Source organism: Electrona antarctica (genome assembly GCF_951216825.1).
Source record: "Electrona antarctica genome assembly, chromosome: 20".
Classification (NCBI taxonomy): domain Eukaryota; kingdom Metazoa; phylum Chordata; class Actinopteri; order Myctophiformes; family Myctophidae; genus Electrona; species Electrona antarctica.
In genome coordinates, this window is record NC_136801.1 from 22996067 (window position 1) to 23123255 (window position 127189).

The 127189-nt window shown below is 43.3% G+C and overlaps 3 protein-coding genes across 7 annotated transcripts; 1 reads left to right on the plus strand and 2 right to left on the minus strand.

Moving 5' to 3' along the window:
- Positions 1-26724: 26724 nt before the first annotated feature.
- On the minus strand, positions 26725-55462 carry LOC306913017 (uncharacterized protein). 3 transcript variants are annotated; one of them, XM_079489512.1, is made up of 5 exons: positions 55017-55462; positions 52842-53303; positions 39236-39373; positions 28306-28482; positions 26725-27845 (listed from the first exon to the last, which is right to left on the minus strand). In XM_079489512.1, the coding sequence occupies exons 2-5, from the start codon at positions 53269-53271 to the stop codon at positions 27010-27012; spliced, it is 1581 nt and encodes a 526-aa protein (XP_079345638.1). In that variant the 5' UTR covers positions 53272-53303; positions 55017-55462; the 3' UTR covers positions 26725-27009. The 3 variants fall into 3 exon arrangements, with proteins under 3 accessions (XP_079345638.1, XP_079345640.1, XP_079345639.1); XM_079489514.1 differs by lacking the exon at positions 39236-39373; XM_079489513.1 differs by lacking the exons at positions 26725-27845; positions 28306-28482; positions 39236-39373 and adding an exon at positions 41599-44725.
- A 3026-nt stretch (positions 55463-58488) lies between these two features.
- LOC306913016 (uncharacterized protein) lies at positions 58489-75755 on the plus strand. Its single transcript, XM_079489511.1, has 9 exons — positions 58489-58548; positions 59664-59808; positions 60218-60357; positions 61696-61840; positions 67700-67839; positions 67984-68127; positions 71381-71448; positions 72295-72485; positions 73162-75755. The coding sequence occupies exons 2-9, from the start codon at positions 59700-59702 to the stop codon at positions 74163-74165; spliced, it is 1941 nt and encodes a 646-aa protein (XP_079345637.1). The 5' UTR covers positions 58489-58548; positions 59664-59699; the 3' UTR covers positions 74166-75755.
- A 2683-nt stretch (positions 75756-78438) lies between these two features.
- On the minus strand, positions 78439-119815 carry LOC306913014 (uncharacterized protein). Of its 3 annotated transcripts, none has more exons than XM_079489508.1 (33): positions 119708-119815; positions 117670-117811; positions 116474-116605; positions 115368-115430; positions 114503-114573; positions 112944-113109; positions 112443-112549; positions 111416-111736; positions 110645-110894; positions 108897-108946; positions 108470-108563; positions 107182-107309; positions 106527-106676; positions 105435-105513; positions 104574-104651; positions 102905-103051; positions 102459-102568; positions 101371-101512; positions 100691-100801; positions 100357-100418; positions 98962-99089; positions 93316-98449; positions 91549-91818; positions 88821-89082; positions 87887-88096; positions 87520-87651; positions 86577-86741; positions 85455-85673; positions 84151-84306; positions 83355-83501; positions 82405-82470; positions 81990-82049; positions 78439-80688 (listed from the first exon to the last, which is right to left on the minus strand). In XM_079489508.1, the coding sequence occupies exons 2-33, from the start codon at positions 117808-117810 to the stop codon at positions 80461-80463; spliced, it is 9579 nt and encodes a 3192-aa protein (XP_079345634.1). In that variant the 5' UTR covers position 117811; positions 119708-119815; the 3' UTR covers positions 78439-80460. The 3 variants fall into 3 exon arrangements, with proteins under 3 accessions (XP_079345634.1, XP_079345633.1, XP_079345635.1); XM_079489507.1 differs by having other exon boundaries at positions 85455-85662; positions 86563-86741; XM_079489509.1 differs by lacking the exon at positions 100691-100801 and having other exon boundaries at positions 85455-85662; positions 86563-86741.
- Positions 119816-127189: the final 7374 nt, after the last annotated feature.

The following is a 127189-nucleotide window of genomic DNA, read 5'->3' on the forward strand; positions in this document are numbered from 1 at the left end:
AAAAAACCCCACAGTACCCCTGAAATGCATAGAAAACTGCTTTTTTTTTGCACAGCCAATAAAAAAATTGGGGGTTCAAAAAACCCCACAGTACCCCTGAAATGCATAGAAAACTGCTTTTTTTTGGCACAGCCAATACAAAAATTGGGGATTCAAAAAACCCCACAGTACCCCTGAAATGCATAGAAAACTGCTTTTTTTTGGCACAGCCAATAAAAAAATTGGGGGTTCAAAAAACCCCAAAGTACCCCTGAAATGCATATAAAACTGCTTTATTTTGGCACAGCCAATAAAAAAATTGGGGGTTCAAAAAACCCCACAGTACCCCTGAAATGCATAGAAAACTGCTTTTTTTTGGCACAGCCAATAAAAAAATTGGGGGTTCAAAAAACCCCACAGTACCCCTGAAATGCATAGAAAACTGCTTTTTTTTGGCACAGCCAATACAAAAATTGGGGGTTCAAAAAACCCCACAGTACCCCTGAAATGCATAGAAAACTGCTTTTTTTTGGCACAGCCAATAAAAAAATTGGGGGTTCAAAAAACCCCACAGTACCCCTGAAATGCATAGAAAACTGCTTTTTTTTGGCACAGCCAATAAAAAAATTGGGGGTTCAAAAAACCCCACAGTACCCCTGAAATGCATAGAAAACTGCTTTTTTTTGGCACAGCCAATAAAACAATTACTGCTTTTTTTTGACACAGCCAATAAAAAAATTGGGGGTTCAAAAAACCCCACAGTACCCCTGAAATGCATAGAAAACTGCTTTTTTTTGGCACAGCCAATAAAACAATTACTGCTTTTTTTTGACACAGCCAATAAAAAAATTGGGGGTTCAAAAAACCCCACAGTACCCCTGAAATGCATAGAAAACTGCTTTTTTTTGACACAGCCAATAAAAAAATTGGGGGTTCAAAAAACCCCACAGTACCCCTGAAATGCATAGAAAACTGCTTTTTTTGGCACAGCCAATAAAAAAATTGGGGGTTCAAAAAACTCCACAGTACCCCTGAAATGCATAGAAAACTGCTTTTTTTTGACACAGCCAATACAAAAATTGGGGGTTCAAAAAACCCCACAGTACCCCTGAAATGCATAGAAAACTGCTTTTTTTTTGGCACAGCCAATAAAATAATTGGGGGTTCAAAAAACCCCACAGTACCCCTGAAATGCATAGAAAACTGCTTTTTTTTGGCACAGCCAATAAAAAAATTGGGGGTTCAAAAAACCCCACAGTACCCCTGAAATGCATAGAAAACTGCTTTTTTTTGGCACAGCCAATACAAAAATTGGGGGTTCAAAAAACCCCACAGTACCCCTGAAATGCATAGAAAACTGCTTTTTTTGGGCACAGCCAATAAGAAAATTGGGGGTTCAAAAAACCCCACAGTACCCCTGAAATGCATAGAAAACTGCTTTTTTTGGGCACAGCCAATAAGAAAATTGGGGGTTCAAAAAACCCCACAGTACCCCTGAAATGCATAGAAAACTGCTTTTTTTTGACACAGCCAATACAAAAATTGGGGGTTCAAAAAACCCCACAGTACCCCTGAAATGCATAGAAAACTGCTTTTTTTTTGCACAGCCAATAAAAAAATTGGGGGTTCAAAAAAACCCACAGTACCCCTGAAATGCATAGAAAACTGCTTTTTTTTGACACAGCCAATAAAACAATTGGGGGTTCAAAAAACCCCACAGTACCCCTGAAATGCATAGAAAACTGCTTTTTTTTGGCATAGCCAATAAAAAAATTGGGGGTTCAAAAAACCCCACAGTACCCCTGAAATGCATAGAAAACTGCTTTCTAGCGTTTTGACCTTTCTAGCGATGAAAAAAGCGCATTGTGGCGTTTTGACCTTTCTAGCGATTTGACCTTTCTAGCGTTTTGACCTTTGACCTTTTGAACTTTTGACTTTTTGACCTTTCTAGCGATTTTTGACCTTTCTAGCGTTTTGACCTTTCTAGCGATGAACAAAGCGCATTGTGGCGTTTTGACCTTTCTAGCGATTTTTGACCTTTCTAGCGTTTTGACGTTTCTAGCGATGATAAAAGCGCATTGTGGCGTTTTGACCTTTCTAGCAATTTTTGACCTTTCTAGCGTTTTGACCTTTGACCTTTTGACCTTGACCTTTTGACCTTTTGACCTTTCTAGCGTTTTGACTTTTCTAGGATTTTGACCTTTGACCTTTTTACCTTGACCTTTTGACCTTTCTAGCGATTTTTGACCTTTCTAGCGTTTTGACCTTTGACCTTTTGACCTTTTGACTTTTTTGACCTTTCTAGCGATTTTTGACCTTTCTAGCGTTTTGACCTTTGACCTTTTGACCTTGACCTTTTGACCTTTCTAGCGATTTTTGACCTTTCTAGCGTTTTGACCTTTGACCTTTTGACCTTGACCTTTTGACCTTTTGACCTTTCTAGCGATTTTTGACCTTTCTAGCGTTTTGACCTTTGACCTTTTGACCTTTTGACTTTTTGACCTTTCAAGCGATTTTTGACCTTTCTAGCGTTTTGACCTTTCTAGCGATGAAAAAAGCGCATTGTGGCGTTTTGACCTTTCTAGCGATTTTTGACCTTTCTAGCGTTTTGACGTTTCTAGCGATGAAAAAAGCGCATTGTGGTGTTTTGACCTTTCTAGCAATTTTTGACCTTTCTAGCGTTTTGACCTTTGACCTTTTGACCTTGACCTTTTGACCTTTTGACCTTTCTAGCGTTTTGACCTTTCTAGCGATGAAAAAAGCGCATTGTGGCGTTTTGACCTTTCTAGCAATTTTTGACCTTTCTAGCGTTTTGACCTTTGACCTTTTGACCTTGACCTTTTGACCTTTTGACCTTTCTAGCGTTTTGACCTTTCTAGCGATGAAAAAAGCGCATCGTGGCGTTTTGACCTTTCTAGCGATTTTTGACCTTTCTAGCGTTTTGACCTTTCTAGCGATGAAAAAAGCGCATTGTGGCGGTTTGACCTTTCTAGTGATTTTTGACCTTTCTAGCGTTTTGACCTTTTGACCTTTTGACCTTTCTAGCGATTTTTGACCTTTCTAGTGTTTTGACCTTTCTAGCGATGAAAAAAGCGCATCGTGGCGTTTTGACCTTTCTAGCGATTTTTGACCTTTCTAGCGTTTTGACCTTTGACCTTTTGACCTTTTGACTTTTTGACCTTTCTAGCGATTTGACCTTTCTAGCGTTTTGACCTTTCTAGCGATGAAAAAAGCGCATTGTGGCGTTTTGACCTTTCTAGCGATTTGACCTTTCTAACGTTTTGACCTTTGACCTTTTGACCTTTTGACCTTTTGACCTTTCTAGCGATTTTTGACCTTTCTAGCGTTTTGACCTTTCTAGCGATGAAAAAAGCGCATTGTGGCGTTTTGACCTTTCTAGCGATTTTTGACCTTTCTAGCGTTTTGACCTTTCTAGCGATGAAAAAAGCGCATCGTGGCGTTTTGGCCTTTCCAGGCATGAACAGTGGTTCAATTAAAATGGTTACAGAGAGACAGAATTCAAGGTTACATAACTTCTTCAGGCGATTCTCATTACACACACTATACATATAACTACATTTCGGGTCAGAATAGTAGAATCTCTGTGTTTTATTAAAGTCTAGTCTAAAATGTTGACTGATCCTTACCCCCACTGGCCGTATACCAGTGACCGGGTGAAACTTAAGATGAAACTCTTACTTTAAAGAGTTACTAAGCTAACTTACACAGTGACTAAGCTAATCAATCACATTAAATACTAGACACCACTATAAAGCGAAATAACATCCTATATTACACTGCAATATATTTTTCTCGGCTGTCCAATTTGCCTAGTATGCAATTAAAAATCACTTTCACAACCATACATAACCTCAATGTCCATCAGTCATCACGCACGGGCAAGCGAGGCTGCAGTTCCTCGACGCGCCGCACAGAGTGTGTCCTCTTGGCCCTCGTGTCCCCCTGGCCGCCTACTCACCATCAACAAGAGATCAATAGCTATTTACCATAGCATGCAAGCTGTGAACTGGTGCCTATACGTCTGTCTAAACACGTCCTGTTGGTCAGGCCTCCAAGTATTTTAGAAAACTGCTTTTTTTTGGCACAGCCAATACAAAAATTGGGGGTTCAAAAAACCCCACAGTACCCCTGAAATGCATAGAAAACTGCTTTTTTTTGGCACAGCCAATAAAAAAATGGGGGGTTCAAAAAACCCCACAGTACCCCTGAAATGCATAGAAAACTGCTTTTTTTGGGCACAGCCAATACAAAAATTGGGGGTTCAAAAAACCCCACAGTACCCCTGAAATGCATAGAAAACTGCTTTTTTTTGGCACAGCCAATACAAAAATTGGGGGTTCAAAAAAACCCACAGTACCCCTGAAATGCATAGAAAACTGCTTTTTATTGGCACAGCCAATACAAAAACTTGGGGGTTCAAAAAACCCCACAGTACCCCTGAAATGCATAGAAAACTGCTTTTTTTTGGCACAGCCAATAAAAAAATTGGGGGTTCAAAAAACCCCACAGTACCCCTGAAATGCATAGAAAACTGCTTTTTATTGGCACAGCCAATACAAAAATTGGGGGTTCAAAAAACCCCACAGTACCCCTGAAATGCATAGAAAACTGCTTTTTTTTGGCACAGCCAATAAAAAAATTGGGGGTTCAAAAAACCCCACAGTACCCCTGAAATGCATAGAAAACTGCTTTTTTTTTGGCACAGCCAATAAATCAATTACTGCTTTTTTTTGACACAGCCAATAAAAAAATTGGGGGTTCAAAAAACCCCACAGTACCCCTGAAATGCATAGAAAACTGCTTTTTTTTGGCACAGCCAATAAAAAAATTGGGGGTTCAAAAAACCCCACAGTACCCCTGAAATGCATAGAAAACTGCTTTTTTTTGGCACAGCCAATAAAAAAATTGGGGGTTCAAAAAACCCCACATTACCCCTGAAATGCATAGAAAACTGCTTTTTTTGGCACAGCCAATAAAAAAATTGGGGGTTCAAAAAACCCCACAGTACCCCTGAAATGCATAGAAAACTGCTTTTTTTTTTGCACAGCCAATACAAAAATTGGGGGTTCAAAAAACCCCACAGTACCCCTGAAATGCATAGAAAACTGCTTTTTTTTGGCACAGCCAATACAAAAATTGGGGGTTCAAAAAACCCCACAGTACCCCTGAAATGCATAGAAAACTGCTTTTTTTTGGCACAGCCAATAAAAAAATTGGGGGTTCAAAAAACCCCACAGTACCCCTGAAATGCATAGAAAACTGCTTTTTTTTGGCACAGCCAATAAAAAAATTGGGGGTTCAAAAAACCCCACAGTACCCCTGAAATGCATAGAAAACTGCTTTTTTTTGGCACAGCCAATAAAAAAATTGGGGGTTCAAAAACCCCACAGTACCCCTGAAATGCATAGAAAACTGCTTTTTTTTGGCACAGCCAATAAAAAAATTGGGGGTTCAAAAAACCCCACAGTACCCCTGAAATGCATAGAAAACTGCTTTTTTTTTGGCACAGCCAATAAATCAATTACTGCTTTTTTTTGACACAGCCAATAAAAAAATTGGGGGTTCAAAAAACCCCACAGTACCCCTGAAATGCATAGAAAACTGCTTTTTTTTTGCACAGCCAATAAAAAAATTGGGGGTTCAAAAAACCCCACAGTACCCCTGAAATGCATAGAAAACTGCTTTTTTTTTGCACAGCCAATACAAAAATTGGGGGTTCAAAAAACCCCACAGTACCCCTGAAATGCATAGAAAACTGCTTTTTTTTGGCACAGCCAATAAAAAAATTGGGGGTTCAAAAAACCCCACAGTACCCCTGAAATGCATAGAAAACTGCTTTTTTTTGGCACAGCCAATAAAAAAATTGGGGGTTCAAAAAACCCCACAGTACCCCTGAAATGCATAGAAAACTGCTTTTTTTTTGCACAGCCAATACAAAAATTGGGGTTTCAAAAAACCCCACAGTACCCCTGAAATGCATAGAAAACTGCTTTTTTTTGGCACAGCCAATAAAAAAATTGGGGGTTCAAAAAACCCCACAGTACCCCTGAAATGCATAGAAAACTGCATTTTTTTGGCACAGCCAATAAAAAAATTGGGGGTTCAAAAAACCCCACAGTACCCCTGAAATGCATAGAAAACTGCTTTTTTTTGGCACAGCCAATACAAAAATTGGGGGTTCAAAAAACCCCACAGTACCCCTGAAATGCATAGAAAACTGCTTTTTTTTGGCACAGCCAATAAAAAAATTGGGGGTTCAAAAAACCCCACATTACCCCTGAAATGCATAGAAAACTGCTTTTTTTGGCACAGCCAATAAAAAAATTGGGGGTTCAAAAAACCCCACAGTACCCCTGAAATGCATAGAAAACTGCTTTTTTTTTTGCACAGCCAATACAAAAATTGGGGGTTCAAAAAACCCCACAGTACCCCTGAAATGCATAGAAAACTGCATTTTTTTGGCACAGCCAATACAAAAATTGGGGGTTCAAAAAACCCCACAGTACCCCTGAAATGCATAGAAAACTGCTTTTTTTTGGCACAGCCAATAAAAAAATTGGGGGTTCAAAAAACCCCACAGTACCCCTGAAATGCATAGAAAACTGCTTTTTTTTGGCACAGCCAATAAAAAAATTGGGGGTTCAAAAACCCCACAGTACCCCTGAAATGCATAGAAAACTGTTTTTTTTTTGGCACAGCCAATAAAAAAATTGGGGGTTCAAAAAAACCCACAGTACCCCTGAAATGCATAGAAAACTGCTTTTTTTTTGGCACAGCCAATAAAACAATTACTGCTTTTTTTTGACACAGCCAATAAAAAAATTGGGGGTTCAAAAAACCCCACAGTACCCCTGAAATGCATAGAAAACTGCTTTTTTTTTGGCACAGCCAATAAAAAAATTGGGGGTTCAAAAAACCCCACAGTACCCCTGAAATGCATAGAAAACTGCTTTTTTTGGCACAGCCAATAAAAACATTGGGGGTTCAAAAAACCCCACAGTACCCCTGAAATGCATAGAAAACTGCTTTTTTTTGGCACAGCCAATAAAAAAATTGGGGGTTCAAAAAAACCCACAGTACCCCTGAAATGCATAGAAAACTGCTTTTTTTTGACACAGCCAATAAAACAATTGGGGGTTCAAAAAACCCCACAGTACCCCTGAAATGCATAGAAAACTGCTTTTTTTTGGCATAGCCAATAAAAAAATTGGGGGTTCAAAAAACCCCACAGTACCCCTGAAATGCATATAAAACTGCTTTCTAGCGTTTTGACCTTTCTAGCGATGAAAAAAGCGCATTGTGGCGTTTTGACCTTTCTAGCGATTTGACCTTTCTAGCGTTTTGACCTTTGACCTTTTGACCTTTTGACTTTTTGACCTTTCTAGCGATTTGACCTTTCTAGCGTTTTGACCTTTCTAGCGATGAAAAAAGCGCATTGTGGCGTTTTGACCTTTCTAGCGATTTTTGACCTTTCTAGCGTTTTGACGTTTCTAGCGATGATAAAAGCGCATTGTGGCGTTTTGACCTTTCTAGAAATTTTTGACCTTTCTAGCGTTTTGACCTTTGACCTTTTGACCTTGACCTTTTGACCTTTCTAGCGTTTTGACTTTTCTAGGATTTTGACCTTTGACCTTTTTACCTTGACCTTTTGACCTTTTGACCTTTCTAGCGATTGTTGACCTTTCTAGCGTTTTGACCTTTGACCTTTTGACCTTTTGACTTTTTTGACCTTTCTAGCGATTTTTGACCTTTCTAGCGTTTTGACCTTTGACCTTTTGACCTTGACATTTTGACCTTTCTAGCGATTTTTGACCTTATCGTTTTGACCTTTGACCTTTTGACCTTGACCTTTTGACCTTTTGACCTTTCTAGCGATTTTTGACCTTTCTAGCGTTTTGACCTTTGACCTTTTGACCTTTTGACTTTTTGACATTTCAAGCGATTTTTGACCTTTCTAGCGTTTTGACCTTTCTAGCGATGAAAAAAGCGCATTGTGGCGTTTTGACCTTTCTAGCGATTTTTGACCTTTCTAGCGTTTTGACGTTTCTAGCGATGAAAAAAGCGCATTGTGGCGTTTTGACCTTTCTAGCAATTTTTGACCTTTCTAGCGTTTTGACCTTTGACCTTTTGACCTTGACCTTTTGACCTTTCTAGCGTTTTGACCTTTCTAGCGATGAAAAAAGCGCATCGTGGCGTTTTGACCTTTCTAGCGATTTTTGACCTTTCTAGCGTTTTGACCTTTGACCTTTTGACCTTGACCTTTTGACCTTTCTAGCGATGAAAAAAGCGCATTGTGGCGTTTTGACCTTTCTAGCAATTTTTGACCTTTCTAGCGTTTTGACCTTTGACCTTTTGACCTTGACCTTTTGACCTTTTGACCTTTCTAGCGTTTTGACCTTTCTAGCGATGAAAAAAGCGCATCGTGGCGTTTTGACCTTTCTAGCGATTTTTGACCTTTCTAGCGTTTTGACCTTTCTAGCGATGAAAAAAGCGCATTGTGGCGGTTTGACCTTTCTAGCGATTTTTGACCTTTCTAGCGTTTTGACCTTTCTAGCGATGAAAAAAGCGCATTGTGGCGGTTTGACCTTTCTAGTGATTTTTGACCTTTCTAGCGTTTTGACCTTTTGACCTTTTGACCTTTCTAGCGATTTTTGACCTTTCTAGTGTTTTGACCTTTCTAGCGATGAAAAAAGCGCATCGTGGCGTTTTGACCTTTCTAGCGATTTTTGACCTTTCTAGCGTTTTGACCTTTGACCTTTTGACCTTTTGACTTTTTGACCTTTCTAGCGATTTGACCTTTCTAGCGTTTTGACCTTTCTAGCGATGAAAAAAGCGCATTGTGGCGTTTTGACCTTTCTAGCGATTTGACCTTTCTAACGTTTTGACCTTTGACCTTTTGACCTTTTGACTTTTTGACCTTTCTAGCGATTTTTGACCTTTCTAGCGTTTTGACCTTTTTAGCGATGAAAAAAGCGCATTGTGGCGTTTTGACCTTTCTAGCGATTTTTGACCTTTCTAGCGTTTTGACCTTTCTAGCGATGAAAAAAGCGCATTGTGGCGGTTTGACCTTTCTAGTGATTTTTGACCTTTCTAGCGTTTTGACCTTTTGACCTTTTGACCTTTCTAGCGATTTTTGACCTTTCTAGTGTTTTGACCTTTCTAGCGATGAAAAAAGCGCATCGTGGCGTTTTGACCTTTCTAGCGATTTTTGACCTTTCTAGCGTTTTGACCTTTGACCTTTTGACCTTTTGACTTTTTGACCTTTCTAGCGATTTGACCTTTCTAGCGTTTTGACCTTTCTAGCGATGAAAAAAGCGCATTGTGGCGTTTTGACCTTTCTAGCGATTTGACCTTTCTAACGTTTTGACCTTTGACCTTTTGACCTTTTGACTTTTTGACCTTTCTAGCGATTTTTGACCTTTCTAGCGTTTTGACCTTTTTAGCGATGAAAAAAGCGCATTGTGGCGTTTTGACCTTTCTAGCGATTTTTGACCTTTCTAGCGTTTTGACCTTTCTAGCGATGAAAAAAGCGCATCGTGGCGTTTTGGCCTTTCCAGGCATGAACAGTGGTTCAATTAAAATGGTTACAGAGAGACAGAATTCAAGGTTACATAACTTCTTCAGGCGATTCTCATTACACACACTATACATATAACTACATTTCGGGTCAGAATAGTAGAATCTCTGTGTTTTATTAAAGTCTAGTCTAAAATGTTGACTGATCCTTACCCCCACTGGCCGTATACCAGTGACCGGGTGAAACTTAAGATGAAACTCTTACTTTAAAGAGTTACTAAGCTAACTTACACAGTGACTAAGCTAATCAATCACATTAAATACTAGACACCACTATAAAGCGAAATAACATCCTATACTACACTGCAATATATTTTTCTCGGCTGTCCAATTTGCCTAGTATGCAATTAAAAATCACTTTCACAACCATACATAACCTCAATGTCCATCAGTCATCACGCACGGGCAAGCGAGGCTGCAGTTCCTCGACGCGCCGCACAGAGTGTGTCCTCTTGGCCCTCGTGTCCCCCTGGCCGCCTACTCACCATCAACAAGAGATCAATAGCTATTTACCATAGCATGCAAGCTGTGAACTGGTGCCTATACGTCTGTCTAAACACGTCCTGTTGGTCAGGCCTCCAAGTTTTTTAGAAAACTGCTTTTTTTTGGCACAGCCAATAAAAAAATGGGGGGTTCAAAAAACCCCACAGTACCCCTGAAATGCATAGAAAACTGCTTTTTTTTGGCACAGCCAATACAAAAATTGGGGGTTCAAAAAACCCCACAGTACCCCTGAAATGCATAGAAAACTGCTTTTTTTTGGCACAGCCAATACAAAAATTGGGGGTTAAAAAAAACCCACAGTACCCCTGAAATGCATAGAAAACTGCTTTTTATTGGCACAGCCAATAAAAAAATTGGGGGTTCAAAAAACCCCACAGTACCCCTGAAATGCATAGAAAACTGCTTTTTTTTGGCACAGCCAATACAAAAATTGGGGGTTCAAAAAACCCCACAGTACCCCTGAAATGCATAGAAAACTGCTTTTTATTGGCACAGCCAATACAAAAATTGGGGGTTCAAAAAACCCCACAGTACCCCTGAAATGCATAGAAAACTGCTTTTTTTTGGCACAGCCAATAAAAAAATTGGGGGTTCAAAAAACCCCACAGTACCCCTGAAATGCATAGAAAACTGCTTTTTTTTTGGCACAGCCAATAAATCAATTACTGCTTTTTTTTGACACAGCCAATAAAAAAATTGGGGGTTCAAAAAACCCCACAGTACCCCTGAAATGCATAGAAAACTGCTTTTTTTTTTGCACAGCCAATAAAAAAATTGGGGGTTCAAAAAACCCCACAGTACCCCTGAAATGCATAGAAAACTGCTTTTTTTTGGCACAGCCAATAAAAAAATTGGGGGTTCAAAAAACCCCACAGTACCCCTGAAATGCATAGAAAACTGCATTTTTTTGGCACAGCCAATAACAAAATTGGGGGTTCAAAAAACCCCACAGTACCCCTGAAATGCATAGAAAACTGCTTTTTTTTGGCACAGCCAATAAAAAAATTGGGGGTTCAAAAAAACCCACAGTACCCCTGAAATGCATAGAAAACTGCTTTTTTTTTGGCACAGCAAATAAAACAATTACTGCTTTTTTTTGACACAGCCAATAAAAAAATTGGGGGTTCAAAAAACCCCACAGTACCCCTGAAATGCATAGAAAACTGCTTTTTTTTGGCACAGCCAATAAAAAAATTGGGGGTTCAAAAAACCCCACACTACCCCTGAAATGCATAGAAAACTGCTTTTTTTTGACACAGCCAATACAAAAATTGGGGGTTCAAAAAACCCCACAGTACCCCTGAAATGCATAGAAAACGGCTTTTTTTTGGCATAGCCAATAAAAAAATTGGGTGTTCAAAAAACCCCACAGTACCCCTGAAATGCATAGAAAACTGCTTTTTTTGGCACAGCCAATAAAAAAATTGGGGGTTCAAAAAACCCCACAGTACCCCTGAAATGCATAGAAAACTGCTTTTTTTTGGCACAGCCAATACAAAAATTGGGGGTTCAAAAAACCCCACAGTACCCCTGAAATGCATAGAAAACTGCTTTTTTTTGGCACAGCCAATAAAAAAATTGGGGGTTCAAAAAAACCCACAGTACCCCTGAAATGCATAGAAAACTGCTTTTTTTTGGCACAGCCAATAAAAAAATTGGGGGTTCAAAAAACCCCACAGTACCCCTGAAATGCATAGAAAACTGCTTTTTATTGGCACAGCCAATAAAAAAATTGGGGGTTCAAAAAACCCCACAGTACCCCTGAAATGCATAGAAAACTGCTTTTTTTTGGCACAGCCAATAAAAAAATTGGGGGTTCAAAAAACCCCACAGTACCCCTGAAATGCATAGAAAACTGCTTTTTATTGGCACAGCCAATACAAAAATTGGGGGTTCAAAAAACCCCACAGTACCCCTGAAATGCATAGAAAACTGCTTTTTTTTGGCACAGCCAATAAAAAAATTGGGGGTTCAAAAAACCCCACAGTACCCCTGAAATGCATAGAAAACTGCTTTTTTTTTGGCACAGCCAATAAATCAATTACTGCTTTTTTTTGACACAGCCAATAAAAAAATTGGGGGTTCAAAAAACCCCACAGTACCCCTGAAATGCATAGAAAACTGCTTTTTTTTTGCACAGCCAATAAAAAAATTGGGGGTTCAAAAAACCCCACAGTACCCCTGAAATGCATAGAAAACTGCTTTTTTTTGGCACAGCCAATAAAAAAATTGGGGGTTCAAAAAACCCCACAGTACCCCTGAAATGCATAGAAAACTGCTTTTTTTTGGCACAGCCAATACAAAAATTGGGGTTTCAAAAAACCCCACAGTACCCCTGAAATGCATAGAAAACTGCTTTTTTTTGGCATAGCCAATAAAAAAATTGGGGGTTCAAAAAACCCCACAGTACCCCTGAAATGCATATAAAACTGCTTTCTAGCGTTTTGACCTTTCTAGCGATGAAAAAAGCGCATTGTGGCGTTTTGACCTTTCTAGCGATTTGACCTTTCTAGCGTTTTGACCTTTGACCTTTTGACCTTTTGACTTTTTGACCTTTCTATCGATTTGACCTTTCTAGCGTTTTGACCTTTCTAGCGATGAAAAAAGCGCATTGTGGCGTTTTGACCTTTCTAGCGATTTTTGACCTTTCTAGCGTTTTGACGTTTCTAGCGATGATAAAAGCGCATTGTGGCGTTTTGACCTTTCTAGAAATTTTTGACCTTTCTAGCGTTTTGACCTTTGACCTTTTGACCTTGACCTTTTGACCTTTTGACCTTTCTAGCGTTTTGACTTTTCTAGGATTTTGACCTTTGACCTTTTTACCTTGACCTTTTGACCTTTCTAGCGATTGTTGACCTTTCTAGCGTTTTGACCTTTGACCTTTTGACCTTTTGACTTTTTTGACCTTTCTAGCGATTTTTGACCTTTCTAGCGTTTTGACCTTTTGACCTTGACCTTTTGACCTTTCTAGCGATTTTTGACCTTTCTATCGTTTTGACCTTTGACCTTTTGACCTTGACCTTTTGACCTTTTGACCTTTCTAGCGATTTTTGACCTTTCTAGCGTTTTGACCTTTGACCTTTTGACCTTTTGACTTTTTGACATTTCAAGCGATTTTTGACCTTTCTAGCGTTTTGACCTTTCTAGCGATGAAAAAAGCGCATTGTGGCGTTTTGACCTTTCTAGCGATTTTTGACCTTTCTAGCGTTTTGACGTTTCCAGCGATGAAAAAAGCGCATTGTGGCGTTTTGACCTTTCTAGCAATTTTTGACCTTTCTAGCGTTTTGACCTTTGACCTTTTGACCTTGACCTTTTGACCTTTCTAGCGTTTTGACCTTTCTAGCGATGAAAAAAGCGCATCGTGGCGTTTTGACCTTTCTAGCGATTTTTGACCTTTCTAGCGTTTTGACCTTTGACCTTTTGACCTTGACCTTTTGACCTTTCTAGCGATGAAAAAAGCGCATTGTGGCGTTTTGACCTTTCTAGCAATTTTTGACCTTTCTAGCGTTTTGACCTTTGACCTTTTGACCTTGACCTTTTGACCTTTTGACCTTTCTAGCGTTTTGACCTTTCTAGCGATGAAAAAAGCGCATCGTGGCGTTTTGACCTTTCTAGCGATTTTTGACCTTTCTAGCGTTTTGACCTTTCTAGCGATGAAAAAAGCGCATTGTGGCGGTTTGACCTTTCTAGCGATTTTTGACCTTTCTAGCGTTTTGACCTTTCTAGCGATGAAAAAAGCGCATTGTGGCGGTTTGACCTTTCTAGTGATTTTTGACCTTTCTAGCGTTTTGACCTTTTGACCTTTTGACCTTTCTAGCGATTTTTGACCTTTCTAGTGTTTTGACCTTTCTAGCGATGAAAAAAGCGCATCGTGGCGTTTTGACCTTTCTAGCGATTTTTGACCTTTCTAGCGTTTTGACCTTTGACCTTTTGACCTTTTGACTTTTTGACCTTTCTAGCGATTTGACCTTTCTAGCGTTTTGACCTTTCTAGCGATGAAAAAAGCGCATTGTGGCGTTTTGACCTTTCTAGCGATTTGACCTTTCTAACGTTTTGACCTTTGACCTTTTGACCTTGACCTTTTGACATTTTGACCTCTCTAGCGATTTTTGACCTTTCTAGGATTTTGACCTTTGACCTTTTGACCTTGACCTTTTGACCTTTCTATCGATTTTTGACCTTTCTAGCGTTTTGACCTTTGACCTTTTGACCTTGACCTTTTGACCTTTCTAGTGATTTTTGACCTTTCTAGCGTTTTGACCTTTTGACCTTTTGACCTTTCTAGCGATTTTTGACCTTTCTAGTGTTTTGACCTTTCTAGCGATGAAAAAAGCGCATCGTGGCGTTTTGACCTTTCTAGCGATTTTTGACCTTTCTAGCGTTTTGACCTTTGACCTTTTGACCTTTTGACTTTTTGACCTTTCTAGCGATTTGACCTTTCTAGCGTTTTGACCTTTCTAGCGATGAAAAAAGCGCATTGTGGCGTTTTGACCTTTCTAGCGATTTGACCTTTCTAGCGTTTTGACCTTTTTAGCGATGAAAAAAGCGCATTGTGGCGTTTTGACCTTTCTAGCGATTTTTGACCTTTCTAGCGTTTTGACCTTTCTAGCGATGAAAAAAGCGCATCGTGGCGTTTTGGCCTTTCCAGGCATGAACAGTGGTTCAATTAAAATGGTTACAGAGAGACAGAATTCAAGGTTACATAACTTCTTCAGGCGATTCTCATTACACACACTATACATATAACTACATTTCGGGTCAGAATAGTAGAATCTCTGTGTTTTATTAAAGTCTAGTCTAAAATGTTGACTGATCCTTACCCCCACTGGCCGTATACCAGTGACCGGGTGAAACTTAAGATGAAACTCTTACTTTAAAGAGTTACTAAGCTAACTTACACAGTGACTAAGCTAATCAATCACATTAAATACTAGACACCACTATAAAGCGAAATAACATCCTATACTACACTGCAATATATTTTTCTCGGCTGTCCAATTTGCCTAGTATGCAATTAAAAATCACTTTCACAACCATACATAACCTCAATGTCCATCAGTCATCACGCACGGGCAAGCGAGGCTGCAGTTCCTCGACGCGCCGCACAGAGTGTGTCCTCTTGGCCCTCGTGTCCCCCTGGCCGCCTACTCACCATCAACAAGAGATCAATAGCTATTTACCATAGCATGCAAGCTGTGAACTGGTGCCTATACGTCTGTCTAAACACGTCCTGTTGGTCAGGCCTCCAAGTTTAGATGTAAAACAATTTAGTCTATGTCTAGTTTAACATTATTATGCCATATTAATGAAATGTGGTTCCACTAGATACCATCCAGGCATGAAAAACGCGCATCATCGCGCTTTGGCCTTTCCAGGCATGAAAAACGCGCATCATCGCGTTTTGGCCTTTCCAGGCATGAAAAACGCGCATCATCGCGTTTTGGCCTTTCCAGACATGAAAAAAGCGCATCGTGGCGTTTTCACCTTTCTAGCGATGAAAAACGCGCATCGTGGCGTTTTGACCTTTCTAGCGATGAAAAAAGGGTATCGTGGCGTTTTGACCTTTCTAACGATTTTTGACCTTTCTAGCGTTTTGACCTTTGACCTTTTGACCTTGACCTTTTGACCTTTTGACCTTTCTAGCGATTTTTGACCTTTCTAGCGTTTTGACCTTTGACCTTTTGACCTTTTGACTTTTTGACCTTTCTAGCGATTTTTGACCTTTCTAGCGTTTTGACCTTTCTAGCGATGAAAAAAGCGCATTGTGGCGTTTTGACCTTTCTAGCGATTTTTGACCTTTCTAGCGTTTTGACCTTTGACCTTTTGACCTTTTGACTTTTTGACCTTTCTAGCGATTTTTGACCTTTCTAGCGTTTTGACGTTTCTAGCGATGAAAAAAGCGCATTGTGGCGTTTTGACCTTTCTAGCGATTTTTGACCTTTCTAGCGTTTTGACCTTTGACCTTTTGACCTTGACCTTTTGACCTTTCTAGCGTTTTGACCTTTCTAGCGATGAAAAAAGCGCATCGTGGCGTTTTGACCTTTCTAGCGATGTTTGACCTTTCTAGCGTTTTGACCTTTGACCTTTTGACCTTGACCTTTTGACCTTTTGACCTTTCTAGCGATTTTTGACCTTTCTAGCGTTTTGACCTTTCTAGCGAAAAATGATGAAAAAAGCGCATCGTGGCGTTTTGACCTTTCTAGCGAAAAATGATGAAAAAGCGCATCGTGGCGTTTTGACCTTTCTAGCGAAAAATGATGAAAAAAGAGCATCGTGGCGTTTTGACCTTTCTAGCGAAAAATGATGAAAAAAGCGCATCGTGGCGTTTTGACCTTTCTAGCGAAAAATGATGAAAAAAGCGCATCGTGGCGTTTTGACCTTTCTAGCGAAAAATGATGAAAAAAGCGCATCGTGGCGTTTTGACCTTTCTAGCGAAAAATGATGAAAAAAGCGCATCGTGGCGTTTTGACCTTTCTAGCGAAAAATGATGAAAAAAGCGCATCGTGGCGTTTTGACCTTTCTAGCGAAAAATGATGAAAAAAGCGCATCGTGGCGTTTTGACCTTTCTAGCGAAAAATGATGAAAAAAGCGCATCGTGGCGTTTTGACCTTTGACCTTTTGACCTTTTGACTTTTTGACCTTTCTAGCGATTTTTGACCTTTCTAGCGTTTGACCTTTCTAGCGATTTTTGACCTTTCTAGCGTTTTGACCTTTGACCTTTTGACCTTGACCTTTTGACCTTTCTAGCGATTTTTGACCTTTCTAGCGTTTTGACCTTTCTAGCGATGAAAAAAGCGCATTGTGGCGTTTTGACCTTTCTAGCGATTTTTGACCTTTCTAGCGTTTTGACCTTTGACCTTTTGACCTTGACATTTTGACCTTTCTAGCGATTTTTGACCTTTCTAGCGTTTTGACCTTTCTAGCGATGAAAAAAGCGCAATGTGGCGTTTTGACCTTTCCAGGCATGAAAAGTGCGCATCATCGTGTTTTGTCCTTTCCATGCATGAAAAACGCGCATCATCGCGCTTTGGCCTTTCCAGACATGAAAAATGCGCATCATCGCGTTTTGGCCTTTCCAGGCATGAAAAACGCGCATCATCGCGTTTTGGCCTTTCCAGACATGAAAAAAGCGCATCGTGGCGTTTTGACCTTTCTAGCGATGAAAAAAGCGCATCGTGGCGTTTTGACCTTTCTAGCGATTTTTGACCTTTCTAGCGTTTTGACCTTTTGACTTTCTGACCTTTCTAGCGATTTTTGACCTTTCTAGCGTTTTGACCTTTCTAGCGATGAAAAAAGCGCATTGTGGCGTTTTGACCTTTCTAGCGATTTTTGACCTTTCTAGCGTTTTGACCTTTCTAGTGATGAAAAAAGCGCATCGTGGCGTTTTGACCTTTCTAGCGATGAAAAAAGCGCATTGTGGCGTTTTGACCTTTCTAGCGATTTTTGATCTTTCTAGCGTTTTGACCTTTGACCTTTTGACCTTGACCTTTCGACCTTTCTAGCGTTTTGACCTTTCTAGCGATGAAAAAAGCGCATCGTGGCGTTTTGACCTTTCTAGCGTTTTGACCTTTGACCTTTTGACCTTGACCTTTTGACCTTTCTAGCGATTTTTGACCTTTCTAGCGATGAAAAAAGCGCATTGTGGCGTTTTGACCTTTCTAGCGATTTTTGACCTTTCTAGCGATTTTTGACCTTTCTAGCGTTTTGACCTTTCTAGCGATGAAAAAAGCGCATCGTGGCGTTTTGGCCTTTCCAGGCATGAACAGTGGTTCAATTAAAATGGTTACAGAGAGACAGAATTCAAGGTTACATACCTTCTTCAGGCGATTCTCATTACACACACTATACATATAACTACATTTCGGGTCAGAATAGTAGAATCTCTGTGTTTTATTAAAGTCTAGTCTAAAATGTTGACTGATCCTTACCCCCACTGGCCGTATACCAGTGACCGGGTGAAACTTAAGATGAAACTCTTACTTTAAAGAGTTACTAAGCTAACTTACACAGTGACTAAGCTAATCAATCACATTAAATACTAGACACCACTATAAAGCGAAATAACATCCTATACTACACTGCAATATATTTTTCTCGGCTGTCCAATTTGCCTAGTATGCAATTAAAAATCACTTTCACAACCATACATAACCTCAATGTCCATCAGTCATCACGCACGGGCAAGCGAGGCTGCAGTTCCTCGACGCGCCGCACAGAGTGTGTCCTCTTGGCCCTCGTGTCCCCCTGGCCACCTACTCACCATCAACAAGAGATCAATAGCTATTTACCATAGCATGCAAGCTGTGAACTGGTGCCTATACGTCTGTCTAAACATGTCCTGTTGGTCAGGCTGTAAGTTTAGATGTAAAACAATTTAGTCTATGTCTAGTTTAACATTATTATGCCATATTAATGAAATGTGGTTCCACTAGATACCACACAGGCATGAAAAACGCGCATCATCGCGTTTTGGCCTTTCCAGGCAGGAAAAACGCGCATCATCGCGTTTTGGCCTTTCCAGGCATGAAAAGTGCGCATCATCGTGTTTTGTCCTTTCCATGCATGAAAAACGCGCATCATCGCGCTTTGGCCTTTCCAGACATGAAAAATGCGCATCATCGCGTTTTGGCCTTTCCAGACATGAAAAAAGCGCATTGTGGCGTTTTGACCTTTCTAGCGATGAAAAAAGCGCATCGTGGCGTTTTGACCTTTCTAGCGATGAAAAAAGCGCATCGTGGCGTTTTGGCCTTTCCAGGCATGAAAAGTGGTTCAATTAAAATGGTTACAGAGACAGACAGAATTCTAGGTTACATAACTTCTTCAGGCGATTCTCATTACACACATACACATTAACATTATTATGCCATATTAATGAAATGTGGTTCCACTAGATACCACACAGGCATGAAAAACGTGCATCATCGCGTTTTGGCCTTTCCAGGCATGAAAAACGCGCATCATCGCGCTTTGGCCTTTCCAGACATGAAAAATGCGCATCATCACGCTTTGGCCTTTCCAGACATGAAAAACGCGCATCATCGCGTTTTGGCCTTTCCAGGCATGAAAAGTGCGCATCATCGTGTTTTGTCCTTTCCATGCATGAAAAACGTGCATCATCGCGCTTTGGCCTTTCCAGACATGAAAAATGCGCATCATCGCGTTTTGGCCTTTCCAGGCATGAAAAACGCGCATCATCGTGTTTTGGCCTTTCCAGGCATGAAAAACGCGCATCATCGCGCTTTGGCCTTTCCAGGCATGAAAAACGCGCAGTGTGTCCTCTTGGCCCTCGTGTCCCCCTGGCCGCCTACTCACCATCAACAAGAGATCAATAGCTATTTACCATAGCATGCAAGCTGTGAACTGGTGCCTATACGTCTGTCTAAACACGTCCTGTTGGTCAGGCCTCCAAGTTTAGATGTAAAACAATTTAGTCTATGTCTAGTTTAACATTATTATGCCATATTAATGAAATGTGGTTCCACTAGATACCACACAGGCATGAAAAACGTGCATCATCGCGTTTTGGCCTTTCCAGGCATGAAAAACGCGCATCATCGCGTTTTGGCCTTTCCAGGCATGAAAAGTGCGCATCATCGTGTTTTGTCCTTTCCATGCATGAAAAACGCGCATCATCGCGCTTTGGCCTTTCCAGACATGAAAAATGCGCATCATCGCGTTTTGGCCTTTCCAGACATGAAAAAAGAGCATTGTGGCGTTTTGACCTTTCTAGCGATGAAAAAAGCGCATCGTGGCGTTTTGGCCTTTCCAGGCATGAAAAGTGGTTCAATTAAAATGGTTACAGAGACAGACAGAATTCAAGGTTACATAACTTCTTCAGGCGATTCTCATTACACACATACACATTAACATTATTATGCCATATTAATGAAATGTGGTTCCACTAGATACCACACAGGCATGAAAAACGTGCATCATCGCATTTTGGCCTTTCCAGGCATGAAAAACGCGCATCATCGTGTTTTGTCCTTTCCATGCATGAAAAACGCGCATCATCGCGCTTTGGCCTTTCCAGACATGAAAAATGCGCATCATCGCGTTTTGGCCTTTCCAGGCATGAAAAACGCGCATCATCGCGCTTTGGCCTTTCCAGACATGAAAAATGCGCATCATCACGCTTTGGCCTTTCCAGACATGAAAAACGCGCATCATCACGCTTTGGCCTTTCCAGACATGAAAAATGCGCATCATCGCGTTTTGGCCTTTCCAGGCATGAAAAACGCGCATCATCGTGGTTTGTCCTTTCCATGCATGAAAAACGCACATCATCACGCTTTGGCCTTTCCAGACATGAAAAATGCGCATCATCGTGTTTTGGCCTTTCCAGGCATGAATAACGCGCAGTGTGTCCTCTTGGCCCTCGTGTCCCCCTGGCCGCCTACTCACCATCAACAAGAGATCAATAGCTATTTACCATAGCATGCAAGCTGTGAACTGGTGCCTATACGTCTGTCTAAACACGTCCTGTTGGTCAGGCCTCCAAGTTTAGATGTAAAACAATTTAGTCTATGTCTAGTTTAACATTATTATGCCATATTAATGAAATGTGGTTCCACTAGATACCACACAGGCATGAAAAACGCGCATCATCGCGTTTTGGCCTTTACAGGCATGAAAAACGTGCATCATCGCGTTTTGGCCTTTCCAGGCATGAAAAGTGCGCATCATCGTGTTTTGTCCTTTCCATGCATGAAAAACGCACATCATCACGCTTTGGCCTTTCCAGACATGAAAAACGCGCATCATCACGCTTTGGCCTTTCCAGACATGAAAAATGCGCATCATCGCGTTTTGGCCTTTCCAGGCATGAAAAGTGCGCATCATCGTGTTTTGTCCTTTCCATGCATGAAAAACGCACATCATCACGCTTTGGCCTTTCCAGACATGAAAAACGCGCATCATCGTGTTTTGTCCTTTCCATGCATGAAAAACGCACATCATCACGCTTTGGCCTTTCCAGACATGAAAAATGCGCATCATCGTGTTTTGGCCTTTCCAGGCATGAAAAACGCGCAGTGTGTCCTCTTGGCCCTCGTGTCCCCCTGGCCGCCTACTCACCATCAACAAGAAATCAATAGCTATTTACCATAGCATGCAAGCTGTGAACTGTTTTGTCTGTTTTGTCTGTGAAGCTGTTTTGTCCTTTCCATGCATGAAAAACGCGCATCATCGCGCTTTGGCCTTTCCAGACATGAAAAATGCGCATCATCGCGTTTTGACCTTTCTAGCGATGAAAAAAGCGCATCGTGGCGTTTTGACCTTTCTAGCGATGAAAAAAGCGCATCGTGGCGTTTTGGCCTTTCCAGGCATGAAAAGTGGTTCAATTAAAATGGTTACAGAGACAGACAGAATTCAAGGTTACATAACTTCTTCAGGCGATTCTCATTACACACATACACATTAACATTATTATGCCATATTAATGAAATGTGGTTCCACTAGATACCACACAGGCATGAAAAACGTGCATCATCGCGTTTTGGCCTTTCCAGGCATGAAAAACGTGCATCATCGCATTTTGGCCTTTCCAGGCATGAAAAGTGCGCATCATCGTGTTTTGTCCTTTCCATGCATGAAAAACGCGCATCATCGCGCTTTGGCCTTTCCAGACATGAAAAATGTGCATCGTCACGCTTTGGCCTTTCCAGACATGAAAAACGCGCATCATCACGCAAAAAGTGCATCGTGGCGTTTTGACCTTTCTAGCGATGAAAAAAGCGCATCGTGGCGTTTTGGCCTTTCCAGGCATGAAAAGTGGTTCAATTAAAATGGTTACAGAGACAGACAGAATTCAAGGTTACATAACTTCTTCAGGCGATTCTCATTACACACATACGCATGAAAAACACGCATCATCGCGTTTTGGCCTTTCCAGGCATGAAAAGTGCGCATCATCGTGTTTTGTCCTTTCCATGCATGAAAAACGTGCATCATCGCGCTTTGGCCTTTCCAGACATGAAAAATGCGCATCATCGCGTTTTGGCCTTTCCAGGCATGAAAAACGCGCATCATCGCGTTTTGGCCTTTCCAGGCATGAAAAACGCGCATCATCGCGCTTTGGCCTTTCCAGACATGAAAAATGCGCATCATCACGCTTTGGCCTTTCCAGACATGAAAAACGCGCATCATCGCATTTTGGCCTTTCCAGGCATGAAAAATGCGCATCATCGTGTTTTGTCCTTTCCATGCATGAAAAACGCACATCATCACGCTTTGGCCTTTCCAGACATGAAAAATGCGCATCATCGTGTTTTGGCCTTTCCAGGCATGAAAAACGCGCAGTGTGTCCTCTTGGCCCTCGTGTCCCCCTGGCCGCCTACTCACCATCAACAAGAGATCAATAGCCATTTACCATAGCATGCAAGCTGTGAACTGTTTTGTCTGTTTTGTCTGTGAAGCTGTTTTGTCCTTTCCATGAATGAAAAACGCGCATCATCGCGCTTTGGCCTTTCCAGACATGAAAAATGCGCATCATCGCGTTTTGGCCTTTCCAGGCATGAAAAACGCGCATCATCGCGTTTTGGCCTTTCCAGACATGAAAAAAGCGCATCGTGGCGTTTTGACCTTTCTAGCGATGAAAAAAGCGCATCGTGGCGTTTTGACCTTTCTAGCGATGAAAAAAGCGCATCTTGGCGTTTTGGCCTTTCCAGGCATGAAAAGTGGTTCAATTAAAATGGTTACAGAGACAGACAGAATTCAAGGTTACATAACTTCTTCAGGCGATTCTCATTACACACATACACATTAACATTATTATGCCATATTAATGAAATGTGGTTCCACTAGATACCACACAGGCATGAAAAACGTGCATCATCGCATTTTGGCCTTTCCAGGCATGAAAAACGCGCATCATCGCGTTTTGGCCTTTCCAGGCATGAAAAGTGCGCATCATCGTGTTTTGTCCTTTCCATGCATGAAAAACGCGCATCATCGCGCTTTGGCCTTTCCAGACATGAAAAATGCGCATCATCGCGTTTTGGCCTTTCCAGGCATGAAAAACGTGCATCATCGCGCTTTGGCCTTTCCAGACATGAAAAATGCGCATCATCACGCTTTGGCCTTTCCAGACATGAAAAACGCGCATCATCACGCTTTGGCCTTTCCAGACATGAAAAATGCGCATCAGCGCGTTTTGGCCTTTCCAGGCATGAAAAACGCGCATCAACATGTTTTGTCCTTTCCATGCATGAAAAACGCACATCATCACGCTTTGGCCTTTCCAGACATGAAAAATGCGCATCATCGTGTTTTGGCCTTTCCAGGCATGAAAAACGCGCAGTGTGTCCTCTTGGCCCTCGTGTCCCCCTGGCCGCCTACTCACCATCAACAAGAGATCAATAGCTATTTACCATAGCATGCAAGCTGTGAACTGGTGCCTATACGTCTGTCTAAACACGTCCTGTTGGTCAGGCCTCCAAGTTTAGATGTAAAACAATTTAGTCTATGTCTAGTTTAACATTATTATGCCATATTAATGAAATGTGGTTCCACTAGATACCACACAGGCATGAAAAACGCGCATCATCGCGTTTTGGCCTTTCCAGGCATGAAAAACGCGCATCATCGCGTTTTGGCCTTTCCAGGCATGAAAAGTGCGCATCATCATGTTTTGTCCTTTCCATGCATGAAAAACGCGCATCATCACGTTTTGGCCTTTCCAGGCATGAAAAACACGCATCATCGCGTTTTGGCTTTTCCAGGCATGAAAACCGCGCATCATCGCGTTTTGGCATTTAAATAATACAATACAATACAATTTAAATATATACACATTATATATATATATATATAGAGAGAGAGAGAGATAGAGAGTTGTGGAAATGTAGATCTGCTGTTTACAAAAGATTGAAAACGTTAAATCATACATTATGCATAAAGTGTATTTTCTACTTTTGGTATGTTAAGTATAAGTGCCAGGGGCGTTAAGACGAGCTGAATCTAACTATGCACGGATTGCCAGGGACGTTAAGACGAGCAAAAATATTTTATATTCTTTTTTGAATCCATGTTTTTGAAAATTCCTCTAATATGGTGTGCAGGTGATGACATGCACATGACATGCACAATATAATTACATTTTCTTTATTTGTTTTATAATGGGAAAAGTGGCACCCAGGACCAAAACTGGTGTCCACCCCCTGGCACCTTTAAGTACATTTTGATACCAATTATGTTTTACTTTTACTCAAGTAAATGTTGAATTACAATCAAAGTAGTTCTACATTGCAGTATTGATACTTTTACTCAAGTAAAAACATGTGTACTTTTTCCACAACTGAAGAATAATTACATTGCATTTGTGTAAAGTTCTACAATAAAGCATTAGTGAAAGTCTTTTTACTGTGTTTACTTTTTTGCTTGAAAAGGAACCTTAATTGTTTATATCTCTCTCTCTCTTTCTGGACAAGGAATACACACTGAAATAGCCTAGGTAGGCTGGCGGGGGTGGGTAGCTGTAAAAGAGAGCTGGCTCTCATCACCCTCTCCGCCTGAACACTGGTCTACTCCTGTTTGCTAAGCAGTATAGTAGCCCAGTATGCCAGGACTTTCCCTGACGTATCTTCGTCTCAATATAGCTGTGCTACAAATCACTAGTAGCTAAGGTGTTCAAAACACCTCTTCAAAAGATAAACCCATTACAAGTGGCTTCCGTCCATACCTGTACATCGTAGTACTGTATAGCTCCCCTACAGAGCTGTTGTGTGACGTGCACACAATATTATGTTTCATTAAATATGCCATTAATAACTTATAATATTATGCTATAACACGTTTGACTCATTCTGTAGCCCGGAGACACACCATTTGTGCGACACAATACTACCACACTGTATACAGTACACACACTCCGTTACCCGCCACTGATAGCCTGCTTGTATGAGGCTATCAGGAGCGACCCTGATTATAACCTTAAAACTATCCTATCTGTATTGCGTTCACAATCACAAGTTTATGCAGTGTGCGTAAAGTCCCGGCGCGGGCATCAAAGCCGGCACGGGAGACTCCTTATGCCTCCCACGTGTCCGCTCGTCCCGAGCTCACTTGTATGAGGCGTCGGGGATTGAGGTATACAGGGGAAGATATATAAACACTCGCAACTTTTAATCTATGGCTTTTATGAGGCAGAGATTTATAGCTGCTTTCCCACTTGTATGTGCACTGCGCAAACTCTCGTGAAGAGACTGGTCAGGTCATAGCATACAATTATCACATTGTTTCGCCTGCATGAGCCCGTATGGAATACCGGGACGCAAGGGGTTAAATGTTAGAATGCAGTATACATGCGTGGTCAATGTACTTCAACCGGCTCCACTGAGACGTTGAAATATAGCCACTTTGACCTCTTTGGACTGGCACCGTATGCCTGTCCAGCCTGTCCTCCCTTTCTCCGTCCGTGGAAGGATTGAGAGAGGTGGCGGGCCGCTATCATCATCAAAAATAACCATTCCTGTACGTGCGGATCGGGGCGCGCCCGTATCCCCATACCTTGCCGGATTAAGAGCGTCTGCTAAATGCCTAAATTGTAAATTGGAATTGTAAATTTAAAACAGTAGTACAGTAACACACGTTTTATGTCACACAAGCATTATGTCCTCGTTACTGAGACGCTCGGGGGTGGAGATCTTTGGGGCCACATTGGGGCGTCACTGGTTCGCCACTCACAACAGTAGCCAGCCACTAGCCATGTGAAACACAAATAAGTGAACCATTGCACACCTCTCAGACCGGGACTATAGGGGGGGAGGGGTGGGAGAGAGAGAGCGAGAGATTTTTATTTTATTTTAAAGAGTCCTTTATTAAGCACTGCTGGGTGATACAAGCCATTTACATACCCTCGACTACATGTCTAACTTAGGTTTGAGCAAAAGGGGAACAAGTTACAGTAAGACAGCCATCTTCCCAAAAAAAACAATCAGAAAGAGAATAGCAGCTCATCATGATCTCCCACTGTACACAAAACTCCCTCAATTTCCCACTTTACATCGCATTGAGATTGTCCATCATATAATAAGAGTGTTCTACTCCGAGCCGTGCTTTTATAAGTCCAGTCATTATGAGCACCGGGTCCACACAGCCCACCTCCTGCGCCCGGTTCCTTCAGCTCAGCCAAATGGATAGTTTTGCGGTTGCAGATAAGACATTGATCAGTGAATTAAAGTGTTTTTTTGCCAGTGTATTTTGGCCCGAAAATGAAAAGCTGAGACGAGAACATCTCCCCCAACCCCATAAACCAGTCTCTCAATAGGTCAAACACTACTAGCAACCTGGGACACTGGACTGAATGTTCCCCACTTACCTCAGGGTTTATAGGGTTAGCGTTATAGGTTTCTGGTTTAAGGACTTCAGTGTTTTGTACTATACAATTGTATGTATAAGTACAGAACAAAGCATGTTTGTTTTTGCCATCTTTGTTGAAGAGTCTGAGCAATTATGTTTTAGTTTATTTTATGACAGTGTTCATTTTTAGTTGGCTAAGACTAGATAGTTTAAGTAGCCTAGGCAGGCCTAAAGTTCAATGGATTGTTCAAAGACTGAGCTTAAATCAGAATTTGCTACTAAAAGTAACACTAAGACTAAGTTGCTAAAATACATTTAGTTGAAAATAAATTTTCAGGGCAAGACCTTGACCTTGCGCGTGCGGACTCGGCCCCCAGCCTGGTACCCTAGTCAAAATATGGCCCTTGAGGAAAATGAATTGGGGAACCCTGCAATAGAGGGTATGCACGTGACATCATCATCATACCCGGAACTTATGCGGGAATGCCTACTGAGTGGCAAAAAAAGACTTTCTGGCCTTCATAACCCATACATACATCCAAACAGAAAAGTCCTATTTGATTGCATTAAATTACTTTAAACATGTATTCACTTTGTCACTCGACTTTGCCACTCGATCTGCCATTCACTTTATGCATGCGCATACCCTCTATATTCACAGTGGAAAGGTTTTTCTCTGGTGTGGACATGCTGGTGTGTCTGCAGCTGACTTGAATTAGTGAAACTCTTGTCACAATGTTTACATTGGAAAGGTTTTTCTCTAGTGTGGATACGCTGGTGTGTATGCAGGTGACCTAATTGACTGAAACTATTGTCACAATATTCACAGTGGAAAGGTTTTTCTCTGGTGTGGACATGCTGGTGTGTCTGCAGCTGACTTGAATTAGTGAAACTCTTGTCACAATGTTTACATTGGAAAGCTGGTTTTTCTCTAGTGTGGACACGCTGGTGTCTCTTAAGGTGACTTGACCGACCGAAACTCTTGTCACAATGTTTACAGTAGAAATGTTTTTCTCCAGTGTGGATACGCTGCTGTGCCTTTACAAAACCTGACTGATTGAAACTCTCGTCCCAATGTTTACAGTGGAAAGGTTTCCCTCCAGTGTGGATACGCTGGTGTGCCTTGAGACGATCTGAATGGTTGAAACACTTGTTACACAGTTTACACTGGAATGTTTTTTCTCCAGTGTGGACACCTGCACTTGCCTCCCCCCAAACATCACTGTCTTCAGTGACTTCTGTGTCAGATTCAAGTCTAACTTCAACTTCCGAGCAGTGTGGAGAGATGTCTTTATCAACTTCCTTTTTCACTGCTAGTAATGTCAACATTGACCCACCAGGCTCCTCTGATGTTTGAAGTTGCTCCTCGTCTTCCTGTGGAGGCTCTGGTTCCACCTGGAGCAGACTGGGACTTCTCTCCTGTTCAGGAGAAACCTCCTCTTTACACACAACCATGTGCAGGATGTCTAGGAGAAAAAAATAAAATATTTTGTTTTAATATAAATTATATATATATATATATATATATATATATATATATAGTCCATCGTTCATGTACATAGTTATCACCTACTAAGACCAAGTAAACAAGTATTGTCACAGGTGGTTCTGGAAACTCAAAACCAGGCTTCAGAGTTTGAAACTTTCCTCCAAGGAGAAAAGTCTGGTGACGCGAGGTTATCTATTGTCAGTGAACTAACCATCTGTGAACTAACACTCTATTCTCAGATGAGAGGATGTTTACTTTTTTTAGAGAGATGTTGTAATGACGGCTAAACATTCCGGGATATTATCATTGTCATGAGGTTTTGTGCCAAGATTAGTATGATTATATGATAGTATGATTATAGTGAAAATAAGACATTCTGACAGCCGTATAACAGAACAGAAAAAATAGAGGAAGAAAAGAAAGCACATTAAACTTACTGAGCTGTGGTTCCTGTTTAAGATAAATGTCTTCAGGTTCCTCCTCTTTAATAGAGATGTCTTCAGGTTCCTCCTCTTTAATAGAGATGTCTTCAGGTTCCTCTTGTTTAATAGAAACGTCCATGGCCGAACCTGGAGAGTTCATCTTCACCTGCAGTCTGGACTCCACACACTGGTCTGAAACAAAGCAATTGAATAAGAACTTTAACCCATTTAGGCCTGAAGCCTGACAGTTTTCTGAAAACCTTGTGTTTCTGTCGGTCATTCTCAAACATTTTCATGTCAAAGACCTTCAAAAATGTAATTGGCCACCTACCCCCATCTGAAAATATGTTGTTCCAGGGACTTCCCCAGAAGTAAAGATTTGAGTTAAAAACGTTCGCTCTGAAAGAAAATATATTCAAAGATTTGCACCACATTTCACGATTTTTCAAAAAAATAGCAGACCTACAAGCTCGTAGCGCGGCACTCGGTGCAGCGCTATGAGCTTGTAGATCTATTTCTCCCGGTCGAGTAGTTCCGGAGCAACGGAAAGTGTGGCCTTGGTCATTCCCTAATGGGACTGATCGAGGGTAGCTACTGGGACGCAAGTCAGGACTTGCGTTCACCTGAGTTAGGGGTATGATCATAGGCGGCGGGTATGTAAGGCTAGGGAAGGCTTAGCCTTCCCAAAAATGTTGCTGGGTATTTTTTAAATATATATAATATATGTGCGCAGCATTATAGAGAAGGCTATTGTGTGTGTGTGTGTGTGTGTGTGTGTGTGTGTGTGTTGTCGCTGCCCCCTGGTGATCGCTGATCGGGTCATATGATTGGCTACTTGTAGTTGGTAGCCTTTCTGTAAACCTCTTCCTTCCAGTCGCTTTGTAGCAAACAGTAGCGCGCACTAGTTTGTTTTGGAAAACAGCAAAACGCAAATGATATAGCCTACGCCCTACGGTCTTTTTCAAGGCAAAGATAAAGTAATTCAGAACTAAAAAGAAGCTGTGAGTCGGCTCGGCTGTCAGCACTCAGCAGCACCACCAGTGCCCGCACGGTTCACAGTTCCCACCACTGCAGCAACACTGACACGTTCAGCGGAGTGGCTGCTGTCTCTGTGCCGTCTGTGAAGAGCCATGAGCCGGGAGGAGGGGCAGCAACACCGCCGGGTAATCTCCACACTGACTCGAGACTTGAGAAAAAGACCCAAAACAATGCCCGGGGAACTTTAATTAAAAGCTAGATGCAGTGTCTATAATTGGGTCAAGGGTGTTGCTTTCATGAGCAATGGTGTACGAGATTGGTAATAAATTGGTCAAAGTAACTCATTGTTAGACCATCTGGGGGAAATAAATAAATAAATACATTTGCGAGAGTTCCCCCCCCCCCCCCCCACGCAATTCTAGCCTACCCAAAGGTAAAATCCACCAGCCGCCTATGGGTATGATGTTCGAGAGACCCGAAACCCCCAATTGACCTTGGGATACATCACTGAGGATACGTCCCAGGTGCATCCATGCAAAGTTTTCTTTAGTACATATATGTGGATTTGTTCTTGAGAGATTAGTCAAGACTGTTGGTCTTGGGTACTATAGTTTATCAGCAACAGTACTATGTAACCTTCCCAACCTGTAAAGAAGAGAACAACCATCTAGGACAGGGGTTCCCAAACTTTTTTGGACCAGGTACCCCTTTTGGGGTAGACATTTTTCCAGGTACCCCCTCATCTGAAGCGGCCGCAGAAACCTTTCAAGTGTCCTGAGTCTTTTTGTTGTTTCTGCAGCATGCGTCCTGCTGTTACTGTTTGGGGTCACGACAGGTTGACTGATGTTGTAGTTTTAGTAATCATGTCAGCTATTGGCCCAAAGCAAACATGGGAGAAACACAATGAACACCACAAAAAATACGTTTATTGCGCAACTTGGCAGAAATGACCGCGTAGATAAACATGATTTTAATGTTAAAAAAAGTTAAAGCTTTTTTTTGGGGAATTATTTCGGGTACCCCCTGGCTATGCGTCGCGTACCCCTAGGGGTCCGCGGACCCCACTTTGGGAACCGCTGATCTAGGAGTGCTACAGTTAATAAAACTATCTATTATTCAATTATGAAAGGTTAAATCAGTAAGTTGATAAATTAACCGATTGATAAATCAACAAATCAGTGTGTTGCATTTTTGAGCTTGTAGATCTGCTATTTTCACAAGGCACAACACTGTTGTAATAGGGCTGATGTTGTTAATCAACTTGAGAAATAAAAAACATGACATTTGTTTTTTATTTAATTAATCATACAAGTACACCGATGCTGCACACGTCTGATCACGTCTCATAGATATACAACATACATTATACCAACTTATTACATGGCTTGGTTGAATGCTTGATTCTGATTGGTCAATCACTGAATTCAGCGGTGAGTTATTTCTTGATAATGACCGCTCCGCTCTATAACAGACCGCTGCCTAATCAAACCCTCTGAGCACCAGCTGCGCCCCGCTTGATTTACTGCCGTTTCCAACATGACAGCCATGTAAACACACACAAACACACTAGTGACACACAATGTTTTTGAAAACATTTCAGAGAGAAATAGACAACGCAGTACCCGACTACCCGGAAATGGATTTTTATTTGATCAACTCACTTCCTTGTTTTCCAACAGTGCTCCAGCCCTGCAGCTGGGCAGATGCAGCAAGCGCAAACTTACTTATGGAATACATTTTTGAGTGGTGCAACCACTCCCTTACGGAGATGTGTGTGTGGGTGGCTGGGTGGGTGGCTGGGTTGGTGCCTGCCTGGCTGGGTATGAGCACGAAAACAGCATGGTTGTTTTTTTGTTGTGTTTTGGTTTTGGGTCGGGATATAATTCACCGACTTCGCCTCGGTAGCTAAACTCCCTGTCGCTGAATTATCTCCCGGCAATGACCACCTACCCAGATATTATCCCTTACTTATTACATGGCTTGGTTGAATGCTTGATTCTGATGGTACTAAATAGCTGAAAACAGTGGTCTGTTAATCAAACCCTCGGAGCACCTGCTGCGCCCCGCTTGATACTGCCGTTTCCAACATGAAAACATTGTTTTCTTCCTTGTTTTCCGACAGTGCTGCAGCTGGGCAGACATGGCCAGTGAGACACTTATGGATCGTTTTTGTCGTGTTTTGGGAAAAATGTATTAATATATTCAGTAGCCATGAAATAAGCAGGATAATGTCTGCCTAGGTGGTCATTGTCGGGATATAATTAAATTATGTCGGTGAATTATCACCCAACAATGACCAGACCTTATCCATTACAATCATATCCCATGATTGTAAACGATGGTGTAACAACTACAAGGATTACAGGACGGCCTACAATATCTGGGTACACTACATCTGTGAGAACTAATTTTGAACAGGAATGTCCCTATGTCCTAACCTATGTCCCGATGTTTAGAGTACCAATAGGGGGTGCTGTTGCACCACTCGCTTCAGACTGGTCTGATTTTTCTAGACACTACTGAGAGAGAGAGAGAGACACAGACACCCAAATGGGCATCAGTGCTGTAGGCTGTGTGGTTTCTACAGTCATTTATAGTGAACACAGAAGTATTTGCAATGCATGTTGTATGACTGCAGGGTCTGATATTAAGACATAATTATCTATTATAAGAACTTCTCTAGTCTACTTTCCCCAAATTCATCAAAATTGCTCTGTCTAGACTGGGTACCGTTGCCAGCGGTGCAGCATAGCCTATGCATTTCTCTCACAATACTTCTCACATCCATATTAGTGTAACTAAAGAAAGAAAGAAAAGAAACAAAAAAAAAGTTAGTTGTAACAATGAGTCTGTTCAAGGTTACTTTATTTTGTCTCCCAGGAGAGACATTTGTCTTGGACACAAAGACACCACACATAAATACAATACAAGACAGTAAATGTACACAGTGATTCGTACAGTATATCAATAAAACACCAGCATACCTAGTGCAAAAAAAGAGCAGCACCTTCTACCCCTACCCTGTCTGCCCTCTGCAAGGACTCTGTTAAGGAGTGTGATTGACAGAGATTAGGGACAAAGGAATGCTTGCATGGACCCCGTACCTCCTACCTGATGGCATTAAACTATACTCAGTTTAAAGAGTAGTTTTTTTTTAGCCTGCCCAATGGTGGCCTGCTCATAGATGACCTGGGGGGTGATGGGAGGTGTAGACATACCCATGATCTTCCCTGCCATTTTGGCCAAACTAAGGATTTCAGATTTGTACTTTACCATTGGGTTTCCAAACCGACTGGTGATACCATACCTTACAATCGACTCTATACTAGCTCTATAAAAGATCACAATTATGTTTCTACTTACACCAGAGTCTGAGCCTACGTTTTTAACAGTAGACACTCTGAGCCCCCCACCACACGTATAAAATGCACTTTTTGGCCAGAAAAGGTTTTCTTCACCAGAAGGAATCTCATCAAATTCTACTTAATTAAATAATTTCAAATATAAGTTTAGGACCCACTTAATTGACCAGATCACTTAATTATATTTCTTTGTATCATATTTTCTTTTCTCTAATCATGTACTGTAGATAACCAAGTATTCTAATCATGTTGTTTTTTTGTTGTCGTTTTGTTCTTGTTTTATATACTGCAATCATGTATTCTGGATATTCTATATTTCTTCTCGTATAAGCCCCTTGGGCTTTTTTGCCTCAGTCTAGCACTTTACCCTTCTTATATTTATATGTTCACTGTATTGTTTTTTATACTGTGCTGAAAAAAAAATACAAATAAAGGAAACATCTTTGTGTAGGTGTGGTGGGGGCCTCAGAGTGGGTCCACCGCAGAAAGTAGTCTAAGTGTTACCGTAGTCTTTCTAATTACCGAAAACATCTTTGTATTGGTGGCGAGTGGCGAAAACGTTCTTTTTATTTTCGCTACAGTCGAGAGGCTGGTCTGCATTTCATGCGAGGGCAGGAAGCAGACAGTAGCATAGCTCTAATGCAACGGCATTAGAGCTATGGACCAGAGCTAGAGCCTACGGAGAAAATTAAGACGCTGGTGTATTTTTGCACACATACTTGCCAGCTCATTTCACAATCAATGTGCACTAGATAACTCCTAAATGACGTGATTTGTTTATTCAGTTGCATTACGCCAGTCACTTATAAGAAAAAAAAAACGTTATTTAAGAGTATTTCAACATATGAAACTCCAGTAAACTCACACTAAAAGTTGTGGTGAACCACAAACCCGAACGAAACCCCCAAAATTCACCCCAAATGAACGGGAAGCAAAATTGCCTATAACTAATATGGCAATCGTAACTTTAAAAGTCATCAGAAGAGTTAATATTGTAACAGCGAGGTAGCACCGCTTTTTGAGCGGTGCCCAACTGCTCCAATACGCAGCTATGTCTGTCTGTCCCCGTGTATGTATGTTGGTTTCAGTACGGACAGCTGCAGTAGCGCTATGTGCCCTGGGGTGGCACTGTTGGGCGGCGCACACACCTATTGCCCACTGCAGAAGCAATGGTAGTACAACGCAGTACAGTAGAGTAGAGTACATAGTACTACAGTATGTACAGTACGAATAGTACAGCACAGCACAACTAGTACAGTACAGCACGAATAGTACAGTACAAATAGTACAGTATGAATAGTACAGCACAGTACAGTACAAATAGTACAGTACAGCACGGATAGTACAGTACAAATAGTACAGCACAGTACAGTACAAATAGTACAGTACGAATAGTACAGTACAAATAGTACAGTATGAATAGTACAGCACAGTACAGTACAAATAGTACAGTACAGCACGAATAGTACAGTGCAAATAGTACAGTATGAATAGTACAGCACAGTACAGTACAAATAGTACAGTACAGCACGGATAGTACAGTACAGTACAAATAGTACAGTACAATACAAATAGTACAGTACAGTATGAATAGTACAAAGCCTTATAGAAAAGCTTTTAATGAGCTAGTTCCTGCTTTCTCTTTTTTATCTTGTTTTTCATTTTTTTTGTTTCCATTGTTGATTTGAATTGCCTGTTTATGTATTATGTACACTTTGTAAACTTGAAAAGTGCTATACAAATAAAGTTATTAGTACGGATTAGTGTGGTACGAGGCGTCAAAACAACCAGTCTGTACATTCCCTCAGACAAAGCCAGTCTGATGCATCCAGTAGAAGATGCCAAGGCAGAGCCTCTTGAAGTTGTCCCAGAGCCTGATCTGATGCAGGAAGATCTTCCAGGTATCCCACAGCCTGTCAAAGTTCTGATAGTTGACACCATGGGTGTGCTTCAGAGTATGAAGAAGACACCAACCATGCTGAAGCTGGCAGATCTTCAGGATGCATTCAACAAACGCATCAAAACGATGATGGCTGGCTATGATGAGGGACGCATTGTCTTTGATCAGTACATGGATCAGTCTTTAAAGAATAAGACTCGACAGAAGAGAGCAACTTCATCTGTAGAATACGAAATCCATCCAGAGATGAATCTCACCATGTCCATCAAGGAACTCCTATCTGCATCATCGACCAAGAGGAAGCTGACATGTGTTAGGCCAAGGACTGCTTGAGTATTTCTCAAGGGACAGCTCTTTCACGCTGGTTGTCATATATGATAACTTCATCAAGGGATGCACGTCTCTGTGTGTCTGCGTGCATGTGTGTACGGTTGTAATGCACGTAACTCAACAACCGTTTGCCCCACCGACTTCACATTTGACACACATGGCCCACACTCCTGCAGGGAGTGCAGTTCCCGGTATCGAGTAGAGTGGACCCACGGTTCTCCAGAACCACCACAAAAGGCTCTGGTCAGGCTCTGCCAGTGGGAATCCCCTCACCTGTGCAATTGCCAGCCTCTGCCTCAGCCAATTGAGGCTCTGCTAATTGAGGCTGCTCTGGGAATCGCCTCAGTGGGAATCCACTTTTCACAGTCGGTCAGTTTGCCCTCTTCAGACACAGGCAGACAGGCAGATACAACAGAGATCTCCATGTGGGACACAGACAGTTAAAACAGGTGCTGTTGTCAACTATGTTGAAGTTGACAACAGGAATTATTAGGTTCCAAAGTTGCATCGTTCTCAAGTAGGCAGGTGGCCGACGGGCACGTACAGGTCTAGTGGATGGAATTCAGAGAGTGGAGGGTATGTTCCAGTCAGGTGTCTTGCCCTCCCTGCTCCAAAGGCAGTACTTGAGCTCATCAAATGTGGTTGCAAAGCAGGTTGCAAGGGACGGTGCAGATGCTCAAACAATAACCTGCCTTGATGATGATGTTCCTTCAAGATGATGATGAAGAAGATGAATAGATCCTACAAATAATGTATTGCAGGTATAATTGACCATGGGCTCTTTAAGAGGGTGTGTGTGTATTGTTAGTGTGAGTTCAGTGTGTGAAATAAATGGACACGTTCTGCATGCCCAAAGTGAGAAGTTGCAATACCTTCATTCCCTGCAGTAACACCTGTCAACCATAATGGTAGAATACTAATAAACTATCAAAGTACAATACATAAACGCAACTTGCAAGTACATATAAACATACACAATATTTCTAATAATATTCAAAATACTTGCAAATCACATAAATGGGTGCAAGATTAGGGGCAAAACTAGTCCCGGACCCCTGTGGAAGACCCCTGGTATTAGCTACTACTCATTTTTGTAATCAGTGGCCAGCTACAAAAACTTTTAATGCTTCAATTATTATCTAATTTGACATGGTTCTGGAACAGGAGCAGAGCGAGGAATGTAATGAGTACTGAGATGAGTCTGGGCGTCCCGGGTGAAGAAAGACCCCAACCAAAAGTCAGAAAAAGATTATTCTGGCTACTTTCAAAGTGTAAGAAATCAACTCAGAATATTTTAAAACCTATAAAACAACCCTAAAATTGGACATTAATTGTCTGGCGTACTATTATGGGAGGTCCCAAATATATATGACCCCCCAGATATGGGGTGGGGATTGGGAAAATTTGAACCCCATCATCTTCTGACAGTTTGGTCCCTATGAAAGCCAAAACAGCAAAAATCTATTTTAGCAAAGAAATTCCTACGGAAATACACCTCGTACCACACTAAATAGCACAGTAACAGTTTTACAATGAGATGGCAGCAACATCAACATCAACTTCATCAGGATGTTGTCAATTCTGTCTATTCTTGCGGAATTACAATGATCTGGCAGCAACATCAACTTCATCAGGATGTTGTCAATTCTGTCTATTCTTGAGGAATTACAATGATATGGCAGCAACATCAACTTCATCAGGATGTTGTCAATTCTGTCTATTCTTGCGGAATTACAATGAGATGGCAGCAACATCAACATCAACTTCATCAGGATGTTGTCAATTCTGTCTATTCTTGCGGAATTACAATGATCTGGCAGCAACATCAACTTCATCAGGATGTTGTCAATTCTGTCTATTCTTGCGGAATTACAATGATATGGCAGCAACATCAACTTCATCAGGATGTTGTCAATTCTGTCTATTCTTGCGGAATTACAATGATATGGCAGCAACATCAACTTCATCAGGATGTTGTCAATTCTGTCTATTCTTGCGGAATTACAATGATCTGGCAGCAACATCAACTTCATCAGGATGTTGTCAATTCTGTCTATTCTTGCGGAATTACAATGATATGGCAGCAACATCAACTTCATCAGGATGTTGTCAATTCTGTCTATTCTTGCGGAATTACAATGATATGGCAGCAACATCAACTTCATCAGGATGTTGTCAATTCTGTCTATTCTTGCGGAATCCCTCCTTCTGCTGAGTGTCATGTTGGGCTGCCCGGCACTCGTCATTGCCTCGCCAGCATCTTCTTCTCCCAGTTCTTCTTGGGCCAAGCCATGTCACCGATCTGTATGACTACGTTTGTGTACGGTACAGTACTACTACAGTACAGCACAGTATGAGTAGTATGTGTACTACAGTACTTGTTGCAACACTCAGTTCACACAGGTGTCATTTTTAATGAGCCCCTAACATCGACATTCTGTTCAATCACCTCAATCTGAGCCTCAATTTCCGAGGACAATGCGGCCAAAGATCGTGCTTATAATGGAAATGGACGGCAGGGAAAAAAATGAATTGACGGACCACAGCGGAAGCTAGCGTTGCCTAGCATCGCGGAAGCTACGTACTATACGGTAGATATAAGAGCGGCTATACTGAATCAATAAAAAACACAAAAGACGTCAAAGACGACATCGGCGCCATTGGGAAATAGGATGTCTAAGACATCTGCGGCAGTAAATTAGTTAATAACCGTGAACTTGCACAAATTCAATCAGTGGAATGTTAACTTGCACACTAATTTTGGTGGCAATCTAAAGCCCTGCGTAGGCTATACGAATAAGCAGAGAGTTTTTCTAACATTCCCTGGACAAGCGGGCAATCCTTATCGTCTGACCCTGGATATAATCCTCTGCTATATAAAAATCACACCCGTGTGAAGTGAGGGGCGCTCTTATCATATGTCATCATACATCATCTCATAATGGCCAATCACAATTTGGGTCCACACTTGTGTCTTAAAGGACCACTTCACCACTTTTCAACTTCTCTTCCTATAATTGGTCCTAACTAATGTTCATGATAAAATACCACCATTTTTTCCTACTCAGTCTGTCTCATAGGAAGGCTGTGGGCAGTTCAGAAACCCGTCCACCAGTGACATCATCGATGGTGAATCCAAGCTAATAGAAACGGCAGGCTTTCTTTTCCTGAAAAGTTGCAATGCAAAAGTTGAAGCCATCGTTCTCACGATAATACAAATCTAAATATATTTTAAAACAAATCTTGTTTAAAAGAAAATCTGCCTAATGATGATGTCACTGGTGGACGGCTTTCCGAACTGCCCAAAGCCCTCCTATGAGACACAGACTGAGTAGGACAAAATGGTGGTGTTTTATCGTGAACATTAGTGAGGACCAATTATATGAAGAGATGTTGAAAAGTGGTGAAGTGGTCCTTTAAATGTTTGTGTTTACACGTTTGTGTTTACACACTTGTCTTCAATGTTTGCGTTTACAGAAACCCTCAAAGCTGGACCCTCAAAAATAAATAGACGGATATAAATACATATACACATAAATGGTTGTCGTTATCACTCAAAACAAACTGAGGAAAGAAGAAAAATGTCCTTGCTAAATGAGAGAGTTGAAAGGAGCAGTATGAATATCCATAATTGTTCTGCTTTTCTATTCACCTCCCTACCAACATACAGATGTTTAATTTGATCCTCGCAGTGAGCTAATTTATAGTGGAACGTTGTGTTTTCCCTTGGTGTGAATGCACTGGTGTATTTTCAGAGACCTTGACTCACTGAAACTCTTGTCACACTGTTCACAGTGGAAAGGTTTTTCTCCAGTGTGGATACGCTGGTGTGCCTTTAGAGAACCTGACTGACTGAAACTCCTTTCACAATGTTGACAGTGGAAAGGTTTTTCTCCAGTGTGGATACGGTTGTGTGTCTTCAGAAGACTTGACTGATTGAAGCTCTTGTCGCAATGTTTACAGTTAAAAGGTTTTTCTCCTGTGTGGATACGCTGGTGTGTCTGCAGCTGACCTGACTGACTAAAACTCTTGTTACACAGTTTACAGTGGAAAGGCTTTTCTCCGGTGTGCATACGCTGGTGTGTTTTTAGGTAACCCGACTGTCTGAAACTCTTGTCACAATGTTTACAGTGGAAAGGTTTTTCTCCAGTGTGGACAAGCTGGTGTGATTTCAGGTGATCCGGCCGAATGAAACTCTTTTCACAATGTTTACACTGGAATGGTTTTTCTCCAGTGTGGACACCTGCACTTGTCTCCCCATCATCTTCAGTGACTTCAGTGTCGGATTCAAGTTCAACTTCAACTTCAGAGCAGTGTGGAGAGATGTCTTCATCAACTTCAGTTTTAATTGCTAATAATGTCAACTTTGACCTACCAGGCTCCTCTGATGTTTGAAATTGCTCCTCGTCTTCCTCTTTAATGTGTGGAGGCTCTGGTTCCTCCTGGAGCAGACTGGGACTTCTCTCCTGTTCAGGAGAAACCTCCTTTTTACACACAACCATGTGCAGGATAGCTAGGAGCAGAAACATAACATGATAGTCAACACTAGATTCCTTAAATGTAAATCTATTTTGTAGTGTCCCATCTTCCATGTGCATAGCTACCTACTAAGACTGACTACCAGGTTCCAAAGTTTTATTTTTAATCATAAAAATCTGTTTTGTTTTGTTTTTGTTTTTTTGGGGGGGCACGGTTGGTAGTGCTGTCGCCTCACAGCTAGAATGTCCTGGGTTCGATTCCCGCTCGGGACGCTGTGGGTGCTGGCGGCGTGTTTCCTCCTCTGCGTCATCAGTGCCCATACCCGAGGCGGGGTTGGCGAAAGGGCCTTTCTGTGTGGAGTTTGCATGTTCTCCCCGTGTCCCCTAGGGTAGGTACCCTCACAAAAAACATGCAGTAATCCTGGTCTCTAAACTGCCTCCCCCTGGCCAGCCGGGGCGCCTGATGGAGGGGAAAGGAACTGGTTGGAATAACGTGTTCCTTCCACGCGCTACGTCCAACCAGGGAAACTCCCCCCTGTCAGGTGTAAAGGAGCAACTTGGACACTCAGGCATGAAGGAAGCATGAGTTCAAGTCCGTTGCTCTCCCCATGTCCCCTATATAAGGGGACTAGGTTGGCGGAGGGTGTGTAGAGCCCAGGATCACATTAGATAATTGACACAGGGGTGAAAAATGGGTTACAAAAATCATTAGCCTTAATGGTATACTGCAACTCCAATCAATCAATCAATCAGTTAGCTCTGATTTGGGAATTAGCTAAGCAGGGCTTACACCTGCTGACTTTTCTAACGATTTCAAACAATTTCATAGTCACAGTCAAGTCACAATAAAAGCAAATCGGGGCAGTCTGAATGAGTATTAAAAATAGAGGCTAGAGCGTCGATGTCCTGACGTCACTCGCTCATGCCCTCGATTCCCCTGGAATAATAGTAATTTGGGGTGAAGAACATGGGGTGATCTTAATATCGTCTACTATAAGCATTGTGGTCCAAAAAAAAACAAGCTGTCTCTGTGTTATTGTCAGGGAGGTGTCTCTGTATCGTTTGCGACAGTCAGTCACTCATATATGAAAATAGCGAAAATGTAACTTAATTCAGAAGCTGAATTTTTCTCTCAGTCAGTTGATTCTTCATATCTATATGAGTGAAGCGGCCTGGATGATTTGTTTATTTTTCAAACAGTTCTTATATGATGCAATCTAAAATCCCCCCTATGGGGATTACAATGCAAATAAAAAGTACATGAACCCGTGGAAATGCGCCCTCTACCGATATTGACGCCAGACTTCGGTGATCTATTGTTAACAACCAATAGAGGCCCTCTCCTGAACATAAACAGGAAGTAACAAACTCATCCGGATACAGTACACATACACGCACGAAGCAACAAGGACTGGAGCAAGCATGGAGCCGCAGAAGAGAAAGAAGAAAACCACAAAGAGATTCCCTGGCTGGAGGAGAAAATGGTAGAGCTGTGGAAAGAAAACTCTGCAGCCTTCAAAATCCCCAGCGAGTATATGCTAGCTACTGAAGCCTCCAGCTTCTTGCATTCGCAATTAGCCTACGAGCTAACGTTTGTGTTGTATTTCACATATACATGCATGTGTAGGGTTTGAAGAGTTAAGTTTGTGTGACGGTGACTAGTATGGTCCGTAGTAGGGTTTAATATTTTTCCCGGATTTGGCTCATTTTAAATGCCGGGAATTTGCCGACCTTTTCCCGGGAATTCCAGTAAAAAAAAAACGAAAAGAAAAAGAGTGCCCACTAAAATGCATGTATATGTATGTAGATACTTCATATTTTCAATAGAAGTGATATTTTATTGTTTAAAACGTTTTATTTGAACGAAATATGAACATATCAAATTAAATTAAATTAAATATCAATAATGTATATAGGCCTACGCTATTCAGAAAAAAGTGACACTTAACTCTCTCTACCACTGGGAAACATACGCGTTCACTTTAAAAGACGGAGTTTGCCCGTATATGGCATTAAATAGCATATATATATATATATTCCATATTCCAGACCCAACACTGCACATCGGAGCATGAATTGGTCGACTCGTTTAATAAATTGATTGGAGCTGCATTTGATGAAAGATGTCTCTCATCAATGCAAACTACAAAGCCGTTGTTTCAACGGCTACACAGGTTTTAGTTGCTGGCATGCAAGGAATACCAGGCAAGTTATACATTTAAGGGGATAGATTATCTAATCTAAACTATATGGACATAATAGCGTATTATTGGGGCTGTCAGTCCGTGTGTGTGTGTGTGTGTGTGTGTGTGGTGTGTGTGGTGTGCGCGCACGAGTGAGTGAGGGAGTGAGTGGAGAGAGATCAGCGGGCTGACGGCAGAGGACCGGTCCCCCCTCTCTTGCATCTGTTTTTCTCTCAGTCCCGGCCGCTGCACTGTTCCAGAGTGTAATCCATATAAATATCAAAATGATGGAAAGGTTCAGATTGGATATTTGACACTCACAGATCAGGGGGAAAAACGTGCAGTGTGTGCAAACTCCTTTAGTGTAATTTTTAACAAGAAAGAAAAACCTCCGGGACGACGGGTCATGAAGACATTTCCCGGGCGGGAAATTACGTGTGCTGCACCCGGGAAACCCGGATCAAACCGTAGACGGTAGCACTGGTAACATGTCATCCCCGGTAATACTAGCCCATACAAGGGGACTGCCCATAAGTCAGACCTCCTGTTAGTCCGACATACGTACGTGGCTGGTTAAGACTGAGGTTAGGGTTAGCGACCTACGTGGCAGGTTAAGACTGAGGTTAGGGTTTGGGATACCTACCTAGGGGTCTGCACTTTGAAGGGTGAAACCTGAATTGAGACACAGTAAATGTTTACACTGGTAAAGTTTTTCCACACTGGTGTCTTGTCAGAATAGTTGACCTAGCAAAACCCTTGCCACAATGTTTACAGTGGAAAGGTTTTTCTCCAGTGTGGGCATGCCGGTGTCTCTTCAGGTCATTTGACCGACTGAAACTCTTGTCACAATGTTTACAGTTGAAAGGTTTTTCCCCAGTGTGGACACGTTCATGTGCCTTCAGGTGAGACAAATGATCAAAACTCTTGTCACAATGTTTACAGTGGAACGGCTTTTCTCCAGTTTCTCCAGTGTGGCAACGCTGATGTCTCTTCAGGTCATGTGACCTGCTAAAACTCTTGTCACAATGTTTACACTGGAAAGGTTTTACTCCAGTGTGACTACGCCGATGTATCTTAAGGTCATACGTCCTACTAAAACTCATGTCACAATGTTTACAGCGGAAAGGTTTTTCTCCGGTGTGGACAATCTGGTGTCTCTTGAGACAACTTGAACGGCTGAAACTCCTGGTACACAGTTTACACTGGAATGTTTTTTCTCCAGTGTGGACACCTGCACTTGTCTCCTCTAAGTTACCACTGTCTTCAGTGACTTCAGTGTCAGATTCAAGTTCAACTTTAACTTCAGAGCAGTGTGGAGAGATGTCTTTCACTGCTGGTAATGTCAACATTGACCCAACAGGCTCCACTGGTCTTTGAAGTAGCTCATCTTGTTCATGTTTAATGTGTGGAGGCTCTGGTTCCTCCTGGAGCAGACTGAGACTCCTCTCCTGTTCAGGACAAACCTCCTCCTTACACACCACCATGTGCAGGATCTCTATGAACAGAAAAACAACATGATTGTCAACACTGCGTTCCTAAAAATGTAAATCTATGTGTAAATCTATGGGGCACGGTGGCGCAGTCGGTAGCGCTGTTGCCTCACAGCTAGAAGGTCCTGGGTTTGATTCCCGCTGTGGACGTGTTCTCTCCTCCCGTCAGTGTCCATTCCCTAGGTGGGGTTGGCAAAAGGATCTTTCTGTGTAGAGTTTGCATGTTCTACCCATGTCCCGTAGGGTTGGTACCCTTGCAAAAACAAAACATGCAGTAATCCTGGTCTCTAAACTAGTCTCCCACTGGCCAGCCGGGGCACCTGGTGGAGGGGAAAGGAACTTGTTGGAATAACGTATTCCTTCCACGTTCTGCGTCATGGGAAAATAAGCAGCTTGGAAGGAAGCATGAGGTAAATCCGTTGCTCTCCCCAGGTTGGCAGAGGGAGCGTAGTGCCCAGTATTGCATAGACAATTTATGGGATAAAAATGTAAATAATAATAATAATAATAATAATAAAGAGTTAGTTTTGTGAACACACTACAGTTTCAGTTTAGTTATCGTTTTTATTTAGTTTCAGTTAACTGAAATGTTTTTTTAAATTCTTTTAGTTTTTAAGTTAGTTTTAGTCAACTATTACAACATTGGTGTGGACAAGCTGGTGTCTGTTCAGGGAGCTTGACAGACGAAATCTCTTGTCACATTGAGTACACTGGAAAGGTTTTTCTCCAGTGTGGATATGCTGGTGTGAATTCAGATTTTGTAACTGTGTGAAACTCTTGTCACAATGTTTACATCTAAAAGGTTTTTCTCCAGTGTGGATACGCTGGTGTCTCTTCAGGTGACCTGACAAATTGAAACCCTTGTCACAGTGACTACACTGGAAACGTTTGTCTTCAGTGTGGACAAGCTGGTGTATGTTCAGGTCATTTAACAGACAAAATCTCTTGCCACAGTGAGTACACTGGAATGTTTTTTCTCCAGCGTGGACAAGCTGGTGTCTTTTCAGGGAGCTTGACAGATTAAATCTCTTTCCACAGTAAGTACACTGGAAAGGTTGTTCTGCAGTGTGGACAAGCCGGTGTCTGTTCAAGGAGCCTAACAGACTAAATGTCTTGTCACAGTGAGTACACTTGAAAGGTTTATCTCCAGTGTGGACCAACTGGTGTTTCTTCAGGTTTTGTGACTGATTGAAACTCTGGTCACAGCGAGTACACTGGAAAGGTTTTTCTCCAGTGTGGACAAGCTGGTGTGCCTCCAGGTGACCTGACCGACTGAAACACTTGTCACAGTGACTACACTGGAAAGGTTTTTTTCCAGTGTGGACAAGCTGGTGTGCCTCCAGGTGATCTGACCGACTGAAACACTTGTCACAGTGACTACACTTGAAAGCTTTTTCTCCGGTGTGGGAGAATAGCTGGTGTTGTTTCAGGTGGTGTGGCCGACTGAAACACCTGTCACATTGACTACACTGGAAAGGTTTTTCTCCAGTGGGGACAAGCTGGTGGGCTGTGCCTCCTGATTTCTGCCTGGTTACAGAGCCATTGGTTGGCTGACAGGCTGCTGCTGAGGTGATGTGTTCACTCCTCAGTGTTTGGCAATAGACGTCGTTGTGGCTCCTCTTGAAGTGTTTATTGAGGTAGCCCTGAGACGTGAAGGAAGATGGACACGCGGAACAGGAGAAGAGCTCAGTCTGGGGAGACCGGGGCAACCCTCCTGAGAGAGATTGAGAAAGAGAGAGAGAGAGAGAATGTGTTTTTGTGTTATCCTTCCAGCCTAATGTTTTACTGTATCTCTGTGCTATAGCGGATGCCCTACAGGAAAAAATCGTGCACTTTATGATAAATGTATGAAATTTGGCACAGTTAGAGCATGCCATGAGGAAAAATTTTGGCTAAATCGCAGATTTGTCCCGTGGTGACCATGGCATTTGGAAAATGGCCGCCAAATGGCCGTTATTCTACAAATGCCGGTTCTAGACCATCTTGGATCTTGATTCTGGCGACTAATCCCACATTTTCAAGGATGAGGAATACAGTGGTACTGTTTAGGTTTGTCCTGTGACCATTGCAGCCATTTTTCAAAATGGCCACCACCCACTGTTATTTTACAATAACTCCAGTTTTAGACCACCTAGGATCTTGATTCTGGTGGCTAATCATACATTTTCAAGGATGAGGAATACACTGGTACCATTTAGATTTGTCCTGTGACCATTGCAGCCGTTTTTCAAAATGGCTGCCAACCTGCTGTTAGGATCTTTATTCTGGTGACTAATCATACATTTTCAAGGATAAGGAATACAGTGGTACTATTTACAACATGTTAGATAGTCGAAAATGTATGATTAGCCACCAGAATCAAGATCCTAGGTGGTCTAGAACTGGAATTATTGTAAAATAACAGTGGGTGGCGGCCATTTTGAACAATGGCTTCCATGGTCACAGGACAAACCAAAACAGTACCACTGTATTCCTCATCCTTGAAAATGTCGGATTAGTCACCAGAATCAAGATCCTAGGTGGTCTAGAACCTGCATTTGTAGAATAACATGGTCACCACGGGACAAATCTGCGATGGCCCTATAGCCAAAAATGTTACTTATGGCATGCTCTAACTGTGTTCCCAAATGTCATACATTTATCGTAAAGTGCACGATTCCATCGAAATTCTGCCTGTAGGGCCTCCGCTACTATTGGGAGTAAGTTAAAAAGAAATCAACGGTACATTCTAGAAACATAATTATTTTTTCTTTGTAGAGTAGAGACTTTAAAATTAGACATTTCATAACATTGTGGTCATATCACACATTTTTCTATTGGCATTCAATAACTGGCATAAGCTTCATTTTATTGATATTATACATGGCCGTCAAGGGGTTAATGATGTCGTCAAAGAGATTGGAGCGATTAATCATTTCAAATCATTTCTTGACAGCCTCTATGCAGTGTACAGCACATCAGGAAAAAGTCGCATGGAATTGAAAGAATGTGCAGACGCTCTTGATGTCCAGCTGTGTAGAATTGGTCGTATTCTAGATACGTGGTGGGTGGCCTCCAGCTTTCGAACCGTTGATGTAGTCTGGAAAAGCCTATCCTGCTTTATATCAGCACTTCACCTCTGCAGCTGCAAGTGATAAAAGAGACGGCGCATCCCGCCAGACGAATGCAGGACTGGCCTTGCGTTTCTCCTCCCATGGTTTTGTCAATAACCTTGGTCTGATGTGGGACGCTTTGCAAGAACTAAGAGAATTATCACTTGAACTACAAAAGCAGGACATTAACATTGTTTCTGCTCATCGGGCTATTTTCAGGGAGGTTAAAGTGCAGTCTCTGTACACGCTTTGGCATTAACTTTGATTGTATCCTAACTAGGCATGCTACGGTATTAGATTTTACAGTACGGTACAGTGCAGGTATTGATAACCTATACCTCGGTATTCTACGGTATTTATAAAAAAGAACAATTGCCCCCCGCCCCCCCTATGTCTATGGGACGACTGCGGCTCAGGAGGTAGAGCAGGTCGCCCAATGATCCATGGGTCGGCGGTTCGAATCCCGGCTCCTCCTGTCTACATGTCGAAGTGTCCTTGGGCAAGACACTGAACCCCAAATTGCTCCCGATGTGCTGGTTGGTACCTTGCATGGCTTCTGCCATGCAAGGTATGGGTGAATGTAATGCACAATCTATGTAAAGCGCCTTGGATAAAGGCGCTATATAAATGCACCATTTACCATTTACCATTTGTCTAGTGACTACCCCACCTCCTTATAAGCCCGTTTTTACCTTTATGATGATTTGAATTATTCGTCATGTCATGATTATGAATTGATTACCCAGGACCTGAATGGAAACAAGACTGCAAGGACTTTTTTCAGTGATCCTTTTGGACATGTGTTTGACTGACTGTACCCTGTACCGATTTCTGCCAATAAAGTATTCAATCAATGAATCAATAGCTATTCCCCACTGTGTTACACGAGCTACCACTCGAATGAGAGGCCCGATTAATATAATGTTATCAATTAACTATTGACATAATTTGACGTAATTATTTTAATTATCCAGACCTCCCGTTGACGTTATTGACGTAATTAGTTTTTAATTAGGCGGTGCCGATTTGTCAAAGTTTCTGGTTGCTGTGATAAAAAATGAGCTCAGAATAGATTGTTCGATTACTACAGAACAAAAAGGCATAAGACTTACCACAAATATAGATTAGTTTTCCTGCAACCACACAGATAAATGCCAGTTCTGAAGAAAGGTTATATCCAAAAGCACGCACCATGACGGTGATTATAAACAGGCAGCTTTTCTCTGTCCCCCCCCCCCCCCCCCCCCCCCCCCTCCCTCTGCCCCCCAACCACACGTATGTCTCAAACACTGTATTTCTCTCAGGGTCAAAGATGGCCATTTTTTCCTCAAACTAAAGGTGCAATCAATTGCTTATTAATACAGTGCCACCTGGTGGACACCAGTTTTGGTCCTGGGTGCCACCGAAGACCATTATAAATAAAAGAAAGAAAATGTAATTATATTGTGCATGTCATGTGCATGTCATCACATGCACAACAGATTAGAGGAATTTTCAAAATATGGACAAGACAACTTGTCTTATCGTCCCTGGCAATCAGTGCATAATTAGATTCAGCTCGTCTTAACGTCCCTGGCACTTAAACAGTAACAGTGAGCTCTAGTCGGTGTGCGCAGCAATGCCATCCTATGATGTTGGGAAATAATTCCGCCGTGCCACGACCCCACTTTTGCGCCCAAACATGACCGACACGCCATCACATGTCACACCAACAAGGCACTTGGTCAGGAATTCCTCATTGAAATTTAACTTTTCTAAATGCAGACAGCAAACTTTGCACAATGCCACCAGCACTGCAATCCTCCAATTGAACCAAGTCCACGGAAACATTTGCTGCCGTCTCTATCGTGTCCAGCAGTGTTGATTTCGTCGACTAAAACTAAGACGAAAAATGTTCGTCGACTACCTTTATTCACTGACGAAAACTAAATGGAAACTAAATGAAAACTAAGTTGTGATGACTAAAACTAAGACTAAATATATTGACAATTTTGTCAACAAATAAAAACTAGACTCAAATGTTAGGAAGGGACTAGTGGACAAGATATCCAGTATAAGTCATTTTACACTTGGTTGCATGCTGAAAATAGCCAATCTACAACGAATAAATTATGCTGAAATCTGCCAACTGCGTGCTTTGCTATCATTTGAATGAGTCGGGTTGTGCTAAGAGGTTGGCACACTACCCTCACCCAAGGCAGGGGTGTGACAGTGACACATGCAAATCTTAGCTTCACTGCTAAAAAGCATAACCAGATTTAAATCATTGATACTTTCTACACCACAAGGAAGCAATGCATGTATTTACCAATGCAAAGACAACACCTATCTACCCAGCAGCCGTTACAATGCTACTAAATGTGTCTCCTACTACAGTGGGCCGCTGAATAAAAAAAAATAAATAATAATAATAATTCTGAAGAAACCCCAAGGATTACTTTGAAAAACGAATGTGAATCAACACAAGAGCTGGTGGGAACATTCAGCACTTAATAATAATGAAAAATAATGTAGCTATTCAACCCTGTTACCATATGTGTTCGACCTATTGTCCTTAAGTAATGATATGCATGAAGTTTTAGAGCAAATATTTGCAAATAAATATTGAAGTTTGTAAAGTGTAACATGGCATTATTGAAAAGTTAATTAATACAATACATTTTGAAAAAGCTGCTAAAATGAATTTAAATAAACTCATCTGAAATCAAATAGTATTTAGAGAGAATATTACTTTCTTCACCTAATGATAAAGGAATTATATACTTAAGTATTTAAATGATGGTACATTTTCAGGTTCCTGGGTGTTGGTAACACCCCCCCCCCCCCCCCCTCCCTCTGCCCCCCAACCACACGTATGTCTCAAACACTGTATTTCTCTCAGGGTCAAAGATGGCCATTTTTTCCTCAAACTAAAGGTGCAATCAATTGCTTATTAATACAGTGCCACCTGGTGGACACCAGTTTTGGTCCTGGGTGCCACCGAAGACCATTATAAATAAAAGAAAGAAAATGTAATTATATTGTGCATGTCATGTGCATGTCATCACATGCACAACAGATTAGAGGAATTTTCAAAATATGGACAAGACAACTTGTCTTATCGTCCCTGGCAATCAGTGCATAATTAGATTCAGCTCGTCTTAACGTCCCTGGCACTTAAACAGTAACAGTGAGCTCTAGTCGGTGTGCGCAGCAATGCCATCCTATGATGTTGGGAAATAATTCCGCCGTGCCACGACCCCACTTTTGCGCCCAAACATGACCGACACGCCATCACATGTCACACCAACAAGGCACTTGGTCAGGAATTCCTCATTGAAATTTAACTTTTCTAAATGCAGACAGCAAACTTTGCACAATGCCACCAGCACTGCAATCCTCCAATTGAACCAAGTCCACGGAAACATTTGCTGCCGTCTCTATCGTGTCCAGCAGTGTTGATTTCGTCGACTAAAACTAAGACGAAAAATGTTCGTCGACTACCTTTATTCACTGACGAAAACTAAATGGAAACTAAATGAAAACTAAGTTGTGATGACTAAAACTAAGACTAAATATATTGACAATTTTGTCAACAAATAAAAACTAGACTCAAATGTTAGGAAGGGACTAGTGGACAAGATATCCAGTATAAGTCATTTTACACTTGGTTGCATGCTGAAAATAGCCAATCTACAACGAATAAATTATGCTGAAATCTGCCAACTGCGTGCTTTGCTATCATTTGAATGAGTCGGGTTGTGCTAAGAGGTTGGCACACTACCCTCACCCAAGGCAGGGGTGTGACAGTGACACATGCAAATCTTAGCTTCACTGCTAAAAAGCATAACCAGATTTAAATCATTGATACTTTCTACACCACAAGGAAGCAATGCATGTATTTACCAATGCAAAGACAACACCTATCTACCCAGCAGCCGTTACAATGCTACTAAATGTGTCTCCTACTACAGTGGGCCGCTGAATAAAAAAAAAATAATAATAATAATAATTCTGAAGAAACCCCAAGGATTACTTTGAAAAACGAATGTGAATCAACACAAGAGCTGGTGGGAACATTCAGCACTTAATAATAATGAAAAATAATGTAGCTATTCAACCCTGTTACCATATGTGTTCGACCTATTGTCCTTAAGTAATGATATGCATGAAGTTTTAGAGCAAATATTTGCAAATAAATATTGAAGTTTGTAAAGTGTAACATGGCATTATTGAAAAGTTAATTAATACAATACATTTTGAAAAAGCTGCTAAAATGAATTTAAATAAACTCATCTGAAATCAAATAGTATTTAGAGAGAATATTACTTTCTTCACCTAATGATAAAGGAATTATATACTTAAGTATTTAAATGATGGTACATTTTCAGGTTCCTGGGTGTTGGTAACAGCCTTGCGCCAAGTATAGCAAACAAATAAAATAAATTCCAAGCATTAGATAGTTTATTACCTAGTATTCATGTGTACATAACGGAAAATGCTAAAAGATACAGTATTGTTTTCAAAAAGTCTGAAGCCCAATGTCCTCCCATTCTGGAATGACCCATTACAAACCCTACCCCTAACTAACCATAACTGCACGCGGAAGCCACAGGAGAGTCTTAACCGGCCACGTATGTCGGACTAACTGGACGTGCCCCAGTGCACGCTGCAGTAGGCCAAGCAAGTACTTAACTCTTGTATTGCCAGCTAGGTGGCAGAAAAGTGTAACTAACATTTGCCAGCCGATCGAGTGATTTTCCATCATGTTCACAGCCTGTTGAGCAGGCACCATTGTAACCATCGGCTATCATTAGCTCATGCCGTTTACCTTTCGCCAGAAACGTTTACATGTTGAGAGCGATGCGAGACAAAGTCACAAATGACATCCGAACATCGGATAAATCAGGATTACCATGGACAGCGAATGTAGAAGCAGAGTTACGGGGCTTTGAAAATCCTGCTTTTAACCGAGGCAGGTAAATGGAGAGTGGATGCAAAGATCCCATAGCTGGTGGTGACGGAGGCGTTGAATAGCAACCGGACCAATGTTAAAAATTGGTTTTGGGCTCAACCGCTTCATATATGGAGTAAACGGTAGCAGATAACGTCCCATAGCTGGGGGTACGAATTTATACGTACTTTGCAGAGAAAGAATGAATGTACTTCAATGTCATGGTTTTTATTAAAGCTTTCAAGTGACGTGCCATACACTGAAATATATGTTAGAAAATAAACTTATTGCAATGTTGTTAACCACCAGCTGAAATGGCTTTTTGCAACCATATCTTAAAGGGGCTCCACCATTAATTTAAAATTAAATGCATTATATAAATTTAAGACCTCTTTATACCCACTGAAGCCTAAACAACCACTCAGATCATTCATTTTCATCCTCTCAGGATGCTATTCCAAGCCATTTCAGCTGCAATAGAGGGTATGCGCGTGACATCATCAAACCTTGACAGCCCATACATCCACACAGAAAAGTCATATCTGATTGCATTAAACAACGTTAAACTCACTTTGCATGTTGCTTTGCCACTTGATTTGCCACTCGATGTGCCATTCACTTTAAGCATGCGCATACCCTCTATACCAAAAATGTCCACACCCAACCACCAGCGAAAAAATCTCTCCTTTTAAACTAAATGCTTTCAAACGGTAGGCAAACAAAAATGCGTAATATATGCTATTTTCTCATCAAACCCTGTACACACAAGACACTGCCCCTGCTGCCACCCTTAGATCTCCATATATGGCGCTGACCTGTTCTGACATTCCATATGTCAGAACATCTCATCAAACCCTGTACACTCAAGACAGGCTCCATATATGGCCAGTACAGAATTCATTCCATATGTTGATCTGACCCCCCCATGCCAAAGCGCCAGCCCAGCAGTATGCCGTCCCCCAGGCGGATGCGTGCACGCGAGCTCATCCTTTAGGGGGAGGTCGCTTCTCGACCTCAGGGCGTCTTACTGGTATTAATGTTTTGGCAGAGTAATACCTTTCACTACTCGTTACTGGGTAATTATATTACAGTAATAAATTACTAGTACCTTGTTATTGCCCAACACTGCTAATGAATCATAGCTGTTTGAAAGACTACTTGACAAGTGCTTAATATAATATGTTAACATTATAGTATATAATGTAGGATAGTAGGATCCAATGTCTCCCCGCTTGGCACTCAGTATCAAGGATGGATTAGGGTATGGTACACTAAAACATTTAGGCCAATAAGATTACACAAAAAAGTCCTGGGGACTTGTTTCTTAGATCAGTGGTTCCCAAAGTGGAGTCTGGGGACCCCCAGGGGTCCTTGAGGGAGTTCCAGGAGGTACCCAGCTAAATGATAGTTAGGAACCAAATGGACCTTTATGGGTCTGTAACTCTGAGAGTGTACGAATGGAACCAAATTAACCCCAACGGGTCCATTTGGTTCCATTCGTACACTATCAGAGTTACATCAACATTGATTTTACAATATAAATCGGGGGTCCCAGAGATAGAAATGCAATTAAATGGGCGTCTGTAGACTAATATGCAAATTAAACGGGTTGAGAATCACTGCTAGAGCCGTCAAAATCTTCACTTATGGAGGTTCCTGGCATATATTTTTCAAATGGGGGTCCGCAGGCTCAATTAGTGTCAATTTGGGGGTCCTTGACATGAAAAGGTTTGGGAACCACTGTGTTAGATAGCATCATTGTCATGATATTTCTGCCAATATTATCGTATAGTGAAAATACATACCACGGTCTGGGTGGTCTTCAGGTTCCTCCTGTTCAATAGAGATGTCTTCAGGTTCCTCCTGGTTAATAGAGAGGTCTTCAGGTTCCTCTTGATCAATAGAGATGTCTTCAGGTTCCTCCTGGTTAATAGAGATGTCTTCAGGTTCCTGCTGTTGAATAGAGATGTCTTCAGGTTCCTCCTCTTTAATAGAGATGTCTTCAGGTTCCTCCTGGTTAATAGAGATGTCTTCAGGTTCCTCCTGTTTAATAGAGATGTCTTCAGGTTCCTCCTGTTTAATGGAGATGTCTTCAGGTTCCTCCTGTTTAATGGAGATGTCTTCAGGTTCCTCCTGTTTAATGGAGATGTCTTCAGGTTCCTCCTCTTTAATAGAGATGTCTTCAGGTTCCTCCTGTTTAATGTAGATGTCCTTCACTGAGTCTGGAGAGTTCATCTTCACCTGCAGTCTGGACTCCACACACTGGTCTGAAATGAAGCGATTGAATTAAGCAATATTACACAAGAGGGTGGTCTTTATGCGATGCCTTTTGTAACTTGCACTTGCGGCACCTCAGGCGTACATTAATGATGATAAAGAACATCCCTCGAGTGTAATATTGCAACTATAAAACAGTTACCCTTAAAACTAAGATTATCGCTGAAAAATAATATTTTTTGTAATGACAGATGTAGCCACTACGACCACAAATGTCCCAAGAAACTAGCTAGCCTAGCCATTCCAATATTGTGGTTAAAGCACGGCTAGAAGGCTGTTTCAACCAATCAGATTGCTTCCTCGAAACGACCCGTTGTATAATTAAGCAATATAATATGAGAGGGTGTTCTTTATCACATAGCTCCGTTATGGAGTGGAGGCACCACTCAAAAACACGGCAGGGAAACAATGTTTATTATGGATTCCCATGGCAGTCAATGTGCCAATAGTCAAAAACCTAAAAAAAAAGGTGTAGGATATGTCCCCAACATTGGTCAGCACAAAATATAGCCTATATATATATATATATATATATATATAGCCAAAATCAATGCATTGCGCAGCTTGCCTATGCTATTCTATGGTTCACTAACATGACGGTCTGACAGAGAGAGACAGCCACTAGGGTTCATTATATACAATGAATATACGATGAATGGCATCGGCGTGTTTGCAAGTCTACGTTTTAAGCCAGCTCTCCAGCGCTCTCCTCCAAAGTGAAGAATGATGATCATGGTTTAATGTCGCATGCTGGCTGCCTCGCTGGGCACAGAATGATGTGCCACATAATTGTGGTATTAATTGCTATGTCTGGCCTAGCCATGGTTCACATGACGCGGCGCAACTGCCTCCTGTTTTACGCGATCGCTACATTTACAGTCCAGACGTGTATATAAACGTTCCGATTTCAAATCGCCACATGTGCCACGGGTGTTAGAAATGTGCTGGTACAGCGATTAGCATTGCTGCATCCCACATTGTTTAATAAAAAGCATTTTTATCTGAGCTGTTTTTTTGCCATTGGCTTTCAACTAGGCGCCCCTATCGGTCAGGAGGAGTGTGGCATTCGGTGTGTTCGATATAGGCACGCTGACCGCACTGCCAATACAGACTAATAGGCGAGTGCGCTCCCGGTGTGCAACTTTGTATTTCCCAAACGAACCCCGTTTGAGAAAAGTAGCCGGGCGCTCGGATAAAAATGCTTTTTATTAAACAACGCGGGATGCAGCAATGCTTATTGCTGTACCAGCAAATGTCTAACACCCGTGGGCCGTGGCACATGTGGCGAGTACTTTATATTTTAAATCGGAATGTTTATATACATGTTTGGACTGTAAATGTAAAACAGGCTGCAGTTGCGCCGTCATGTTCCAGGGATATGTCTGCCGGCTGTTTGTTCTTGCAACACACACACACACACACACACACACTTTTGTCTTTTAATATGATGTGGAAAATATAATTACTATCTTAACGAAATTATCTCTATGATAGAAGATATTCTCTCTTTAAAAGGTAGGCCTAAAGTATAATTTATTTATAGAAAATATACATTTAAATGATTGTCATGATTTGTGCACAAGATAAATTATGTTCTGTTCAGGATTAACTCCCCTTTTCTTCCAGGCCAACATGATATTATGTTATATAACATAACAGTCCAAGTTACATTCTTATTGTATATAAACAAAACAAAAACATACCTTCCCCGAAATGTATTCTGGTAGAAAACACACTTTAACACCTCCAAAGTGGGTAAGGATTCTAGTCTCGACAGACTGTAGGCCTGCTTTAAACTAGCCTAGCATTAGCGTTAGCATACAAAACAACCCGTCTTTGAACTCCGTGTACAGCTAGTACACGTTCCTCCCGTTATCACAACGAGCCAGTCTGTCTGCTACTCCTTTTACGCAGACTGTCGTGCAAAAACAATCTCGGGTCACTCTGCTCTGTTTGTTTGTATCTCCTGTTCACAGCGTACGGATCGACGGACGTGGTAGTGGATGGCAGTGTTCCGAGTGGAATGGAAGAGAGTGGCGACACGCTTTGATCTCGCCGCAAAGCGGGTGCCTATGGGCTATAGTTCCAAACATTGGAACTATCCAAGGGGCCAGTGAGGCTATTCAACGTTGAAGCTCTCCTCCCTAGTGGTAGGAGGGACTACAGGCGGACCCGTGGATTCATGACCGGGAAACCCCGTGCAGCTGGGCTTTTAAATTGAGCGCTCGGTTGCACTTCCGCATTTGACCACCAAAATGTGGTGGTCAAATGCGGAAGTAGACGTTCTGAGACGGTACTTCCGGCAGTCTTCCGGGTGCTTCAAAACGCCACTGAGCAACTTCCACTGACATGAATAGCTGGGGGGACGGAGCTTCGCGCCAGTTCAGTCTCTATCCTTTTATATACTCTATGGAACTATCCCTTTGAGATAGAAAGAGCACTTCCGCATTCCATTGTTACAATGGGAATCAATGCTAGTGTCGCCACTCTCTTACTAGATTACTCTGGCAGTGTTCTGTCAGCAAATACAAGCTAGCAATTATAAGACTTCCGATGGACGACAACTTCAAAATAAGAGTAACCTCTAGAGTAGCCTGAATCCATTGGTAAAACTATTAATTTGCACATTAAAACTATTAAGCATTTAAACAATGTTCTTTGTAAAATAATAACAATAATAATATCATTAAAACTGTATCTAAATGGATACATTAAATTATCAGTTTTACAACATAGAGCATAATTTAAATGCGTAATGTATAATTTTAATTTGCAAATTAATAGTTTTTCAATGGATTCAGTTTACTCTCAAACCTTTTTGGCCATGCACCCTTAGAGTATATAAGCATGCACCCCTGTTACCTCCCGAACTAGCTGACGCACCCCCCACATGGAAATATAATATATTTCATATTTATCCACATATTAACCTGAATATTATGGCATGCAACATAATTATGCTTGCCATATATTGGCATATGTTAATATATTTAAAATAAAGCTATAGCACCACCATTAGCCTTTTCATGTTGCGCAACCCCTAGAAGCCGCTAGGTGCATGCACGCACCACAGTTTGGGAACCACTGAGGGTACTCTTATTTTGAAGAGATCGTCCTCCGGAAGTCGTATATCTGCAAGCTAATATCTGCATTCTGCACAGAGCCAGAGCCATGCACATCTGCAGAGAGAACCCTGCTGCTGCTATTGGTGATCATCATAGAACACTGGTTCACAGGCACAACTACTGTTGTGCTAGCTCTCTGCTAAGCTACGTCCATCGATCGCTGCTGTTTCTCTGCTAAAGTAAGTATACTCATTTATAGTGGACTAAAACGTAACATCACGCTAATAACGCGCTAATCAGTGGCGTATGCAGGAATTGCATCTTAGGCAGTCAAACCTCTCGCGGGTCCGCGGACCACCCCTGGGGGCACAACATAATTAAAGAACCCAACAACTCTTCAAAACTGAAAAACGTCAATGAAGAGAACATGCAAGTATATTAATCAATGTATGTATTTTTATTAAAAAGAAGAAAATAAGCACAGTAGGCCTATGCAGCACTAAGATAAGGTGAACATGACGTCCTGCACAAATTAGTGACTCATTTCAACATTACATGTGCATTACATTGGAATAATGACTTTTAATTTGCGTCCCACTTTTTTTGAGTGGTGTACTGTGGATGGGTGAATGCGTCTGAGCACGAAAACAGCACGATTGTTTTTCACCACCTGTGCGCAACCTAACACACACACACGCACATAAATGAACTGTAGGCTATGGTGATTTCGGGTGTGCCAGTACAGTACAGTATAGTACACTGACAGTAAAGAGGGTACAGTAGAGGGACTCCGACCCGGGCCCCTCCACACGTCATTTCTCAACTGTTTCGGACGGGGGGTGGCTCGCCGGAATCAGGCCGGCACCCTGGGCACATTCCTGGGGGTCTGGATGTTCCAGCGACCCCGGGGACCCCCACACGGTAACTCTCATTTCTCGACCGTTTCGGACTTGGGGCGGCTCACCGGAACCGGGCCAGCCCACTGGCCGCATTCCTGGGGGTCTGGATGTTCCGGGGACCCCCCGGGACCCCCGCATGGTAACTGTCATTTCTCTACCGTTTCGGACGCGGGACGGCTCGCCGGAAACGGCCCGGCCCGGCCCCCTGGGCACGTTGCTGGTGGTCTGGATCTTCCGGGGACCCCACATGGTAACTTTGTCATTTTTTTGTCGAACGCTTCGGACGGGGGCGGCTCGCCGGAACCGGGCCGGCACCCTGGCCGCCTTCCTGTGGGTCTGTAACTTCTGCGGACCCCCCGGGGACCCCCACACAGAGTTGCAACACTCACAATGTTTAGCTGCACCGTTTTGCAATGTGAAATGCCACCGAATTAGTAATCCGTTTCCACTTTGCTTCTATCTTGTCATATGGGCCATGTAAACATGAAGCCCCATGTCTCTTTTCTATTTGTGAAAGCTTATGTTTTTATTCGGAATGTCTTACATCTTGCATATATAGATCGTGGCTCAGCGGTCCAGGCACCTTGGCTGGTAATCCAGTCTGGCAGTGTGCCGCGGGCTCGACTCCCGATCCCGACGGCCTTTACTGCATGTCACTCCCACGTCTCTCTCCCCATTTCCTGTCAGCCTACTGTCTGTCCCTCTATGACAATATATATAAAATAAAGTATATATAAAATAAATCTACATGCTCAGAACGTGTTGCGTAGGCGACGCGTTGTGAGCTTGAAGATCAGCATCAGCTATTGTCAGCATGCAACACGCCATATGACCATACATGGTAAATGGTGCATTTGCTTTACATAGATTGTGCATTACATTCACACACATTCATACACCGATGGCGGCGGACACCATGCAAGGCACCAACCAGCACATCAGGAGCAATTAGGGGTTCAGTGTCTTGCTCAAGGACACTTCGACACTAACTCTGGGGGAGCCCGGGTTCTAACTGGCAACCTTGCAGTTACCATTCAGCCACTCTGCCTCTGAGCCACCGCTGCCCCCACCGCGACAAATCATAAGTCAGGCAGAAGCATACGTTTTTAGCCGAGGCGACGTACACACATCGCTTTTTAAAACGAAACAGTAGGTCGGGACATGGTATTGATAAACGATGAGCTTTCTCGTTAGCTTCGTTTCGTGGTGTAGAAAAGGAGAGACTGACCGAGACTGACCGAGCCCGGAAGACCCTGCCGCCTGTATTTAAGGTATACCTATGGCGTACATTCACTAGAAACAATGTAGGCTTATATAATATGCAGTCTAACACACAATGGGCCAGATTCACAAAGGAAATTTACACCCAGGTGTAAATAAAGTGTGTAAATGAGTGTGTATATTCTGTATGCTCAATCTCAAAAGTGTCATTCACCAAAGGTGGCGTAATGGCTTCATTTGATCGTATCGCGGCTGTAGCTCATTTTTGCCTCACAGTCACGGGAACTCGCTATTTCCCAAGTGTTTTGCACGGTTTCACCGTGTGGTACAACATCTCCGCCCATTTTACCTCCATAAATGGTAACCGGAAACGAATGTGATGATGTTTCTGGTCGCTATTCTGTGTGTAGCATTCGTTTGATCAATATACAGTAGCCTACATTATTTTAAATTAATACCATAACACAATGGAGCAGGATTTGTACCCAGCGACATAAAGGCATCATCTTACCTTTGGAGGAGAGTGCTGGAGTGGCTAAGTGATTGGCCGACTTGCAAACACGCTGCCATTCAATAATGTGGACTTCTATTTTTTTGCAAGTGCAAGCTGCACAATACATCGATTTTGGATATATATATATATATATATATATATATATATATATATACAGTATATATATATTACACCTTTTTATGAGCTGACCAATGTTGGGCACATGGCCTATGTATTTTATTTGAGGTCAGCCTGTTACTTGACTTGAGAATGGTTGTAGAATACGCACAAAGTCACAGTCCCCCCACCTCCCCCGAAATAATTCCAGTAGAAATGGTCAGAAATCTCGGTACGCTCAAAATATGAGCGTAAATTGCTTGATGAATCGGGGCCTGTGTGTGTGTGTGTGTGTGTGTGTGTGTGTGTGTGTGTGTGTGTGTGTGTGTGTGTGTGTGTGTGTGTGTGTGTGTGTGTGTGTGTGTGTGTGTGTGTGTGTGTGTGTGTGTGTGTGTGTGTGTGTGTGTGTGTGTGTGTGTGTGTGTGTGTGTGTGTGTGTGTGTGTGCGTATGTCTATGTCAGATGGTGGACAGTTTTGACACATCACAGCATGGTGGATGGTGTTTTCATTCAGGCTGCTGAATGATAACTAAATCATCTTTTCTATGTCCACAGAGCACCACAGGAGGAGATCTCACGCCATCACGAGAGATGGCCTCCAAAAGATATTTAGCAAGGTCAGAGGAACAGTGGGAGATGGACCAGAGACTTGGACTGTTTGATGCAAAGCTACAACCCGTAGTAAAGTTGTACAGGATAGGTAAGTACAGTTTAATTTACAGCTAGTTAAACAGGTGCACCTCTGTAACTGTCATGTTGTACCTTGGATTCAAACCCGGTTCTCCTGCACAAGTGCTGAAGTATTTTCCCACTGAGCTAATATGGCCTGGCAACGTGTTGTCAGCTGTGTGTGATATGGTAAATTACTTGAACGATTTGATACAACATATTACAAATATAATAATATGATTGGGCAGTAGGTTTGGTCAATGTAGAGTAGAACATGTATGTCGAAGCTATACCACTGCATTTATACCAGCTCAGTGTCCAGTGTTGCATACAGTAATATTTCCTTTTCCTGTATAGCATTATTTCTATTAAATAAGCTTTTGACCATACATATGTGACTTACTAAATAGTAGTGTGTGTGTGTGTGTGTGTGTCTCCAGTCTCTGACCAGTCTGAGCCCGAGGAGTACTTTTTAGAGGAATGTAAGGTACACAGAGCTCCTACATTCATCGACGACCACCCAGGTGTAGAAAAAGGAGAGACTGACGGGGCCAAGAAGACCCTGCCTCCTGGATTTGAGGTATGGCGTACATTCTAGAGCTGCCGGAATTGTCCAAAAATTACATTCGGATATTCGTTTTAAAAGCCCACGTGGATTCGAGCAATTCGACCCATTCGGATTTTGATTCCGATTCGGGGCCATTCGGATTTTTTAATAATTATATTTACACCAATACAACCTGAGACATAATATTTAAGATCGCATTGCTGGCGCAACTCTCTCTCTCTCTCCGCGCATTGGCGCTGCTGAAAACCGAGTTGGAACACAACGCATGCATTCTCCCGTAAAACTTCACCGACATTTTTCTTAAATGAGCAATCCTACCACCCATAGCCTTATCAAAACGAGGCACGGACTCGGAGGCAGTATTAATTCACAGAACAGAACACTGCATTGCTGCTGCTGCCGGACCGGCGCCGCAGTTCATCCTTACGCATTTTATTTATCTTTTTATAATTTCCTGAAGGATAAAGTCGCTTCATGATTGAAGATTGATGAGTGATAGATCTGTGTGTTGTTGTCTAAAAATATACTCTCCCGTCCGTCCGAAACAACACCGAAGCAAAATAAGTTTCGGCGTAGGCCAGGCCTGTCCCCGATTCTGATCACTAGGTACGCTGTTGACGGAAGATTTCACCCTTCTGAGCAGCGTACACTCACTGCGCAAATAACGTAAAAGGCCACCACGGCCCCGCCCGCCCTGTGCTCACCGTTGTTTGCGCACCGTCCGTGCGCAAATGACGTAGCTCATTGCCGACTTTGCACAGGGCGGGCGGGGGCCTATTGTGAATCGGGGAACCTACGCAGCCTGCGTAGTCTGCGTTTAGGAAGAGTGCGAGGCAGCTGATTTATTCTTCAATGTATGCCGGTGTCGGCGTGTTGCGTGGCAAATATAACTAATCTACAAGCTCACAACGCTTACCCACGGCACCGTCTCGCGAAAACTTGCACAGCATTTTTTTTTTAATTCGAACCTTAATTTTATATATTCAGTTATTCATTTATTTTTTTGATTTGAAAATTCGTTCGAATATGGAATATTCGTTGGCAGCTCTAGTACATTCACTAGAAACAATGAACAATATGCAGTCTAACACAATCGTGTGTGTGTGTGTGTGTGTGTGTGTGTGTGTGTGTGTGTGTGTGTGTGTGTGTGTGTGTGTGTGTGTGTGTGTGTGTGTGTGTGTGTGTGTGTGTGTGTGTGTGTGTGTGTGTGTGTGTGTGTGTGTGTAAAGCATCTATGTCAGATTGTGATGATGAACAGTTTGGACACATCACAGCATATGTCAGAATGCTGCTATCATCCAGGTTGCTGAACGATAACTAAACATTATTTTCTGTTGGTGATTTCCACAGAGCACCACAGGAGGAGATCTCACGCCATCAGGAGAGATGGCCTCCATAACATATTTAGCACGGTCAGAGGAACAGCGGGAGATGGACCAGGGACATGGACTGTTTGATGCAACGCTGCAACCCGTAGTGAAGTTGTACAGGATAGGTATGTGCCATTTTATTTACAGCTAGTTAACCTTAACCTTGAATGTCCAAGTCGGGGTTCTCCGTCCAAGTTCAAGGTCACGGTCAAGTGCCCAACACAGATTGATAAACAAGACGGAGATTAATGAAAACAAAACCGTTCGCATCGCTCTAGAGCCTTGGAGCGCTTGTTGCCCGATCTGATGACGTGTCATCGAAAATCTCCCCTGCCTGTTTAGCTGACAAACGAAAATCTTAAAACGATCATAACTTCCGATCTAAATCATCCCGTCTAATTCTGAAAAAAGATCCTGTGTTAGACGGTGCTCAGCGGTCCAGTCGCTAGTCGCGCTAGATTTATTATTACCTCCCGTTGTTGTCGATAGACTCTAGAGTGGTGTGGCTATTGTTAGCTGCTACACAGACATGCACACCAGCTTCCGGTGCGCCGGTAAAAGTGATGGGCACCCTGGATGAAATGGATTAAATAGTTCCGGGCTTCTAAGGTGTTAAACAGGTGCTCCTCTGTAACTGTCCTGTTGTCTCCTGCACAAGTGCTGAAGTATTTTCCACTGAGCTAATATAGCCTGGCAACGTGTCGTCAGCAAAGGGGGTGTGGAGTGTGATATGGTGAATGGTTTATTTGATACAACAGATTACAATAATATACTGCTCCTTCTCAAAAAAATAGAACATTCTGCAAAAGTTCATATTATCCCGTAATATAATTCAAAAAGTTATATATTCTCAATTCATTGCGCAAAAAGTAAAGTATTTAAAACCTTTTTTGTTTTTATCTTGATGATTATGGCATACATACAGCTCATGAAAATCAAAAAATCCTATCTCAAAATATTAGACTAAAAAAAATGTTTATAGAAAAAAAAGTGCCCCAAATAGTGAGGAGTTAGTGCAGAAAATTAAGCTGTTAACTTCAAGTCATGCTACAGAGGTCCTCTTTGGTATGGAAGTACCTTAGGGTCATAGGAAAAGTTTTATCCAAAGAGACGAGTTGCTACACCGTTCATTTTGGAAATATTCACGTTTTTCAAAATGGCCGCCACCAATTACAGATATACAGCAGAACCAATATCTTTGCTTCTGTTAAAGCTATAATAATAAAATTGGTGTCAAAGTGTAATTTTTTGGGGTCAAGGATTCCAATTTTATAGGTTTCAAGGCAAAAAATCCCAATAATTTTCTCGTTACCATGACAACAGGGGTAAAATATGCAAATTTCATTCGAAAAAATATGTTTTAACAGGGTAACTTCCACCCCTCATCCCCTAAAACTTTTATTTAGTTTTCCCTTTGGCATGGAAGTACCTTAGGGCAATAGGAAAGAAATTATCCAAAGAGACAAATAACATCACTCTTCATTTCTGAAATACATGCATTTTTTAAGATGGCCGCCGCCATATACAACAATACAGCATAGCCCATATCTTTGCTTCCGTTAGAGCTATGATAATAATATTGGTGTCAAAGTGTACAATTTTGGGGCCAAGTAATCCAATTATATAGGTTTCAAGGCAAAAAAAACAATGCTTTTCTTGTTACCAAGGCAATAGGGGTGAAATATGCTAATTTAATTCGAAATAATACGTTTTAACAGGGTAACTTTCCACCCACTCATCCCCTAAAACTTTAATTTAGTTTTCCCTTTGGCATAGAAGTACCTTAGGGCAATCTAAAGAGACAAGTAAGATCACTCTGAAATTTCTGAAATATATACATTTCAAAAATGGCCGGCACCATTCACAGCAATACCGCAGCTGCAGAACCAATATACTGTATTTGCTTCTGTTAAACTATAACTAAAAAATCACACCCGTGTGAACTGAGTGGTGTAAGGTTTTATATAGCATGATCAGCTGTGGTCTGACGTAATGTCTGACGTAATGAAATCACACCCGGATGTGATTTCACAACTGGCTTTTTTTGTGCAGAAAAAATGACCATGGTTGCTACGGTCATCCAGTTCACCCGGGTGTGATTTAATTACGTCAGAAATTATTTTGAACATAGCAACCATGCTCATTTTTTTCTGCACACAAAAGCCAGTTGTAGGAGTGGTTTACACCACTCAAAAATACATCGCATGGATGCACCTGGGACGTATCCTCAGTGATGTATCCTGAGGTCATCTGTGTTTCGGGTCTACCAGCCTCATACCCTTCACTCAGGCGACCCAGTCGGGGTGATCAAGTCTCGACTTACGTCCCAGTAGCTACCCTCAATCAGTCCCACTAGGGCAAGACCAGGGCCACACAATCCGTTGGAACTACTCTAGAACTACTCTGCCAAGGCTGGGAGGTACGCTTCTGGCGCATGGAAGGACTAGGCTCTGTGGGTTGACTCCTGTCCAGGCCCCTCCTACGTCTCACCAGGTCCACTCCTGCTCTCACCAGGCCCAGGACCTGTGCATGCACCAGAGTCCCAGCACCAGACACTTCATTCAGGAGTGGTGGGCAATGGTTCCGCAGACTCCACCCGAGCGGGAAGGTGGTGCTGCGGGCTCCGCTTGCTGCTTGAATGGCCCTCCTAAAGGCCTCACCGAGGTGACCACCGTCTCTCCGGTGGTCACCAGACTATACCTGGTTGTCACATAGTCTAGTCACTATAAATTAAATAATATAAATTATTAAATGATAAACTTCTTCATATGACTATTTACTCTGTGTTTCTGTCTGACTGTATATTTATCTTTCTGACTGCTATCACCTGAGAGTTACACCTGTTGTAAGAAGAACTTCTCACCCTATCTCTAAGAGAGAGGCCGGCGCCGGCAACCCGTCTCATTTTGGCTGCTTACAGTATATCCGCGATCTTATTCTTTCGGTCATGACCCACACTTCATGACCATAGGTGAGAGTAGAAACGAAGATTGCTCGGTAGACAGAGAGCTTTGCCTTTTGGCTAAGATCTATTTTTGTCACAACAGAGCTGTACAGCGACTGCAATACCACTACTGCTGCTCAAATTATCTGGCTGATCTCCTGCTCTGTCCTCCCCTCACTCGTGAATAAGACTTAAACTCTTTCACCTAGGGCAAAGTATTGTTCCCTGCCCAGTATGCACAATTCAGCGGTTTCCTGGTCTCAGATTTGGAGATGCTGATCCTGATCCTAGCCACTGTGCACTCAACCAAAAAAGAATCCACTGAGAGTTGAAGGTCTCGGACAGATGGGTCCGGATAGGTGACAATGCACAGCCCTGGCGGAAGCAAACCCCCACAGGAAACAAATCCAACTTACTGCCCAACACACGTGACAATGTTCTCGCTTTGGGTGTACAGAGATTGGATGGCCCTCAACAACAAATCCCTCAACCCATATTCCTGCAACCTGCATCTACAAAACACATGTAAACTGGATATGCCTACTCCCAGGCCTCTCCAGAATCTCTGAAAGAGTGAAGAGCTGGTCAGTTGTTCTACGGCCAGGACAGAATCCACATTACTCCTCTTGAATCTGAGGTTCGACTATCGGCCGGTCCCTCCTTTCTAGTACCTTGGTGTACACCTTCCCAGGAAGACTGAGCAATGAGAGACCTCTATAATTGGCACACACTCTCTGGGCCCCGAGGGGTCGAAATGTCGAAAAGATGCACAGCGTGAAAAGAGGAGTTAACGGCCAATTATGGGCACTTGCTCAAGTTTAGCGGGCATATAGTTAATATACGGTAATATACAGGTGTGATGGTACAATTCGGGAGTTTACCGGAGTTTGTTGGAAAGTTTAACGGGAGTTTCCGGCAATATACACATCCATATTCCATGCTTTTTGCGCAGTGATGTCTCAACCAAGCCCCTCAACACCCAGAGCCTTTAGTATTTATCGATGGATCTCATCAATCCCTGGGGCTTTGCCACTGTGGAGTTGCTTAACTGGCTGCTGACCTTCAGGCCTGTCGGCACCTTGCAACTGCTGGAGTCCCCCGGGATAACATACCCCGATAGGAGTCCTTCAGTCGGACAGCTTCCCTGGCCACCAGGGTGTTCGAAGACCTTCTGACCACAGCTCACAGCCGCAGCAATACAAGCTTTGAACATTGCCCATTCCCATTCAACGTCCCCAACTTCCACATGCAGGGATGCCAGAGAAGTCCTGCCGGAGGTGCCTCCTCCCAACGTCTCCAGTTCACCCGCGCTAGACGCTTGGGTTTGCCAAGTCTGTCCAGACTTCACCCTCACCACCAGATGGTGATCGGTTGACAGTTCAGCCCATCTCTTCACCCGAGTGTCCAGAACATACTGCCTCAGGTCAGCTGATACGATTTCAAAATCGATCATCTTAGGCCATAGGCTGCTCTGGTACCAAGTACACTTATGAGCATATGTTCGAACATGGTGTTTGTTATGGTCTGTCCATGACTAGCACAGAAATCCAATAACAAGCCACCACTCAGGTTCAGATCAGGGAGATTGTTACTCCCAATCACACCACTCCCATTGATTGATTGATTGATTGATTGACTAGGATTTGCAACCTCATTGTAATGACCCTAAAAATGTACACTTTGACAAGAACTGTACCATTATAGCTTTAATAGAAGCAAAGATCCATACCTTTGCTTCTGTTGTATTACTTCAAATGGTGGTGGCCATTTTTAAACGCATATATTTTAGAAATGAAGAGTGATCTTATTTGTCTTTTTGGATAATTTATTTTTATTGCCCTGCTAAGGTACTTCCATACCAAAGGGAAAAGTAAGTAAATGTATTAGGGGGAGGGGGTATGTTACCCTGTTAAAACGTATTTTTCTAATGAAATGTGCATATTTCACCCCTGTTGTCATGGTAATGAGAAAACTATTGGATTGTTTAGTCTTGAAACCTATTTAATTGGATTCCTTGACGCAGAAATGTACACTTTGACACTAATTTTATCACTATAGCTCTTAAGCAAAGATATATATGTGGCGGCCATTTTTAAAAACACACATTTCTGAAATGAAGAGTGATCTTATTTGTATCTTTGGATAATTAAGGTACCTAAGGTACTTCCATGATGAAATAGAAAACTAAATTAAAGTTTTATGGGGATGGGGAGGGGGTGGAAAGTTACCCTGTTAAAACGTATTTTGAATGACATTTGCATATTTTACCCCTGTTGTCATGGTAACGAGAAAAGGATTGTTTTTTTGTGCCTTGAAACCTATAGAATTGGATTACTTGGCCCCAAAAATGTACACTTTGACACCAATATTATTATCATGGCTCTAACGGAAGCAAAGATATGGGCTATGCTGTATTGTTGTATATGGCGGCGGCCATTTTTAAAAATGCATATATTTCAGAAATGAAGAGTGATGTTATTTGTCTCTTTGGATCATTTCTTTCCTATTGCCCTAAGGTGCTTCCATGCCAAAGGGAAAACTAAATTAAAGTTTTAGGGGATCAGGGGGTGGAAAGTTACCCTGTTAAAACATATTTTTTTGAATGAAATTTGCAAATTTTAACCCTGTTGTCATGGTAACGAGAAAATGATTGGGATTTTTTGTCTTGATCTATTTCATTGGATTCCTTGACCCTAAAAATGTACACTTTGACACCGATATTATTATTATAGCTCTAACAGAGGCAAAGATATGTGGTCTGGTCTAATAGTGGTTCATTGTCGGTGGCCATTTTGAAAAACGTGAATATTTCCGAAATGAAGGGTGTAGCAACTCGTCTCTTTGGATAAAACTTTTCCTATGACCCTAAGGTACTTCCATACCAAAGGGGACCTCTGTAGCATGACTTGAAGTTAAAAGTGTCTTAACTCCTCCACTAAAAGGGCACTTTTTCTAGTTTCTACTGATTACGCTTTCAATCATACAAATGTTACTTACTACATAGTATGTTATGTGCTTGTGTGCATGTGTGTGTGTCCAGTCTCTGACCAGTCTGAGCCTGAGGAGTACTTTTTAGAGGAATGTGAGGTACATGGAGCTCCTATATTCATCGACGACCACCCAGGTGTAGAAAAAGGAGAGACTGACCGAGCCAGGAAAACTCTGCCTCCTGGATTTGAGGTATACTGTATAGTGTACATTCACTAGAAACAATGAACTATATACAGTCTAACGCACAATATCTTAATATCTGTGTGTGTGTGTGTGTGTGTGTGTGTGTGTGTGTGTGTGTGTGTGTGTGTGTGTGTGTGTGCACGTTTTCAGATTAGAAAGTCACGCATTCGCGGTGCAGGTCTAGGAGTATTTTACTGTGGACAATCTAAGCTTCCTGCCGGAACTCACTTTGGTCCGTATGAGGGAGTGAAGACTGTCAAAGAGGAAGCTGAAAAAAGTGGATACTCCTGGGTGGTGAGTGTGTGTGCGCGTGTGTGACTGTGTATGTGTGGCCTAGAGGCTATGTGTATATATTATATATTTGTATATCATGCAGTGCAGAGAAAGCCTTTATATCATTGTATTACACGCAATCATTGAATTTAGCTGTGTTATCTCTGGATAATGACCGATGAGCTCTATACATGCATTATGCGTTACTGGCGACGGATTTCCGTCATGAGGATTCCATATTGGTTCGGTTCTCTTGCATTACAGCGAAACACTTGCACAAAGGGGGTGCAAGTGTACACCACCAGAGATACACAGATCCCCCATTACTATTCATGGTGAACTGATCAACCAGGTAAGTTCGTGCAAATACCTAGGAGTAGTAATAGACCATCTGTTGTCATGGAACGATCAGATTGATTCAGTGTGTAAGAAAACAAAGCAAAGAATCTACTTCCTTCGCCGTCTAAGATCCTTCGGTGCTAGTAGACAGATTCTTCTTTTGTTTTTCACTTCTGTTATTATGAGTGTTCTTCAGTACTGTAGTACCACCTGGTATGGATGTTTGTCTGCAGCCCTAAAGCCACAACTGCTGCAACAACTGAACATTTGTTCAAAGATTGTTGGACAACCACTTCAGAAACTTTATACATCCACGTATGATAACAGCATCCTAAGGTTAGCAAGGAATATCACCTCTAATACTAAGCATGTGTTGTATGGAGAATATAGATTGCTACCTTCAGGAAGGAGATATGGTGTACCAGCATACAATAAGGTCAGACTAAAGAGGTCCTTTGTCCACCAGTCGACCTTGAGGCTTAATCAGGAGTTGTAGTAGCCACGGGGTAATCTAAGCGGTGGATATTGCTCTTGTCTTCATGTCTTTATGTATGTAAATTGTCTTGTTCTTTGTGTTATGTCAAATGTGTGTATATATGTTCTGCATACTTGGCTGCTGGGTCACAACTTCACAAGACAAATTTCAGTGTGAACTGACAATAAAGTACTATATCATATCATATCATGTTTGCCAATCAGAGATTTGAGAGGATTTGTTAGATAAAGTTAGCCATACAGGCGTGCCAATGCAAACACTTTGGGGTGGTGTTTCAATTGGTGTTTCAACTTCCCAAGCCATCTCCATTTTATTCTTGACTGTGTTCTCAAAGGCACTCTTTCACCACCAACACCTCCATGATTATTTCTCGATTGGACCGGCCACTACCACACAGGAGTTAAACAAACAATGCAATTCACGGTTGGCAAACCTCTGCCCGTTTTCAAGGCAGTCGAGCGATAATCATGGAGGTGTTGGTAGGGGGTGGACTGGTTAGACATACTGGTGTTTGTAGGGGGTGGACTGGTTAGACATGATATGATATGATATGATATGATATGATATGATATAGTACTGAAAGTTCGCACTGAAATTTGTCTTGCGGACCAGCAGCCTTGTATGCATCACATATACACACATTTGACATAACACAAAAACAGAAATACAAATACAGTTACATACATAGAGACATAAGGGCACAGAGCAATGTCCACAGCTCAGTCTAATCCTGGCCAAAAACCTGATTTAGCCTCAAAGCCGACTGATGGACAAAATACTTCTTCAGTCTGACCTTATTGTCTCCACCAGGCCGAAGGCATGGGGAGAGAGTATGTTTTGCACTCCGTCCGTCCGTCCGTCCGTCCGTCCGTCCGTCCGTCCGTCCGTCCGTCCGTCCGTGTGTGTGTGTGTGTGTGTGTGTGTGTGTGTGTGTGTGTGTGTGTGTGTGTGTGTGTGTGTGTGTGTGTGTGTGTGTGTGTGTGTGTGTGTGTGTGTGTGTGTGTGTGTGTGTGTGTGTGTGTGTGTCCGTCCGTCCGTCCGTCCGTCCGTCCGTCCGTCCGTCCGTCCGTCCTTCCGTCTGTGAACAGCTAATCTCCGGCACCGTTAACCCGTTCGATGCCAAATTTTGCACACACACTGGATGCCAACGATGAACCTCTGCCCCAAAATTTCCAGAACGGCCTGTTATAGCGCCACCAGGAGGCCGCTTTGTGCAAAACAAGTTTTTGGACAGTACACCTACAGATCTTGTCCAAACATCACGCAAATTGGTACACAGTCTCTCTAGAGCCATTCAACGAAACAGGTCTTTCAGATTTCTCAGACTCCATCCTGATTGGCTAAGATTGGCTTCCAAAGTTCGCAGGAGTGCTCAGTTTCAAAAGAAATCTGCAAATCATGAACACATCGTGTGATTTCCGTGAAATTGTGCACGCACATTCCCACTAGGCCGAGGAAGAAATGCCACATGAACATTTTCAACTCGGCCTCATGGTGGCGCTATAACTGGCCGAAAAGTGTTTTTACCTCTAACTGCACGCATCTGTGGATAACTTTGTATGCCAACTCCCTAGAGGCCAAGGAAAAACCTTTGCCTGGAATTTTTCACATCTGCTCTTTATAGCGCCACCAGGAGGCCGACATATGTAAAACACATTTTCTAATATTACTCCTTCAGATTTTATCCAAATTTCATGCAAATCGGTACACATGCTCTCCATAGTCATGTGATCAAGACGGGTTTGTTTGATTTCTCATAATCCACCCTCATTGGCTACAATTGGCTTCTAAACTTTTCAGGAGTAGCCCGCTTTGTACCCGTTTTATACAATTCGCCAGAACTACTCAACGATTGTGGTGAAACTGTGCATGCATATTCCCACTAGGCTTTGGAAGAAATGCCACTTGAAAGTTTTCAAATCAGCCTCATGGTGGCACTACAACAGGCCAAGCCGCCACACACACACACACACACACACACACACACACACGCTCCTATCCTCCTGGTGGAGACCTGTGCCCAGAAGGGCACTTTTTCTAGTTGTATGCTGGAACACCATAACTCATTCCTGAAGGCAGCAACCTATACTCCATACAAAACTTGGCTAGTGGCCTGGGCCATGGCTCAATGGTCCAGGCACCTTGGCTGGTAATCCAGTCTCGCAGTGTGCCGCGGGTTCGACTCCCGATCCCGACGGCCTTTACTGCATGTCTTCCCCCCGTCTCTCTCCCCATTTCCTGTCAGCCTACTGTCTGTCCCTCCATAAAAAATATAAAATAAAGGCGAAAGCCACAAAAAAACATTTAAAAACATGGCTAGTATTAGAGCCATGTGGTACTGGTCAGCATAACGTATACTTAAGTGGCCATAGGTCAGGAGCCTATGTGTATGTCAGTATAGGCTACTTAAACATAAATCCTGTGTTTCTTTTTCTTTAGATCCGCAGGGAGAAAGACCACTACGACTACATTGATGCCAAGGACGAGACTTGGTCCAACTGGATGAGGTATAGGACATACATATCTGGTTGCAAACTCTTGTAGATCACCGCTCTCTCTCCCACAAACTATTTGTTTACATCTATAGAGGGTATGCACGTGACATCATCATCAAACCAGGAAGTTATGTGGGAACGCCTACTGAGTGCCAAAAAACTACTTTCTGGCCTTGACAGCCCATACATCCAAACAAAAAGGTCCTATCTGATTGCATTAAATAACATTAAACTCACTTTGCCACTCGATTTGCCATTCACTTTATGCATGCGCATACACTCTATACATATCAATTATGTAAATGCAGTGTGCAGACCTCTAGTCTAGACTGTACTTAACACATATATTTGTAGAGCTTGTACCAGCCACAGAAATACAGACCTACCGCCTCCACTCAGGAACAACAGGTTCCTGCTAGAGATGTCCCGATGTATCGGTATCGGAAAAGTATCGGTATCGGCCCTTTTTGGTCATATCGGGTCATATCGTTATGGGCAAATATGCCAGTCTAACCACAGATCCGACACATGGGTAAGGGGTTGACACTATGGCAGGTAAATAAAATGTTGGGGCATATGGAGTTTGCTTTCGAGTTGCCCCAACTGCAAGTGCAACATACGAGTGAGGAGTCTGCTATTAACAACACAAGATAAAATAAGTAATTTTCTTTTATATTATTCTCTGGTATCGGTATCGGCTAACACAGAAATTGTGGCATCGGGATCGAATCGGGAACGAAAAAAGTGTATCGGGACATCCCTAGTTCCTGCCTAACCCCTGCACACAGACTTGTCAAATATCAGTAATATCCTAGAATACGATCTATACTAACTATAAATTGTGCACGTGCGTGTCAGGTACGTGAACTGTGCTCGTCACGAAAAGGAACAGAACCTGATAGCGTTCCAGCATGGAGGAGGTGTCTGGTATTGTTGCTTCCGTCCCGTGGCCAGGGGAGAGGAACTACTGGTCTGGTATGGGGACGAGTACGCCAAGGAACTGGGAATCGTCTTTGACGAGCTGTGGAACAACAAGAGCACTGCTAAAGGTGGGCTATATACCCATCCATTTGTCTGTTAAAAACCCATTCTGGGCGGGAACCCCTTTTGGTGTTTCAAGCATTATGTTATACTTTAGCTAGTGGAAAATAGCAGATCTACAAGCTCATAGCGCGGCACCGAATGCTGCTTTTCTAAATACCTCGTGGGGGGGCCTTGGATGTGTATACACATCTTTAGGTCTTCTTTAATGATATCAAACGAGATCGCTGTAATTCTTCCTTTTTTGTATCCTTCAGAGATCTCCTTGTGTTTCACGTATGCACACTGCCATTCACTTCCTTGTTTACGGGCCGACTATAGTGTCTCATAACTTTGACCAAAAGGGCAATGTTCTGTCTTCATTTCTGATTTGAGGAAGCATCTCGTTTGGAATATTAACGCTTCTAGAGAGACTTTAGATGTGACAGCGTGACGTAATAATGGAAGATTATGTCTCCCGATTTTGGGGGGAAATGGAAGGCGGGGCTTTTCAGAGTGACGAGGCAGGCACAGGATGGGGGGGGGGGGGGGGCGGGGGAGCGTAGTTAATTTGCGCTGCCTGTAGCTTCAGGGCAAGGGCTGAAGCCCTATGCGAGCCTGTGCATTAATCTGGGTTGGGGTTGAGGTGGTGTAGAATCTAGACTAGTTTTGACTGATTTTATCTCCTCTCTCTCTCTCTCACAGGAGTGTTGCGCCGGACTCCCCAGACTGAGCTCTTCTCCTGTTCCGCGTGTCCATATTCCTTCACGTCTCAGGGCTACCTCAATAAACACTTCAAGAGGAGCCACAACGACGTCTATTGCCAAACACTGAGGAGTGAACACATCACCTCAGCAGCAGCTTGTCAGCCAACCAATGGCTCTGTAACCAGGCAGAAAACAGGAGGCACAGACCACCAGCTTGTCCCCACTGGAGAAAAACCTTTCCAGTGTAGTCAATGTGACAGGTGTTTCAGTCGGCCACATTACCTGAAGAAACACCAGTTGGTCCACACCGGAAAAAAACTTTTCCAGTGTAGTCACTGTGACAAGTGTTTCAATCGGTCAAGTCACCTGGAGGCACACCAGCTTGTCCACACTGGAGAAAAACCTTTCCAGTGTACTCGCTGTGACCAGAGTTTCAATCAGTCACAAAACCTGAAGAAACACCAGTTGGTCCACACTGGAGATAAACCTTTCAAGTGTACTCACTGTGACAAGACATTTAGTCTGTTAGGCTCCCTGAACAGACACCGGCTTGTCCACACTGCAGAACAACCTTTCCAGTGTACTTACTGTGGAATGAGATTTAATCTGTCAAGCTCCCTGAAAAGACACCAGCTTGTCCACGCTGGAGAAAAAACATTCCTGTGTACTCACTGTGGCAAGAAATTTAGTCTGTTAAATGACCTGAACATACACCAGCTTGTCCACACTGCAGACAAACGTTTCCAGTGTAGTCACTGTGACAAGGGTTTCAATTCGTCAGGTCACCTGAAGAGACACCAGCGTATCCACACTGGAGAAAAACCTTTTAAATGTAAACATTGTGACAAGAGTTTCAGTCAGTTACAAAATCTGAATTCACACCAGCGTATCCACACTGGAGAAAAACCTTTCCAGTGTACTCAATGTGGCAAGAGTTTTCGTCTGCCAAGCTCCCTGAACAGACACCAGCTTGTCCACACCAAAGTTGTAATAGTTGACTAAAACTAACTAAAAAACGAAAATAATTTAAAAAAAATGTGTTAACTGAAACTAAATATAAACTAAAATAAATAGAAAAACGATAACTAAACTGAAACTGTATTGTGTGTTCACAAAACGAACTCATTATTATTTACATTTTTATCCCATACATTGTCTATGCAATACTGGGCGCTACACTCCCTCTGCCAACCTGGGGAGAGCAACGGATTGACCTCATGCTTCCTTCCAAGCTGCTTCTTTTCCCATAACACAGAACGTGGAAGGAATACGTTATTCCAACAAGTTCCTTTCCCCTCCATCAGGTGCCCCGGCTGGCCAGTGGGAGACTAGTTTAGAGACCAGGATTACTGCACGTTTTGTTTTTGCAAGGGTACCAACCCTACGGGACATGCAGGGCCGGATTAACACCTCTGAGGGCCCCTGGGCACTGAAGCTCGAAGGACCCCCCCCCCCCCCCCTTCACGCGCGCGCAACATTTTTGCTGTTTTGGAGCCGTTTTGGGGCAGTTTTATGCCGTTATATTGGCCTATTTCCGGTCGCCTACCCCCCCAGAGTGACAGCCAATCTAGCGCATTGTTGCTGCTTTACACACAATTGCACTTTTTAGCTGCCCTTCTCACCAACAATAAAACACTAATCTTTTTAGACACCATTTATTACATTCGGATTAGCAGGGAAATTTTCTGTGGAGATAAAAAAAAGAAAAGAAAAAACAAATCAAAACTTTTTTTTTTTTTTTTTTGAGGGGGCCCTTGGGCACATGCCCAAAGTGCCCATATGGTAGATCCGGCCCTGGGGACATGAGTAGAACATGCAAACTCTACACAAAGATCCTTTTGCCAACCCCACCTAGGGTATGGGACGGGAGGAGAGAACACGTCCACAGCGGGAATCAAACCCAGGACCTTCTAGCTGTGAGGCAACAGCGCTACCGACTGTGCCACCGTGCCCCATAGATTTTAGACTTTCCGTCTGTCAAGCTCCCTGAACAGACACCAGCTTGTCCACACTGGAGAAAAACCTTCGTAATCACTGTGACAAGTGTTTCAGTCGGTCAAGTGACCTGAACAAGACACCAGCTTGCCTACACTGAAGAAAAACATTCCCAGTGTAATCACTTTGCCAAGAGTATTAGACAGTCAGAACACCTGAACAGACGCCAGCTTGTCCACACTGAGTTACGTGACCTGAAAGTGCACCTGCATATTCACACCAATAAGAGACAAACTTGCCCAGTGGGATTGATGAATGAAAGGGGGTAGGGTCCGGTTTGGGCAGAATTTGAGAACTTTTGAGGGTATGTGTAAACACAAACATTGTTTTGCTACAGCTTCCTAAGACTAGTTTTAAGTGTTTGTTCATATTAGGCCAGTGTAAACACAAACATTGATGACAAAAGTGAGGAATTGCTGCGATCTGCAACGTTTGTGTGAGAGACTTCTGTGTATCTTTGAATGCACCTGTGTGGACTCGCCAATTTCAGGACTGTTTCACAATGAGTATATTCAACAACCGAACAAAATGTTGTTTCTTCGTGTAGTTTTCACGGTGTCTTGGTGTATGTTTGGAGGAGTTGGAAAGGCACATGTAAAAAATAAAACCAAGATACCACTACATCTCAGAGGAGCAAAACATTTTATTTTTACTTCACTACAATTATTTGAAAATGTTAGTTACTAGCTTACATTTGATTAGAAAGCATACGTTAACCACTTCAGCCCTATACATTCCGGCCAATTGAAAATAGTAGTGGGACGGTTAAGCACATATATGGAAGGTATTGTGCATTTTATGATTAAAGCATGAGCAAATACAGTGTTTCTATATAGCCTACCATGAAGTTTGTTTTCAGACGTGGAACCACTTCTTAATTGACCTCTGGAACTTGTCAGAGGCTGTACGCATTCCAGGCTGTCAAACTATGCCCATGTTAAACCCAGAAATGTTGTTTCCTATACACTTTAGCGACACACACAGCTGTTCGTTGGAGTGGCTAGCACCACTCAAAAGGGCAATTAATTGAGACCTGAGGCTGACCCTAAGAAACATTCTACATTCCTAATGTTGCATTCACACAATTAAGGGATATGCAAAGATGACAGCATATTTGTCGCTTTGTACTGTATATCTGTTGCTCACACGGTCGTTAGCGTCATCAAGCGTTCGTCCGTGGTGATGTATGTTGGAGGCGCGGCGTGGTGGGGGAGATTGAGAAACAAACAATTCAGCATGTAGTAAGGGCATTTTATCAGGTATTTGACAAATCTGGGAACTAAATCGTTACCAAGAAATTTCTTCACCAATGTGTTTCTAAAGGTGTCTAATAACATGTACTAAAAGTTTGAAATTCAACTCCCGTGGGAAATTGAGTTATTAGCATAATATGCATAATATGCCCATAACATCCTATATAAGGCAAAAAAGTCCAAATTTCATCATTCTTTAAGTAGCATGTGACATATGAAACTAGGGTGATTGCATGATTCTGAATCCATTCCAAGCATTAGTTTTGCACAAAAAACACTCCTTGGGCTAAATTAGGCCATGTCCACTTGACCAAATGTGCTGACCTCATCACGTTTGTGTGGCCGTTTTCCTCCCAAGGAGTGTTTTTTGTGCAAAACTAATGCTTGGAATGGATTCAGAATCATGCAAACACCCTAGTTTCATATGTCACATGCTACTTAAAGAATGATGAAATTTGGACTTTTTTGCCTTATATAGGATGTTATGGGCATATTATGCATATTATGTTAATAACTCAATTTCCCACAGGAGTTGAATTTCAAACTTTTAGTACATGTTATTAGACACATTTAGAAACACATTGGTGAAGAAATTTCTTGGTAACGATTTAGTTCCCAGATTTGCATAGATTTCTCTTACTAATGGGAGTCTCAACTGCGAGCTCTTTTGGACCTAAGCATTTTATTTGTTTTAGTCAGCCAGAAGAGCGTAAAAAAAAAGCAGGGAGGGGGAATAAAAAATACAAAACAAATCAATTTAATTGGTTTGTGCTTTGCTGCGTCATTGAAGCTAGTCTTCATCACCAACCTACTTGGGAACGACGTAAGTTAGATGTCTTCATAAATCATCACCAGCCTACTTGGGAACGATGTAAGTTGGCAACAACGGAAATGGGGAATGCATTCCCCACCCTGGTATAAAATACCCATTACTGTACATATCCGTTGTCGTATTAATTGTAAAATACTATATATAAATGACATGTCATAAGAGATATTAGATTATATACTATATATAAATGACATGTCATGAGAGTTATTAGATTATATACTATATGTAAATGACATACATGAATGTCATAAGAGTTGTTAGATTATACTGTAGTGCAGGGGTGGGCAACTGGCGGCCCGGGGGCCACATGCGGCCTCCACCTTCACTTAATGCGACCTGCATGTTAATCAGAATACTGATATAGTATTGATTTCAGCCGTTACAATTCCAAACCCGCTTTAATTACTTATGACTAGTATTAAATGACTATAGTACTTAATGACTAGTATTACAATGTTATTGTCTTTTTGTGTCCAATGTAGTTATGTTAACAGCTCATAAAGTTAACATAACTATAACTAAATGCATTTGAAATTCAATAAAAAGGTTACTTTTCAGGATTCCAATTCAACAATAGCAAAATATTATTCAGGTTTTCAATTCAAATATAGCAAAAATAGCTGATCTACAAGCTCAAAACGCGTCGCATTGTGACACGTTTTGAGCTTGTAGATCGGCTATTTTTGCTACGACAGAAATATGCACTGTGGCCCTCTGGAGTGAGTGTGGAAATATATTGGCCCCCGCCATCGTCAAAGTTGCCCACCCCTGCTGTAGTGTATACTATATGTAAATTAATGTCATAAAAGGCGTTAAAGCTTTTTAAATAGATGTACAAATGGAAATGAAACAAATGGACACCAAGGTGATATCATCGACATGCGTTAAAGCGGAGCTGTAAAAAAAACGTTTTATTCAACTTTATACAAAAACACCTGCTTTTCAAAACAAACATTTGGTTACAAACATAGGCTACTTTATACAGTATAAATACAAAACTAAATGTAACGTTAGTTTTATTAAACCTTAGGCCTAAAAAAAATAATAAAAAACCATCTCTGTTGAACGTCCAAAACTGTTACTTTTCAGGATTAAAATCTAAGCGCATCAAAAGCAGCAGATCTACAAGCTCGAAACGGGACGCGAATGTGACGCAAAGTTTCGAGCTTGTAGATCTGCTACTTTTGACCGTTGGTGTCAAACCCTGTGCTAGTTTTCACAACTTTCTAACTTCTATAATTAAAGACACCTGTTCACCACCTGCCACTTACCTAAACGATGGAAGGACAACATTTGAAACCCTTAATGAACATAAATACAATAAAGCGTATAAAACAATAAATATGTCTCTTTCAAAGAGGATTCGACTAGTTGTTACTAACTTCATGCAGTGTTGGAAAGTTACTCAAAAAGTGGTAATATATTACATATTACAGTTACTTACTACTAGTTAAAAATGTGTAATACTATTTCTCCCTGCCAACTAGTTAGGCTACGTATTACTTTATTTTTGTTTTTTCGCCACCAGTAATTACATCTTTTGTCCCCAAAAGTGTCCTACTCAGTTTTTTTCTAATGACATACAGTACAGCAAGCTTTGCTCCCGTCATGTGAGTCTGCATCCGAGCAGACTGGAGAAAATACACAGACAAAAAATAATACTGAATCAGACTACTAACGTGGGAAAGTTTGGATAATTTGTTATTTGTAAACTGCTTCGTGAATCGGCCCCTAGATTCAGACGGTATCAGCAGCCTGCAAAGCAACTCCATCCCAACCTAGTCTACCATTAAAAACATGGAGCCCGCCAGAAACGGCGAACACGGAGGGTTAAATTAGTACCCTAGCCCGCCAAACACGAGACTCTCGTTTTCCAGGGCTTGTATTCTTTAATCCATGTTTTCATCCGATCGTATCGTTAGCTACTGTTTGCTAACGCAACAACACAAAGTGGGACAGTGGCCATTTTGAAGATGCGCGCGCATCCACTTCCATTCTAAGCCCTGCATTCAAAGCCCTGTATCTCAGAAACGACATTGAGGGGGCCGTTTCTGGTGAAAACAAGGGTTTTCAATGGCCTGTAGCAGACGCTGTGATACTCGCGGTCGGGTTTTTCCACCACCGACAACAACAACCGGTCAAGACACCACACACAGCAGTTTGTCACTGTAACATGCGATTACGGATATTTGGCTCTTCAAAGTAAGTGTTACACACGATAAAACCTTGGCAGTACGCTATTAATTAATGGCGGCGGATTAAGAGATAAATAAACACTCAAGCCCCACAGTACCACCATACAAGGCTGGTGAAAATAGTAACTAGTTACTTTTGGAAAGATAGTAACATATTACTATTATTATTACTCAAAATTACTGGAAAAAGGTAATACTATTAGCCTACTTTAAGTAATAAGTTACTTTAGTTAGTTTCCAACACTGCATGCATGTAACAATTAGGGATGGAGCTCGACACAGATACCCGGCACAAACACGTCGGTCTAAAAGTGTATTGATATCATGCCAACCAGCGCTGTCCGGACAACAAAATAACGCTATTAAAGTGATGGTAGCCTATACATATTTACCAGGTAACAGTTTCTTTAAAAGTATTTTATTGGAAAAAAGGTCAATTGCCTTCCGTCTGTTAGAAAAGTACTGTATTTGAAGGCCCTAGTATAGGCCCTATAGGCCCACTATACTGGTCGATAGTGGGCACGATAAGAACCCGGCTGGATAAGCCTGATCGATAAGGTGCTCGTTATCAATAGAAATGAACGACCTCCATCCCTAGTAACAATACATTTCTACTCCTGAGAAGGAAGTGCAACATAACACTCACTGGGTAATATTAAACACATAAAACATGAAATAAACAATAAATAAAACTGACTGAGTCTTTGGTAGCATCGATGAAGTCCTTGAAGAAGCAAACATGGCGGGCGTGGCCTTATCAACCGGCCCGAGCAACCAGGCAGATTCTAAAAATGGAAAATAGTGAGGCCTTCTTACATCGATATAAAACGCCTTAAGACAAGTAATAGTATACTCGTCCAAAGCATCAGGTGGATTTATTCCATAGGACGAGTATACTATAGTTTTTTCCATTTAAACTGATATAATATAATTGTATAAGTGACAATAGTAAATTCCAAATATCCAAATATTGTGTGTCACCCATTTTGACCCTCACAGGAGGTACAAGCTGTGAGGGCTTTTCATTGGCTCAAAGACAACCTGAACTCCTCCTCCCTCAGGCTCTTGTCCAATCGCTGCGTCTCGGACTCCAGCACGGAGGGGATGATTGGCTGCTGGGAGACCAGAGCCAGCGATTGGTTGAGGTCGTTGCGCAGCGAGAGCAGCCATTGGCTGTTGTGGGAGGAGCACCTGATGAACTCCGCCTTCTCCCGCTCGTCCAGAGATCTCGAGAGACGCAGACGAGCCACCTGAAAAACCACCGAAGAAGAAGAGTCACAATTTACATTTTACAATGTAGGAATTTATCAGACGCTCTTAATCCAGAGTGATTTACAGTAAGCATGAAGAACAACACATGGTAATACATAGACCTGAGGCTGATTCTAAAACAAAATGGCAGTTTTCTGAAAAACCTATGTTTCTGTCAGTGGTGCTCAACCTTATTTTTCATGTCAAAGAACCCCAGAATTATCTGTATTTGGCTGTGGACCCCCATCTGAAAATATGTTGTTCCAGGGACGCCCCAAAAGCAAAGATTTGAGTTAAAAACGTTTGCTCATCATCATCATCATACTATAATTCGCTCAATGTCAGTGTCTGAGTGAGTGAATGCCTGCACCAATTGCTCCGACTTTTCACACAGGCATTGACTATAATATTATGGAGGTCTTAACAAAGCCCATTTTCACTTTAACACATTATTGCTTAATAATTAATTTATTAGCACATTAGTCCATTACAATTACCCATCCACTTACATGGGAAAATGCGAAAACTCACATCAAGTATTTTTCTCTCAGAAACCGTCGGAGCTACAGTCACAACACAGGTTCATAATCATTATTAAAAGTAATGTAATGAATAATTAATCAGTCGGCCTCATGGTGGCGCTATAACAGCCCACTTCACATTTTGCCTTATAACTCTTGAACCGTAGGTCGTAAAATCCTATACTGACGCCCATTTGCGTCAGGATAGATTTTTCCGCCATTTTGACTTTTTTGACAGATCTCACAAAAAACGGTACACATGATCTCTGGACCTATCCGATTAAAACACCACAGGCAGAAGTTCCATGGTCCGTATCGTTTGGGTGTAATCGGCGTCCAAAGTTAGTGGAAGGGGCCTGTTTTACAAAAAATCACACCCGTGTGAACTGAGTGGTGCAGTGACGTCACACACTAACCATAGCAACCATGCTCACTTGTGCGTGGGTACCACGTACAGGTACACGGGTACACGTACAGGTACACGGGTACAGACAAAGCTGGTTGTTGGAGTGGTTTGCACCACTCAAAAACGACACAAATCACCAACGGAATGTCCAATCCAAACAGTGGAATATCTATATAATGAATCTATGCGTATACACTATAGACTCTATAGTATAGAGTGCTATGTATGCATACAATGCTATCTAAGTTACATAAGTTGAGCCTTTGCATACGCCTGTAAGGTCGTCGAGGCTAGGGCCTTGGGCCTGGGTTTTCAGACTCATTCATTCAGTGTCATTCACTCACTCACACATCCCTCCCTCCCTCCCTCCTACCAGTTCTTCCAGTTCTTGGTTTCTGGATGCGAGTCGTTGCAGTTCTTCTGAACCAACAGCCTGCAGAAACGCGCGCGCGCACACACACACGCACGCACACGCACACGCACACGCACACACACACACACACACACACACACACACACACACACACACACACACACACAATGAACACATGGAACCATCTCTACTGATGAACGAACAGCCATAGATTGGTTACGTAACCAACAACAGCCAATTAGCTACTACAAATGTTATGCAAAGCTCGGCCAATCACAGCAGAGGTTAGGTAGGTTACTCACTAATAGCAACAACGTATGAAAGCCCTGTAGGGTTGATAACAGATGTCAGCCCTGTAGGGTTGATAACAGTTATCACCCTGTAGGGCTGATAAGGACATACTGTCTGTACTGACCAGAGGTGAGCGGCCGGACGCAGACACACAGACGTGATTTTTCAGTGTCGTCCTCTCCTCCTCTACCTGAGGAGAAACATGAATAATTCATAAGCTCTACCTGAGGAGAAACATGAATAATTCATAAGCTCTACCTGAGGAGAAACATGAATAATTCATAAGCTCTACCCGAGGAGAAACATGAATAATTCATAAACTCTAACTGAGGAGTAACAGCAGCAGACAATGTGTTAGAGGTACATTCAGTGATTTCACTTAATTAAAAAAAAAAAAAAAAGTTTTGTTGTGATAATCCTCCCCACTATAGAATGTGCTGACCATATAAGGAGTTCCTCCCTATCCCCAGTTAACCCCTGGGGGTCAAACACCTTAGGTTTTGTTTTTGGCTAGGTGGCCCAGCCTTCATCCAATCAGGATAGAGAGGGGCCTTCTGCCAATCGTGATCGAGTGGGGGCGGGCCTTTGTGTGCGTACTGTTGACCTGCCGCGTGTCCCCCCCACTGTAGTGCGTGCATGTGCACATCTTGTTACCGGGCGGACCGGGGTTTTTTGTATTTTAAAGTGTATTTTAAGGAGTATTTTAAGGTGGATTAGTACCTGTCCCAGTGACTCCCTCAAGACATTCCTCTGTGTTTTCACTAGTATTTTAGTGTATTTAGTGTATTTTAAGCAGTATTGTAGTGTACCTGTCTCAGTGTCTCCCTCAGTCGGTTCCTCTGGGTTTTAGCAGTTTTAAGCAGTATTTTTTATTTTTATTTTTTTCATGGAGGGATAGAAAGTAGGCTGACAGGAAATGGAGAGAGATATGGGGGGGTGACATGCAGTAAAGGCCGTCGGGATCGGGAGTCGAACCCGCGGCACACTGCCAGACTGGATTACCGGCCAAGGTGCCTGGACCGCTGAGCCACGGCCCAGGCCATAAGCAGTATTTTAAGGAGTATTTTAGTGTACCTGTCTCAGTGTCTCCCTCAGTTGGTTCCTCTGGGTTTTCAGTCGGGTGTTCCGGGTATCCCATCTCTTCTTCTCCACCTCCAGTTCAGCCACAGCTCTCTGCAGTCCGGCCACGCGCTGCTGAACTGTGCCATCCGCTGCTGGAGGCTTTTTATGAGCCAATGGAAATGCACATGTCCTTTTATGAGCCAATGAAAATTGCAGTTTTATGCCCCTAATCCCTGTTGATTTTGTCGACTAATACTATGACGAAAAATGTTGGTCAACCACCTGTTTTCACTGACGAAAACTAAATGGAAACTAAAATCTTATATTTAGTCGAATATAAGATTACATAGTCGAATATCGACTAAATATCGAAACTAGACTAACACTAAAAGATTCCAGGTGACTAAAATGTGAAAAATAAATGAAAACTATTCAAGACTAAAACTAAAATCAAAATTTGCTGTCAAAATCAACACTGCCCCTACTACATCCATGCAGCGTCACATGTGTATGAAACTTTACAGTATTTATCTTTTGAAAATGAAACCTTTGAACAGGCATAACTCATGCCTCGTTTGGCCAAAAGCCTTGTGGCACTTGTTTCCAAATGTGCCTTGACTCATAAGGAACACATCCATCACTTTGACAAGTAAGCGCCGCCCTCAGGCTGGAAATACAACCATCAATATTGTTGTTTGCTCAGTATTTTACCGCAGGACTTAGCCAATCAGAATGAAGCACCGGAACTATCCGTTTCAGGGGAGTCAAATGAACGCTGATGATTGGACGGATGTTGAGATGCACTGACCGGACATTGGCTGAGCGGCGCCCTATCAGCTGCCTGCTCCTGTAGGCGGGCCCTCTCCTTGTAGCCAATCAGAGAAGCCTCTGTCTGCTCCAGAGCCAATTGGACTTGGTCTCTGTCCATAGCCAGCTCCTCTGTTCTCTGGCTCAGAGTGTACACCTGATTAGAAGAAGATTATTATTATTATTATTATTATTATTATTATTATTATTATTATTATTATTATTATTATTATTATTATTATTATTATTATTATTATTATTAGTAGTAGTAGTAGTAGTAGTAACCAGGAGTCAGCCCAGCTCCTCATCCATACCTCAGTCATATCAAAACTCCCTCCTACTGTTACAGTACAAATACAGATACAACTAGAACTGCACTCTGTCGAGTGCCTACTTGCTTGTTGCACACAAGTAGGCCATAAATGGCCTACTAGTGCGCAAGCAGAGCGCGCAAGTACTGTCGACCGCTACAAACTGTCAAATCTCAGCTTCTCTGTGAAAGAACATTGAATTATTAGGTTTAGCTATTTGCTACGTACCTACTTTTTGCACGTACAAAAGTAGTATTATGCCTCTATGTATATGTATATGTAATTTGTAAGTTGATTAGCGGTATACTGTGGTTACTTTTGATGCGTATGCACCGTCCCAGCATATGACGTCAGGGTATAACTGGTATAGCTAGCTCTCAATGATGACTAGCTCTCAATGATGACGTAATAAAGATGTGGATTAAAGGACCCAATGCCTTCGATGGTGACTTATATCTCGATCAATGTCGGGTGGATTAAAGGAAATGCCTCTATGTATATGTAATTTGTAAGTTGATTAGCGGTATACTGTGGTTACTTTTGATGTGTATGCACCGTCCCAGCATATGACGTCAGGGTATAACTGGTATAGCTAGCTCTCAATGATGACTAGCTCTCAATGATGACGTAATAAAGATGTGGATTAAAGGTCCCAATGCCAGAGTGTAATTGGTTTTCGATGGTGACGTAATGACGATATGTTTTAGTGTCGGGAGGATTAGAGGTAATGCTCCTATCTCCTATGTATACATGTATGTAATGTGGCACCACTGCCGTATCAGGCACAAGTAGTCATTACATCATTTGCTGGGACGGTGCATACGCATCGTCCTGCGAAACTAGTACTTGCGCGCTCTGCTTGCGCAAGTAACTAATCACATGAATAATTAACTACTTCTAGATACAACTACTCTAATCAATAATGAACTACTTCTAATACAGACAACTATTCTAATGCATAATTAATTAACTCGATGAATAAAATAAAACATACCTCCATCTCTCTCTGGCTGAGGACACGCCCACTCTCCTCTCTCTCCTGCAGCAGCACCTGCTCTCTCGCCCTCAGAGAGGAGATCTCTCTCTCCTTCTCCTCTTTCTCCTTCAAGATCTCCTGGTTCTCCTGCTCTCTCTCCTGGAGGTGGTGGATCTCCTTCCTGAGCTGCTCCTCCACAGTGTGTTTCTCCCCCTCCACCTCCCTCCTCCTCCTCACCTGGAGAGTTTTGTCACAATAATCAAAACCATCACCAAGTCGTTAATTCATTGTTTTAACTAACTAAATGAAGAAAACTAGAATTGTAATACAATCATAAATACAAATGAAAACGAGTCTTTACATAAAAAATCACACCCGTGTGAACTGAGTGGTGTAAGTGGAGTAAGTGGAGTGAGGTATTATATAAGGTAAGGTATTATATACCCTGATCAGCTCTGATCTGACGTAATGAAATCACACCTGGATGTGATTTCACAACTGGCTTTTTTTGTGCAGAGAAAATGACCACGGTTGCTACGGTCATCCAGTTCACCCGGGTGTGATTTAATTACGTCAGAAATTATTTTGAACATAGCAACCATGGTCATTTTTTTATGCACACAAAAGCCAGTTGTAGGAGTGGTTTACACCACTCAAAAATTATAATGAACTGAAAAATGTAATGGGTGTTTATAAACTAAAATGGTAGAAAATTGGAGCCACGCTAAATGTCTAAAAATATTTTCTATTATCTATCATTTTAGTTGCCTTAAGTTTGTAAGTTCTATTTTCTTTTCTTTATATATATATATTTTTTTTGTAAATTTGTATTTATTTTTGAGTGGTGCAACCACTCCTATAGACATAGTGTGTGTGTGTGTGTCCCTGTGTCCCTGGGTCTGTCCCTGTGTCTGAGCACGAAAGTATATAGCCTTTGTTCACCGCCAAGTGTCACTGTTGCACAGCCTAACACACAGAAACACACAGGCCAGGGAGGAGGGTTTGTACAGTACAGTACAGTACAGTACAGTACAGTACAGTACAGTACAGTACAGTACAGTACAGTACAGTACAGTACAGTACAGTACCACTTCAGACGGGTGTGATTTTTTTATCGTTAATCAACCATAATAACAGCACCTCCTCCTCTTTCTCCTGCATGAGGAGCTCTCTCGTCCTGCTCTCCAGGGCGTTGCTCCTCCTGGCCCCTCTCGGCTCCTCCGCGGTGTCTCCTCCTCTCCTCTGCACCTCCTGCCTCCTCTCCCTCAGGGATCTGCTCAGCCGCTCCCCCTCTGCGTGGCTCTCCTGTGGGCCAGGTGGTTTCACAAGGAGGTGTGTGACTCACACATGACAGAGCACCATCGGACCACAACGCACAGTGATTTCATCTTCCATTTAACCCATTTAGACCTGAGGACGATTCTACAAAATGTCTTCTAAAACCTGACAGTTTTCTGAAAAACCCTATGTTTCTATGTCAGTGGTTCTCAAACATTTTCATGTCAAGGACCCCCATAATTATAATTCTTTTGGCCTCCGACCCCCATCTGAAAATATGTTTTTCCAGGGACCCCCCAAGAAGCAAAGATTTGAGTTAAAAACAATATATATTCAAAGATTTCAGGGACATTTTCACGATTTTTCAAAAATAGCAGATCTACAAGCTCGTAGCTGCTATTTTTCAATAGCTAAAGCATAACATAATCCTTAAAACACCAAAGGGGGTTCCCACCCAGAATGGGCTAAAGGTCATGTTAGTACCCTACTCTACATGTAGGTGGTGTTTCAGAGGTGCAGTACCCTACTCCACATGTAGGTGGTGTTTCATAGATGCAGTACCCTACTCTACATGTAGGTGGTGTTTCAGAGGTGCAGTACCCTACTCCACATGTAGGTGGTGTTTCAGAGGTGCAGTACCCTACTCTACATGTAGGTGGTGTTTCAGAGGTGCAGTACCCTACTCTACATGTAGGTGGTGTTTCAGAGGTGCAGTACCCTACTCTACATGTAGGAGGTGTTTCAGAGGTGCAGTACCCTACTCCACATGTAGGAGGTGTTTCAGAGCTGCAGTACCCTACTCTACCTGTAAGAGGCGTTTCAGAGAGTCCATCTCCTTCGTGGCGTCTCTCAGACCTGCCCTCATCTTCATGTTCTCTGTCTCCCTCTGCTGGACGTCCTGAGCAGCGCGCTCCCTGCTGCTGCTCAACGCTGACACCTGCTGGTCAGACACACATGGCTGGTCACTGACCAGGAGGGTGAAGTACATCCCCCCTAGTGGTGGAACAGATGGTATTTTTGAAAATCGTGAAAACGTGGCACACTCAGTTTTTAATCTCTACTCAGATAGCATCAGTTTTTAATCTCTACTCAGATAGCATCAGTTTTCAATCTCTACTCAGATAGCATATCGTCCACAATGTCAACATCACACTCCCCCTAACGGATGTCACCTCCTGCTTCAGAGCTGCAACCTCCTCCTCCTTCCTCCTCAGCTCAGCGGAGAGGACCTCTCTCTCCTCTTGTAGGAGGCGCTGTCTGCCCTGCGCCTCCTGCTGCGCTCCTCTCAGCGCCGTCCTCTCCTCCTCGGCTGTCCTCAGAGCCTTCTTGTCTCCTCGTCTCTCCTCCTCTGCTGTCCTCAGCTCCTCTCCTAGTCTCCTCGCCTGGTGGACAAAAGGACAATGCAAATGTCCCCAAGTATTCAAGATTTCCCGAGTTCTCAACGGGCCTGAAAAGTAAGGCCCGGCCCTGGGTTCTGCATGAATGGCAGCTCGAGGGTGACAAATGGTGCATGTGTGAGTACCAGCGACTTGGATAAAGGCGCTATATAAATGCACCATTTATCATTTTTACCAGGATTACTACACTTTGGTTGCCACCAAAGTCCTCCTGGTGCCATCAGGGTACATGTATGTTTGGACAGGATACATGATTCAGGGTACATGTATGTTGCTGGGACAGGATTATAGGCTGATTCAGGGTTGTTGGGACAGTATTATAGGCTGATTCAGGGTACATGTATGTTGAGACAGGATTATAGGATGATTCAGGGTACATGTATGTTGAGACAGGATTATAGGCTGATTCAGGGTACATGTATGTTGTTGGGACAGGATTTTAGGCTGATTCAGGGTACATGCATGTTGTTGGGACAGGATAATAGGTTGATTCAGGGTACATGTATGTTGTTGGGACAGGATTTTAGGCTGATTCAGGGTACATGTGTGTTGGGACAGGATTATAGGCCGATTCAGGGTACATGTGTGTTGGGACAGGATTATAGGTTGATTCAGGGTACATGTATGTTGTTGGGACAGGATTATAGGCTGATTCAGGGTACATTTGTTTTGCTCGGGAATTCGTAACAGCACTCAAGTACTCATTCACCTCCTCCCCGGCTCTCCTCAGGCTATCGCGGCTCCCCTGCGCCTCCTCCTCCGTCTCCTCCAGGGCACGCCGCAGATCCCGCGCCTCCTCCTCTCTCTCCCTCAGGAGCCGGGCGAGCACGGTGGCTTCGTTCGCCCGCTGCTCCTCTCTCTCCCGGCACTCCAGCGCCTCCTCGCGCAGCACGCGGCCTGCCTCCTCCTGCTGCCGAGCCTCCTGCATGGCCGCCTGGCGCTGGGCGCGCGCCTCCTGCACCTCCCTGGCTCTGAGGAGGAGGTGCAAAACTTGAACACAGTGGTTTTAAAACCTCCTGCACCTCCCTGGCTCTGAGGAGGAGGTGCAACACTTTAACACAGTGGTTTTAAAACCTCCTGCACCTCCCTGGCTCTGTATGAAGAGGTGCAAAACTTTAATTAGAGGTGCTCCTATCAATCGGCCACAATACACATAACATAATTGACAGAAGATATTTCTCAATGGATTCTGTTAGTATTGGGGGTGCTACATGACCATGTACAGGGTACAGTGAATATTTGGACCGAAAAGGTGTAGCCTGAAGCCGTAGCTTATAGTGCCTACCCTTTTACTATTATAATATAAAAGATGTAGCCTATCCTTTTAAACTAATACAAACAAAACAAACAATAACAAAACTTTGATACATCGTCAACAGGCAAAACAAAGCAAAGTCAAATCACATGGTGGAGATACGGAAATATGAGGTTTATAGTAATGTTTTATATTTATTTATTACTGTATTATTTGAAAAAACATTGATTGAATTGTAATTTTTTTGGTCATTTTCACAACTATTCCATATTTGTGCTGTCATTACCGATGGACAGTGCTTAATTTCAGCCGGAGCTTGGTGGAGCTCAGCTCCGGTACCTGTCACTTGAGCTCCCCTACCTGTAGAGGCAGCTCCGGTAGCTGTAGAGGGCGCTCCGCCACCCCAAATGCACATTACAATATACAATAGTCTCTATTATTATTTTAGTTTCATTTTCAAGTCAATGAGGCTTCTTCCTCGTAATAGCTACTTCTATTTCCAATACAATTCCAAAATAAAACATGGCTTCAATGATCACATTGCAAGTACAAACAAAAAAATACTCTTGTTTTGAAATGTGTGCCCGCTTTGAGAGGAAATAGGTGGCTATGGAACCCCGGCGTCGACGCCTCACTGTTGACGGTGCCGGGTGCGTAAATAAAAACAACTCTCGTCTCGCACTTTTGCAATATGCATCTGTTGACGTTCGTTGCATATGGAATATGAAACTTTCATACTTTTATGGAGCAATAGTTTAACTGCTACTTGGAGTTTAGCCTTGGGGACAGCATGCATATTGTTTTCAATACAAAATGGTGAGTTCTTATGAACAGAACTGACTGGTTAACATTGCCAAATCTCGCAAAGACACCCGGCTTTACAACATGGCTCGATCAGAATCGAATATCATAATGCTTGCTTTGGTGGGCCCGAAATAAAAAAAGACTAGTACAGAATTGAGTAGTAGTAGCATTATTGAGTTGTCATCGGAGGAGGTGTTGGAGGAGGAGGCGGAGAAGGAACTTGGATAAGGACAACAACGCGCATGCAGGTATTTAGCATTGCGTACTGTTCTGATGATGGGCCACCCTAACTTAATACTGTATTTTATACAGTAGGCCTATCTAATATAACGTTGAGCCGCTGTGCCAACTGAACTGCAAATGCCTACTGTAGTTGTGTGTTGTGAGCCGGCGGGCCCCTGTGTAAACTGCTGCTGCAAATGTTGATTGACTGATTGGAAATGTTATTCAGTTTGTAGAATGGGTACAGTTCGAACGAAAGTAGCCTACACAGGTCAATACAAAATCTGACTGCTACGAGTATAAAACCAGAAAAAGCTTAAGACTTGAACATTTAAAGACATATAAAAACGTCTATATGCCTATTCTATTGTGTTCTGATGGGTGGGCTGGCCGTTGGTTGTCCAAAAAAAAGGCCAAAAAAACGGGGGAAGAAAAAGAATTCCGCGTGTGCATGTGCGTGCGCGTGTGTGCACGTGCGTGCGCGCGTGCGCGTGCACGTGCACGCACGCGAGCTCCGACACCTAAGAATTTAGAAATTAAGCACTGCCGATGGACACATATTTTTAATGTTGGTTCTTGCTGTTAAGATTTCAAACATCAGTGTACGCTCATAATGGTTTTCTTTCATATGGAACAGTTTCTGAATGCAGCTTGGAAGCAATTCACCCTTTGTCAAGTCCCGCCCATGGTAGTGCCCCTCTTCGCACCCATTGGTTGCTGTTTCGTGGTTGGACAAAAATCCTCTCTCTCCATCCACTACCATTGAAATAATGTGTTTTTCAGTTGCTTCGTATTGATATTCTGTGCGTTAAATTCTTATTTTAAACTTGGTGTCAGTAAAAAGGCACATCACAGGTGCAGCACGGTGACTGGGGATATCATGTTTGTTTTTTGTTTTTTCCAAGAATGATGTTATAGCAAAGTCAACATAAACAAGGCGGAACCAGGGCGGAACAAGGCAGAAAGAGCCTGCTGGTTAGTCAGTCAGGGACCAATCAGAAGTCTGACAAAGGGTGAATTCATGTTTGAATGCCATCAAACCTGTTTTCTGAGCAACTAGCTCATTTCAGTGTATTATATTTAATAAAGAGTTCATTAGTTGGTTCTAGATACATTTTAGGAAAAACGAACAACTAGAAAGGCAACCATTGATCACCTGATGTCCAGCTCCCGCTGCACCTCCTGCGCGCGCTCCTCCTGCGCCTCCCGCGTCCTCAGCAGCGAGGAGAGCCGCGCCTCCTGGCGCTGCGCCTCCTTCAGCGCCACCCGGAGAAGGTCGGCGTGCTCCTCCCCCTCCCGGGCCGCGGCCCGCGCCTCCTCCTCCGCCGCCAGCAGGAGGCGGCGCAGCGCCTGCGCCTCCTCGTCGCTCTGCTTGGCGCAGCTCGTCTGTCTCTCCAGGCTGCCGTCTCTCCTCAGCACCTCCCTCCTTAGTTCAGGGAACGTTAAGAGAAATGTGGGACCGATCTATCAGTGTTGATTTCGTCGACTAAAACTAAGACGATAAATGTTCGTCGACTACCTTTTTTCACTGACGAAAACTAAATGGAAACTACATGAAAACTAAGCTACGATGATCAGCAAGTGTAAAAACAGCCATTACGACGGCATCAAGCCCCACCAAAATACATTTTAGTCGACTAAATCAACTGTAGATTTAGTCCTAAAAAAATCTTATGATATTTAGTCGACTAAAACTAAGACCAACACTAAAACATTCCAGGTGACTAAAACTAAATGAAAAGTATTCAAGAGAGTACTAAAACTAATTTCTAAATTTGCTGCCAAAAACAACACTGCGATCTATCTATAGCTTACACCTCCCTCCTTAGTTTAGGGAACGTTAGTGAAATGTGGGACCGATTTATAGCTTTGCACTATAGAGTGTCGCAGTCCCGCCCCCTCGAGAGACCCGGAAAATAATTCCCGTTCATTTTCCTCAGACATTTCAAAAAGTATTTATTTAAAGACCTTTTAAGCCTCGTACAAAGCCAACTCGAGTTGTGACAAATCACGACAACGAACAAAAATGTTCAGGCCAAACAAATAATTAGAAAGAAGAAGAAAACGGCAGGTTACACATTTTTTCTTCTTTGTAATTATTTGTTTGGTCCAAAATATTGTGTTTGTTGTCATGATTTGTCACGACTCGAGTTGGCTTCGTAAGACGCTTATAAGGTCTTTAAATAAATACTTTTTGAAATGTCTATGGGGAAAATGCACTGGGAATTATTTCCTGCACAGATGTGGTCATTAATGGTAGCCCAACTTTCAGCAGCTGTGACAAGGTTTCCCAATACAACACGTTGAGAGGTGATAGTAGACACACCGTTATGAACACATCTGTGAAGGAAGCTAGTGGTAAGCATTTATTTTGCAGATTTGACAACATTTGGAAATCCGAATTCCCTCCCCGAACAAAACAATGGTGGGCAGAGCTCCTATCCTATTGCACCCCGGGAGAAAAAATCATGTATAAATGTGAAAGGAAAGTCATCTCAATTCCAAAAGATCTGGGGTCGGGCAATGGATTACATTCCAAATATGGGACGTGAACCGGAGAGGGCTAATTGAAGTATAATGGGGATTGTTGTTGTTATTGTTTACTTGTCATTCTCGTTTATGTTTTTTGCACAGATGATAATAGTCAGAAGAAAATCATGCATTTGTTAGTTCTTTTTAGCTAGGAAATGTTTAAAAAAAAATGAATCAGACCAGTCTGAAGTGAGTGGTGCTGTACTCTTCCCTGGCCTCTCTGTGTGTGTGTGTGTGTGTGTGTGTGTGTGTGTGTGTGTGTGTGTGTGTGTGTGTGTGTGTGTGTGTGTGTTTCTACTGGCCACTTTAGGTGTTGCAGCCACGTACGTACACACACACACACACACACACGTACGTGATGACAACATTTTCGCTAACTTTCCCGGATTACCTGGCCTCCTGCTCCTGCTCCTCGGCGACCGCGGCCCTGAATCGCAGCTCCTCCACCTGGCCCTGCGCCTCCTGCAGCCTCCCCCGCAGCACCTCCTCCTCTCTGCTCCCCGCACTCCTCTCCTCCTCCGAGCGCCGCGCTCTCAGCCGAGCGTTCTCCTTCTCCAGGGCTGAGGAGCGACGGCGCTGCACCTCCATGTCTCTCTGCGCCTCCTCTTTCTCCTTCTTCAGCCCCTCTATCCTGATGCAGAGAGCCTGCGCCTCCTCGCCTCTCTCCCGCCATCTCTCCTTCTGCCTGTGCGCCTCATCTGCTCTCTCCCTCCATCTCTCTGACTCCTCCTCTTTCTCCTTCTCCAGCCCCTCTATGCGGAGGCGCAGTGTCTGCGTCTCCTCCTGCATGTAGGTCAGGTTCTCCTTCAGGAGCTCCCTCTCTCGCTCCGCCCGCTGGAGTCTCTCCTTCAGATCAAACACCTCCTGGTCTTTGTGACGTCGTACTTTATGCGCCTCCTCTTTTTCCTTCTCCAGTCCCTCTATCCTGATGCAGAGAGCCTGCGTCTCCTCCTCCATGGAGGCTCGTTGCTCTTTCCCTCGCGCCTCCTCCTCGTCCAGCCTGAGTGACAACCTCTCCTTCTCCCGCTGCGCCTCCTCTGCTCTCTCCCTCCACCTCTCCGACTCCTCCTTGGTGTCTCTCCTCCTCTGCTCGCTGCTCCTCAGTTGGCGCTGCGTCTCCTCTTTCTCCTTCTCCAGGGCTGAGGAGCGTCGGCGCTGCGCCTCCTCCACGTCTCTCTGTGCCTCCTCTCTCTCCTTCTCCAGCCCCTCTATCCTGACGGAGAGTGTCTGCGTCTCCTCCTGCATGGAGGTCAGGTTCTCCTTCAGATCAAACACCTCCTGCTCTTTGTAACGTCGTACTTTATGCGCCTCCTCTTTCTCCTTCTCCAGGGCTGAGGAGCGACGGTGCTGCACCTCCATGTCTCTCTGCGCCTCCTCTTTCTCCTTCTCCAGCCCCTCTATCCTGAGACAGAGTGCCTGCGCCTCCGTGCCTCTCTCCCTCCATCTCTCCTTCTCCCTGTGCGCCTCCTCTGCTCTCTCCCTCCATCTCTCTGACTCCTCCTTGGTGTCTCTGCTTCTTTGCTCGCTACTCCGCAGTTGGTGCTGCGCCTCCTCTTTCTCCTTCTCCAGGGCTGAGGAGCGACGGCGCTGCGCCTCCATGTCTCTCTGCGCCTCCTCTCTCTCCTTCTCCAGTCCCCCTATCTGGAGGCAGAGAGACTGCGTCTCCTCCAGCATGGAAGACAGTCTCTCCTTCTCCCCCTGCGCCTCCTCCTCCCTCCTCACTGACTTCTCTTCCAGGAGGTGTATCTGTTGGCTCAGTGTGCGCGCCTCCTCTTCTCTCCTGTGGAGTTGGGATTGTGTCGTTCGGAGCTGCTGCTCCGTCCTCTCCTTTTCCCTGTGCGCCTCCTCTGCTCTCTCCCTCCATCTCTCCGACTCCTCCTTGGTGTCTCTCCTCCTCTGCTCGCTGCTCCTCAGTTGATGGTGCGCCTCCTCTTTCTCCTTCTCCAGGGCAGAGGAGCGACAGCGCTGCACCTCCATGTCTCTCTGCACCTCTTTCTCCTCCTCCAGCCCCTCTATCCTGATGCAGAGAGCCTGCGCCTCCTCCTCCATGGAGGCACGTTGCTCTTTCCCTCGCGCCTCCTCCTCGTCCAGCCTGAGTGACAACCTCTCCTTCTCCCGCTGCGCCTCCTCTGCTCTCTCCCTCCACCTCTCAGACTCCTCCTTGGTGTCTCTCCTCCTCTGCTCGCTGCTTCTCAGTTGGCGCTGCGCCTCCTCTTTCTCCTTCTCCAGGGCTGAGGAGCGAAGGCTCTGCGCCTCCTCCATGTCTCTCTGTGCCTCCTCTCTCTCCTTCTCCAGCCCCTCTATCCTGACAGAGAGTGTCTGCGTCTCCTCCTGCATGGAGGTCAGGTTCTCCTTCAGATCAAACACCTCCTGCTCTTTGTGACGTCGTACTTTATGCGCCTCCTCTTTCTCCTTCTCCAAGGCTGAGGAGCGACGGCGCTGCGCCTCCATGTCTCTCTGCGCCTGCTCTTTCTCCTTATCCAGCCCCTCTATCCTGAGACAGAGTGCCTGCGCCTCCTTGCCTCTCTCCCTCCATCTCTCCTTCTCCCTGTGCGCCTCCTCTGCTCTCTCCCTCCACGTCTCTGACTCCTCCTTGGTGTCTCTGCTTCTTTGCTCGCTGCTCCGCAGTTGGCGCTGCGCCTCCTCTTTCTCCTTCTCCAGGGCTGAGGAGCATCGGCGCTGCGCCTCCATGTCTCTCTGTGCCTCCTCTTTCTCCTTCTCCAGACCCTCTATGCGGAGGCAGAGAGCCTGCGTCTCCTCCTGCATGGAGGTCAGGTTCTCCGTCAGATCAAACACCTCCTGCTCTTTGTGACGTCGTACTTTACGGGCCTCCTCTTTCTCCTTCTCCAGCCCCTCTATCCTGACGCAGAGACTCTGCGTCTCCTCCAGCATGGCAGACAGTCTCTCCTTCTCCCCATGCGCCTCCTCCTCCCTCCTCACTGACTCCTCTTCCAGGAGGTGTATCTGTTGGCTCAGTGTGCGCGCCACCTCTTCTCTCCTGTGGAGCTGGGTTTGTGTCGTTCGGAGCTGCTGCTCTGTCCTCTCCTTTTCCCTGTGCGCCTCCTCTGCTCTCTCCCTCCATCTCTCCATCTCACCCTCTATGCGGAGGCAGAGAGCCTGCGTCTCCTCATGCATGGAGGTCAGGTTCTCCTTCAGATCAAACACCTCCTGCTCTTTGTGACGTCGTACTTTATGCGCCTCCTCTTTCTCCTTCTCCAGGGCTGAGGAGCGACGGCGCTGCGCCTCCATGCCACTCTGCACCTCCTCTTTCTCCTTCTCCAGCTGCTCTATCCTGACGCAGAGAGTCTGCGTCTTCTCCAGCATGGAGGACAGTCTCTCCTTCTCCCCCTGCACCTCCTCCTCCCTCCTCACTGAGTCCTCTTCCAGGATGTGTATCTGTTGGCTCAGTGTGTGCGCCTCCTCTTCTCTCCTGTGGAGTTGGGATTGTGTCGTTCGGAGCTGCTGCTCCGTCCTCTCCTTTTCCCTGTGCGCCTCCTCTGCTCTCTCCCTCCATCTCTCCGACTCCTCCTTGGTGTCTCTCCTCCTCTGCTCGCTGCTCCTCAGTTGACGCTGCGCCTCCTCTTTCTCCTTCTCCAGCCCCTCTATGCGGAGGCAGAGAGCCTGCGTCTCCTCCTGCATGGAGGTCAGGTTCTCCTTCAGATCAAACACATTCTGCTCTTTGTGACGTCGTACTTCATGTGCCTCCTCTTTCTCCTTCTCCAGGGCAGAGGAGTGATGGCACTGCACCTCCATGTCTCTCTGCGCCTCCTCTTTCTCCTTCTCCAGCCCCTCTATCCTGATGCAGAGAGCCTGCGTCTCCTCCTCCATGGAGGCTCGTTGTGCCTTCCCTCGCGCCTCCTCCTCGTCCAGCCTGAGTGACAACCTCTCCTTCTCCTTCTGTGCCTCCTCTGCTCTCTCCCTCCATCTCTCCAACTCCTCCTTAGTGTCTCTCCTTTTCTCTTCGCTGCTCCTCAGTCGTTTCTGCACCTCCTCTTTCTCCTTCTCCAGGGCTGAGGAGCGACGGCGCTGTGCCTCCATGCCGCTCTGCACCTCCTCTTTCTCCTTCTCCAGCTGCTCTATCCTGACGCAGAGAGTCTGTGTCCTCTCCAGCATGGATGACAGTCTCTCCTTCTCCCCCTGCGCCTCCTCCTCCCTCCTCACTGAGTCCTCTTCCAGGAGGTGTATCTGTTGGCTCAGTGTGTGCGCCTCCTCTTCTCTCCTGTGGAGTTGGGATTGTGTCGTTCGGAGCTGCTGCTCCGTCCTCTCCTTTTCCCTGTGCGCCTCCTCTGCTCTCTCCCTCCATCTCTCCGACTCCTCCTTGGTGTCTCTCCTCCTCTGCTCGCTGCTCCTCAGTTGACGCTGCGCCTCCTCTTTCTCCTTCTCCAGCCCCTCTATGTGGAGGCAGAGAGCCTGCGTCTCCTCCTGCATGGAGGTCAGGTTCTCTTTTAGATCAAACACCTCCTGCTCTTTGTGACGTCGTACTTCATGCGCCTCCTCTTTCTCCTTCTCCAGGGCAGAGGAGCGACGGCACTGCACCTCCATGTCTCTCTGTGCCTCCTCTTTCTCCTTCTCCAGCCCCTCTATCCTGATGCAGAGAGCCTGCGTCTCTTCCTCCATGGAGGCTTGTTGCTCCTTCCCTCGCGCCTCCTCCTCGTCCAGCCTGAGTGACAACCTCTCCTTCTCCTTCTGTGCCTCCTCTGCTCTCTCCCTCCATCTCTCCGACTCCTCCTTAGTGTCTCTCCTTTTCTCTTCGCTGCTCCTCAGTCGTTTCTGCACCTCCTCTTTCTCCAGGGCTGAGGAGCGTCGGCGCTGGGCCTCCATGTCTCTCTGCACCTCCTCTTTCTCCTTCTCCAGGGCTGAGGAGCGTCGGCGCTGCGCCTCCATGTTTCTCTGCGCCTCCTCTTTCTCCTTCTCTATGCGGAGGCGCAGTGTCTGCGTCTCGTCCTGCATGGAGGTCAGGTTCTCCTTCAGATCAAACAGCTCCTGCTCTTTGCGACGTCGTACTTTATGCGCCTCCTCTTTCTCCTTCTCCAGTCCCTCTATCCGGAGGCAGAGAGCCTGCGCCTCCTCCTCCATGGAGGCACGTTGCTCCTTCCCTCGAGCCTCCTCCTCGTCCAGCCTGAGCGACGACCTCTCCAATTCCCGCTGCGCCTCCTCTGCTCTCTCCCTCCATCTCTCCTCCTGCTCTGTCAGCCTCAGCACCTCCTCCTCCAGGGCCTCCGCCTTGCTCCTCAGGGCCGCCACCTCCCCGTCGCTCCTCCCCAGCTGGGCGCTCAGCGCCTCCCTCTCTCCCTGCCACTCCTCTCTCTCCCGGCTCCCCTGCTCCTGCTCCTCGTGCCACCTGCTCCGCAGCGCCTGCGCCTCCTCCCCCAGGGCCTCCGTCTTGCTCCTCAGGGCCTGCGCATCCTGCAGGAGGCTCTGCCTCTCCGCGTCTCTCCTCTCTCTCTCCTCCTCCTCTCTCTCTTTCTGCTCCTGGCGGAGTCTGCTCTCCCTGTCCAGCTCCGCCCGGACGCACTGCATCTCTCCTGAACACACACACACACACACACACACACACACACACACACACACACACACACACACACACACACACACACACACACACACACACACACACACACACACACACACACACACACACACACACACACACACACACACACACACACACACACACACACACACACACACACACACACACACACACACACACACACACGGTAAATGGTGCATTTATATAGCGCCTTTATCCAAGGCGCTTTACATAGATTGTGCATTACATTCACCCATTCACACACACATTCATACACCGACACACACACACAATATTTATGGCAGTGGTTCCCAAAGTGGGGTCCAAGGACCCCCGGGTGGCCTTGAGGGAGTTCCAGGGGGGCCCCAGCTAAATGATAGTTTGGAACCAAGTGGACCCGTATGTGTCCATAACTCAGAGATGGAACCAAATGGACCCTAACAGGTGCGTGCGTGTGTGTGTGTGTGTGTGTGTGTGTGTGTGTGTGTGCGTGCGTGCGCTCACCGTGCAGCGTGTCTTTAGCCTGCGTCAGGGTGTGTGTGTGTGTCTGAAGGTGACATATCTGGACATCAAGGTCGGACGCCCGCTGCTGAGAGAGAGAGAGCTGCTGGCCGAGAGACACCGACATGGCCCTGGAGAACAAGGAGAGAAGTTACTGAGTACCACCTCGCGCTAATAAAGGCTCATACATAGTCTGGATTTCCGGTGGTGAGGTGACCACCGAACTACAACATGACGTCACGAGCCACGGTGAAGAGCAAACCACCGCCACCGCCCCAGCCCTTCCCTCTGTTTTTACTCACCACCGCTCAACGTTATTTCAGCTCCGGTGGTCAGCTCACCACCGGAGCGGTGGTCACCTCACCACCGAAAATCCAGACTATGAATAGGCCTATAGTCTGGATTTTCGGTGGTGAGGTGACCACCGAACTACAACATGACGTCACAAGCCGCGGTGAAGAGCAAACCACCGCCCCAGGCCTTTTACTCACCACCGCTTTATACCATTAAGGTTCGCTGCGGAACACGCTAAACGCGTGTTTTTTCCATCGTTTTTCCCTGCCGAATCCGCGGTAACCGGAAATCGACCCATCACTGGCTTGCAAGGGCTTCTGGGAAACTGAGTTCAATGCAAGTCAACGGGGTATCATATCATTCGACTCGGTAACAAACGATGGGACTATTTTCAGCCGGATTTTCATGATATGGAGGTACAATTAACGACGCCTTGATTCTTCAAAGGTTAGTGTAAACAGTAAACACCGGCACTGAAAGGGCGTTATTATAATGCTTTATAACGCAGTAAAGGTGTTAAAAAGGACCTAAAGACATGTGGACACGTCATGGGCCTCATCAAGTGTTAAACAAGACTCCTAAGACTACTACAGAGAGTGCGGATCTCATCTTCCTTTCTACGTATCTTCTGAATAGAGCACCAACTGACTGAGAGACAACGCTATTGTTACTGCTGCAGAATTAGTCACATTTTCGCTAGAAACAGACTGTATCATATATGAGTGACTGACTGTCGCAAACGACACAGAGACACCTCCCTGACAATAACGCTGAGACAGCTTGTTCATTGTTGGACCACAATGCTTATATGAAACGATATTAAGATGACCCCATGTTATTCTCCATAGAGAAATTACTTCCGTGAACCAGGCAGAACCAGGGGATGAGCGAGTGATGTCAGGACTTCGGCGCTCTATCTTCTGAGCCTTTCCCTTGAAATGAATGAACTCCAAAGTGCTTCCGGTCTTCTAAAGTCAAAGTCATACGATTTGTCACACACGTCACCGCAGTGAAATTTGTACACCGCATTTGACCGATCTCTTGGAGCAGTGGGCCGCAGCCAAAGAGCGCTCGGGAAAAAAGAGCGTCCTTCAGTATGAGTACCTGGTCTCCTTCAGGTCCTCCTCCAGGGTGACTGTGTGTTTCTCCAGGGAGTTGTGCGCCTCCTGCAGACAGACAGACAGACAGACAGACAGACAGACAGACAGACAGACAGACAGACAGACAGACAGACAGACAGACAGACAGACAGACAGACAGACAGACAGACAGACAGACGTTGTCACAATCGTTGCGCGCCATCGCCTAATCGCACAGTGTTGATGTTGTCGACTAAAACTATGACGAAAAATGCTCGTCGACTAAACCTTTTTTCACTGACAAACTAAATGGAAACCAAATGAAAACCACTATGTTGTAATGGTGACAGCTTCTATACCTGCAGTCTCTGTGTGTCCAAGAGGAGGCGCTGTTTCTCCTGCTCTGCTTTCCTCTGCTCCTCCTGAACTACTCTCAGCTCCTCACACACTGCACTGTGCTGTGCACACAGCTGCACGCACGCACACGCACACGTACACACACACACACACACACACACACACACACACACACACACACACACACACACACACACACACACACACACACACACACACACACACACACACACACACACACACACACACACACACACACACACACACACACACACACACACACACACTCTCTGTACTGACCATGTATGTATACAGGGTATCTTGAGTGTACAGGGTTTGATGAGGTCAGATCAACATATGGAATGTTAACAGGTTGAGGGCCCAGGACGGAGATATCCGTCCGGGTACTTAGTACGGTCTGGTGCCCGAGACGGAGATTGATAAAAAAACTACGGATATTAATGTGTGAATTAAGTTAATTACTGTACTGTTACTTTCTACAGTCAGGTTGCCAAGTCTGCTTAGTGCTTATTATTGAACTTCTGTCTAACCTTCTGTCTTAGTAATCAAGCCGAGAGAAAACAAAAGCGTGGATCAACATCTTTGCATCGCCTAACGATAGATTAGGCTCAGATTATTGACCATAATGATCATAATGTTATTGATCAGACAGACGCCTCACCTCTTCCAGCTCTCGCACGCCCCTCTCTCTCTCCTCGGTAAGCGTGTCCAGCTGTCTCTCGCTCTCCTCCACGGTTCTCTCCATCTCTGTGGCTCTGTCCCGCATGTCCTCGAATGTCCCTCTGTCTGTCTGTCTCTGAGACCTGGAGACAATATGTTGTACATGTTAAACACGTCCTCTAATGTCCCTCTGTCTGTCCGTCTGTCTCTGAGACCTGGAGACAATATGTTATGCATGTTAAACACGTCCTATCTAATGTCCCTCTGTCTTTGAGACCAGGAGACAATATGTTATACATGTCCTCGAATGTCCCTCTGTCTGTCTGTCTCTGAGACCTGGAGACAATATGTTATACATGTTAAACATGTCCTCTAATGTCCCTCTGTCTGTCTGTATCTGAGACCTGGAGACAATATGTTATACATGTTAAACATGTCCTATCTAATGTCCCTCTGTCTGTCTGTCTCTGAGACCTGGAGACAATATGTTATACATGTCCTTGAATGTCCCTCTGTCTGTCTGTCTGTCTCTGAGTCCTGGAGACAATATGTTATACATGTTAAACATGTCCTATCTAATGTCCCTCTGTCTGTCTGTCTTTGAGACCTGGAGACAATATGTTATACATGTCCTCGAATGTCCCTCTGTCTGTCTGTCTGTCTGTCTCTGAGTCCTGGAGACAATATGTTATACATGTTAAACATGTACTCTGTCTTAAACCAGAGAGACTTACAGTAAGCAAGAACAACACATGTTAATACATCACATAAATAGAAATAGTCATCAAGAATCATAAGTAAATTGTTGACAGTGGAATATCTACAGTGCAATATCTATACAATGAAACTATGCATATACACTATAGAGTGCTATGTCTACATAAAATACTATCTAAGTTACATAAGTTGAGCCTTTGCAAGTTTGCATACACCTGTAAGGTAGTGTGCTACGTGCACACTACACTTACACCACTAATACCATTCAGAAATGCACCGCGATTCGGCCGTGCAACAATAATAAAATAAAATTACATTTCTAATACTGTATAATAATATCCAAACGAGACAATAAATAATGCTAATACTGACGTGAGTTGACTGTACTCCAGGTTGAGAGCTTTGAGTTCTCTGCGTAAAGATGAAACATCACCCTCTGCTGTCTGGAGCTGGTACTGACACTGGGACAACTCCAACTCTACCTGCACACACACACACGCACACGCACACGCGCGCACACGCACACGCACACACACACACACACACACACACACACACTCTCTAGTAGTAAATACGTTATGAAATTGAGTGGGTCTTGAGTGTACAGGGTTTGATGATGGTTTGGTTTCATTTTACACGCTCTCAAGAGTTAAAGATCTATAAGGGTCAATTTAGTTACCAACTCTCCATGGGGACCACCTGGAACCGCCTCAAGGAACTGGTTGAGAACCACTGTTACAGAGTGTAAATCGAGTGACCGCTGTAGTTGCGTAGTACATTAACTGACCACCAGGGGGTCACCAGTATATATATTCTACCTGCTGTAGTTGTTCGTTCAGCTCTCTCTTGTCCGCCGCCAGAGCCTCGTTCATGGCGGCCATTTTGTCCAGAGTGTCCGTCTTCTCCGACACTTCCCTCTTCATTGCGATCTGATTGGAGGAGAGCAGCAGCTCCACCTCTCTGACCTAAAACACACACACACACACACACACACACACACACACACACACACACACACACACACACACACGTAACACAATGATGTGATTGGAGGAGAGCAGAAACCCCACCTCTCTTTTTGCAGGGGTCTGTGTGACTTTTAGCGGTGATCAGTCACCCCATAGTGATGATTTGATTGGCTGATCACCCGATAGCGATGATTTGATTGGCCCCTAGCGATGATTTGATTGGCTCTCTGGCTTAAAACACAACGATGTGATTGGAGGAGAGCTGTGACTCCGCCTCTCTGGCCTAAAACACAACACAACTATTAACACTTTTTTTATGCCCCGGAATTTTACAAATAAAAAGGCGCTAGAGTGCCCAGCAGATGAGACAGATTTTACTCTGAAAAGCCCCACCGTCCATTTCCCCTCAAAACAGGGAGGTAGAATATTCCATTACTACTGAGTCTCTTTAGGTTAATATTCCATTACTACAGAGTCTCTTTAGCGTTAATATTCCATTACTACAGAGTCTCTTTAGGTTAATATTCCATTACTACAGAGTCTCTTTAGCGTTAATATTCCATTACTACTGAGTCTCTTTAGCGTTAATATTCCATTACTACTGAGTCTCTTTAGGTTAATATTCCATTACTACTGAGTCTCTTTAGCGTTAATATTCCATTACTACTGAGTCTCTTTAGCGTTAATATTCCATTACTACTGAGTCTCTTTAGCGTTAATATTCCATTACTACTGAGTCTCTTTAGCGTTAATATTCCATTACTACAGAGTCTCTTTAGCGTTAATATTCCATTACTACTGAGTCTCTTTAGCGTTAATATTCCATTACTACTGAGTCTCTTTAGCGTTAATATTCCATTACTACTGAGTCTCTTTAGCGTTAATATTCCATTACTACTGAGTCTCTTTAGCGTTAATATTCCATTACTACTGAGTCTCTTTAGCGTTAATATTCCATTACTACTGAGTCTCTTTAGCGTTAATATTCCATTACTACTGAGTCTCTTTAGCGTTAATATTCCAAACGAGACGCATGATTAACCCATTTAGACCCGAGGACGATTCTACAAAACCTGTTTCTATGTCAGTCGTTTCATGTCAAGGACCCCCAAGATTATATGTAATTGGCCGCCGACCCCCATCTGAATATATAGTTATAAATATGTAGTTCCAGGGACCCCCACCCAGAAGCAAAGATTTGAGTTAAAAACGCTCTGAAAGAATATACATTCAAAGATTTGTGCCACATTTTCAAGATTTTTCAAAAATAGAAGACCTAAAAGTCAGAAATGAGGACCGAACATCAGTGTTCTGATCAAAACCATGGACAGCAACATAGATGCAGAGAGAATAGCAAGATTTGTCGGCTGTAAACCAGGAAGTGAACGGCTTGAAAGTGAAAGTGTAAAAGCACCACAACAGTGTGTTTGCGTGCATGTGAGTGCGTGCGGTTGTGTGTGTTTGTGTGCATGCGCATGTGTGTGCGTGTGTGCCTGCATGCATGCATGCATGTACGTACCTTGTGCAGGGCGTGTCTACAATCAGCAGCCTCTTCCTCCAGTCTGTGTCGGTCCAGCTGCTCTCTCTCTAGCTCCCCCTAAAGGGAGTATGCAGAAGTGCCATTGACAGGTGCATGATGGGAAGCTGAGTTTTTTTTTGTGCTAGATTGTTTCACGCGCCTTTTTGTCGCGTGAACAATCTAGCACTTTGATAAAAAACTAGCTAGTATTACATAATGATGCCTCCGAAAGTTCCATCCCGTCATTAATTAGCAGCCGATGTTCAGAATGGTGGAACGGAGCGAGTGTCATCATCATCGTACCCGGAAGTTATACGGGAACGCCTACTGAGTGGCAACAAACTACTTTATGGCCTTGATTGACAGCCCATACATCCAAACAGAAATGTCCTGCCTGATTGACAGCCCATACATCCAAACAGAAAAGTCCTATCTGATTGACAGCCCATACATCCAAACAGAAAAGTCCTATCTGATTGACAGCCCATACATCCAAACAGAAAAGTCCTATCTGATTGACAGCACATACATCCAAACAGAAAAGTCCTATCTGATTGACAGCCCATAAATCCAAACAGAAAAGTCCTGTGCTTGTATTAAACAACGTTAAACTCACCAACATTGCAACTTTACGGAAGGCTTGAATTATCCTCTTTCAATCTGCCAAACCAACCAAGTGTTGGTTTCATAAAAATGTTATGAGCTACTTTCTTTCTGGCAATACATTCCGTGCCGGTTCCGACGTTTCTGAGAGACGCGTTATGTTCCATTGTGTTTTTTATTTAATCTAATAATAAACCTTGTTGACCAACCCGAGGACGGTGTTTAAACCTCGTTGACCAATCAGAGCAGGGCGTTTACCTTCAGGTGTTGCAGCTCCAGGCGACAGCCTGTCTCTCTCTCTGAGAGTGAGACACACTCCAGGAGGTCTCTCTGCACGCTGGAAACAACAAGACGACATGTTAGACAGACAGACAGACAGACAGACAGACAGACAGACAGACAGACAGACAGACAGACAGACAGACAGACAGACAGACAGACAGACAGACAGACAGACATGTCACAGGCAGACAGGCAGACAGACAGACAGACAGGCAGTAAACAACCACATTCAATGATAGACTAGTCTTGACTGGCCAGACTGTTGGCTCTCACAATGTTCAAATGCTTCCGTCATACAGTCTGGACTGGAGCAACGGAAGCTCTGATCATGAGTAAAATATAAATGCTTCCGTCATACAGTCTGGAGCAACGGAAGCTCTGATCATGAGTAAAATAAAAATGCTTCAGTCATACATTCTGGAGCAATGGAAGCTCTGATCATGAGTAAAATATAAATGCTTCCGTCATACAGTCTGGAGCAACGGAAGCTCTGATCATGAGTAAAATAAAAATGCTTCAGTCATACATTCTGGAGCAATGGAAGCTCTGATCATGAGTAAAATAAAAATGCTTCCGTCATACATTCTGGAGCAACGGAAGCTCTGATCATGAGTAAAATATAAATGCTTCCGTCATACAGTCTGGAGCAACGGAAGCTCCGATCACGAGTAAAATATAAATGCTTCCGTCATACAGTCTGGAGCAACGGAAGCTCTGATCAAGAGTAAAATATAAAGCGGAAGTGGAGCCTCATCCCCACGTCCGTTTCATCTTTACAGTCGCACAAATGTATCCTAATATAAATAGAAATCCTCTAAGCATAGTTATATAGATTGCTGCTTAGCAGAAATGGAAATAAAATAAGCTCTAAAGCTATATTTTTGTGAACTGAAATGGTAGCTTCCTTACTCAGATTTCGGGAGGTGTAGTTTCAGACTCTATATACTGTAGCATTCGGACATTGTGGAATAGTTGTCTGGCAGTGTGTGTGTGTGTGTGTGTGTGTGTGTGTGTGTGTGTGTGTGTGTGTGTGTGTGTGTGTGTGTGTGTGTGTGTGTTCATACTCACTGAGCCTGTCTGTCTGCCTCCAGCTGTCTCCTGCTCTCCTCGTCTGTCTCTCTCTCTCTCCTCAGTCTTACCACCTCCTGTCTCACCTCCTCCTCTCTCCTCTGCACCTCCTCAGTGAGGATGCGCAGAGAGACAGCTGTCTGTCTCTCCCTGACACACACACACGCACGCACATGTATGCACGCACGCGCGCACATGTATGCACGCACGCACAAACACGCGCACCCACACACACACACACACACACACACACACACACACACACACACACACACACACACACACACACACACACACACACACACACACACACACACACACACACACACACACACACACACACACACACACACACACACACACACACACTTAAGTTCATATAAAATATTGACATTTTGGCTGAAATATGATTTGCATGGTCAAGTTGACTGATGCCAATGTGTGTGTGTGTGTGTGTGTGTGTGTGTGTGTGTGTGTGTGTGTGTGTGTGTGTGTGTGTGTGTGTGTGTGTGTGTGTGTGTGTGTGCGTACTCACTGAGTCAGTATCTCCTGCATGCGTGCGTGCGTGCGTGCGTGCGTGCGTGCGTGCGTGCGTGCATGCGTGCGTGCGTGCGTGCGTGCGTGCGTGCGTGCGTGCGTGCATGCGCGTACTCACTGTGCCAGTATCTCCTGCGTGTGTGTGAGCTCTCGCTGAGTATGCATGTTGTGCGTGTGCAGTTGTTGTGTGTGTTCCTCCATGTCCGTCTTCTCCTGTTCCATCCTCCTTAACGACGTCTGGAGCTCCTAATTAACATCATTAATTAACACATTAACCCTTTAATACCTCCAAATAACAACATCTGATGCTAAGGACGTCCTATCGAATAATTACGCGAGGTGCTCATGACGAGTATACTTGTTCTAAGACGTTCCATATCGATATAAGAATGCCTCGCTATTTATCATTTTTGGAATCGCTTCGGTTGCTAGGCACGGTTGCTAGGGCCTCGCCCGCACTGTTTCTGTTGCTCCATAGCCATTAGCTTCTGTATTAGCCACGGCCTTTGCACACTCTTTTCTCTGAAACTACGGCGCTGAACAGATCGGCGATGTTCGGAGGTAATTTCAACGGTCATCACAATTGGAATATTGCCGTTTTCTGGAGACAGGATGGACATTATCTTAGCTCGCTACCGTGGGCGCTATTGCTATTAGCATTCACGATGGCGACCAACAGGACGGCTTCATAGCAAAAATGCCTCTGATCACATGGCATCCAATCAGGAGCCCAGAAAGGCTAAGAGGTGTTTCACATGTCTCGTGAAAGAGCCTCTATCCCCCAGTGGGAGGGGGATAGACGTGACTGGCTGTGGGTGAAGTTATGTGGCCGTCCACACAAGCAACTGAACGTGGAGAAAGTTACAAAGTACACCTCCTACATTTGCTCCAAGGTAAGTTGTTTGTTGTTTATTAGACGATTGATTTAAACATTGTTTAGTAAAAGTTGACGTTAATAGTATGATGTAGTAGCAGGGAAGGTGAATGAGTGGCCGCCACCTCCTCCACCTCCATATTGTAAACACTGACAAGTGCATGTGCGCACCCACGGGAAAAGGAATAAAAAGAAAATGCCCCAAACGTTCTGGGTACCTATGAAGCACTGTTGCAGGACACACAACAGCAACGTTTCACCATGGCGTTATTATAGTATGGATGTTCTTGATGTGAATACTTCTATTCCTCTTTGGAAAAACAGCGACATAACACGGTCCTCAGTGTAGGAGCAGCAAGCGTGTCCTACTTAGCAACAGTAACGGGGGAGGGGCGGGAGCGGGGTGGCGCTAACCAAAAGGTCCATTGTACGGACAATCCTAAACATGGAAACCATTGATGACCATGGAAAAAAACTATTGTGATTATCTCAAATAAAATTGTGATTAGACGATGTCTAGAATGATTCTGACCTGCAGTTCCTGCTGTCTCCACTGGATGGCACTCTCAGCCTGGGACAGGACAGAAAGCAGGGAGGACACGTCGTCTTCCTGTGGGACAGACAGACTGGACAGACGGGCGGAGATAAGTTTATAGTTAAAGAAGCTATAACATGCATATGGCTAGTCTCCCATTGGCTTAGAGGCCAGCCAATCATGAAGACGTCGCCACTACATCGCTGTAGTACTCAGGACTCACATTGCAGGACTCACATTGCAGCTTGCAGAACAAAACTAAGCCTAAATTAAAACTAAAGTAGAACTAAAGCCCTTTTCACTAAATAAATAAATAAGTAACCAAAACAAACAACTAAACTGACATTGATGGACATCAAGTCAAAAAGTAAATGAAAAGTAAAACATTAATGATAAAAAAAAAAGCTAAACGATTTTTACTAACTTTGTGCTGGAAGAGGGACTGGAAGCAGTGGTGGACGACACCATTCTGGACTGGAACATAAAACAGACCAACAGTTAGGGCTAGTTAGCCAAATGTGTGACCAATCTGCAAAAAAAAAAAAAAAAAATGTTTACCACTAGCTTTCTTCACAGATGTGTTCATTAAAGGTGTGTCTACTATCACCTCTCAATGTGTTCCAACTTCCAACCCAACTCCCTTATTGGGAAACCTTGTGACAGCTGCTGAAAGTTGGGCTAAAATTAACACCCCAATCGCCCAGGACGCCGTCACCGTCCTTTCTATTAGTAGTCTCGCGTTACCAGACTGTTGCCTCTCACAATTTCCAAATGGTTTCATCATACAGTCTGGAGCAACAGAAGAGCTGTCATAAGTAAACTATAAAGTGGAAGTGGAGCCTCCTCCCCACTTCCGTTTCATCTTTAAAGTCACGCACATTTATCCTAATATGAATAGAAAACATCTAAGCATATAGCTTGTTGCTTAGCAGAAAAGGAAATAAAAAAATAAGCTCTAAAGATATTTTAAAATATATTTTCGTGAACGGAAATGGCAGCTTCCGTTACTCAGCTCATGGGGGCTATAGGTCCAGACAGTATTCGAAGATTGTGGAATAGTTGCGAGACTATTCTATTCGCCCAGGACAAAGTTTATTGATATGAAAACCGTTTGCATCGCTCTACAGCCTAGGAGCGCCTGTTGCGCAATCCTCGATGTTGCACAACAGTGGGACGTCATCGAAACTTTCCCCCTCTGTTTAGACGACAACAAAAATATTAAAACGTTAATAACTTGCGATCTAAATCATCCCGTCCAATTCTAAGAAGAGATCATGTGTTAGACGGCCCGCGCTGTCCAGTCTAGTCGCGTTAGATTTAATCATGCCTCCCGTTGTTGTCGATCGCAGTTAGTGTTTTGGCTACATTTAGCTGCTCCAGCCACATCCGCTATAACTTCCGGTCAGTCGGTAAAAGTGCTCCGTTGCTATAAATCGATTGGGCTCTGATTTAAGGCGAGACATGGTAGGTGAAATCATGATTTTTATTTTATTTTTTTGCTATTTTGCTTCCTAAACATGTTTTCTTTCAAACTAAAGCAAAATAAACATTCAAAATGCAGATTTAGATGTTTATTTTAGTAGTTTATTTAATCCACCCTCTCTATTTTCATGATTGGTTGTTGGTACAAAGGACAGTCAGCTCGAGGTCCAGACCTTTCCAATGATACATGGCAATATGTTGTTGCCAAGGTTTGGATGAGATATTTTGTCTCAAAATAGTATCTCCACTTCAGTTGCACTCACATACAGTACACCAAACTTTCCAGTCTTATTCATAACTATATTCTGCAGGAAATTACAGAGGGGTTGATATATCATTCACAGCCTGTTGACACTATTTTCTGATTTGTGGAGTGATAATTAGAGATATCCCCTCTGTAATTTTCTTTGTCTCAAATATGTCAACAAAATGAAACAATAATTTTGAACCTGGCTTTATCCGATCTTCAGATTTATCGTCCCAAAATGTATGCAAATTAGCGCATATAATGCCTAATTTGCATATTTAAACATATAATTTCAGAAAACTACATACATACACAAAATCTTAGTTTTAATATAAGTAATCAACTGGAGAAGTTTCATTGTGATAGCTATTAGTTCACTTGTTTTCCCTTGTTAACAACCTGGTACTGCGTGCCACACCATGGTACTGAAACATACAACTCACCAGTTTGACCACAGCTTGTCTCACCACCTCCAGCCGTCTGTCTGCATCCCTCTGTCTCTCTGCCTGTCGCTCTCTCTCCTCCTGTACCTGTCTCTCTCTCTCCTCCTGCACCTGTCTGTCTCTCTCTGCCTGTCGCTCTCTCTCCTCCTGTACCCGTCTGTCTGTCTCCGCCTGTCGCTCTCTTTCCTCCTCCATCTGTCTCTCTCTCTCGTTCTCCTGGGCCTGCAGAGAGAGCGACAGCTGTGCAATCCTGAGACAGACAGACAGACAGACAGACAGACAGTTAGCTTGGGAACAATACCATTTCTGGGTTCCTGATCCAGTCGGGAGTGGAAATTAGATGAGATTCAATTTATTGTCAATGTACAGTACAAGTACAGCACTTGTACACTCCATTTAGACCTGAGGCCGATTCTAAAGAAATGTCTTCTGAATCCAAAAAGGTGCTCTGCTCAACCTTTTTCATGTCAAGGACCCCCAGAATTATCTATATTTGGCTGCGGACTCCCATCTGAAAATATGTTGTTCCAGGGACCCTCCACCACATTTTCACGATTTTTCAAAAATAGCAGATCTACAAGCTCGTAGCGCGGCACACGGTGCCGCTCATGTGCCACGCTACAAGCTTGTAGATCTGCTATTTTTCAACAGCTAAAGTATAACACAATGCTTAAAACACCAAAAGGAGTTCCCGTCCAGAATAGATTAAGAGCGTCTGATAAACGACTACATTGTAAATTGTCAACTTGTAGAGAACGTTCCAGAACCAACCTGCTCTGTAGCTCCTCAACCTCCTCTACATGGAGACGCTTCAGGTCTGACAGCACCTCCTCTTCTCTCTCCTTCACCTCCTGCTGTTGCTCCTCCATCTCACTCAGGCAGAAGGTCCCCATGGTGCAGGAGGGCCCCAGGGTGGAGGAGGGCCCCAGGGTGGAGGAGGGTCCCAGGGTGGAGGAGGAGGGGGGAGCAAGCGTAGAGGAGGAGGTGGAGAAGGAGACAGGAGGAGGACGGAGGAGCAACAGGGAGGAGGTGCAGGTGGAGAGGAGAGAGTTGGACAGGCGGGAGAAGTGTGCTCTGAGCTCCCACAGGTCCCTGGAACGCATAGAACACACCATAACAACATGAAATTCTTTTTTTTGTGTTTTTAGATTTTCCAAGCTGGCATGGAATGGAAACAAGCCTGTGTTTATCCAGCATCAGAATTATAATGACTCAAATATGAAATAAGTTGCATATCAGCACCCCCACCACCTCAGGACATTGTGGTATTGCAGCTAAAACAGCCTCAGAAGCAAAAAATAAATGCCATGGACTGGTTATATCAGAGTGGTGATTGAGTACTGTAATCGGCTGCGTATGGCGGTGGCGTCGCTCGGCCAATCAGGGACCAAGTATGTATTGGTGGCGTTGCTTGGCCAATCAGGGACCAAGAACAGCGAGCGGCTGGGTATGTATGTCAGTACATTCCACCAGACAATGAGAAACCACTGTTCTCAATGACGTTTCAAAGGTCAATAGGGGGTATGTATCGGCTGGGTATATGTGTGTATGTCGGTGTAATACACCAGGCAATGAGGGACCACTGACCACTGCTATTTAAAACCTAGACAGCAGCAGAAAGCTGTAGGACTCAGAGCAGCAGCAGCCTTGGAACGTCTCGGGATCCCCCAGGAGGAAGTCACTAATGTCTGGAGCTTTCTGGTGGAGCTGTTGCCCCCGTAACCCGGCTACGGATAAGCAGTTGCAGTTGGATGGATGGATGGATGGATGGATGGATGGATGTAATACACACACTGACCTGTCGGTGGCAGTCTTCACAGAGTGACAGTCTCGTCTCAGAGTCACCACACTTCTCCACAACACCAACAACCTGCTCTGTTCCTGAGTCACATGACCTGACAGACACTGGAAGCACACACGCACGCACGCACGCACGCACACACGCACGCACGCACGCACACACACGCACACACACGCGCACACACACGATGGTCAAGGGGTGTGATTGCAACCATGGAGAACACACAGCGAACGTCTCTCTCATTACCCAACCATCTGGTGTGTGATCGTATAGTGGAGATGAATATTCTACTGTGACTACTTAATCTGGAAGTTTAGAGTCCCTATGGTTGGGAGATGCTCTTTATCAGTTTACCTAAAAGCAGATCCAATTCATCACCAAACCATACTAAATGGTACAATAAGAATAGTTTATCCTACATGAGTTATGCTGAACAATCTGCTACAAGTTGCTATTTTTTTTAATTTTTTAATCCTGAAAATAACAGTTTTGGACCACCTCCTTCTCTCTCTGCCAATCGGCCTCTTTCTGCACCGCCTCCTCCACAGCTCTGGTCCAATCATCTGTCAGTTTGTGTAGGTCCTCCCCCAGGGCCTGGTTGGCCTGCCCTGATTGGCTGAGCTGCTCTCGGAGGAGGGCGTTCATCTCAGCCAACCCGCTCGCCCTGTGAGAGAAGATACAGAAAATAATAATACAAAGCCGGGCTATAGAGCACCGAAGTCTGACATCAATATCGGTAGAGGGCGCAAATCCACGGGTTCATGTACTTTTTATTTGCATTGTAATCCCCATAGGGGGATTTTAGATCGCCTCATATAAGAACTGTGTTTGAAAAATAAACACGGGATGTCATCCCGGCCGTTACACTCATATGGATATGAAGAATCAACTGACTGAGAGAAAACGCTATTGTTACTGCTACTGAATTATAGTTACATTTTCGCTATATATGAGTAACTGACTGTCGTAAACGATACAGCGACACCTCCCTGACAATAACGCAGAGACAGCTTGTTTATTTTAGGACCACAACGCTTATATGAAACGATATTAAGATGACCCCATGTTATTCTCCATAGAAAAAAATACTTCTGTGAACCGGGGGAATCGAGGGGACGTGCGAGTGACGTCAGGACTTCGGCGTTCTATAGGCAACCCCATAGACACATAAAGGTAGACGCCTCTTCCGGCTCTGGGGGCGTCTGTATCTCAACGGAAGGAACATGGAGGCAACGGGAGGCAATGGCGATGCGTGATTGGATTGGCAAGCTTTCCTGAGATTCCTTGCGAAGCATAGCGGAAGAAAAACGGAAGAACGGAAGGGACGCAGAGATTAAAATAGGGTGCATTTTGCATCCCAAAACAGTTTATACTTAAGGGACGCAATAAAACAACGACCTCTGCATCCACGGGATGCACTACTGTACTACTGTACTGTTTATTCTAGTTTATTTTGCTAGCTTTAGTTATAATAATCATTTCTTCTTCCGCTTTCTACATGAATATAACCACATTATAACAGTATAAAATGAAATGGGAGTTAAATGCTGCGATTTCTAAAAATGTTCACAATATGACTCCTAACGTGGTTGAAGTGGGACTCATAAAATGTCCCTGGGACTCATCTAAAAGACCATCCCTGCATCGCCGGACTCATTACATTGAAAACCTATTTACATCACATGCCTTCAAGATTCCGCTTGACCGTTGGAGACAGGTCGCTCCAACGGACCGCAGCAGCCAATGAGGCATCTATATTTTTTGAGGGGCGCTCCTATATACAGCTTTTTCCCCCACACGTCTCAATATTTGCCATTGACAATGAAAGGAGAATATGACGTAAATCTTGTCCCCACACGTCTCATATTTGCCACTGACAATGAAAGGAGAAAATATGACGTACATCTTGTCCCCACACGTCTTCATTATGTGCCATTGACAACGAGAGAAAATAGGTGAAATGTCCGACGTAAATCTTGTCCCCACACGTCTCATATTTGCCACTGACAATGAAGGGAGATAATATGACAAGCACAAAACTACTTTTTTCTACTCACCGTTGTTGTTCCTCCTCCAGCCTGATGAGGGCGCTCTCCAAGGCGTTGCTGTGCTCATCTCTGATGAGTTGCTGCAAAACAACACATCAAAACATGCACGTTATGTTTGTGTAATGTAGGCTATTATGCGATTGGCTGATCACCCCATAGCGATGCTTTGATTGGCTGAGCAAAGTTGTACATACAGTATTGAGGATAAAAACAGTGTGGGCAGAAAAGCGAAGACGCCAAAAGTCATTGGCCGAATTACATTTGTGATGATTTGATTGGCTGAGCATGAAATGTGATGTATGATGATGTATGATTATGAAGCCCTAACTACACCAAAGGGTCAAGGCGGTTTTAGCGTTGTCCCTGTGGTGTGATGCAGGGATGTCTTGTTGCACGTTGACCCACGTTGACCCTAGTGATTCAACGCATTGAATCCAATGGCCCAATGGCCCAAACCACACCAAAGGGTCGAGACGGTTTTAGCGTTAACTCCTTGCAACCATTTGGACCCAAGGAGTTGCATGGTGACCCTTTGGTGTGGTTAGCAGGGCTTTAGACCTCACTTCACATGACTGCGATTTTTTTCTCTTTTTTTTAAGAACTAGTTCAACTCGACACGTTGTGAGCTTGTAGATTGGATATTTGAACCATTGACCATTTTCAAAACAGTAAAAAATAAAATAAAAAAGGCAAATAAGTTGATGATATTGAATGTTGTTATTTGAAATGGCATGTTTATGAATTGAATGCACAGACAGGACCCGAATGGAAACAAGACCACAAGGACTTCACAAGGACTTTTTGTCTGACTGTACTCTGTTGTTGCTGTTTTTACATAATATGAATAATAAAGTATTCAATCAGTCAAACTCACCTCTCTCTCCTGGGCCTGAAGATGGCGCTCTAGAGCCTGACACTGACCTCTGTACTCCAACAGCTGATGACAACAACACAACAACAATAATAATAATATTATTAGTATTAGTATTAGTATTAACACCCCAAACGCCCGAGGGTTTTTAGGACCATTAAATCAGGACGCCCAGCGATTTGCAACTACGGAGCACATTTCAAGCTGCACCAGGCGCCATCTCGGATGTAGCTGAAGTAGCTAGATGTAGATGTAGCCAAAACACCCCCGAGGCGATCGACAACAACGGGAGTTATGATGACTTCTAACGCGACTAGCGACGGGACCGCGATGGCCCGTCAAAAACACAATCTTAGAATTGGACGGATTGATTTAGATCAAGAGTTATTCACGTTTTAAGATTTTCTATCTCATCCGCTAAAATGGGGGGAACATTTTGGATGACGTCCCAACCGGAAATTACATTGAATGTTGCCCAACAGGTGCTCCCAGCCCGTGGAGCGATGCGCTCTGTTATATCATTAATGTTCCGTCCTGTGATTAATCTCCGTCCTGAGCGCCGAGCGTAACTATTTGATAGACCTCCGTTTATGCGGCTCAGGGTGTTAATAATATTAATATTAACAATAGACTGATGACAACAACACAACAACAACAAGCGGTCACAATCGTCTGGAATTCACATTCAGCTAAGCCCCGCCCTCTCCCACTTAGACACTCCCACTTGGACACTTTCCAGCCGGGCTCATTCATTCCAATGTAAATATCATGGATTTTACACATTAAATACTGGTTCAGTTTTGGAACCAGACCTTCCAGACCATGTTTTATCATATAGCAAAACTATTTGGTGGATAGGTTTGTCAAACGGCTGCGTTTTACGATTCTATCAGTCGAACGGCCTAGTTTTACAATTCTATCAATTAAACGGTTGCGTTTTACAATTATATCAGTGGAACTCTCAGTGGAATTCTCACACACACACACACACACACACACACACACACACACACACACACACACACACACACACACACACACACACACACACACACACACACACACACACACACACACACACACACACACACACACACACACACACACACCTTGTTCTGCAGCTTGTGGACGAGCAGGGCTTGTCGAGCCTCTCTCTCTCGCCCCTCTCTCACCTTCCTCCTCCATGCATGTTGTTCACTCTCTACCCGAAGAGAAGAGACTGGATCTAGAGTCTGCTGTAACTGATACATGCGCGCGCACACACACACACACACACACACACACACACACACACACACACACACACACACACACACACACACACACACACACACACACACACACACACACACACACACACACACACACACACACACACACACACACACACACACACACACACACACACACACACACACACACACACGCGCGCAGGTAAATACTTTAACGACTGTAAATGACCAAGTCATAATGTGCGATTGGTGAAACTGTAAAAGGACCCCCCCCCCCCCCCCTCCAGCACTGTTTCCTAAACAATAACCAATTAACACAATATGTAAAGTCATGTTTTACTATTGTTGTTCCTGCTGCTGTTGTTCCTGCTGTTGTTCCTGCAACAGCAGCGCACACGTGCACAGTCGCACACACACATGCGCACGCGCACACGCACACACACACACACACACACTCGTCTGGCTGGCTGTCGCCCGCTGTTAAAACATACTGTAAGGGTTAGAGGAGCGCCCTTGTTGCCGAAAGGAAACTCTTTGCCGCCGCGTCAAGTTGCAGCCACGCGCGAGCGTCATTTCCATCCACCAGCTGTTTACAATTTACAATTTAGCAGACGCTCTTAATCCAGAGCGATTTACATTTAAGCTGCAAGCAATAACAAGAGCAAGGCATACATCACATAAAAGTAGTTATCATGAAACATACGTAAGATAAGAACGTAACAGTGGAATATCTATGTAATGAAACTATATATAAACTATACATACTATGCTATATTATACTATACATATGTACTATAAAGTGCTATGACTACATAAAACGCAATTCTAGTGCTGTCTACATAACATGCTATAAGTCTGTATAAAATGCTATCTAAGTCTACATGAAGTGCTATCTAAGGGGCTAGGGCAAGTGCTACGTGTCATGATGGAGTCTGAAAAGGTGGGTTTTCAGACTACGGCGGAAGATTGGGAGTGAGGCTGCAGTTTAAAAACCAGGAAGAGACCTGTGCTCTTAAAGCGGAATCTTGCCACCTGTTGACACTACTGTTTGGGTAGACAGACCGGCGTCTCACCCTATCAGACAGAGCCTGGGCTCGTGACTCCGCCTCCTGTCTCTCTGATTGGCTCTCGGCCAGCTCGTCCTGTAGGCGGGACACTTCCTGTCTGAGCTCCGCCCTCTCCTCCTTCAGGCCAATCAGCAGCTGAGACTCCATCCTGTCAGGAAGTGAAAGGTGCATGATGGTGATTGGTCAATGGATTCCTCAAGGCTCTATAGAGCGTCGCAGACTAGTCCCGCCCCCGGAAATAGTTCCCAATGCATTTTTCCCATAGACATTTCAAAAAGTATTTATTTAAAGACCTTATAAGCGTCGTACAAAGCCAACTCTTGTCTTGTCTTCTAATTATTTGTTCAGCCCGAAAAATGTGTTTGTTGTCATGATTTGTCACGACAAGAGTTGGCTTTGTCCGCGGCGTAAACGTCTTTAAATAAATACTTTCTGAAAAGTCTATGAGGAAAATGAACGGGATTTATTTTCCGGGTCCCTCGAGACTGCGACGCTTTATACAAGGGGTTTTCAACCAGTGGTCTGGGGACCACCCGTGGTCCTTGGGGGGTTCCAGGTGGTCCCCATGCAGCTAAATGATGGAGAGTTGCTAACCAAATGGACCCTTATAGATCCTTAACTCTTGAGAGTGTAAAATGAAACCAAATGTTTCATTGTTCACTCTCAAGAGTTAAACTATTGTTAACAAAAAATTTAGAATAATTGTTATTTTGATCAACGTTTGCCTGTCTCTCCTAATGCTACCAACATCAATACAGCATGGAATTGTGGACAAAAACTTATCCAACGACAACAAAATATATATTCTTTAGTTTTGGGTCTGAGAGGCTAAATGTCATCAAACGGTGGTCCGTGGCTCAGATGATGAATACATTAATAAATAATGGACCTTGATGTGAAAACGGTTGAAAACCACTTTGCATATATCAAGGTTTCATATCAATTGAAGATCCATTGACAGAGATTAAAATAGCGTGCATTTTGCATCCCAAAACTCAGTTTAGTTAAGGGACGCAATAAAACAACAACCTCTGCATCCACGGGATGCACTACTGTACTGTTTTTTATTCTAGTTTGTTTTGCTAGCTTTAGTTATAATAATCATTTCTTCTTCTGTTTTCTACATGAATAGAACCACATTATAACAGTATAAAATGAAATGGGAGTTAAATGCTGCAATTTGTAAAAAATTGCATAGTATGACTCCTAAGGTCGTTGAAGTGGGACTCATAAAATGTCCCTGGGACTCATCTAAAAGACCATCCCTGCATCCCGGGACTTATTACATTGAAAACATATTTACATCACTGCATTGATCCATTATTATGTCAGGTGACAGGTCTGCTGACCTGCTCCAAGCATTGTATGTGGCTACAGTACAGTGTAGCTATACTGCAGTACAGTTTAGTTATAATGGATTTATTTTAAGCTGATTTAACTCTAAAGCTGCTGCTCTGAGCTAACAATACACATCTCTCTATAGACCACTGACTGTTTGATGACATCTATCCATTGGAGACATTTCATTACAGTCAATAACAGACAGACTGACTGACTGACTGACTGACTGACTGACTGACTGTGTGTGCGTGCGAGAGAGAGAGCATTAATAAATAAATATTGAAAAAGTGAAAAATATTAAAAGAAAACTAGCAGCAAATTCAATACTTTATGAAAAGTTATAAAAATCTTCTCTTATGGGGGTCTCTGGCATATCTTTTCAAATGGGGGTCCGCGGGGCTAATTAGTGTCAATTTGGGGGGTCCTTGACATGAACAAGTTTGGGAACCACTGCTGTAATGTGCAACGGTAGCAATAAGGCTAACAGAATTATAAACAGACAATACAGACAATACAGATAAAAGGATAACACAATAATACAGGTCGTGTACGTGTTTCCATTGTGGTCCTGCATGCATGGGTATTCAATTCATCAACATTATGTTTCCACCCGACAGAGAAGTTATACATTTATCCAGAGTGGTTTATTATGAGATTAATGAAAAGATGAACAAAGATGAAAAACGTCTGGACTCTGAATTACCTTGTCTGGTAGTGAAGCACTCCAAACCGCTATTTTTTCATTAAAAAGATGCATTGAACTAATCACATGAACATGTTTATAACTCCGTCTCTGTGTTTTAAAAACAACAACATACAGTGGCTGTTTTGTAGTTCGTTCAAAACGAGTTGCCCTCTGAACCCTGGGGGGGGGGGGGGGGGGGGGGGAGCCCCGACGACTCTGCTGGTAAGAGCGACACGGGATGGCAAGGCTCACAGCAGCGCGGACAAACTGCGCCCCCGTGTGGCCGGAGGGGACAACACACAATTTGGCTTGTGGAGTCACAGATTAAAACAAGGAAGGTCCATTCTTTAGGTATTCATCATTTGAGCCACGGTACGGACCACCATTTGATGACATGTAGCCTCTCAGACCCATTGGAGCCACGCAGTGACGCAGGTGTTTGGTCATATGACAAAAATAACTGCATTTATGTATTTAACCACATGAACCCAATTCTACGTTCAGTGAAAATTGCAATCACTCAACGAGGGATTGAGTATTTTCGGTAAAGTCGAGTCAGGATGACAGTCATGTCAGGATGATGATTATTTTCTTCATCCCTTGTTTTACCCCTGTTAAATATTTTAGTTTATAAGCTGGGGCTATGCAAGATGATTTTTGATTTAGCCTTCTGTATTAAATAAAGAATGAATGAATTAATTAATGTTTATTTCAAACAATAATTAACAACGAATAAAATGCGAAACAGAAACAAATAAAACAGGGTTTGCATATTTATTTACATCATCAAAAGAATACTTCTGTTTGTTTCCCATCTGCGATAAACATTGGTGCTATGCTACTCTGTCTGAAGTTTCTGTCAGCATATCTTAATTGTCCCCATTTCTGCTACTTTGATCTCTGTGGTGGGGGTGGGGGAATTTTGCATCTTTCATACAAGTCTTAACTCATTAAAAAAGACTTAAAATTCATAGCAAATTAATTTGGTATTGATATTATATAAATGTATATTTTTTTATTGTTTTACAGCAACTGAAGGAGAACATCACACCTTGCAAGTATACAGTATATATAATTTCTGCTTTTATTTTGGGTCTTCTTGAGCTAAAAAAGTTGGAGAACCATATGGAAAGGGTTGAAAACTATAGGGCATAGCAGTGTTTTTAACCCTTTCCATGTCAAGGCCCATTGTTTATTTATTTGAGCCACAGAACACCATTTGATGAGATTGGACCCAAAACGTAGAATTTATTGTCGTTGATTACGATTTTGTCCACAAGTCCATTCTGTATTGATGTATGAGAGATAACATGAAAATGTTGATCAAAATAACAGTTTAAATTTAATTATCTTGAGAGCGTAAAATTAAACCAATAAATGAACCCTTATGGGTCAATTTGGTTTTATTTTACACTAAAAAACAACTGCCCTATGGGGAACTGCATGCAGGCCAGTGGCGTGCACAGATAGACACTAGGGGGTGCTAGAGCACCCCCTGCCCTTTTGGCAATGTGCCCTTTCGGAAAAAACCCCCAAAATAATCCCTTATTTTGTACAGTTAGTTATAGTTTTGTACAGTACCATGGTCCACATACTATACACTGTGTACAGTATGTGGACCATGGTAACATTGATCAATTCTTGACAAAAAGCTTCTAATATATTATTTAGGCCCCACAATCTATAAATCTCACACTATTAAGGCAACCGGCCGGTTCCACGCGCTGCACAAAGTGCCCTTTTTTTCCACTTGAGCACCTGCCCCTCTAAATGTCTGTGCACGCCACTGATGCAGGCTGTAAAGGGGTTCCATCACACAGGGAGTCTCCTGAGGTGCAGTCATGTTGAAAGGGTGCTGAGTGCTGACTGCTGAGCCAGCTCCACAACCAGTGGTGGAAAGTAACTAAACGTACATTTTAGTACTGTGAGGTATTTGTACTTTACTTGAGTAGTTCCAATTTCCAATACTTTTACTTCTACTCCACTACATCTCAGATCCAAATATTGTACTTTCACTCCACTACAATTATTTGACAACTTTAGTTACAATAGTCTATATATTTTTTTACCATTCTTATATAGGCCTACATATTTAATTCCAGAATTCTATTTGTAAGAGTAGTTTTACATTGCAGTAATAGTATTGATACTTTTACTTAAAGGACCACTTATAATCATGATAAAATGGCACAATTTTTTTCCTACTCGGTCTGTGTCTCATAGGAGGGCTGTGGGCAGTTCAGAAACCCGTCCACCAGTGACATCATCGATGGGGAATCCAAGCTAATAGAAACTGCAGGCTTTCTAGTCCTGAAAAGTTGCAATGCGAAAATGGAAGCTATCGTTCTCACGATAATACAAATATAAACATTTTTGTAAAAATATCTTGTTTTAAAAAAAGATCTGCCTAATGATGATATAGGTGGACAGGTTTCTGAACTGCCCACAGCCCTCCATATGAGACACAGACTGAGTAGAATTCTTTTTTGCCATTTTATCATGATTATTAGTGAGGACCTATTATATGAAGGTTGAAAAGTGGTGAAGTGGTCCTTTAAGTAAAACATGCAAGCACTTTTCCCACCACTGTCCGCAACCCCCATGGGCTGATGGATGCCATGCCATCGTGCCCTGTTCCCTGGGATGCAAATAAATCACTGCCTTTTCTTTTGGGCCAATCCCAACATTTTCAAGGAAAGAAAAAAATAAGGAAAAAAAGGCCTGTGATGTGTTAGGTTAGGGTGTCCTTTGGGAGGTGGACGCTTCCCACTGGGATCCAGATGGCGTGGGACAAGCCAGCGCCAGTGCCTTGGGGTGGTGGTGCCAACCAGGGAGACAAATATGAGAGAGCTGAATCAATTATAGCTTTATATAATGGTGAATATAAAGCTATATAAAGCCCTGATGAAGACCGTATAGGTCGAAACATGTCGGTTCAATAACATTTTCCTCCTTTTAACATTAAGTGTGCCCGGATCTCCTCTTTGTTCTATATCGATGTGTTATCCCGATTGATCCCAGGAGCACCTTTTTACTATTTTTACATTTTGTTATACCTGCACACCTGATTGCCTCCTTGCCTCTGCTTTATGAGATGAGATGAGATTACATTTATTGTCAATGTACAGTACAAGTACAGCACAGCGAAAAGTATTTTCGCATCTCACCAATAGTGCAAACATGTCAGTAAGGAGGAGGATATACATTAATACAGTAGTACAGTAGTAACAGTAGATATGGGCTGAGCAGTAGTCATTTAAATAAATAAATACATAAGGATATGAGAAGGAAGAGAAGAAAAAAAAATGATATATGGTGCTTTAAAGGTTTCATGACATTCAAATGTTCCTGTTTCTTTTAGGTTTTATGACCTCAATTACACCCACACAACCTGAACTTTGAACATGCAGCAGATGTTCTGTGGCCTGGGGTTTTCTCCCGTGTTCTGAAGCTTTTTGAGCTGCAATGAAAACAGGCAAAACAGTGAAAACAGTGACATCTGCTGGCAAATTGTTATATATATTGTCATATATGGGATTTGTGGACTCTTACATTACAGTCAACAGGAATACCAGAGCACTTATTTGAGCCAGAAAACCCCAGACCACAGAAAATCTACTGAATGTTAAAAGTTCTTTTTTTGTACAATTGAGCTCAGAAAACCTATTAAAAAAAAGAATAATTACAAAACTTTTTTTTTATGTCACAATCCCTTTAATTAAACGGTAGCTTATCTGTAAAGGATCCTGTACATTGATAGATTGTTGAGTCATTATAGTGAGTGAATGTAATCAAAGCTGACGTTGTCAACAACAGGATATGTTTAACCATTAAATCACGGAAAGCGTCTGTGTTATTTTAGCCTTTAGCGTTGGATGGATATTAAAAACCATCTGCAAGCTCACGGCTATTCTGCTATTTTAGAAATATCTTTAAAAGTGTGTGAGAACTATACAGATTTTAGAAGGCATTTTGTAGAATCGGCCTGCAGGTCTTAAACTGTCCACAGGATGGAGCTCTGGTTTGATTTATTAAAGGGCACAGTGAAGTTGCGTGGCTGCATGCTGCGCGTCAGGGGCAGAGAAAGATGAGGGGAGGACCGGTTCACTATGAATGCCAATGAGGAGCTGAAGGCTTATTTGCAGTATGTCACTCTCACATGCACAGCTGGGATTTCTATCTGACAGGCTCGCAAAAGGTCACAGCACCTTGAGAGAGAGAGAGAGAGAGAGAGAGAGAGAGAGAGAGAGAGAGAGAGAGAGAGAGAGAAAGAAAGTGTGTGTGTGTGTGTGTGTGTGTGTGTGTGTGTGTGTGTGTGTGTGTGTGTGTGTGTGTGTGTGTGTGTGTGTGTGTGTGTGTGTGTGTGTGTGTGTGTGTGTGTGTGTGTGTACGGCATGTGGTCACCTTTTGCATCAAACCTATATTTTCCTCTTAATGTTGATGTCAGACCTTTGGGTAACAGTGACATTATGCGTTTTTCTTTGGTGTTTTACACTATAACTTCCAAATGATTAAAGGTATATGATCAACATATCAATATGATATCTTGCATCTAAAAAGTGGATATACATAGGCTATAGGCCTACCTGATTTACCTTGTCTATGTGTATGCGTGTGCCGTGTGTGCATGATGCGTGTGTGTGTGTGTGTGTGTGTGTGTGTGTGTGTGTGTGTGTGTGTGTGTGTGTGTGTGTGTGTGTGTGTGTGTGTGTGTGGGTGTGTGGGTGGGTGCCTGTGCTCATTGAAAATAACAGATTTTCAGAAAATGTGTTATTTCCAGGAAACCTTAAATGAGGTGTAATAGTAGATGTCTGGAAATCATTTGAGCATCCGATCATATCGTGTCTCATAGAACTGCAGTAAGAGAGTAGAAGAGAACACATGGTACTTTCTCCTGCATAGACAGTTAGGGGCAAACATAACTGGAGTCATCGTTACCTTTATGTATGCTCGGGACTAGTACAATTGAGGGCAAGCCCTCATTTCCAATGTATGTGGTTACAATACAACACAATCCAAAACAATTATCCATTTCATTTTAAATTCAGAGAGCATTTACAGAAAAGCAGAACGACAAGTCAATCAAAACAAAAACAAAATCTCAAATTGAAACAGGTGCTGTCTCGGTTAAAAATGTTTCGGAGCACTCCTGTGCTCTGACCAAATGATGTCAGGGAGCTGCATTTTTAAAGAGTTTGTTTTGGAGTACAAGACGTACCTTGAGGAACCTTGAGCATTAAGAAACCACTATAGAGCGCCGCAGTCCCGCCCCCTTTCATGATGACGCCAGGCCCAGGAAATAATTCCCAATGCATTTTTCCCATAGACATTTCAAAACGTATTTATTTAAAGACCTTTTAAGCGTCGTACAAAACCAACTTGAGTTGTGACAAATCATGACAACAAACACAATGTGAACCATGCAGCCTGGGAAGCCATGAGGCTGGTTGTCCGTACAGGTTATAGATTCCAGGCAAGGCCAGCATGTGTTGATGCGTGTCCCTGCTCACTGCTCCTACAGTAGGCCTACAGTAGTTATAGAATGGGTAAATGTAACATAGAAACACCCACAGTGGGGACTGGGGACTATTCTTATCTACGTATTACAAACATATTTATTACCGTTTGACCATGATGTTCTATACTACCTACCTACCTTGGCTAGTGGCTACCTATACCCCTTTTGCAAACAAAAGTGCTGTGTGTGTGTGCGTGCGTGCGTGCGTGCGTGCGTGCGTGCATGCGTGCGTGCGTGTGTGCGTTTTATACTTTAAAGCATTTTATACTTTAAAGGTCTTTTTTCAATATGCAGCGCCGGCACAACTCCTCTTGTTCATTTCTCTTTGCCTGCTAAACCACCCTCAACCGCAAGAAAACAAACAAAATTGTTAATCTTTTGGAAAACGATATTCATAGACTCCAGTAAACATAATCAACAATATTCATGAGAGCTGCACAGTAAAACTCTGAGCGATATTTTATCTCAGTTGGGTAATTTTGCTACACTAATTAACACTTGGGAATTTTAGATGTCAACATTGATTTGTGAGTCCAAAGCAGCGTGAAGCTTAGATGCTGAAGTTGCCTCACTTGAACCCAGCAGTGGTGGAAAACGTAGGCATGTTTTATAAAAATGTACTTAATGTAGGCTACCAAAAGTAGAAAGTATAGGCCTACTCATTATGCAGAATGACAAGTTTTCAAATGTATATAATTCAACATTTTTAACATGTAAGCTCACAAGCTTGAGCCATTAAAAAGGCCAAAATGTACGGGCTGAAGTGGGTGGCGTACGTTTTGTAATATTAAGCAAAATCGACAAAGTAACTAGTCACTGAAGTTTTCAAATAATCAAACAAATATTTGTCTTGAGATGTATTGGAGTTGAAGTATAAAATATTGAAAATTGGAAACGCTCACATTTGAGCATGTACTTAGTTATTATTCACCACTGTCCTCAACCACGCACCACATATCAGGATCAGAACCAAACCAAACACAAACACAAATCAAGTCTCCAGTCTGCAGCTACATTTTCCATCTGCAAAAAAGCTCACTGAAGCGTCAAGCGACCCCACACCGTTTTGCTAATATAGACAGAAATGGCTTTTTACACTCCAGGGAGCATAGAACAGTGTTGTTTTTTCCCCAGCTCAATTGTTCCCAGGTCGCCTGCGAGGTGCATGCAGGATATATCTGCAGGATATCTCAGTGGAGATTGGGAGACGTGTGTGCATGCGTGCGTGCGTGCGTGCGTGATGTGGAGAGAGCTTTTTGGTACACCTGCCAAGATACTATGCACCCAAGCACATCTTTTCTGTTCTGTCCCTCCTCTCCATATGCCAGCAGCTTGAAAGACACATCATGTTACCTTATGCTTATAAGCTATATGTCTCTTCCCTTCTCTGTCTGTCTGTGTCTGTCTAGCAGATAGTCAAGAAGTTACAAGCAGCTTTATGTAGCCACTTTCTTTTAATGGGCCTGCAAAAACTAACCTTGAGTCCAGATGATCCAATGATAATATTAGCAGAAGACAGGATGTTTAGGGACAGCTTCCAAGTGTGAATGTGTATAATAATAACAATAATATCTCATATAGGCCTAGCAGCACTTTTCTAAGTACCCAAAGATGCATTAGGAGAAAACAAAAGAAAAACGATTTTTATTAATGAATCAAATCAATACAAAACAGTGGAATAATGGCGAGAGAAGGGGAGTGTGGAGTTAGCTGGGGAAAGCCACATTGAAGAGCGGTTTTGAACGTTTGGATGTGCATTCCACAGGTCTGGGGCAGCAAAAAAGCTCTATCGTCCCCTATAAATGTATGACAGAAAAGCCTGCAGGTGCTGAACAAGAGCTGGCAGTTGATCAGTGCCATCTCTTCCAGACACAAATCAGCAGGGGGGGCATACCTTTTTCCAAACCCCCCTATGTATAACAAATAGTCGCCTATTAACAAAGTGATGCTTGAAAAAGGCTACAATTATGCAGCAGCACCAA

Bases quoted from the DNA above. Each gene is read 5' to 3' on its own strand.
- LOC306913017 (XM_079489512.1), bottom strand. From the start codon at position 53,271: ATGAACTCTCCAGACTCAGTGAAGGACATCTACATTAAACAGGAGGAA. The intron at 39,374-52,841 runs GTATGTATTTTC...TTCTGCTCCTAG, and splicing joins TGAAGACCACCCAGACCGTG to CTATCCTGCACATGGTTGTG. The intron at 27,846-28,305 runs GTAAGTTTAATG...TTTTTCTCCTAG, and splicing joins TAAACAGGAACCACAGCTCA to ACATCCTGCACATGGTTGTG.
- LOC306913016 (XM_079489511.1), top strand. From the start codon at position 59,700: ATGGCCTCCAAAAGATATTTAGCAAGGTCAGAGGAACAGTGGGAGATG. The intron at 60,358-61,695 runs GTATGGCGTACA...TGATTTCCACAG, and splicing joins CCCTGCCTCCTGGATTTGAG to AGCACCACAGGAGGAGATCT. The intron at 68,128-71,380 runs GTGAGTGTGTGT...CTTTTTCTTTAG, and splicing joins AAAGTGGATACTCCTGGGTG to ATCCGCAGGGAGAAAGACCA.
- LOC306913014 (XM_079489507.1), bottom strand. From the start codon at position 117,810: ATGGAGTCTCAGCTGCTGATTGGCCTGAAGGAGGAGAGGGCGGAGCTC. The intron at 89,083-91,548 runs GTGATCAATGGT...CCTCCTCCTCAG, and splicing joins CAGCGGGAGCTGGACATCAG to AGCCAGGGAGGTGCAGGAGG. The intron at 84,307-85,454 runs GTATGTTTTATT...TCTTCTAATCAG, and splicing joins TCAGCCAGAGAGAGATGGAG to GTGTACACTCTGAGCCAGAG.